The sequence below is a fragment of the Pristiophorus japonicus genome, chromosome 9, assembly GCF_044704955.1.
Source record: "Pristiophorus japonicus isolate sPriJap1 chromosome 9, sPriJap1.hap1, whole genome shotgun sequence".
NCBI classification, from domain to species: domain Eukaryota; kingdom Metazoa; phylum Chordata; class Chondrichthyes; family Pristiophoridae; genus Pristiophorus; species Pristiophorus japonicus.
The window spans coordinates 196,370,020-196,505,708 of NC_091985.1; positions in this window are offsets into that span (position 1 = coordinate 196,370,020).

A 135,689-nucleotide genomic window follows, 5' to 3' on the forward strand; every position below is an offset into this window, starting at 1 on the left:
CCCTGGGTCTTTTATCCTGCGTCTTATCCCCCTGAATCTTTTCGCCTGAGTCTTTGCCCTGAGTCTTTTACCCTTGGTCTTTTCCCCAGGTCTTTTCTTCCCGTTGTTTTTTCCTGGTTCTTCTTCACTTGGGTCTGTTCCCCAGGATCTTTTCTCTTTTCTTGAGTCTTTTCCCCTGGGTCTTTTCCCCTGGGAATACTTCAACTGGGTCTTTTCCCTGGGTCTTTTTCCCTCTGTCTTTTCCGCTGGTTCTTTGCCTGCGACTTTTCCCTTGAGCCTTTTCCCCTGTGTCTTTTCCCCTGCGTCTTTTCCCCTGGGTCTTTTTAGCTGCGTCTTTTCCGCTGGGTCTTTTCCCCTGGGTCTTTTCCTCTGGGTCGTTTCCTCTGGGTCTTTTCCCAGCGCCTTTACCCCTGGGTCTTTTCCCCTGGGTCTTTTTCTCTGGGTCTTTTCCCCTGGGTCTTTTCCTCTGGGTCTTTTCCCAGCGCCTTTACCCCTGGGTCTTTTTCACGGGTATTTTTCCCTGGGTGTTTTCCCCTGGGTCTTTTCCCAGCGCCTTTACCCCTGGGTCTTTACCCCTGGGTCTTTTTCCCGGGGATTTTTCCCTTGGTGTTTCCTCCTGGGTCTTTTCCCAGCGCCTTTCTCCCTGAGTCTTTACCCCAGGGTCTTTTTCCTCTGAGTCTTTTTCCTTGAGTCTTTTCCCTGCATCTTTTCCCCTGGGCTTTTAAGCTGGGTTTTTTCCCCTGGTTCTTTTCTCCTCTGTCTTTTCCCTTGAGTCTTTTTCCCTGGGTCTTTTTCCCGGGTCTTTTTCCCTGTGTGTTTTCCCCTGGGTCTATTCCCCTGGGTATTTTCCGATGGGTGTTTTCCCCTGGGTCTTTTCCCTTGGTCTTTTTCGCAGTATCTTTTCCCCTTAGTATTTTTCGCTGTGTCGATTCTCCTGGGACTTTTTCCCCTGGGTCTATTCCACTGATTTAATTTTCCTGGGTCTTTTCCCCTAGGACGTTTCCCCTGTGTCTTTCAACCTCGATTAATTCCCTGAGTCTTTTATCCTGCCTCTTTTCCCCCCCTGAGTCTTTTTAACTGAGTATTTGCCTTGAGTCTTTTCCCCTGGGTCTTTTCTTCCAGGTGTTTTTTCCTGGGTCTTTTTCCCTTAGGTCTTTTCCCCAGGGTCTTGTCCACTGAGTCTTTTTCCTTGAGTCTTTTCCCTTGTGTCTTTTCCCCTGTATCTCTTCCCTCGGATCTTTTCCCCTGGGTCTTTTCCCTGGGTATTTCTTCCTGCTCTTTTCCCGTGGTCTTTTTCCCTTGAATCTTTTCCCCTTGGTCATTTCCCCTGGGTCTTTTTCCCTTGAGTCTGTTCCTCTGTGTTTTTTCCCCTGGTCTTTTCCCCTCGGTCTTTAGCCCTGGGTCTATTCCCATGTGTTTATTCCCCTGCGTCTTTACCCCTGGGTCTATTACCATGGGTCTATTCCCTTGAGTCTTTTCTACTGGGTCTTTTTCCCTGAGACTTTTCCCTTGGTCTTTTTCCCAGTATCTTTTGCCCTGGGTCTTTCCCCCTGGGTCTTTTCCCCTGGGCCTTTTCCCCTGGGTCTTTTCCCCTGGGTCTTTTCCCCTGGGTCGTTTCCCCTAGGCCTTTTCCGCTGAGTCTTTTCCCTTTGTCTTTTTCCCAGTATCTTTTGCCCTGGGTCTTTTCCCCTGGGTCTTTTCCCCTGGGCCTTTTCCCTTGGGTTTTTTCCCCTAGGTCTTTTCCCCTGAGTCTTTTCCCTTGGTCTTTTTCCGAGTATCTTTTGCACTGGGTTTTTTTCGCTGCTTCTTTTCCCCTGGGTATTTTTCCGCTTGGGCTATTTCCCTGTTAAAATTTTCCTGGGTCTTTTTCCCTGTGTCTTTTCACCTGGGTCCACTCCCCTTCGTCTTTTCCCTTGAATCTTAGCCCCTCGGCTTTTCCCCTATGTCTTTTTCCCACTGTCTTTACCCCTAGGTCGATTCGCCTGTGTCTTTTCACCTGGTTCTTTTCCTCTGGGTCTTTTCCCCTGTGTCTTCCTCCCTGAAGATTTTTCGCCAGATATTTTTCCCAGCGTCTTATCCCTGGGACTTTTACACGGTAAATTCTCTTGGATGTTTTCCCTTGGGACGTTTCCCGTGGGTCTTTTTCCAAGGTCTTTTACCCTGAGTCTTTCCCCTTGGTCTTTTTCACAGTATCTTTTCCCCTGGGTCTTTTATCCTTATGCTTGTACCCCAGGTATTTTTCCTAGTGTCTTATTCCTGGGACTTTTACACTCGGTCTTTTCCCCTGTGTCTACTCCCCTCGGTCTTTTCCTCTGGGTCTTTTCCCCTGAGTCTTTCCACTTGGACTTTTTCCCAGTATCTTTTCCCTTGGGTCTTTTTCCCTGATGCTTGTTCCCCAGGTATTTTTCCCAGTGTCTTATCCCTGAGACTTTTACACTCGGTCATTTCCAATGTGTCTGTTCCCCTGAGTCTTTTCCCTTGATGTTTTTCCCAGTATCTTTTACCGTTGGTTTTTTTCCCTGCGTCTTTTCCCCTGGGTCTTTTTCCCTTGGTCTTTTCCCCTGGTCTTTTGCCTGGATCTTTTCCCTTGATTCTTTTCCCCTGGGTTATTTTCCCTGTTCATTTCCCCTGTGTCTTTACCCCTGGGTCTTTTCCCTCGATCTTGTTTCCAGTATCTTTTCCCTTGCCTTTTTTTGCTTGCGTCTTTTCTCCTCGGTCTTTTCCCAGCGTCTTTAGATCTGGGTCTATTCCTCTGGGTCTTTTCCCCTGGGTCTTTTCCCCTGTGTCTTTCTACCTGGGTTTATTACCTGGGTCTTTTATCCTGCGTCTTTTCCCCCTGAGTCTTTCCCCTGAGTCTTTTCCCTTGCGTCTTTTCCCCTGGGTCTTTTCCCTTGGTCTTTTTCCCACTATCTTTTCCCCTGGGTTTTTTCCCCTGTGTCTTTTACCCTGGGTCTTTTTCCCTTGGGTCTATTCCCCTGGTTCAATTTTAATGGGTCTTTTCCCTTGGGTCTTTTCCACTGGTCTTTTCCACTGCGTCTTTTTTCCTCAATCTTTTCCCCAAGGTCTTTTCTTTGAGTCGTTTCCCCTGGATCTTTTCCACTAGGTTTTTCCCCTGAGTCTTTCCCTTGGTCTTTTTCCCAGTATCTTTTCCACTGGGTTTTTTAGCCTACGACTTTTCCCCTGGGCCATTTCCCAGCGTCTTTAGCCCTGGGTCTATTCCTCTGGGTCTTTTCCCCTGGGTCTTTTCCCCTGTGTCTCTTCCCCTGGGTCTTTTCCCCTGGGTCTTTTCCCCTGGGTCACTTCCCCTGGGTCTTTTCCCCTGGGTTTTTTTCCCCAGATGCTTTTTCCCCAGGTATTTTTTCCCAGCAGTTATCCCTGGGACTCTTACACTCGGTCATTTCCCCTGGGTGTTTTCCCTGGGACATTTTCCCTGGTCGTTCCACCTGGGTTTATTGCCTGGGTTTTTTATCCTGCATCTTTTCCCGTTAGTCATTCCCACTAAGTCTTTGCCCCTGGGTCTTTTCCCCTGGGTCTTTTCCTCTGAGTCTTTCCCCGGGTCTTTTTCTCCTGCATCTTTTCTCCAGAGGTCTTTTCCTCTGAGTCTTTTTCCTTGAGACTTTTCCCTGGCTCTTTTCCCCTGGGCCTTTTCCCCTGGGCTTTTCGCTGGGTCTTTCCCCTCAGTTTTTTCCGCTGCATCTTTTCCCCTGAGTCTTTTTTTCTCGATCTTTTCCCCTGGGTCTTTTCTTTGAGTCTTTTCCCCTGGATCTTTTCCCCTGGTTCTTTTCCCTCGGTCTTGTTTCTGGTATCTTTTCCCTTGCGTTTTTTTGCTTGCGTCTTTTCTCCTCGGTCTTTTCCCAGCGTCTTTAGCTCTGGATCTATTCCTCTGGATCTATTCCTCTGGGTCTTTTCCCCTGGGTCTTTTCCCCTGTGTCTTTCCACCTGGGTTTATTGCCTGGGTTTTTTATTCTGCATCTTTTCCCCTTAGTCTTTCCCACTAAGTCTTTGCCCCGGGTCTTTTCCCCTGGGTCTTTTCCCCTGGGTCTTTTCCTCTGAGTCTTTCCCCGGGTCTTTTTCCCCTGCATCTTTTCTCCAGGGGTCTTTTCCTCTGAGTCTTTTTCCTTGAGACTTTTCCCCTGGCTCTTTTCCTCAGGGTCTTTTCCACTGGTCTTTTCCCTGAGACTTTCCCTTCAGTTTTTTCCCCTGTGTTTTTTCCCCTGTGTCTTTTGCCAGCATCTTTAGCTCTGGGTCTATTCCTCTGGGTCTTTTCCCCTGGGTCTTTTCCCAGCGTCTTTAGCTCTGGGTCTATTCCTCTGGGTCTTTTCCCCTGGGTCTTTTCCCCTGTGTCTTTCCACCTGGGTTTATTACCTGGCTCTTTTATTCTGTGTCTTTTCCCCTGAGTCTTTCCCCTGAGTCTTTGCCACTGGGACTTTCCCCTGGGTCTTTTCCTCTGAGTCTTTACCCCTGGGTCTTTCCCCCTGGGTCTTTTCCCAGTGTATTTTACTCTGAGTCTTTTCCTCTGAGTCTTTTGATTGGGTATTTTCCCATGGATCTTTTCCCCTGTGTCTTCTCCCCTGGGTCTTTCTCCCCTTGGTTTTTTATCCATGGTCTTTTCCCCTGAGTCTTTCTCCTTGAGACATTTCACCTGGGTCTTTTCCATTGGTCATTTTCCCAGTATCTTTTCCCCTGGGTCTTTTCCCTTGAGTCTTTTCCCCTGCGTCTTTTCCCCTGAGTCTTTTAGCTGGTTCTTTTACCAGCATCGTTACCCCTGGGTTTATTGCACTGTGTCTTTTTCCCTGGGTCTTAGCCCCTGAGTCTTTTCCACTGGGTGTTTTCCCCTGGATTTTCTCCCCTGATGATTTTTTCCCAGCTATTTTTCCCAGCGTCTTACCCCTGGGATTTTTACACTCGGTCATTTGCCCTGGGTATTTTCATCTGAGTCTTTTCCCTTGAGTCTTTTCCCATGGGTCTTTTTCCTGTGTCTTTTCACTGCGTCTTTTCCGCTTGGTCTTTTCCCCTGGGTCTTTTCATTTAGGAGTTTTTTCCTGGGTCTTTTCTCCCTGGGACTTTTCCCCTGGTACTTTTCCCCTGATGCTTTGTGCCCAGTTGTTTTGCCTTGCGCCTTATCCCTGGGACTTTTACACTCGGTCATTTCCCCTGGGTGTTTTCTCTGCATCTAATATCCTGTGTCTTTTCCCCCTGTGCCTTTTCCCCCTGAGTCTTTTCCCCTGGGTCTTTTTCCCCAGGGTCTTTTCCACTGCGTCTTTTCCTCTGAATCTTTCGCCCTGAGTCTTTACCCCAGAGTCTCTCCCCCTGCGTCTTTTCCCCTGAATCTTTTCCCCTGTTTTTTTTCCCCTGCGTCTTTCCCCCTTGGTCTTTTCCTCCGAGTCTTTTCCTCAGAATCTTTTCCCCTGGATATTTTCCCCCTGGGTTTTTTCCCCAAGGTACTTTCCTCTGAGTCTTTTCCCCTGGGTCTTTTCCCTGGGTCTTTTCTCCTAGGTATTTCCCCTGGTATTTCCCTGGGTCTTTTCCCCTGCGTCTTTTTTCATAGATCTTTTCCCCTAGGTCTTTTCTTTGAATCTTTTCCCTTGCTCTTTTTCCCAGTGTCTTTTCCCTGGGTCTTTTTTCCCTGGGTCTATTCCCTTTGTTCATTGTTCATGGGTCTTTTCCCCTGCATCTTTTCCCCTTGGTTTTTTTCCCCTGGGTCTTTTCCACTGGGTCTTTTCCCCTGCGTCATTTTTCCTCGATCTTTTCCCCTCGGTCTTTTCTTTGAGTCTTTTCCCCTGGACCTTTTCCCCTATCTTTTCCATTGGTCTTTTTCGCAGTATCTTTTCCCCTGGGTTTTTTAGCCTGCGTCTTTTCCCCTGGGTCTTTTCCCCCTGGTTTATTCACCTGGTTCAATTTTCCTGGGTCTTTTCTGCTGAGTCTTTTCCACTGGATCTTTTACTCTGGGTCTTTTCCCAGCGACTTTACCCTTGGGTCTATTCCTCTGGGACTTTTTCCCTGGGCATTTTTCCCAGCATCTTATCCTTGGGATTTTTACACTAGGTCATTTCCCCTGGGTATTCTCCCCTGAGTCTTTTTCCTTGAGTCTTTTCCCATGGGTCTTTTTCCCTTGCGTCTTTTACCCTGGGACATTTTCCCTGGGTTTTTTCCCCTGATGCATTTTCCCCAGGTATTTGTCCAAGCACCTTTTCCCTGGGACTTTTATACTCGGTCATTTCCTCTGCATTTCTTTCCTGGGACATGTCCCCTGGGTCTTTTCCCCTGATGCTTTTTCCCCAGGAATTTTTCCCATTGGCTTATCCCTGGGACTTTTACACTTGGTCATTTCTCCTTGGTATTTTCCCCTGGGTTTTTCCCTTGAGTCATTTTCCCTGGGTCTTTTTCCCCTGCATCGTTTCCCCTGCGTCTTTTTCCCAGGTATTTTTCCCAGTGCCTTATCCCTGGGACTTTTACACTCGGTCATTTCCCCTGGGTATTTTCCCTGGGACGTTTCCCCTATATCTTTCCACCTGAGTTTATTCCCTGGGTCTTTTATCCTGCATCTTTTCTCCCTGAATCTTTTCCCCGAGTCTTTGCCACTGGGTCTTTTCCCCGATTCTTTTTCCCCTTGGTCTTTCTCCTTGGGTTTTTCCCCTGGGTTTTTTCTCCTGGGTCTATTCCCCTGGGTCTTTTCTCCTGTGTCTTTCTTCCTTGATCTTTACCCTTCGGTCTTTTCTTTGAGTCTTTTCCCCTGGATCTTTTCCCAGTATATTTTCCCCTGGGGTTTTTAGCCTGTGTCTTTTACCCTCGGTCTTTTCCCATCGCCTTTACCCCTGGGTCTATTCCTCTGGGTCTTTTCCCCTGGATCTCATCCACTGGATCTTTTTCCGTGCGTCTTTTCCCCTGATTTTTTTCCGCTGATGCTTTTTCCCCAGGTATGTAGCCTAGCATTTTATCCCTGGGACTTTTACAATCGGTCATTTTCCGTGGCTGTTTTCACTGGGACTTTTCCCCTGTGTATTTCCACCTGGGTTTATTCCCTGGGTCTTTTACCTGTAGCTTTTTCCCCTGAGTCTTTTACCCTGAGTCTTTCCCCCTGCGTCTTTTTCCCTGGGTCTTTTCCCCTGAGGCTTTTCCTCTGAGTCTTTTCCCCTGGGTCTTTTCCTCTGAGTCTTTTCCCCTGGGTCTTTTCCCCTGGGTCTTTTGTCTTGAGTCTTTTCCCCTGGGTCTTTTCCTCTGAGTCTTTTTCCCTGGGTCTTTTCCTCTGAGTCTTTTTCCCTGAGGCTTTACCCCTGAACCTTTTACCCTGGGTCTTTTCCGTGGCATCTTTCTCCATGAGTCTTTTCTGCTGAGTCTTTTCCCCAGAGTCTTTGCCCTTGGGTCTTTTCCCTTGGGTCTTTTCCTCTGAGTCTTTTCACCTGAGTCTTTTCCTCTGAGTCTTCTCCCCCATGTCTTTGCCCCTGGTTATTTTCCCCTGGGTCCCAGCACCGATCCCTGTGGCACACCACTAACCACCGATTTCCAACCCGAAAAGGACCCATTTATCCCGACTCTCTGCTTTCTGTTAGCCAGCCAATTCTCTAGCCATGCTAATACATTTCCTCTGACTCCGCGTACCTTTATCTTCTGCAGTAACCTTTTGTGTGGCACCTTATCGAATGCCTTTTGGAACTCTAAATACACCACATCCATCGGTACACCTCTATCCACCATGCTCGTTATATCCTCAAAGAATTCCAGTAAATTAGTTAAACATGATTTCCCCTTCATGAATCCATGTTGCGTCTGCTTGATTGCACTATTCCCATCTCGATGTCCCGCTATTTCTTCCTTAATGATAGCTTCAAGCATTTTCCCCACTACAGATGTTAAACTAACCGGCCTATAGTTACCTGCCTTTTGTCTGCCCCATTTTTTAAACAGAGGCATTACATTAGCTGCTTTCCAATCTGATGGTACCTCCCCAGAGTCCAGAGAATTTTGGCAGATTATAACGAATGCATCTGCTATAACTTCAACCATCTCTTTTAATACGCTGGGATGCATTTCATCAGGACCAGGGGACTTGTCTACCTTGAGATCCATTAGTCTGTCCAGCACTATCCCCCTACCCCCCTGGTGATAGTGATTGTCTCAAGGTCCTTCCTTCCCACATTCCCATGACCAGCAATTTTTGGCACGGTTTTTGTGTCTTCCACTGTGAAGACCGAAGCAAAATAATTGTTTAAGGTCTCAGCCATTTCCACATTTCCCATTAGTAAATCCCCCTTCTCATCTTCGAAGGGACCAACATTTACTTTAGTCACTCTTTTCCGTTTTATATATCGGTAAAAGCTTTTACTATCTATTTTTATGTTTTGCGCAAGTTTACTTTCGTAATCTATCTTTCCTTTCTTTATTGCTTTCTTAGTCATTATTTGCTGTCATTTAAAATTTTCCCAATCTTCTAGTTTCCCACTCACCTTGGCTAGCTTATTCGCATTGGTTTTTCATTTGATACTCTCCTTTATTTCCTTGGTTAGCCACGGCTAGTTATCCCTTCTCTTACCGCCCTTCTTTTTCACTGGAATATATTTTTGTTGAGCACTATGAGAGAGCTCCTTAAAAGTCCTCCACTGTTCCTCAATTGTGCCACCGTTTAGTCTCTGTTCCCAGTCTACTTTAGCCAACTCTGCCCTCATCCCAATGTAGTCCCCTTTGTTTAAGCATAGTACGCTCGTTTGAGACACTACTTCCTCACCCTCAATCTGTATTACAAATTCAACCATACTGTGATCACTCATAGAAAAACATAGAAACATAGAAAATAGGTGCAGGAGTAGGCCATTCGGCCCTTCTAGCCTGCACCGCCATTCAATGAGTTCATGGCTGAACATTCAACTTCAGTACCCCATTCCTGCTTTCTCGCCATACCCCTTGATCCCCCTAGCAGTAAGGACCTCATCTAACTCCCATTCCGAGAGGATCGTTGACGAGGAGATCGTTTATTATTCCTGTCTCATTACACAGGACCAGATCTAAGATAGCTTGCTCCCTTGTAACATACTGTTCTAAGAAACAATCCCGTATGCATTCTATGAATTCCTCCTCAAGGCTACCCTGTGCGATTTGATTTGACCAATCGATATGGAGGTTAAAATCCCCCATGATTACTGCCATTCCTTTTTCACATGCCTCCATTATTCCCTTGATTATTGTCCGCCCCACCGTGAAGTTATTATTTGGGGGCCTATAAACTATGCCCACCAGTGACTTTTTCCCCTTACTATCTCTAATCTCCATCCACAATGATTCAACATTTTGTTCATTAGAGCCAATATCGTCTCTCACGACTGCCCTGATATCATCCTTTATTAACAGAGCAACCCCACCTCCTTTCCCTTCTTGTCTACCTTTCCGAATTGTCAGATACCCCTGTATGTTTAATTCCCAGTCTTGGCCACCCTGCAACCACGTTTCTGTAATGGCCACCAAATCATACCCATTTGTAATGATTTGTGCCGTCAACTCATTTACTTTGTTTCGAATGCTGCGTGCGTTTAGATAAAGTGTTTTAATACTAGTTTATAAACCATGATTTTTAGTTTTGACCCCTCCTGCAGCCGCTTTATATTCATACATATTGTCCCTTCCTATCACCTTGTGGTTTACACTTACCTCTGCTCAGTTGCCTCCTGCCTTTTGCATCCTTTCTTGGGGTTCGATTCATCTGAGCTCTCACCCACTCTAACTAGCTCAGAGCCCTCTCCTGGGTTCCCATCCCCTTGCCAAGCTAGTTTAAAGCCCTCCCAAACGTACTATCAAAACCACACACAAGAAAATTGGTCCCGTGTCTGTTGAGGTGTAACCTGTCTGACTTGTACAGGTCCCACCTACCCCAGAAGTGGTCCCAATTGTTCAGGAAACTAAAGCCCTTCCTCCTACACCTTTCCCCTATGTCTTTCCACCTGGGTTTATTCCCTCGGGTCTTTTATCCTGCGTCTTTTCCCTCTGAGTCCTTTCCCCTGGGGCTTTTCCCCTGAGTCTTTTTCGGTTGGGTCTTTTCCCCATGGTCTTTTCCCCTCTGTCTTTTCCTCTGAGTCTTTTTCCTTGAGACTTTTCCCCTGGCTTTTTTCCCCGGGGTCTTTTCCCTGGGTTTTTATCCCTGGGTCTTTTCCTCTGAGTCTTTTTCCTTGAGACTTTTCCCCTGGCGATTTTGCCCTGGGTCTTTTCCTCTGAGACTTTTCCCTTGGATCTTTTCCGCTGGGTCTCTTCCCATGGGTCTTTTCCCCTGGGTCTTTTCCCCTGGGTCATTTCCCTGACATCTTTCTCCATGAGTCTTTTCCCCTGAGTCTTTTCCACTGAGGCTTTGCCCTTGGGTCTTTGCCCCTAGTTCTTTTCCCCTGGGTCTTTTCCTCTGAGTCTTTTCCCCTGTGTCTTTGCCCCTGGGTCTTTCCCCCTGGGTCTTTTCCCCTGGGTCTTTTCCCCTGGGTCTTTTCCTCTGAGTCTTTTCCCCTGAGTCTTTTCCTCTGAGTCTTTTCCCCTGTGTCTTTGCCCCTGGTTATTTTCCCCTGGGTCTTTTCCCCTGGGTCTTTTCCCCTGGGTCTTTTCCCCCAGTTCTTTTCCTCTGAGTCTTTTCCCCTGAGTCTTTTCCTCTGAGCCTTTTCCCCTGGGTCTTTCCCCCAGTTCTTTTCCTCTGAGTCTTTTCCCCTGGGTCTTTTCGTCTGAGTCTTTTCCCCCGTGTCTTTGCCCCCAGTTCTTTTTCCCAGGTTCTTTTCCCCTGGGCCTTTTCCACTCAGTATTTTTCCCCTGGGTCTTTTCCCCCGGGTTTTTTCCTCTGATCCTTTTTCCACAGGTATTTGTCACTGCGTCTTAGCCCTGGAACTTTTACACTCGGTCATTTCCCCTGGGTGTTTTCCCCTGGGACGTTTCCCCTGTGTCTTTCCATCTGGGTTTCTTCTTTCGGGTCTTTTATCCTGTGTCTTTTCCCCTGAGTCTTTTCCTCTGAGCCTTTTCACCCAGGGGTTTTCCCCTGGGTCTTTTTCGACTGGGTCTTTTTCCCTGGTATTTTTCCCTAGGGATTTGCCCTGGGTCTTTTTCGACTGGGTCTTTTTTCCCTGGGTCTTTTCCTCTGAGTCTTTTTCCTTGAGACTTTTCCCCTGGCTTTTTACCCCGGGGTCTTTTCCCCTGGATCTTTATCCCTGGGCCTTTACCTCTGTGTCTTTTTCCTTGAAATTGTTCCCCTGGCGATTTTGCCCTGGGTCTTTTCCTCTGAGACTTTTCCCTTGGATCTTTTCCGCTGGGTCTTTTCCCATGGGTCTTTTTCCCTGGGTCTTTTCCCCTGGGTCATTTCCCTGGCATTTTTCTCCATGAGTCTTTTCCCTTGAGTCTTTTCCACTGAGTCTTTGCCCTTGGGTCTTTGCCCCTGGTTCTTTTCCCCTGGGTCTTTTCCCCTGGGTCTTTTCCTCTGAGTCTTTTCCCCTGTGTCTTTGCTCCTGGTTATTTTCCCCTGGGTCTTTTCCCCTGGGTCTTTTCCCCTGAGTCTTTTCCCCTGAGTCTTTTCCTCTGAGTCTTTTCCCCTGTGTCATTGCCCCTGGTTATTTTCCCCTGGGTCTTTTCCCCCCGTGTCTTTGCCCGCAGTTCTTTTCACCAGGTTCTTTTCCCCTGGGCCTTTTCCACTCAGTATTTTTCCCCTGGGTCTTTTCCCCCGGGTTTTTTCCTCTGATCCTTTTTCCACAGGTATTTGTCCCTGCGTCTTATCCCTGGGACTTTTACACTCGGTCATTTCCCCTGGGTGTTTTCCCCTGGGACGTTTCCCCTGGGTCATTTCCCTGGCATTTTTCTCCATGAGTCTTTTCCCTTGAGTCTTTTCCACTGAGTCTTTGCCCTTGGGTCTTTGCCCCTGGTTCTTTTCCCCTGGGTCTTTTCCCCTGGGTCTTTTCCTCTGAGTCTTTTCCCCTGTGTCTTTGCTCCTGGTTATTTTCCCCTGGGTCTTTTCCCCTGGGTCTTTTCCCCTGAGTCTTTTCCCCTGAGTCTTTTCCTCTGAGTCTTTTCCCCTGTGTCATTGCCCCTGGTTATTTTCCCCTGGGTCTTTTCCCCCCGTGTCTTTGCCCGCAGTTCTTTTCACCAGGTTCTTTTCCCCTGGGCCTTTTCCACTCAGTATTTTTCCCCTGGGTCTTTTCCCCCGGGTTTTTTCCTCTGATCCTTTTTCCACAGGTATTTGTCCCTGCGTCTTATCCCTGGGACTTTTACACTCGGTCATTTCCCCTGGGTGTTTTCCCCTGGGACGTTTCCCCTGTGTCTTTCCATCTGGGTTTATTCTTTCGGGTCTTTTATCCTAAGTCTTTTCCCCTGAGTCTTTTCCTCTCAGTCTTTTCCCCCGTGTCTTTGTCCCTTGGTCTTTTCCCCTGGGTCTTTTTTTTGAGTCTTTTCGGCAGGTTCTTTTCGCCTGGGCCTTTTCCACTGGGTATATTTCCCCTGGGTCTTTACCCCTGGGTCCATTCCCCTGGATCTTTTCCCCTGGGTCTTTTCCCGTAGGTTTTTTCCTCTGATGCTTTTTCCACAGGTATTTGTCCCTGCGTCTTATCCCTGGGACTTTTACACTCGGTCATTTCCCCTGGGTGTTTTCCCCTGTGACGTTTCCCCGATGTCTTTCCACCTGGGTTATTCCCACGGGTCTTTTATATTGCAGCTTTTCCCCCTGAGTCTATTCCCCTGAGTCGTTTCCTCTGAGCCTTTTCTCCCGGGGCTTTTCCCCTGGGTCTTTTCCCCTTGGTCTTTTCCCCTGGGTCTTTTCCTCTGAGTCTTTTTCCTTGAGACTTTTCCCCTGGCGATTTTGCCCTGGGTCTTTTCCTCTGAGGCTTTTCCCTTGGATCTTTTCCTCTGGGTCTTTTCCCCTGGGTCTTTTCCCCTGGGTCTTTTCCCCTGGGTCTTTTCCTCTGAATCTTTTCCCCTGAGTCTTTTCCTCTGAGTCTTTTTCCCTGTGTCTTTTCTCCTGGTTATTTTCTCCTGGGTCTTTTCCCCTGGGTCTTTTCCCCTGGGTCTTTCCTCCTGGGTCTTTTCCCCCGTGTGTTGCCCCCAGTTCTTTTCCCCAGGTTCTTTTCCCCTGGGCCTTTTCCACTCAGTATTTTTCCCCTGAATCTTTTACCCTGGGTCTTTTCCTCTGAGCCTTTTCCCCTGAGGCTTTTCTTCTGAGTCTTTTTCGACTGGGTCTTTTTCCCCTGGGTTTTTTCCTCTGAGTCTTTTTCCTTGAAACTTTTCCCCTGGCAATTTTGCCCTGGGTCTTTTCCTCTGAGACTTTTCCCTTGGATCTTTTCCGCTGGGTCTTTTCCCCTGGGTCTTTTCCCCTGGGTCTTTTCCCCTGGGTCTTTTCCTCTGAGTCTTTTCCCCTGAGTCTTTTCCCCTGTGTCTTTGCCCCTGGATATTTTCCCCTGGGTCTTTTCCCACCGTGTCTTTGCCCCCAGTTCTTTTCCCCAGGTTCTTTTCCCCTGGGCCTTTTCCACTCAGTATTTTTTCCCTGGGTCTTTTCCCCCGGGTTTTTTCCTCTGATCCTTTTTCCACAGGTATTTGTCCCTGCGTCTTATCCCTGGGACTTTTACACTCGGTCATTTCCCCTGGGTGTTTTCCCCTGGGACGTTTCCCCTGTGTCTTTCCATCTGGTTTTCATCTTTCGGGTCTTTTATCATGTGTCTTTTTCCCTGAGTCTTTTTCTCTGAGCCTTTTCACCCAGGGGCTTTCCCCTGGGTCTGTTTCGACTGGGTCTTTTCCCCTGGTAATTTTAGTCTGAGTCTTTTCCTCTGAGTCTTTTCCCCCGTGTCTTTGTCCCTTGGTCTTTTCCCCTGGGTCTTTTCTTTGAGTCTTTTCGGCAGGTTCTTTTCCCCTGGGCCTTTTCCACTGGGTATATTTCCCCTGGGTCTTTACCCCTGGGTCCATTCCCCTGGATCTTTTCCCCTGGGTCTTTTCCCGTGGGTTTTTTCCTCTGATGCTTTTTCCACAGGTATTTGTCCCGGCGTCTTATCCCTGGGACTTTTACACTCGGTTATTTCCACTGGGTGTTTTCCCCTGTGACGTTTCCCCGATGTCTTTCCACCTGGGTTATTCCCACGGGTCTTTTATCCTGAAGCTTTTCCCCCTGAGTCTTTTCCCCTGAGTCGTTTCCTCTGAGCTTTTTCCCCCGGGGCTTTTCCCCTGGGTCTTTTTCGACTGGGTCTTTTTCCCTTGGTCTTTTCCCCTGGGTCTTTTCCTCTGAGTCTTTTTCCTTGAGACTTTTCCCCAAGCTTTTTCCTCCGGGGTCTTTTCCCCTGGGTCTTTATCCCTGGGTCTTTTCCTCTGAGTCTTTTTCCTTGAGACTTTTCCCCTGGCGATTTTGCCCTGGGTCTTTTCCTCTGAGACTTTTCCCTTGGATCTTTTCCCCTGGGTCTTTTCCTCTGAATCTTTTCCCCTGAGTCTTTTCCTCTGAGTCTTTTCCGCTGTGTCTTTGCTCCTGGTTATTTTCTCCTGGGTCTTTTCCCCTGGGTCTTTTCCCCTGGGTCTTTCCCCCTGGGTCTTTTCCCCTGAGTCTTTTCCCCTGAGTCTTTTCCTCTGAGTCTTTTCCCCTGTGTCTTTGCCCCTGGTTATTTTCCCCTGGGTCTTTTCCCCCGTGTCTTTGCCCCCAGTTCTTTTCCCCAGGTTCTTTTCCCCTGGGCCTTTTCCACTCAGTATTTTTCCCCTGAGTCTTTTCCCCTGGGTCTTTTTTTCCCTTTGGTCTTTTCCCCTGGGTCTTTTCCTCTGAGTTTTTTCCCCTGGATCTTTTCCCCTGGGTCTTTTCCCTTGATTCTTTTCTTCTGCATCTTTTCCCATGAGTCTTTTACCCTGGGTCTTTTCCTCTGAGCCTTTTCCCCTGAGGCTTTTCCCCTGAGTCGTTTTCGACTGGGTCTTTTTCCCCTGGGTTTTTTCCTCTGAGTCTTTTTCTTTGAAACTTTTCTGCTGACGATTTTGCCCTGGTCTTTTCCTCTGAGACTTTTCCCTTGGATCTTTTCCGCTGGGTCTTTTCCCCTGAGTCTTTTCCCTTGAGTCTTTTCCCCTGGATCTTTACCCCTGAGTCTTTTCCCCTGGGTCTTTTCCATTGAGTCTTTTCCCCTGCGTCTTTTCCCCTGAGTCTTTTATCCTGGGTCTTTTCCCAGCGTCTTTACCCCTGGGTCTATTCCTCTGAGTCTTTTCCTCTGGTCCTTATCCACTGGGTCTTTTTCCGTGCGTCTTTTCCCCTGATTTTTTTCCGCTGATGCTTTTTCCCCAGGTATTTTGCCTCGCATTTTATCCCTGGGACTTTTACACTCGGTCATTTTCCATGGCTATTTTCCATGTGACTTTTCCCCTGTGTCTTTCCACCTGGGCTTATTCCCTGAGTCTTTTATCCTGTAGCTTTTTCCCCTGGGTATTTTCCTCTGAGTCTTTTTTCTTGAGTCTTTTCCCCTGGGTCTTTTCCCGTGGGTCTTTTCCCCTGCATATTTTTTCCTCACTCTTCTTCCTTAGGTCTTTTCTTTGACTCTTTTCTCCTGGATCTTTTCCCCTCGGTCTTTTCACCTGAGTCTTTTCCCCTGGGTCTTTTTCCCTTGGTTTATTCCGCTGGTTCAATTTTCCTGGGTCTTTTCCCTTGAGTCTTTTCCCCTGGGTCTTTTCTCCTGCGTCTTTTCCCCTGAGTCTTTTCCCCTGAGACTTTGCCTTTGGGTCTTTGTCCCTGGTTCTTTTCCCCTGGGTCTTTTCCTCTGAGTCTTTTCCCCTGGGTCTTTTCCCCTTGGTCTTTTCCCCTTCATCTTTTTTCCTTCATCGTTTCTGCGAGGTCTTTTCCCTTGGGTCTTTTCCTCTGAGTCTTTTCCCCTGGCACTTTTCCTCTGAGTATGTTCCCCTAAGTCTTGTCCTCTGGGCCTTCTCCCCTGGGTATTTTTCGCTGGGTCTTTTCCTCTGCATTTTTTCCCGAGGTATTTTTCCCCTCGATCTTTTCCCCTGGGTCTTTTCCCCTGAGTCTTTTCCCCTGGTGCTTTTCCCCTGGGTCTTTTCTTCTGAGTCTTTTCCCTTGAATCTTTTCCTCTGAGTCTTTTCCCTGAGGCTTTTCCTCTAAGTCTTTTCCCCTGGGTCTTTTCCCCTGAGCCTTTGTCCTTGGGTCTTTGCCCCTGGTTCTTTTCCCCTGGGTCTTTTTCTCCTGGGGCGTTTCCACTAAATCTTTTCAACTGTGTATTTTTCGCCTGGGTCTTTTTCCCCTGGGTCTTTTCCTCTGAATCTTTTTCCTTGAGACTTTTCCCCTGGCGCTTTTCCCTTGGCTCTTTTCTTCTGAGTCTGTTCCCTTGGATCTTTTCCTCTGAATCTTTTCCCCTGAATCTTTTCCCTTGGTCGTTTTCCCACTATCTTTCTCCATGGGTCTTTTCCCCTTGATCTTTTCCTCTGGGTCTTTTCCCCTGCATCTTTTGCCCTGCATCTTTTTTCCTCGATCTTTTCCCCTAGGTCTTTTCTTTGAGGCTTTTCCCTTGGATCTTTTCCCCTGGGTCTTTTCCTCGAAGTCTTTTCCACTGCGTATTTCTCCCCTGGGTCTTTACCCCTGGGTCCATTCCCCTGGGTCTTTTCCCCTGGGTTTTTTCCGCTGGGACGCTTCCCATATGTCTTCCACCAGGGTTTATTCCCTTAGGTCTTTTATTCTGCATCTTTTTCCCCTGAGACTTTTCCCCTGAGTCTTTTCCTCTGAGTCTTTTCCCATGTTGCTTTTCCCCTGGGTCTTTTTCGACTGGGTCTTTTCCCCTTGGTGTTTTCCCCGGGGGCTTTTCCCCTGGGTCTTTTTCGACCGGGTCTTTTCCCCTCGATCTTTTCCCCTGGGTCTTTTCCCCTGAGTCTTTTCCCCTGGGCCTTTTCCTCTGAGTCTTTTCCCTTGAGACTTATCTCCTAGGTCGTTGCCCCTGAGTCTTTTTCTCTGAGGTTTTCCCCTGGATCTTTTCCGCTGATCTTTTCTCCTGAGTCTAATCCCTTGGTCTATTTCCCAGTATTTATTCCCCTGGGTTTTTGCCCCTGTGTCTTTTCCCCTGCGTCTTTTCCCCTGTGTCTTTTCCCCTGCGTCTTTTCCCCTGGGTCTTTTCCCCTGGTCTTCTGCCTGGGTCTTTTCCCTTGAGTCTTTCCCCTTGCATTTTTACCCATGGTTTTTTTCCCCGGGTCTGTTTCCCTGGGTTTTTTTCCCAGGTCTTTTTCCCTTGAGTCTTTTCCCCTGTGATTTTTCCCAGGATCTTTTCCCCTGGGTCTTTTCCCCTGCATCGTTTTTCTTCGCTCTTCTTCCTTAGGTCTTTTCTTTGACTCTTTTCTCCTGGATCTTTTCCTCTCGGTCTTTTCCCCTGAGTCTTTTCCCCTGAGTCTTTTTCCCTTGGTTTATTCCGCTGGTTCAATTTTCCTCTGTCTTTTCCCTTGAGTCTTTTCCCCTGGGTCAATTCCCCCGGGTCTTTTCCATTGAGTCTTGTCCCCTGCGTCTTTTCCCCTAGGTCTTTTCTTTGAGGCTTTTCCCTTGGATCTTTTCCCCTGGGTCTTTTCCTCGAAGTCTTTTCCACTGCGTATTTCTCCCCTGATTTTTTTCCGCTGATGCTTTTTCCCCAGCTATTTTGCCTAGCATTTTATCCCTGGGACTTTTACACTCGGTCATTTTCCGTGGCTGTTTTCCATGTGACTTTTCCCCTGTGTCTTTCCACCAGGGCTTTTTCCCTGAGTCTTTTTCCCTGAGTCTTTTTCCCTGAGTCTTTTCCCCTGAGTCTTTTCCCCTGAGTCGTTTCCCCTCGGTCTTTTTCCCCTGGGTCTTTTCCCTTGAGTCTTTTCCCCTGAATCTTTTCCCTTGGTCATTTTACCAGTATCTTTTTCCATGAGTATTTTCCCCTTGGTCTTTTCCCCTGAGTCTTTGCCCTTGGGTCTTTGACCGTGATTCTTTTCCCCGGGTCTTTTCCCCAGAGTCTTTACCTCTGAGTCTTTTCCCCCGTGTCTTTGCCCCTGGTTCTTTTCCCCTGGTTCTTTTCCTCTGAGTCTTTTCCCCTGGGACTTTTTCCCCTGGGTCTTTTCCCCTGAGTCTTTTTCCTTGCGACTTTTCCCCTGGCACTTTTACCCTGGGTCTTTTCCTCTGAGTCTTTTCCCTTGAGTCTTTTCTCCTGCGTCTTTTCCCCTGACTCTTTTACTCTGGGACTTTTCCCAGCGTCTTTACCCCTGGGTCTATTCCTCTGGGTCTTTTCCCTTCAGTCTTATACACTGGTGCTTGTTCCGTGCATCTATTCCCCTGATTTTTTTCCGCTGACGCTTTTTCCCCAGCTATTTTGCCTAGCATTTTATCGCTGGGACTTTTACACTCGGTCATTTTCCGTGGCTGTTTTCCATGTGACTTTTCCCCTGTGTCTTTCCACCAGGGCTTATTCCCTGAGTCTTTTATCCTGTAGCTTTTTCCCCTGGGTATTTTCCCTTGAGTCTTTTTCCCTGAGTCTTTTTCCCTGAGTCCTTTCCCCTGAGTCTTTTCCCCTGAGTCTTTTCCCCTCGGTCTTTTTCCCCTGGGACTTTTCCCTTGAGTCTTTTCCCCTGAATCTTTTCCCTTGGTCATTTTACCAGTATCTTTTTCCATGAGTATTTTCCCCTTGGTCTTTTGCCCTGAGTCTTTGCCCTTGGGTCTTTGACCGTGATTCTTTTCCCCGGGTCTTTTCCCCAGAGTCTTTACCTCTGAGTCTTTTCCCCCGTGTCTTTGCCCCTGGTTCTTTTCCCCTGGTTCTTTTCCTCTGAGTCTTTTCCCCTGGGACTTTTTCCCCTGGGTCTTTTCCCCTGAGCCTTTTTCCTTGCGACTTTTCCCCTGGCACGTTTACCCTGGGTCTTTTCCTCTGAGTCTTTTCCCTTGAGTCTTTTCTCCTGCGTCTTTTCCCCTGACTCTTTTACTCTGGGACTTTTCCCAGCGTCTTTACCCCTGGGTCTATTCCTCTGGGTCTTTTCCCTTCAGTCTTATACACTGGTGCTTGTTCCGTGCATCTATTCCCCTGATTTTTTTCCGCTGATGCTTTTTCCGCAGGTATTTTGCATAGCATTTTATCGCTGGGACTTTTACACTCGGTCATTTCCCGTGGCTGTTTTCCCTGGGACTATTCCCCTGTGTCCTTCCACCTGGGTTTATTTCCTGGTCTTTTACCTGTAGCTTTTTCACCTGGGTCTTTACCCCTTGCGTCTTTTTTCCTCGATCTTTTCCTCGAAGTCTTTTCCACTGTGTATTTTTCCCCTGGGTCTTTACCCCTGGGTCCATTCCTCTGGGTCTTTTCCCCTGGGTCTTTTCCCGTGGGTTTTTTCCACTGATGCTTTTTCCCCAGGTATTTGTCCCTGCGTCTTATCCCTGGCACTTTTACAATCGGTCATTTCCCCTGGGTGTTTTCCCCTGGGACGTTTCCCCAATGTCTTTCCACCCGGGGTTTATTCCCTCTGGTCTTTTATCCTACGTCTTTTCCCCCTGAATCTTTTCCCCTGAGTCTTTTGCTCTGAGCATTTTCTGCTGGGGCATTTCCCCTGGGCATTTTTCCCCTGGGTCTTTTTCCCCTGGTTTTTTCCTCTGAGTCTTTTTCCTTGAGACTTTTCCCCTGGCTTTTTTCCCCGGGCTCTTTTCCCCTGGGTCTTTTTTCCCTGGGTCTTTTTTCCCTGGGTCTTTTCCTCTGAGACTTTTCCCCTGAGTCCTTTCCCCTGAGTCTTTGCCCTTGGGTCTTTGCCCCTGGTTCTTTTCCCCTCGGTCTTTTTCCCCTGGGTCTTTTCCTCTAAGTCTTTTCCACTGGATATTTTTCCCCTGGGTCTTTACCCCTGGGTCCATTCCCCTGAGTCTTTTTCCCCTGGCTCTTTTCTTCTGAGTCTTTTCCCTTGGATCTTTTCGCCTGAGTCTTTTCCCCTGCATCTCTTCCCTTGGTTGTTTTCCATGTATCTTTTCCCTTGGATCTTTTCCCCTTGGTCTTTTCTCCTGGATCTTTTCCCCTGCATCTTTTACCCTGCGTCTTTTATCCTCGATCATTTCCCCTCGGTCTTTTCCCTTGGGCCTATTCCTCTGGGTCTTTTCCTCTGGGTATTTTTCACCAGGGTCTTTTCCCCTGAGTCTTTTCTCTGGGTCTTTTCCCCTGGGTCTTTTATTCTGCATTTTTTCCCCATGTATTTTTCCCCTGTGTATTTTTCCCCTGGGTCTATTCCCCTGGGTCTTTTCCCCTGGGCCTTTTCCTCTGAGTCTTTTCCTATGAGTCTTTTTCTCTGAGTCTTTTCATCTGAGTCTTTTCCCCTGGGTCTTATTCCCCTCAGCCTTTTCCCCTGAGTCTTTTTCCTTGAGACTTTTCCCCTGGCTTTTTTCCCCGGGCTCTTTTCCCCGGGTCTTTTTTCCCTGGGTCTTTTCCTCTGAGACTTTTTCCCTGAGTGCTTTCTCCTGCATCTTTTTTCCTCACTCTTCTTACTGAGGTCTTTTCTTTGACTCTTTTCTCCTGGATCTTTTCCCCTCGGTCTTTTCACCTGAGTCTTTTCCCCTGGGTCTTTTTCCCTTGGTTTATTCCGCTGGTTCAACTTTCCTGGGTCTTTTCCCTTGAGTCTTTTCCCCTGGGTCTTTTCTCCTGCGTCTTTTCCCCTGAGTCCTTTCCCCTGAGTCTTTGCCCTTGGGTCTTTGCCCCTGGTTCTTTTCCCCTCGGTCTTTTTTCCCTGGGTCTTTTCCTCTCAGTCTTTTCCACTGGATATTTTTCCCCTGGGTCTTTACCCCTGGGTCTATTCCCCTGAGTCTTTTTCCCCTGGCTCATTTCTTCTGAGTCTTTTCCCTTGGATCTTTTCGCCTGAGTCTTTTCCCCTGCATCTCTTCCCTTGGTTGTTTTCCATGTATCTTTTCCCTTGGATCTTTTCCACTTGGTCTTTTCTCCTGGATCTTTTCCCCTGCATCTTTTACCCTGCGTCTTTTATCCTCGATCATTTCCCCTCGGTCTTTTCCCTTGGGCCTATTCCTCTGGGTCTTTTCTTCTGGGTATTTTTCACCAGGGTCTTTTCCCCTGAGTCTTTTCTCTGGGTCTTTTCCCCTGGGTCTTTTATTCTGCATTTTTTCCCCATGTATTTTTCCCCTGTGTATTTTTCCCCTGGGTCTATTCCCCTGGGTCTTTTCCCTTGGGCCTTTTCCTCTGAGTCTTTTCCTATGAGTCTTTTTCTCTGAGTCTTTTCCCCTGGGTCTATTCCCCTCGGCCTTTTCCCCTGAGTCTTTTCCATTGAGACTTATCCCCTAGGTCTTTGCCCCTGGGTTTTTTTCTCTGAGGTTTTCCTCTGGATCCTTTCCTCTGAGTCTTTTCTCCTGCGTCTAATCCCTTGGTCATTTTCCCCTGTGTTTTTGCCCCTGGGTCTTTTCCCCTGGGTCTGTTTCACTGGGGTTTCTTCACCAGGGCTTTTTTCCCTTGAGTCTTTTCCCTTGTGTTTTTTCCCCTGGGTCTTTCCCCCTGGGTCTTTTCTCCTGCATCATTTTTCCTCGCTCTTCTCCCCTCGGCCTTTTCTTTGAGTCTTTTCCCTTGGATCCTTTCCACTCGGTCTTTTCTCATGAGTCTGTTCCCCTGGGTCTTTTTCTCTTTGTGTATTCTGCTGCTTCAATTTTCCTGGGTCTTTTCCCTTGAGTCTTTTCCCCTGAGTCTTTTGCCAGGGTCTTTTCCCCTATGACTTATCCCCTGGGTCGTTTTCCCTGGGACTTTTCCCTTGAGTCTTTTTCCCTGGGTCTTTTCCCTTGAGTCTGTTCCCCTGTATAAAGTCCTGTCCCTGCAGTACAGGCTCACATGAGGCACATGCTGAAGTCAAGGTCACTCAGGACCTGCACCTTTATTACACAACTCTCGAATGCCACACAGCCTGTGACCTGTCCTTATATACCTGTCTGGGACAGGTATCCAGTGTCTCCTGCAAGTGCACCCCTGGTGGTAAGGTAAGCTTGTGGTTTGAAGTCATCTCTAGTTTCAGTCATGTATAGCATGGTAAGATACAGTTATGTACAGTAGTGTGAGATACATGACAGCCTGCGTCTTTTCCCATGAGTCTTTTCCCCTGAGACTTTGCCCTTGGTCTTTGTCCCTGGTTCTTTACCCCTGGGTCTTTTCTTCTGAGTCTTTTCTCCTGGTACTTTTCCTCTGAGTCTGTTCCCCCAAGTCTTTTCCTCTGGGTCTTCTCCCCTGAGTATTTTTCACCTGGGTATTTTCAGCTGTGTCTTTTCCCTGGGTCTTTTCACCTGGGTCTTTTCCCCTGAGTCTTTTTCCCTGAGTCCTTTCCCCTGAGTCTTTTCCCCTGAGTCTTTTCCCCTCGGTCTTTTTCCCCTGGGACTTTTCCCTTGAGTCTTTTCCCCTGAATCTTTTCCCTTGGTCATTTTACCAGTATCTTTTTCCATGAGTATTTTCCCCTTGGTCTTTTGCCCTGAGTCTTTGCCCTTGGGTCTTTGACCGTGATTCTTTTCCCCGGGTCTTTTCCCCAGAGTCTTTACCTCTGAGTCTTTTCCCCCGTGTCTTTGCCCCTGGTTCTTTTCCCCTGGTTCTTTTCCTCTGAGTCTTTTCCCCTGGGACTTTTTCCCCTGGGTCTTTTCCCCTGAGCCTTTTTCCTTGCGACTTTTCCCCTGGCACGTTTACCCTGGGTCTTTTCCTCTGAGTCTTTTCCCTTGAGTCTTTTCTCCTGCGTCTTTTCCCCTGACTCTTTTACTCTGGGACTTTTCCCAGCGTCTTTACCCCTGGGTCTATTCCTCTGGGTCTTTTCCCTTCAGTCTTATACACTGGTGCTTGTTCCGTGCATCTATTCCCCTGATTTTTTTCCGCTGATGCTTTTTCCGCAGGTATTTTGCATAGCATTTTATCGCTGGGACTTTTACACTCGGTCATTTCCCGTGGCTGTTTTCCCTGGGACTATTCCCCTGTGTCCTTCCACCTGGGTTTATTTCCTGGTCTTTTACCTGTAGCTTTTTCACCTGGGTCTTTACCCCTTGCGACTTTTTTCCTCGATCTTTTCCTCGAAGTCTTTTCCACTGTGTATTTTTCCCCTGGGTCTTTACCCCTGGGTCCATTCCTCTGGGTCTTTTCCCCTGGGTCTTTTCCCGTGGGTTTTTTCCACTGATGCTTTTTCCCCAGGTATTTGTCCCTGCGTCTTATCCCTGGCACTTTTACAATCGGTCATTTCCCCTGGGTGTTTTCCCCTGGGACGTTTCCCCAATGTCTTTCCACCCGGGGTTTATTCCCTCTGGTCTTTTATCCTACGTCTTTTCCCCCTGAATCTTTTCCCCTGAGTCTTTTGCTCTGAGCATTTTCTGCTGGGGCATTTCCCCTGGGCATTTTTCCCCTGGGTCTTTTTCCCCTGGTTTTTTCCTCTGAGTCTTTTTCCTTGAGACTTTTCCCCTGGCTTTTTTCCCCGGGCTCTTTTCCCCTGGGTCTTTTTTCCCTGGGTCTTTTTTCCCTGGGTCTTTTCCTCTGAGACTTTTCCCCTGAGTCCTTTCCCCTGAGTCTTTGCCCTTGGGTCTTTGCCCCTGGTTCTTTTCCCCTCGGTCTTTTTCCCCTGGGTCTTTTCCTCTAAGTCTTTTCCACTGGATATTTTTCCCCTGGGTCTTTACCCCTGGGTCCATTCCCCTGAGTCTTTTTCCCCTGGCTCTTTTCTTCTGAGTCTTTTCCCTTGGATCTTTTCGCCTGAGTCTTTTCCCCTGCATCTCTTCCCTTGGTTGTTTTCCATGTATCTTTTCCCTTGGATCTTTTCCCCTTGGTCTTTTCTCCTGGATCTTTTCCCCTGCATCTTTTACCCTGCGTCTTTTATCCTCGATCATTTCCCCTCGGTCTTTTCCCTTGGGCCTATTCCTCTGGGTCTTTTCCTCTGGGTATTTTTCACCAGGGTCTTTTCCCCTGAGTCTTTTCTCTGGGTCTTTTCCCCTGGGTCTTTTATTCTGCATTTTTTCCCCATGTATTTTTCCCCTGTGTATTTTTCCCCTGGGTCTATTCCCCTGGGTCTTTTCCCCTGGGCCTTTTCCTCTGAGTCTTTTCCTATGAGTCTTTTTCTCTGAGTCTTTTCATCTGAGTCTTTTCCCCTGGGTCTTATTCCCCTCAGCCTTTTCCCCTGAGTCTTTTTCCTTGAGACTTTTCCCCTGGCTTTTTTCCCCGGGCTCTTTTCCCCGGGTCTTTTTTCCCTGGGTCTTTTCCTCTGAGACTTTTTCCCTGAGTGCTTTCTCCTGCATCTTTTTTCCTCACTCTTCTTACTGAGGTCTTTTCTTTGACTCTTTTCTCCTGGATCTTTTCCCCTCGGTCTTTTCACCTGAGTCTTTTCCCCTGGGTCTTTTTCCCTTGGTTTATTCCGCTGGTTCAACTTTCCTGGGTCTTTTCCCTTGAGTCTTTTCCCCTGGGTCTTTTCTCCTGCGTCTTTTCCCCTGAGTCCTTTCCCCTGAGTCTTTGCCCTTGGGTCTTTGCCCCTGGTTCTTTTCCCCTCGGTCTTTTTTCCCTGGGTCTTTTCCTCTAAGTCTTTTCCACTGGATATTTTTCCCCTGGGTCTTTACCCCTGGGTCTATTCCCCTGAGTCTTTTTCCCCTGGCTCATTTCTTCTGAGTCTTTTCCCTTGGATCTTTTCGCCTGAGTCTTTTCCCCTGCATCTCTTCCCTTGGTTGTTTTCCATGTATCTTTTCCCTTGGATCTTTTCCACTTGGTCTTTTCTCCTGGATCTTTTCCCCTGCATCTTTTACCCTGCGTCTTTTATCCTCGATCATTTCCCCTCGGTCTTTTCCCTTGGGCCTATTCCTCTGGGTCTTTTCTTCTGGGTATTTTTCACCAGGGTCTTTTCCCCTGAGTCTTTTCTCTGGGTCTTTTCCCCTGGGTCTTTTATTCTGCATTTTTTCCCCATGTATTTTTCCCCTGTGTATTTTTCCCCTGGGTCTATTCCCCTGGGTCTTTTCCCTTGGGCCTTTTCCTCTGAGTCTTTTCCTATGAGTCTTTTTCTCTGAGTCTTTTCCCCTGGGTCTATTCCCCTCGGCCTTTTCCCCTGAGTCTTTTCCATTGAGACTTATCCCCTAGGTCTTTGCCCCTGGGTTTTTTTCTCTGAGGTTTTCCTCTGGATCCTTTCCTCTGAGTCTTTTCTCCTGCGTCTAATCCCTTGGTCATTTTCCCCTGTGTTTTTGCCCCTGGGTCTTTTCCCCTGGGTCTGTTTCACTGGGGTTTCTTCACCAGGGCTTTTTTCCCTTGAGTCTTTTCCCTTGTGTTTTTTCCCCTGGGTCTTTCCCCCTGGGTCTTTTCTCCTGCATCATTTTTCCTCGCTCTTCTCCCCTCGGCCTTTTCTTTGAGTCTTTTCCCTTGGATCCTTTCCACTCGGTCTTTTCTCATGAGTCTGTTCCCCTGGGTCTTTTTCTCTTTGTGTATTCTGCTGCTTCAATTTTCCTGGGTCTTTTCCCTTGAGTCTTTTCCCCTGAGTCTTTTGCCAGGGTCTTTTCCCCTATGACTTATCCCCTGGGTCGTTTTCCCTGGGACTTTTCCCTTGAGTCTTTTTCCCTGGGTCTTTTCCCTTGAGTCTGTTCCCCTGTATAAAGTCCTGTCCCTGCAGTACAGGCTCACATGAGGCACATGCTGAAGTCAAGGTCACTCAGGACCTGCACCTTTATTACACAACTCTCGAATGCCACACAGCCTGTGACCTGTCCTTATATACCTGTCTGGGACAGGTATCCAGTGTCTCCTGCAAGTGCACCCCTGGTGGTAAGGTAAGCTTGTGGTTTGAAGTCATCTCTAGTTTCAGTCATGTATAGCATGGTAAGATACAGTTATGTACAGTAGTGTGAGATACATGACAGCCTGCGTCTTTTCCCATGAGTCTTTTCCCCTGAGACTTTGCCCTTGGTCTTTGTCCCTGGTTCTTTACCCCTGGGTCTTTTCTTCTGAGTCTTTTCTCCTGGTACTTTTCCTCTGAGTCTGTTCCCCCAAGTCTTTTCCTCTGGGTCTTCTCCCCTGAGTATTTTTCACCTGGGTCTTTTCAGCTGTGTCTTTTCCCTGGGTCTTTTCACCTGGGTCTTTTCCCCTGAGTCTTTTCCCCTGAGTCTTTTCCCCTGAGTCCTTTCCCCTGGCATCTTTCCCCCTGAGTCTTTTCCCCTGCATCTTTTCCCTTGGTCGTTTTCCATGTATCTTTTCCCTTGGATCTTTTCCCCTTGGTCTTTTCTCCTGCATCTTTTACCCTGCGTCTTTTATCCTCGATCATTTCCCCTAGGTCTTTTCCCTTGGGCCTATTCCTCTGGGTCTTTTCCTCTGGGTATTTTTCACCAGGGTGTTTTCCCCTGAGTCTTTTCTCTGGGTCTTTTCCCCTGGGTCTTTTATTCTGCATTTTTTCCCCATGTATTTTTCCCCTGTGTATTTTTCCCCTGGGTCTATTCCCCTGGGTCTTTTCCCCTGGGCCTTTTCCTCTGAGTCTTTTCCTATGAGTCTTTTTCTCTGAGTCTTTTCCCCTGGGTCTATTCCCCTCGGCCTTTTCCCCTGAGTCTTTTCCATTGAGACTTATCCCCTAGGTCTTTGCCCCTGGGTTTTTTTCTCTGAGGTTTTCCTCTGGATCCTTTCCTCTGAGTCTTTTCTCCTGCGTCTAATCCCTTGGTCATTTTCCCCTGTATTTTTGCCCCTGGGTCTTTTCCCCTGGGTCTGTTTCACTGGGGTTTCTTCACCAGGGCTTTTTTCCCTTGAGTCTTTTCCCTTGTGTTTTTTCCCCTGGGTCTTTCCCCCTGGGTCTTTTCTCCTGCATCATTTTTCCTCGCTCTTCTCCCCTCGGCCTTTTCTTTGAGTCTTTTCCCTTGGATCCTTTCCACTCGGTCTTTTCTCATGAGTCTGTTCCCCTGGGTCTTTTTCTCTTTGTGTATTCTGCTGCTTCAATTTTCCTGGGTCTTTTCCCTTGAGTCTTTTCCCCTGAGTCTTTTTCCAGGGTCTTTTCCCCTATGACTTATCCCCTGGGTCGTTTTCCCTGGGACTTTTCCCTTGAGTCTTTTTCCCTGGGTCTTTTCCCTTGAGTCTGTTCCCCTGTATAAAGTCCTGTCCCTGCAGTACAGGCTCACATGAGGCACATGATGAAGTCAAGGTCACTCAGGACCTGCACCTTTATTACACAACTCTCGAATGCCACACAGCCTGTGACCTGTCCTTATATACCTGTCTGGGACAGGTATCCAGTGTCTCCTGCAAGTGCACCCCTGGTGGTAAGGTAAGCTTGTGGTTTGAAGTCATCTCTAGTTTCAGTCATGTATAGCATGGTAAGATACAGTTATGTACAGTAGTGTGAGATACATGACAGCCTGCGTCTTTTCCCATGAGTCTTTTCCCCTGAGACTTTGCCCTTGGTCTTTGTCCCTGGTTCTTTACCCCTGGGTCTTTTCTTCTGAGTCTTTTCTCCTGGTACTTTTCCTCTGAGTCTGTTCCCCCAAGTCTTTTCCTCTGGGTCTTCTCCCCTGAGTATTTTTCACCTGGGTCTTTTCAGCTGTGTCTTTTCCCTGGGTCTTTTCACCTGGGTCTTTTCCCCTGAGTCTTTTCCCCTGAGTCTTTTCCCCTGAGTCCTTTCCCCTGGCATCTTTCCCCCTGAGTCTTTTCCCCTGCATCTTTTCCCTTGGTCGTTTTCCATGTATCTTTTCCCTTGGATCTTTTCCCCTTGGTCTTTTCTCCTGCATCTTTTACCCTGCGTCTTTTATCCTCGATCATTTCCCCTAGGTCTTTTCCCTTGGGCCTATTCCTCTGGGTCTTTTCCTCTGGGTATTTTTCACCAGGGTGTTTTCCCCTGAGTCTTTTCTCTGGGTCTTTTCCCCTGGGTCTTTTATTCTGCATTTTTTCCCCATGTATTTTTCCCCTGTGTATTTTTCCCCTGGGTCTATTCCCCTGGGTCTTTTCCCCTGGGCCTTTTCCTCTGAGTCTTTTCCTATGAGTCTTTTTCTCTGAGTCTTTTCCCCTGGGTCTTATTCCCCTCATCCTTTTCTCCTGAGTCTTTTCCATTGAGACTTATCCCCTAGGTCTTTGTCCCTGGGTTTTTTTCTCTGAGGTTTTCCTCTGGATCTTTTCCTCTGAGTCTTTTCTCCTGCGTCTAATCCCTTGGTCATTTTTCCCAGTATGTTTTCCCCTGTGTTTTTGCCCCTGGGTCTTTTCCCCTGGGTCTGTTTCACTGGGGTTTCTTCACCAGGGTTTTTTTCCCTTGAGTCTTTTCCCTTGTGTTTTTTCCCCTGGGTCTTTCCCCCTGGATCTTTTCTCCTGCATCATTTTTACTCGCTCTTCTCCCCTCGGCCTTTTCTTTGAGTCTTTTCCCTTGGATCCTTTCCACTCGGTCTTTTCTCATGAGTCTGTTCCCCTGGGTCTTTTTCTCTTTGTTTATTCTGCTGCTTCAATTTTCCTGGGTCTTTTCCCTTGAGTCTTTTCCCCTGAGTCTTTTTCCAGGGTCTTTTCCCCTATGACTTATCCCCTGGGTCTTTTTCCCTGGGTCTTTTCCCTTGAGTCTGTTCCCCTGTATAAAGTCCTGTCCCTGCAGTACAGGCTCACATGAGGGCACATGCTGAAGTCAAGGTCACTCAGGACCTGCACCTTTATTACACAACTCTCGAATGCCACACAGCCTGCGACCTGTCCTTATATACCTGTCTGGGACAGGTATCCAGTGTCTCCTGCAAGTGCACCCCTGGTGGTAAGGTAAACTTGTGGTTTGAGGTCATCTCTAGTTTCAGTCATGTATAGCATGGTAAGATACAGTTATGTACAGTAGTGTGAGATACATGACAGCCTGCGTCTTTTCCCATGAGTCTTTTCCCCTGAGACTTTGCCCTTGGTCTTTGTCCCTGGTTCTTTACCCCTGGGTCTTTTCTTCTGAGTCTTTTCTCCTGGTACTTTTCCTCTGAGTCTGTTCCCGCAAGCCTTTTCCTCTGGGTCTTCTCCCCTGAGTATTTTTCACCTGGGTCTTTTCAGCTGTGTCTTTCCCCTGGGTCTTTTCCCCTGGGTCATTTCCCCTGGCATTTTTCCCCCTGAGTCTTTTTCACCTGAGTCTTTTCCCCTGGGTCTTTGCCCCTGGTTTTTTTCCCCTGGGTCTTTTCCTCTGGGTCTTTTTCCCTGACTCCTTTCCCCTGGCATCTTTCCCCCTGAGTCTTTTCTCTGGGTCTTTTCCCCTGAGTCTTTTACCCTGAGTCTTTTCCCCTGCATCTTTTCCCTTGGATCTTTTCCCCTTGGTCTTTTCTCCTGCATCTTTTACCCTGCGTCTTTTATCCTCGATCATTTCCCCTAGGTCTTTTCCCTTGGGCCTATTCCTCTGGGTCTTTTCCTCTGGGTATTTTTCACCAGGGTCTTTTCCCCTGAGTCTTTTCTCTGGGTCTTTTCCCCTGGGTCTTTTATTCTGCATTTTTCCCCCATGTATTTTTCGCCTGTGTATTTTTCCCCTGGGTCTATTCCCCTGGGTCTTTTCCCCTGGGCCTTTTCCTCTGAGTCTTTTCCTATGAGTCTTTTTCTCTGAGTCTTTTCCCCTGGGTCTTATTCCCCTCGGCCTTTTCCCCTGAGTCTTTTCCATTGAGACTTATCCACTAGGTCTTTGTCCCTGGGTTTTGTTCTCTGAGGTTTTCCTCTGGATCTTTTCCTCTGAGTCTTTTCTCCTGCGTCTAATCCCTTGGTCATTTTCCCAGTATGTTTTCCCCTGTGTTTTTGCCCCTGGGTCTTTTCCCCTGGGTCTGTTTCACTGGGGTTTCTTCACCAGGGTTTTTTTCCCTTGAGTCTTTTCCCTTGTGTTTTTGCCCCTGGGTCTTTCCCCCTGGGTCTTTTCTCCTGCATCATTTTTACTCGCTCTTCTCCCCTCGGCCTTTTCTTTGAGTCTTTTCCCTTGGATCCTTTCCACTCGGTCTTTTCTCATGAGTCTGTTCTTCTGGGTCTTTTTCTCTTTGTTTATTCTGCTGCTTCAATTTTCCTGGGTCTTTTCCATTGAGTCTTTTCCCCTGAGTCTTTTTCCAGGGTCTTTTCCCTTATGACTTATCCCCTGGGTCTTTTTCCCTGGGTCTTTTCCCTTGAGTCTGTTCCCCTGTATAAAGTCCTGTCCCTGCAGTACAGGCTCACATGAGGCACATGCTGAAGTCAAGGTCACTCAGGACCTGCACCTTTATTACACATCTCTCGAATGCCACACAGCCTGCGACCTGTCCTTATATACCTGTCTGGGACAGGTATCCAGTGTCTCCTGCAAGTGCACCCCTGGTGGTAAGGTAAGCTTGTGGTTTGAGGTCATCTCTAGTTTCAGTCATGTATAGCATGGTAAGATACAGTTATGTACAGTAGTGTGAGATACATGACAGCTTGCGTCTTTTCCCATGAGTCTTTTCCCCTGAGACTTTGCCCTTGGTCTTTGTCCCTTATTCTTTACCCCTGGGTCTTTTCTTCTGAGTCTTTTCTCCTGGTACTTTTCCTCTGAGTCTGTTCCCGCAAGTCTTTTCCTCTGGGTCTTCTCCCCTGAGTATTTTTCACCTGGGTCTTTTCAGCTGTGTCTTTTCCCTGGGTCTTTTCACCTGGGTCTTTTCCTCTGTGTTTTTTTCCCCTGGGTCTTTTCCCCTTGGTCAATTCCCCTGGAATATTTCCCCCTGAGTCTTTTTCACCTGAGTCTTTTCCCCTGGGTCTTTGCCCCTGGTTCTTTTCCCCTGGGTCTTTTCCTCTGGGTCTTTTTCCCTGAGTCCTTTCCCCTGGCATCTTTCCCCCTGAGTCTTTTCCCCTGAGTCTTTTACCCTGGGTCTTTTACCCTGGTTCTTTTACCCTGGGTCTTTTCCTCTGGGTCTTTTTTCCTGAGTCCTTTCCCCTGGCATCTTTCCCCCTGAATCTTTTCGCCTGAGTCTTTTCCCCTGGGTCTTTGCCCGTGGTTCTTTTCCCCTGGGTCTTTTCCTCTGGGTCTTTTTCCCTGACTCCTTTCTCCTGGCATCTTTCCCCCTGAGTCTTTTCCCCTGAGTCTTTTCCCCTGGGTCTTTGCCGCTGTGTCTTTTCCCCTGGGTCTTTTCCATTGAGTCTTTTCCCCTGTGTCTTTTCCCCTGAGTCTTTTATCCTGGGTCTTTTCCCAGCGTCTTTACCCCTGGGTCTATTCCTCTGAGTCTTTTCCTCTGGCCCTTATCCACTGGGTCTTTTTCGTGCGTCTTTTCCCCTGATTTTTTTCCGCTGATGCTTTTTCCTCAGGTATTTTGCCTCGCATTTTATCCCTGGGACTTTTACACTCGGTCATTTTCCATGGCTGTTGTCCATGTGACTTTTCCACTGTGTCTTTCCACCTGCGCTTATTCCCTGAGTCTTTTATCCTGTAGCTTTTTCCCCTGGGTATTTTCCTCTGAGTCTTTTTTCTTGAGTCTTTTCCCCTGGGTCTTTTCCCCTGGGTCTTTTCCCCTGGACCTTTTTTCCTCACTCTTCTTCCTTAGGTCTTTTCTTTGACTCTTTTCTCCTGGATCTTTTCCCCTCGGTCTTTTCACCTGAGTCTTTTCCCCTGGGTCTTTTTCCCTTGGTTTATTCCGCTGGTTCGATTTTCCTGGGTCTTTTCCCTTGAGTCTTTTCCCCTGGGTCTTTTCTCCTGCGTCTTTTCCCCTGAGTCTTTTCCCCTGAGACTTTGCCCTTGGGTCTTTGTCCCTGGTTCTTTTCCCCTGGGTCTTTTCCTCTGAGTCTTTTCCCCTGAGTCTTTTCCCCTTGGTCTTTTCCCCTTCATTTTTTTCCTTCATCGTTTCCGCGAGGTCTTTTCCCTTGGGTCTTTTCCTCTAAGTCTTTTCCCCTGGCACTTTTCCTCTGAGTATGTTCCCCTAAGTCTTTTCCTCTGGGCCTTCTCCCCTGGGTATTTTTCGCTGAGTCTTTTCCTCTGCATTTTTTCCCGAGGTATTTTTCCCCTCGATCTTTTCCCCTGGGTCATTTCCCCTGAGTGTTTTCCCCTGGTGCTTTGCCCCTGGGTCTATTCTTCTGAGTCTTTTCCCTTGGATCTTTTCCTCTGAGTCTTTTCCCTGAGGCTTTTCCTCAAAGTCTTTTCCCCTGGGTCTTTTCCCCTGAGCCTTTGTCCTTGGGTCTTTGCCCCTGGTTCTTTTCCCCTGGGTCTTTTTCTCCTGGGGCGTTTCCACTAAATCTTTTCAACTGTGTATTTTTCGCCTGGGTCTTTTTCCCCTGGGTCTTTTTCCCCTGGGTCTTTTCCTCTGAATCTTTTTGTTTGAGACTTTTCCCCTGGAGCTTTTCCATTGGCTCTTTTCTTCTGAGTCTGTTCCCTTGGATCTTTTCCTCTGAATCTTTTCCCCTGAATCTTTTGCCCTGCGTCTTTTTTCCTCGATCTTTTCCCTTCGGTCTTTTCTTTGAGGCTTTTCCCTTGGATCTTTTCCCCTGGGTCTTTTCCTCGAAGTCTTTTCCACTGCATATTTTTCCCCTGGGTCTTTACCCCTGGGTCCATTCCCCTGGGTCTTTTCCCCTGGGTTTTTTCCTCTGATGCTTTTTCCCCAGGTATTTGTCCCTGCGTCTTATTCCTGGGACTTTTACACTCGGTCATTTCCCCTGGGTGTTTTCCCCTGGGACGCTTCCCATATGTCTTCCACCTGGGTTTATTCCCTTAGGTCTTTTATTCTGCATCTTTTTCCCCTGAGACTTTTCCCCTGAGTCTTTTCCTCTGAGCCTTTTCCCCTGGTGCTTTTCTCCTGGGTCTTTTTCGACTGGTTCTTTTCCCCTTGGTGTTTTCCCCGGGGGCTTTTCCCCTGGGTCTTTTTCGACCGGGTCTTTTCCCCTTGGTGTTTTCCCCTGAGTCTTTTCCCCTGGGTCTTATTCCCCTGGGCCTTTTCCTCTGAGTCTTTTCCCTTGAGACTTATCTCCTAGGTCGTTGCCCCTGAGTCTTTTTCTCTGAGATTTTCCCCTGGATCTTTTCCTCTGATCTTTTCTCCTGAGTCTAATCCCTTGGACTATTTCCCAGTATTTATTCCCCTGGGTTTTTGCCCCTGTGTCTTTTCCCCTGCGTCTTTTCCCCTGTGTCTTTTCCCCTGCGTCTTTTCCCCTGGGTCTTTTCCCCTGGTCTTTTGCCTGGGTCTTTTCCCTTGAGTCTTTCCCCTTGCATTTTTACCCATAGTCTTTTTCCCCGGGTCTGTTTCCCTGGGTTTTTTTCCCAGGGTCTTTTTCCCTTGAGTCTTTTCCCCTGTGTTTTTTCCCAGGGTCTTTTCCCCTGGGTCTTTTCCCCTGCATCGTTTTTCCTCGCTCTTCTTCCTTAGGTCTTTTCTTTGACTCTTTTCTCCTGGATCTTTTCCTCTCGGTCTTTTCCCCTGAGTCTTTTCCCCTGAGTCTTTTTCCCTTGGTTTATTCCGCTGGTTCAATTTTCCTCTGTCTTTTCCCTTGAGTCTTTTCCCCTGGGTCAATTCCCCTGGGTCTTTTCCATTGAGTCTTGTCCACTGCGTCTTTTCCCCTGAGTCTTTTATCCTGGGTCTTTTCCCAGCGTCTTTACCCCTGAGTCTATTCCTCTGAGTCTTTTCCTCTGGCTCTTATCCACTGGGTCTTTTTCCGTGCGTCTTTTCCCTTGATTTTTTTCCGCTGATGCTTTTTCCCCAGGTATTTTGCCTAGCATTTTATCCCTGGGACTTTTACACTCGGTCATTTTCCGTGGCTGTTTTCCATGTGACTTTTCCCCTGTGTCTTTCCACCTCGGCTTATTCCCTGAGTCTTTTATCCTGTAGCTTTTTCCCCTGGGTATTTTCCTCTGAGTCTTTTTCCCTGAGTCTTTTCCCCTGAGTCTTTTCCCCTCGGTATTTTTCCCCTGTGTCTTTCCACCAGGGCTTATTCCCTGAGTCTTTTATCCTGTAGCTTTTTCCCCTGGGTATTTTCCTCTGAGTCTTTTTCCCTGAGTCTTTTTCCCTGAGTCTTTTCCCCTGAGTCTTTTCCCCTCGGTCTTTTTCCCCTGGGTCTTTTCCCTTGAGTCTTTTTCCTTGAGACTTTTCCCCTGGCGCTTTTCCCCTGGGTCTTTTCCCCTGAGTCTTTTCCCCTGAATCTTTTCATTGGTCGTTTTACCAGTATCTTTTTCCATGAGTATTTTCCCCTTGGTCTTTTCCCCTGAGTCTTTGCCCTTGGGTCTTTGACCCTGGTTCTTTTCCCCGGGTCTTGTCCCCAGAGTCTTTTCCTCTGAGTCTTTTCCCCCATGTCTTTGCCCCTGGTTTTTTTCCCCTGGATCTTTTCCTCTGGGTCTTTTTCCCTGAGTCCTTTCCCCTGGCATCTTTCCCCCTGAGTCTTTTCCCCTGAGTCTTTTCCACTGGGTCTTTGCCCCTGGTTCTTTTCCCCTGGGTCTTTTCCTCTGGGTCTTTTTCCCTGAGTCCTTTCCCCTGGCATCTATCCCCCTGAGTCTTTTCGCCTGAGTCTTTCCCCCCGAGTCTTTTCCCCTGAGTCTTTTCCCCTGAGTCTTTTCTCCTGCATCTTTTCCCTTGGATCTTTTCCCCTTGGTCTTTTCTCCTGCATCTTTTACCCTGCGTCTTTTATCCTCGATCATTTCCCCTAGGTCTTTTCCCTTGGGCCTATTCCTCCGGGTCTTTTCCTCTGGGTATTTTTCACCAGGGTGTTTTCCCCTGAGTCTTTTCTCTGGGTCTTTTCCCCTGGGTCTTTTCTCCTGCATCATTTTTACTCGCTCTTCTCCCCTAGGCCTTTTCTTTGAGTCTTTTCCCTTGGATCCTTTCCACTCGGTCTTTTCTCATGAGTCTGTTCCCCTGGGTCTTTTTCTCTTTGTTTATTCTGCTGCTTCAATTTTCCTGGGTCTTTTCCCTTGAGTCTTTTCCCCTGAGTCTTTTTCCAGGGCCTTTTCCCCTATGACTTATCCCCTGGGTCTTTTTCCCTGGGTCTTTTCCCTTGAGTCTGTTCCCCTGTATAAAGTCCTGTCCCTGCAGTACAGGCTCACATGAGGCACATGCTGAAGTCAAGGTCACTCAGGACCTGCACCTTTATTACACAACTCTCGAATGCCACACAGCCTGCGACCTGTCCTTATATAACCTGTCTGGGACAGGTATCCAGTGTCTCCTGCAAGTGCACCCCTGGTGGTAAGGTAAGCTTGTGGTTTGAGGTCATCTCTAGTTTCAGTCATGTATAGCATGGTAAGATACAGTTATGTACAGTAGTGTGAGATACATGACAGCCTGCGTCTTTTCCCCTGAGTCTTTTCCCCTCGGTCTTTTTCCCCTGGGTCTTTTCCCTTGAGTCTTTTTCCTTGAGACTTTTCCCCTGGCGCTTTTTCCCTGGCGCTTTTCCCCTGGCTCTTTTCCCCTGAGTCTTTTTCCCTTGGTTTATTCCGCTGGTTCAATTTTCCTCTGTCTTTTCCCTTGAGTCTTTTCCCCTGGGTCAATTCCCCTGGGTCTTTTCCATTGAGTCTTGTCCACTGCGTCTTTTCCCCTGAGTCTTTTATCCTGGGTCTTTTCCCAGCGTCTTTACCCCTGAGTCTATTCCTCTGAGTCTTTTCCTCTGGCTCTTATCCACTGGGTCTTTTTCCGTGCGTCTTTTCCCTTGATTTTTTTCCGCTGATGCTTTTTCCCCAGGTATTTTGCCTAGCATTTTATCCCTGGGACTTTTACACTCGGTCATTTTCCGTGGCTGTTTTCCATGTGACTTTTCCCCTGTGTCTTTCCACCTCGGCTTATTCCCTGAGTCTTTTATCCTGTAGCTTTTTCCCCTGGGTATTTTCCTCTGAGTCTTTTTCCCTGAGTCTTTTCCCCTGAGTCTTTTCCCCTCGGTCTTTTTCCCCTGTGTCTTTCCACCAGGGCTTATTCCCTGAGTCTTTTATCCTGTAGCTTTTTCCCCTGGGTATTTTCCTCTGAGTCTTTTTCCCTGAGTCTTTTTCCCTGAGTCTTTTCCCCTGAGTCTTTTCCCCTCGGTCTTTTTCCCCTGGGTCTTTTCCCTTGAGTCTTTTTCCTTGAGACTTTTCCCCTGGCGCTTTTCCCCTAGCGCTTTTCCCCTGGGTCTTTTCCCCTGAGTGTTTTCCCCTGAATCTTTTCCCTTGGTCGTTTTACAAGTATCTTTTTCCATGTGTATTTTCCCCTTGGTCTTTTCCCCTGAGTCTTTGCCCTTGGGTCTTTGCCCCTGGTTCTTTTCCCCGGGTCTTGTCCCCAGAGTCTTTTCCTCTGAGTCTTTTCCCCCGTGTCTTTGCCCCTGGTTTTTTTCCCCTGGGTCTTTTCCTCTGGGTCTTTTTCCCTGAGTCCTTTCCCCTGGCATCTTTCCCCCTGAGTCTTTTCCCCTGAGTCTTTTCCCCTGGGTCTTTGCCCCTGGTTCTTTTCCCCTGGGTCTTTTCCTCTGGGTCTTTTTCCCTGAGTCCTTTCCCCTGGCATCTATCCCCCTGAGTCTTTTCGCCTGAGTCTTTCCCCCCGAGTCTTTTCCCCTGAGTCTTTTCCCCTGAGTCTTTTCCCCTGCATCTTTTCCCTTGGATCTTTTCCCCTTGGTCTTTTCTCCTGCATCTTTTACACTGCGTCTTTTATCCTCGATCATTTCCCCTAGGTCTTTTCCCTTGGGCCTATTCCCTTGGGTCTTTTTCCCTGGGCCTTTTCCTCTGGGTCTTCTCCCCTGAGTATTTTTCACCTGGGTCTTTTCAGCTGTGTCTTTTCCCTGGGTCTTTTCACCTGGGTCTTTTCCTCTGCGTTTTTTTTCCCCTGGGTCTTTTCCCCTGGGTCATTTCCCCTGGAATATTTCCCCCTGAGTCTTTTTCACCTGAATCTTTTCCCCTGAGTCTTTGCCCCTGGTTCTTTTCCCCTGGGTCTTTTCCTCTGGGTCTTTTTCCCTGAGTCCTTTCCCCTGGCATCTTTCCCCCTGCGTCTTTTCGCCTGAGTCTTTTCCCCTGGGTCTTTGCCCCTGGTTCTTTTCCCCTGGATCTTTTACCCTGAGTCTTTTCCCCTGCTTTTTTTCCCCTGAGTCTTTTATCCTGGGTCTTTTCCCAGCGTCTTTACCCCTGGGTCTATTCCTCTGAGTCTTTTCCTCTGGCCCTTATCCACTGGGTCTTTTTCCGTGCGTCTTTTCCCCTGATTTTTTTCCGCTGATGCTTTTTCCCCAGGTATTTTGCCTCGCATTTTATCCCTGGGACTTTTACACTCAGTCATTTTCCATGGCTGTTTTCCATGTGACTTTTCCCCTGTGTCTTTCCACCTGGGCTTATTCCCTGAGTCTTTTATCCTGTAGCTTTTTCCCCTGGGTATTTTCCTCTGAGTCTTTTTTCTTGAGTCTTTTCCCCTGGGTCTTTTCCCCTGGGTCTTTTCCCCTGCATCTTTTTTCCTCACTCTTCTTCCTCAGGTCTTTTCTTTGACTCTTTTCTCCTGGATCTTTTCCCCTCGGTTTTTTCACCTGAGTCTTTTCCCCTGGGTCTTTTTCCCTTGGTTTATTCCGCTGGTTCAATTTTCCTGGGTCTTTTCCCTTGAGTCTTTTCCCCTGGGTCTTTTCTCCTGCGTCTTTTCCCCTGAGTCTTTTCCCCTGAGACTTTGCCCTTGGGTCTTTGTCCCTGGTTCTTTTCCCCTGGGTCTTTTCCCTTGATTCTTTTCCCCTGGGTCTTTTCCCCTTGGTCTTTTCCGCTTCATCTTTTTTCCGTCATCGTTTCCGCGAGGTCTTTTCCCTTGGGTCTTTTCCTCTGAGTCTTTTCCCCTGGCACTTTTCCTCTGAGTATGTTCCCCTAAATCTTTTCCTCTGGGCCTTCTCCCCTGGGTATTTTTCGCTGGGTCTTTTCCTCTGCATTTTTTCCCGAGGTATTTTTCCCCTCGATCTTTTCCCCTGGGTCTTTTCCCCTGAGTCTTTTCCCCTGGTGCTTTTCTTCTGAGTCTTTTCTTCTGAGTCTTTTCCCTTGGATCTTTTCCTCTGAGTCTTTTCCCTGAGGCTTTTCCTCTAAGTCTTTTCCCCTGGGTCTTTTCCCCTGAGCCTTTGTCCTTGGGTCTTTGCCCCTGGTTCTTTTCCCCTGGGTCTTTTTCTCCTGGGGCGTTTCCACTAAATCTTTTCAACTGTGTATTTTTCGCCTGGGTCTTTTTCCCCTGGGTCTTTTCCTCTGAATCTTTTTCCTTGAGACTTTTCCCCTGGCGCTTTTCCCTTGGCTCTTTTCTTCTGAGTCTGTTCCCTTGGATCTTTTCCTCTGAATCTTTTCCCCTGAATCTTTTCCCTTGGTCGTTTTCCCACTATCTTTCTCCATGGGTCTTTTCCCCTTGATCTTTTCCTCTGGGTCTTTTCCCCTGCATCTTTTGCCCTGCGTCTTTTTTCCTCGATCTTTTCCCCTAGGTCTTTTCTTTGAGGCTTTTCCCTTGGATCTTTTCCCCTGGGTCTTTTCCTCGAAGCCTTTTCCACTGCATATTTTTCCCCTGGGTCTTTACCCCTGGGTCCATTCCCCTGGGTCTTTTCCCCTGGGTTTTTTCCTCTGATGCTTTTTCCCCAGGTATTTGTCCCTGCGTCTTATCCCTGGGACTTTTACACTCGGTCATTTCCCCTGGGTGTTTTCCCCTGGGACGCTTCCCATATGTCTTCCACTGGGTTTATTCCCTTAGGTCTTTTATTCTGCATCTTTTTCCCCTGAGACTTTTCCCCTGAGTCTTTTCCTCTGAGCCTTTTCCCCTGGTGCTTTTCCCCTGGGTCTTTTTCGACTGGTTCTTTTCCCCTTGGTGTTTTCCCCGGGGGCTTTTCCCCTGGGTCTTTTTCGACCGGGTCTTTTCCCCTTGGTGTTTTCCCCTGAGTCTTTTCCCCTGGGTCTTATTCCCCTGGGCCTTTTCCTCTGAGTCTTTTCCCTTGAGACTTATCTCCTAGGTCGTTGCCCCTGAGTCTTTTTCTCTGAGGTTTTCCCCTGGATCTTTTCCTCTGATCTTTTCTCCTGAGTCTAATCCCTTGGTCTATTTCCCAGTATTTATTCCCCTGGGTTTTTGCCCCTGTGTCTTTTCCCGTGCGTCTTTTCCCCTGTGTCTTTTCCCCTGCGTCTTTTCCCCTGGGTCTTTTCCCCTGGTCTTTTGCCTGGGTCTTTTCCCTTGAGTCTTTCCCCTTGCATTTTTACCCATGGTCTTTTTCTCCGGGTCTGTTTCCCTGGGTTTTTTTCCCAGGGTCTTTTTCCCTTGAGTCTTTTCCCCTGTGTTTTTTCCCAGGGTCTTTTCCCCTGGGTCTTTTCCCCTGCATCGTTTTTCCTCGCTCTTCTTCCTTAGGTCTTTTCTTTGACTCTTTTCTCCTGGATCTTTTCCTCTCGGTCTTTTCCCCTGAGTCTTTTCCCCTGAGTCTTTTTCCCTTGGTTTATTCCGCTGGTTCAATTTTCCTCTGTCTTTTCCCTTGAGTCTTTTCCCCTGGGTCAATTCCCCTGGGTCTTTTCCATTGAGTCTTGTCCACTGCGTCTTTTCCCCTGAGTCTTTTATCCTGGGTCTTTTCCCAGCGTCTTTACCCCTGAGTCTATTCCTCTGAGTCTTTTCCTCTGGCTCTTATCCACTGGGTCTTTTTCCGTGCGTCTTTTCCCTTGATTTTTTTCCGCTTTTTGCCTAGCATTTTATCCCTGGGACTTTTACACTCGGTCATTTTCCGTGGCTGTTTTCCATGTGACTTTTCCCCTGTGTCTTTCCACCTGGGCTTATTCCCTGAGTCTTTTATCCTGTAGCTTTTTCCCCTGGGTATTTTCCTCTGAGTCTTTTTCCCTGAGTCTTTTCCCCTGAGTCTTTTCCCCTCGGTCTTTTTCCCCTGTGTCTTTCCACCAGGGCTTATTCCCTGAGTCTTTTATCCTGTAGCTTTTTCCCCTAGGTATTTTCCTCTGAGTCTTTTTCCCTGAGTCTTTTTCCCTGAGTCTTTTCCCCTGAGTCTTTTCCCCTCGGTCTTTTTCCCCTGGGTCTTTTCCCTTGAGTCTTTTTCCTTGAGACTTTTCCCCTGGCGTTTTTCCCCTGGCACTTTTCCCCTGGGTCTTTTCTCCTGAGTCTTTTCCCCTGAATCTTTTCCCTTGGTCGTTTTACCAGTATCTTTTTCCATGTGTATTTTCCCCTTGGTCTTTTCCCCTGAGTCTTTACCCTTGGGTCTTTGCCCCTGGTTCTTTTCCCCGGGTCTTGTCCCCAGCGTCTTTTCCTCTGAGTCTTTTCCCCCGTGTCTTTGCCCCTGGTTTTTTTCCCCTGGGTCTTTTCCTCTGGGTCTTTTTCCCTGAGTCCTTTCCCCTGGCATCTTTCCCCCTGAGTCTTTTCCCCTGAGTATTTTCCCCTGGGTCTTTGCCCCTGGTTCTTTTCCCCTGGGTCTTTTCCTCTGGGTCTTTTTCCCTAAGTCCTTTCCCCTGGCATCTATCCCCCTGAGTCTTTTCGCCTGAGTCTTTCCCCCCGAGTCTTTTCCACTGAGTCTTTTCCCCTGAGTCTTTTCCCCTGCATCTTTTCCCTTGGATCTTTTCCCCTTGGTCTTTTCTCCTGCATCTTTTACCCTGCGTCTTTTCTCCTCGATCATTTCCCCTAGGTCTTTTCCCTTGGGCTATTCCCCTGGGTCTTTTACCCTGGGCCTTTTCCTCTGGGTCTTCTCCCCTGAGTATTTTTCACCTGGGTCTTTTCAGCTGTGTCTTTTCCCTGGGTCTTTTCACCTGGGTCTTTTCCTCTGCGTTTTTTTCCCCTGTGTCTTTTCCCCTGGGTCATTTCCCCTGGAATATTTCCCCCTGAGTCTTTTTCACCTGAGTCTTTTCCCCTGAGTCTTTGCCCCTGGTTCTTTTCCCCTGGGTCTTTTCCTCTGGGTCTTTTTCCCTGAGTCCTTTCCCCTGGCATCTATCCCCCTGAGTCTTTTCGCCTGAGTCTTTTCCCCTGGGTCTTTGCCCCTGGTTCTTTTCCCCTGGGTCTTTCCTCTGGGTCTTTTTCCCTGACTCCTTTCCCCTGGCATCTTTCCCCCTGAGTCTTTTCCCCTGAGTCTTTTCCCCTGGGTCTTTGCCCCTGGTTCTTTTCCCCTGGATCTTTTCCCCTGAGTCTTTTCCCCTGTGTCTTTTCCCCTGAGTCTTTTATCCTGGGTCTTTTCCCAGCGTCTTTACCCCTGGGTCTATTCCTCTGAGTCTTTTCCTCTGGCCCTTATCCACTGGGTCTTTTTCCGTGCGTCTTTTCCCCTGATTTTTTTCCGCTGATGCTTTTTCCTCAGGTATTTTGCCTCGCATTTTATCCCTGGGACTTTTACACTCAGTCATTTTCCATGGCTGTTTTCCATGTGACTTTTCCCCTGTGTCTTTCCACCTGGGCTTATTCCCTGAGTCTTTTATCCTGTAGCTTTTTCCCCTGGGTCTTTTCCCCTGGGTCTTTTCCCCTGCATCTTTTTTCCTCACTCTTCTTCCTTAGGTCTTTTCTTTGACTCTTTTCTCCTGGATCTTTTCCCCTCGGTTTTTTCACCTGAGTCTTTTCCCCTGGGTCTTTTTCCCTTGGTTTATTCCGCTGGTTCAATTTTCCTGGGTCTTTTCCCTTGAGTCTTTTCCCCTGGGTCTTTTCTCCTGCGTCTTTTCCCCTGAGTCTTTTCCCCTGAGACTTTGCCCTTGGGTCTTTGTCCCTGGTTCTTTTCCCCTGGGTCTTTTCCTCTGAGTCTTTTCCCCTGGGTCTTTTCCCCTTGGTCTTTTCCGCTTCATCTTTTTTCCTTCATCGTTTCCGCGAGGTCTTTTCCCTTGGGTCTTTTCCTCTGAGTTTTTTCCCCTGGCACTTTTCCTCTGAGTATGTTCCCCTAATTTTTTTCCTCTGGGCCTTCTCCCCTGGGTATTTTTCGCTGGGTCTTTTCCTCTGCATTTTTTCCCGAGGTATTTTTCCCCTCGATCTTTTCCCCTGGGTCTTTTCCCCTGAGTCTTTTCCCCTGGTGCTTTTCCCCTGGGTCTTTTCTTCTGAGTCTTTTCCCTTGGATCTTTTCCTCTGAGTCTTTTCCCTGAGGCTTTTCCTCTAAGTCTTTTCCCCTGGGTCTTTTCCCCTGAGCCTTTGTCCTTGGGTCTTTGCCCCTGGTTCTTTTCCCCTGGGTCTTTTTCTCCTGGGGCGTTTCCACTAAATCTTTTCAACTGTGTATTTTTCGCCTGGGTCTTTTTCCCCTGGGTCTTTTCCTCTGAATCTTTTTCCTTGAGACTTTTCCCCTGGCGCTTTTCCCTTGGCTCTTTTCTTCTGAGTCTGTTCCCTTGGATCTTTTCCTCTGAATCTTTTCCCCTGAATCTTTTCCCTTGGTCGTTTTCCCACTATCTTTCTCCATGGGTCTTTTCCCCTTGATCTTTTCCTCTGGGTCTTTTCCCCTGCATCTTTTGCCCTGCGTCTTTTTTCCTCGATCTTTTCCCCTAGGTCTTTTCTTTGAGGCTTTTCCCTTGGATCTTTTCCCCTGGGTCTTTTCCTCGAAGTCTTTTCCACTGCATATTTTTCCCCTGGGTCTTTACCCCTGGGTCCATTCCCCTGGGTCTTTTCCCCTGGGTTTTTTCCTCTGATGCTTTTTCCCCAGGTATTTGTCCCTGCGTCTTATCCCTGGGACTTTTACACTCGGTCATTTCCCCTGGGTGTTTTCCCCTGGGACGCTTCCCATATGTCTTCCACTGGGTTTATTCCCTTAGGTCTTTTATTCTGCATCTTTTTCCCCTGAGACTTTTCCCCTGAGTCTTTTCCTCTGAGCCTTTTCCCCTGGTGCTTTTCCCCTGGGTCTTTTTCGACTGGTTCTTTTCCCCTTGGTGTTTTCCCCGGGGGCTTTTCCCCTGGGTCTTTTTCGACCGGGTCTTTTCCCCTTGGTGTTTTCCCCTGAGTCTTTTCCCCTGGGTCTTATTCCCCTGGGCCTTTTCCTCTGAGTCTTTTCCCTTGAGACTTATCTCCTAGGTCGTTGCCCCTGAGTCTTTTTCTCTGAGGTTTTCCCCTGGATCTTTTCCTCTGATCTTTTCTCCTGAGTCTAATCCCTTGGTCTATTTCCCAGTATTTATTCCCCTGGGTTTTTGCCCCTGTGTCTTTTCCCGTGCGTCTTTTCCCCTGTGTCTTTTCCCCTGCGTCTTTTCCCCTGGGTCTTTTCCCCTGGTCTTTTGCCTGGGTCTTTTCCCTTGAGTCTTTCCCCTTGCATTTTTACCCATGGTCTTTTTCCCCGGGTCTGTTTCCCTGGGTTTTTTTCCCAGGGTCTTTTTCCCTTGAGTCTTTTCCCCTGTGTTTTTTCCCAGGGTCTTTTCCCCTGGGTCTTTTCCCCTGCATCGTTTTTCCTCGCTCTTCTTCCTTAGGTCTTTTCTTTGACTCTTTTCTCCTGGATCTTTTCCTCTCGGTCTTTTCCCCTGAGTCTTTTCCCCTGAGTCTTTTTCCCTTGGTTTATTCCACTGGTTCAATTTTCCTCTGTCTTTTCCCTTGAGTCTTTTCCCCTGGGTCAATTCCCCTGGGTCTTTTCCATTGAGTCTTGTCCACTGCGTCTTTTCCCCTGAGTCTTTTATCCTGGGTCTTTTCCCAGCGTCTTTACCCCTGAGTCTATTCCTCTGAGTCTTTTCCTCTGGCTCTTATCCACTGGGTCTTTTTCCGTGCGTCTATTCGCTTGATTTTTTTCCGCTGATGCTTTTTCCCCAGGTATTTTGCCTAGCATTTTATCCCTGGGACTTTTACACTCGGTCATTTTCCGTGGCTGTTTTCCATGTGACTTTTCCCCTGTGTCTTTCCACCTGGGCTTATTCCCTGAGTCTTTTATCCTGTAGCTTTTTCCCCTGGGTATTTTCCTCTGAGTCTTTTTCCCTGAGTCTTTTCCCCTGAGTCTTTTCCCCTCGGTCTTTTTCCCCTGTGTCTTTCCACCAGGGCTTATTCCCTGAGTCTTTTATCCTGTAGCTTTTTCCCCTGGGTATTTTCCTCTGAGTCTTTTTCCCTGAGTCTTTTTCCCTGAGTCTTTTCCCCTGAGTCTTTTCCCCTCGGTCTTTTTCCCCTGGGTCTTTTCCCTTGAGTCTTTTTCCTTGAGACTTTTCCCCTGGCGCTTTTCCCCTGGCGCTTTTCCCCTGGATCTTTTCCCCTGAGTCTTTTCCCCTGAATCTTTTCCCTTGGTCGTTTTACCAGTATCTTTTTCCATGTGTATTTTCCCCTTGGTCTTTTCCCCTGAGTCTTTGCCCTTGGGTCTTTGCCCCTGGTTCTTTTCCCCGGGTCTTGTCCCCAGAGTCTTTTCCTCTGAGTCTTTTCCCCCGTGTCTTTGCCCCTGGTTTTTTTCCCCTGGGTCTTTTCCTCTGGGTCTTTTTCCCTGAGTCCTTTCCCCTGGCATCTTTCCCCCTGAGTCTTTTCCCCTGAGTCTTTTCCCCTGGGTCTTTGCCCCTGGTTCTTTTCCCCTGGGTCTTTTCCTCTGGGTCTTTTTCCCTGAGTCCTTTCCCCTGGCATCTATCCCCCTGAGTCTTTTCGCCTGAGTCTTTCCCCCCGAGTCTTTTCCCCTGAGTCTTTTCCCCTGAGTCTTTTCCCCTGCATCTTTTCCCTTGGATCTTTTCCCCTTGGTCTTTTCTCCTGCATCTTTTACCCTGCGTCTTTTCTCCTCGATCATTTCCCCTAGGTCTTTTCCCTTGGGCTATTCCCCTGGGTCTTTTACCCTGGGCCTTTTCCTCTGGGTCTTCTCCCCTGAGTATTTTTCACCTGGGTCTTTTCAGCTGTGTCTTTTCCCTGGGTCTTTTCACCTGGGTCTTTTCCTCTGCGTTTTTTTCCCCTGTGTCTTTTCCCCTGGGTCATTTCCCCTGGAATATTTCCCCCTGAGTCTTTTTCACCTGAGTCTTTTCCCCTGAGTCTTTGCCCCTGGTTCTTTTCCCCTGGGTCTTTTCCTCTGGGTCTTTTTCCCTGACTCCTTTCCCCTGGCATCTTTCCCCCTGAGTCTTTTCCCCTGAGTCTTTTCCCCTGGGTCTTTGCCCCTGGTTCTTTTCCCCTGGATCTTTTCCCCTGAGTCTTTTCCCCTGCGTCTTTTCCCCTGAGTCTTTTATCCTGGGTCTTTTCCCAGCGTCTTTACCCCTGGGTCTATTCCTCTGAGTCTTTTCCTCTGGCCCTTATCCACTGGGTCTTTTTCCGTGCGTCTTTTCCCCTGATTTTTTTCCGCTGATGCTTTTTCCTCAGGTATTTTGCCTCGCATTTTATCCCAGGGACTTTTACACTCAGTCATTTTCCATGGCTGTTTTCCATGTGACTTTTCCCCTGTGTCTTTCCACCTGGGCTTATTCCCTGAGTCTTTTATCCTGTAGCTTTTTCCCCTGGGTCTTTTCCCCTGGGTCTTTTCCCCTGCATCTTTTTTCCTCACTCTTCTTCCTTAGGTCTTTTCTTTGACTCTTTTCTCCTGGATCTTTTCCCCTCGGTTTTTTCACCTGAGTCTTTTCCCCTGGGTCTTTTTCCCTTGGTTTGTTCCGCTGGTTCAATTTTCCTGGGTCTTTTCCCTTGAGTCATTTCCCCTGGGTCTTTTCTCCTGCGTCTTTTCCCCTGAGTCTTTTCCCCTGAGACTTTGCCCTTGGGTCTTTGTCCCTGGTTCTTTTCCCCTGGGTCTTTTCCTCTGAGTCTTTTCCCCTGGGTCTTTTCCCCTTGGTCTTTTCCGCTTCATCTTTTTTCCTTCATCGTTTCCGCGAGGTCTTTTCCCTTGGGTCTTTTCCTCTGAGTCTTTTCCCCTGGCACTTTTCCTCTGAGTATGTTCCCCTAATTTTTTTCCTCTGGGCCTTCTCCCCTGGGTATTTTTCGCTGGGTCTTTTCCTCTGCATTTTTTCCCGAGGTATTTTTCCCCTCGATCTTTTCCCCTGGGTCTTTTCCCCTGAGTCTTTTCCCCTGGTGCTTTTCCCCTGGGTCTTTTCTTCTGAGTCTTTTCCCTTGGATCTTTTCCCCTGGGTCTTTTCCCCTGAGCCTTTGTCCTTGGGTCTTTGCCCCTGGTTCTTTTCCCCTGGGTCTTTTTCTCCTGGGGCGTTTCCACTAAATCTTTTCAACTGTGTATTTTTCGCCTGGGTCTTTTTCCCCTGGGTCTTTTCCTCTGAATCTTTTTCCTTGAGACTTTTCCCCTGGCGCTTTTCCCTTGGCTCTTTTCTTCTGAGTCTGTTCCCTTGGATCTTTTCCTCTGAATCTTTTCCCCTGAATCTTTTCCCTTGGTCGTTTTCCCACTATCTTTCTCCATGGGTCTTTTCCCCTTGATCTTTTCCTCTGGGTCTTTTCCCCTGCATCTTTTGCCCTGCGTCTTTTTTCCTCGATCTTTTCCCCTAGGTCTTTTCTTTGAGGCTTTTCCCTTGGATCTTTTCCCCTGGGTCTTTTACTCGAAGTCTTTTCCACTGCATATTTTTCCCCTGGGTCTTTACCCCTGGGTCCATTCCCCTGGGTCTTTTCCCCTGGGTTTTTTCCTCTGATGCTTTTTCCCCAGGTATTTGTCTCTGCGTCTTATCCCTGGGACTTTTACACTCGGTCATTTCACCTGGGTGTTTTCCCCTGGGACGCTTCCCATATGTCTTCCACCTGGGTTTATTCCCTTAGGTCTTTTATTCTGCGTCTTTTTCCCCTGAGACTTTTCCCCTGAGTCTTTTCCTCTGAGCCTTTTACCCTGGTGCTTTTCCCCTGGGTCTTTTTCGACTGGTTCTTTTCCCCTTGGTGTTTTCCCCGGGGGCTTTTCCCCTGGGTCTTTTTCGACCGGGTCTTTTCCCCTTGGTGTTTTCCCCTGAGTCTTTTCCCCTGGGTCTTATTCTCCTGGGCCTTTTCCTCTGAGTCTTTTCCCTTGAGATTTATCTCCTAGATCGTTGCCCCTGAGTCTTTTTCTCTGAGGTTTTCCCCTGGATCTTTTCCTCTGATCTTTTCTCCTGAGTCTAATCCATTGGTCTATTTCCCAGTATTTATTCCCCTGGGTTTTTGCCCCTGTGTCTTTTCCCCTGCGTCTTTTCCCCTGTGTATTTTCCCCTGCGTCTTTTCCCCTGGGTCTTTTCCCCTGGTCTTTTGCCTGTGTCTTTTCCCTTGAGTCTTTCCCCTTGCATTTTTACCCATGGTCTTTTTCCCCGGGTCTGTTTCCCTGGGTTTTTTTCCCAGGGTCTTTTTCCCTTGAGTCTTTTCCCCTGTGTTTTTTCCCAGTGTCTTTTCCCCTGGATCTTTTCCCCTGCATCGTTTTTCCTCGCTCTTCTTCCTTAGGTCTTTTCTTTGACTCTTTTCTCCTGGATCTTTTCCTCTCGGTCTTTTCCCCTGAGTCTTTTCCCCTGAGTCTTTTTCCCTTGGTTTATTCCGCTGGTTCAATTCTCCTCTGTCTTTTCCCTTGGGTCTTTTCCCCTGGGTCAATTCCCCTGGGTCTTTTCCATTGAGTCTTGTCCCCTGCGTCTTTTCCCCTGAGTCTTTTATCCTGGGTCTTTTCCCAGCGTCTTTACCCCTGAGTCTATTCCTCTGAGTCTTTTCCTCTGGCTCTTATCCACTGGGTCTTTTTCCGTGCGTCTTTTCGCTTGATTTTTTTCCGCTGATGCTTTTTCCCCAGGTATTTTGCCTAGCATTTTATCCCTGGGACTTTTACACTCGGTCATTTTCCGTGGCTGTTTTCCATGTGACTTTTCCCCTGTGTCTTTCCACCAGGGCTTATTCCCTGAGTCTTTTATCCTGTAGCTTTTTCCCCTGGGTATTTTCCTCTGAGTCTTTTTCCCTGAGTCTTTTTCCCTGAGTCTTTTCCCCTGAGTCTTTTCCCCTCGGTCTTTTTCCCCTGGGTCTTTTCCCTTGAGTCTTTTTCCTAGAGACTTTTCCCCTGGCGCTTTTCCCCTGGGTCTTTTCCCCTGAGTCTTTTCCCCTGAATCTTTTCCCTTGGTCATTTTACCAGTATCTTTTTCCATGAGTATTTTCCCCTTGGTCTTTTCCCCTGAGTCTTTGCTCTTGGGTCTTTGCCCCTGGTTCTTTTCCCCGGGTCTTGTCCCCAGAGTCTTTTCCTCTGAGCCTTTTCCCCCGTGTCTTTGCCCCTGGTTTTTTTCCCCTGGGTCTTTTCCTCTGGGTCTTTTTCCCTGAGTCCTTTCCCCTGGCATCTTTCCCCCTGAGTCTTTTCCCCTGAGTCTTTTCCCCTGGGTCTTTGCCCCTGGTTCTTTTCCTCTGGGTCTTTTCCTCTGGGTCTTTTTCCCTGAGTCCTTTCCCCTGGCATCTATCCCCCTGAGTCTTTTCGCCTGAGTCTTTCCCCTCGAGTCTTTTCCCCTGAGTCTTTTCCCCTGAGTCTTTTCCCCTGCATCTTTTCCCTTGGATCTTTTCCCCTTTGTCTTTTCTCCTGCATCTTTTACCCTGCGACTTTTATCCTCGATCATTTCCCCCAGGTCTTTTCCCTTGGGCCTATTCCTCTGGGTCTTTTCCTCTGGGTATTTTTCACCAGGGTCTTTTCCCCTGAGTCTTTTCTCTGGGTCTTTTCCCCTGGGTCTTTTATTCTGCATTTTTTCCCCATGTATTTTTCCCCTGTGTATTTTTCCCCTGGGTCTATTCCCCTGGGTCTTTTCCCCTGGGCCTTTTCCTCTGAGTCTTTTTCTCTGAGTCTTTTCCCCTGGGTCTTATTCCCCTCGGCCTTTTCCCCTGAGTCTTTTCCATTGAGACTTATCCCCTAGGTCTTTGTCCCTGGGTTTTTTTCTCTGAGGTTTTCCTCTGGATCTTTTCCTCTGAGTCTTTTCTCCTGCGTCTAATCCCTTGGTCATTTTCCCTGACTCCTTTCCCCTGGCATCTTTCCCCCTGAGTCTTTTCCCCTGAGTCTTTTCCCCTGGGTCTTTGCCCCTGGTTCTTTTCCCCTGGATCTTTTCCCCTGAGTCTTTTCCCCTGCGTCTTTTCCCCTGAGTCTTTTATCCTGGGTCTTTTCCCAGCGTCTTTACCCCTGGGTCTATTCCTTTGAGTCTTTTCCTCTGGCCCTTATCCACTGGGTCTTTTTCCGTGCGTCTTTTCCCCTGATTTTTTTCCGCTGATGCTTTTTCCTCAGGTATTTTGCCTCGCATTTTATCCCTGGGACTTTTACACTCAGTCATTTTCCATGGCTGTTTTCCATGTGACTTTTCCCCTGTGTCTTTCCACCTGGGCGTATTCCCTGAGTCTTTTATCCTGTAGCTTTTTCCCCTGGGTATTTTCCTCTGAGTCTTTTTTCTTGAGTCTTTTCCCCTGGGTCTTTTCCCCTGGGTCTTTTCCCCTGCATCTTTTTTCCTCACTCTTCTTCCTTAGGTCTTTTCTTTGACTCTTTTCTCCTGGATCTTTTCCCCTCGGTCTTTTCACCTGAGTCTTTTCCCCTGGGTCTTTTTCCCTTGGTTTATTCCGCTGGTTCAATTTTCCTGGGTCTTTTCCCTTGAGTCTTTTCCCCTGGGTCTTTTCTCCTGCGTCATTTCCCCTGAGTCTTTTCCCCTGAGACTTTGCCATTGGGTCTTTGTCCCTGGTTCTTTTCCCCTGGGTCTTTTCCTCTGAGTCTTTTCCCCTGGGTCTTTTCCCCTTGGTCTTTTCCGCTTCATCTTTTTTCCTTCATCGTTTCCGCGAGGTCTTTTCCCTTGGGTCTTTTCCTCTGAGTCTTTTCCCCTGGCACTTTTCCTCTGAGTATGTTCCCCTAAGTCTTTTCCTCTGGGCCTTCTCCCCTGGGTATTTTTCAATGGGTCTTTCCCTCTGCATTTTTTCCCAAGGTATTTTTCCCCTCGATCTTTTCCCCTGGGTCTTTTCCCCTGAGTCTTTTCCCCTGGTGCTTTTCCCCTGGGTCTTTTCTTCTGAGTCTTTTCCCTTGGATCTTTTCCTCTGAGTCTTTTCCCTGAGGCTTTTCCTCTAAGTCTTTTCCCCTGGGTCTTTTCCCCTGAGCCTTTGTCCTTGGGTCTTTGCCCCTGGTTCTTTTCCCCTGGGTCTTTTTCTCCTGGGGCGTTTCCACTAAATCTTTTCAACTGTGTATTTTTCGCCTGGGTCTTTTTCCCCTGGGTCTTTTCCTCTGAATCTTTTTCCTTGAGACTTTTCCCCTGGCGCTTTTCCCTTGGCTCTTTTCTTCTGAGTCTGTTCCCTTGGATCTTTTCCTCTGAATCTTTTCCCCTGAATCTTTTCCCTTGGTCGTTTTCCCACTATCTTTCTCCGTGGGTCTTTTCCCCTTGATCTTTTCCTCTGGGTCTTTTCCCCTGCATCTTTTGCCCTGCGTCTTTTTTCCTCGATCTTTTCCCCTAGGTCTTTTCTTTGAGGCTTTTCCCTTGGATCTTTTCCCCTGGGTCTTTTCCTCGAAGTCTTTTCCACTGCATATTTTTCCCCTGGGTCTTTACCCCTGGGTCCATTCCCCTGGGTCTTTTCCCCTGGGTTTTTTCCTCTGATGCTTTTTCCCCAGGTATTTGTCCCTGCGTCTTATCCCTGGGACTTTTACACTCGGTCATTTCCCCTGGGTGTTTTCCCCTGGGACGCTTCCCATATGTCTTCCACCTGGGTTTATTCCCTTAGGTCTTTTATTCTGCATCTTTTTCCCCTGAGACTTTTCCCCTGAGTCTTTTCCTCTGAGCCTTTTCCCCTGGTGCTTTTCCCCTGGGTCTTTTTCGACTGGTTCTTTTCCCCTTGGTGTTTTCCCCTGAGACTTTTTCGACTGGGTCTTTTCCCCTTGGTGTTTTCCCCGGGGGCTTTTCCCCTGCGTCTTTTTCGACCGGGTCTTTTCCCCTTGGTGTTTTCCCCTGAGTCTTTTCCCCTGGGTCTTATTCCCCTGGGCCTTTTCCTCTGAGTCTTTTCCCTTGAGACTTATCTCCTAGGTCGTTGCCCCTGAGTCTTTTTCTCTGAGGTTTTCCCCTGGATCTTTTCCTCTCATCTTTTCTCCTGAGTCTAATCCCTTGGTCTATTTCCCAGTATTTATTCATCTGGGTTTTTGCCTCTGTGTCTTTTCCCCTGCGTCTTTTCCCCTGTGTCTTTTCCCCTGCGTCTTTTCCCCTGGGTCTTTTCCCCTGGTCTTTTGCCTGGGTCTTTTCTCTTGAGTCTTTCCCCTTGCATTTTTACCCATGGTCTTTTTCTCCGGGTCTGTTTCCCTGGGTTTTTTTCCCAGGGTCTTTTTCCCTTGAGTCTTTTCCCCTGTGTTTTTTCCCAGGGTCTTTTCCCCTGGGTCTTTTCCCCTGCATCGTTTTTCCTCGCTCTTCTTCCTTAGGTCTTTTCTTTGACTCTTTTCTCCTGGATCTTTTCCTCTCGGTCTTTTCCCCTGAGTCTTTTACCCTGGGTCTTTTTCCCTTGGTTTATTCCGCTGGTTCAATTTTCCTCTGTCTTTTCCTTTGAGTCTTTTCCCCTGGGTCAATTCCCCTGGGTCTTTTCCATTGAGTCTTGTCCCCTGCGTCTTTTCCCCTGAGTCTTTTATCCTGGGTCTTTTCCCAGCATCTTTACCCCTGAGTTTATTCCTCTGAGTCTTTTCCTCTGGCTCTTATCCACTGGGTCTTTTTCCGTGCGTCTTTTCCCTTGATTTTTTTCCGCTGATGCTTTTTCCCCAGGTATTTTGCCTAGCATTTTATTTCTGGGACTTTTACACTCGGTCATTTTCCGTGGCTGTTTTCCATGTGACTTTTCCCCTGTGTCTTTCCACCAGGGCTTATTCCCTGAGTCTTTTATCCTGTAGCTTTTTCCCCTGGGTATTTTCCTCTGAGTCTATTTCCCTGAGTCTTTTTCCCTGAGTCTTTTCCCCTGAGTCTTTTCCCCTCGGTCTTTTTCCTCTGGGACTTTTCCCTTGAGTCTTTTTCCTTGAGACTTTTCCCCTGGTGCTTTTCCCCTGGGTCTTTTCCCCTGAGTCTTTGCCCTTGGGTCTTTGCCCCTGGTTCTTTTCCCCGGGTCTTGTCCCCAGAGTCTTTTCCTCTGAGTCTTTTCCCCCGTGTCTTTGCCCCTGGTTTTTTTCCCCTGGGTCTTTTCCTCTGGGTCTTTTTCCCTGAGTCCTTTCCCCTGGCATTTTTCCCCCTGAGTCTTTTCCCCTGAGTCTTTTCCACTGGGTCTTTGCCCCTGGTTCTTTTCCCCTGGGTCTTTTCCTCTGAGTCTTTTCCCCCGTGTCTTTGCCCCTGGTTTTTTTCCCCTGGGTCTTTTCCTCTGGGTCTTTTTCCCTGAGTCCTTTCCCCTGGCATCTTTCCCCCTGAGTCTTTTCCCCTGAGTCTTTTCCACTGGGTCTTACACAACTCTCGAATGCCACACAGCCTGCGACCTGTCCTTATATACCTGTCTGGGACAGGTATCCAGTGTCTCCTGCAAGTGCACCCCTGGTGGTAAGGTAAGCTTGTGGTTTGAGGTCATCTCTAGTTTCAGTCATGTATAGCATGGTAAGATACAGTTATGTACAGTAGTGTGAGATACATGACAGCCTGCGTCTTTTCCCATGAGTCTTTTCCCCTGAGACTTTGCCCTTGGTCTTTGTCCCTGGTTCTTTACCCCTGGGTCTTTTCTTCTGAGTCTTTTCTCCTGGTACTTTTCCTCTGAGTCTGTTCCCGCAAGTCTTTTCCTCTGGGTCTTCTCCCCTGAGTATTTTTCACCTGGGTCTTTTCAGCTGTGTCTTTTACCTGGGTCTTTTCACCTGGGTCTTTTCCTCTGCGTTTTTTTCCCCTGGGTCTTTTCCTCTGGGTCTTCTCCCCTGAGACTTTTCCCCTGAGTCTTTTCCCCTGGGTCTTTGCCCCTGGTTCTTTTCCCCTGGATCTTTTCCCCTGAGTCTTTTATCCTGGGTCTTTTCCCAGCGTCTTTACCCCTGGGTCTATTCCTCTGAGTCTTTTCCTCTGGCCCTTATCCACTGGGTCTTTTTCCGTGCGTCTTTTCCCCTGATTTTTTTCCGCTGATGCTTTTTCCTCAGGTATTTTGCCTCGCATTTTATCCCTGGGACTTTTACACTCAGTCATTTTCCGTTGCTGTTTTCCATGTGACTTTTCCCCTGTGTCTTTCCACCAGGGCTTATTCCCTGAGTCTTTTATCCTGTAGCTTTTTCCCCTGGGTATTTTCCTCTGAGTCTTTTTTCTGGAGTCTTTTCCCCTGGGTCTTTTCCCGTGGGTCTTTTCCCCTGCATCTTTTTTCCTCACTCTTCTTCCTTAGGTCTTTTCTTTGACTCTTTTCTCCTGGATCTTTTTCCCTCGGTCTTTTCACCTGAGTCTTTTCCCCTGGGTCTTTTTCCCTTGGTTTATTCCGCTGGTTCAATTTTCCTGGGTCTTTTCCCTTGAGTCTTCCCCATGGTCTTTTCTCCTGCGTCTTTTCCCCTGAGTCTTTTCCCCTGAGACTTTGCCCTTGGGTCTTTGTCCCTGGTTCTTTTCCCCTGGGTCTTTTCCTCTGAGTCTTTTCCCCTGGGTCTTTTCCCCTTGGTCTTTTCCCTTCATCTTTTTTCGTTCATCGTTTCCGCGAGGTCTTTTCCCTTGGGTCTTTTCCTCTGAGTCTTTTCCCCTGGCACTTTTCCTCTGAGTATGTTCCCCTAAGTCTTTTCCTCTGGGCCTTCTCCCCTGGGTATTTTTCGCTGGGTCTTTTCCTCTGCATTTTTTCCTGAGGTATTTTTCCCCTCGATCTTTTCCCCTGGGTCTTTTCCCCTGAATCTTTTCCCCTGGTGCTTTTCCCCTGGGTCTTTTCTTCTGAATCTTTTCCCTTGGATCTTTTCCTCTGAGTCTTTTCCCTGAGGCTTTTCCTCTAAATCTTTTCCCCTGGGTCTTTTCCCCTGAGCCTTTGTCCTTGGGTCTTTGCCCCTGGTTCTTTTCCCCTGGGTCTTTTTCTCCTGGGGCGTTTCCACTAAATCTTTTCAACTGTGTATTTTTCGCCTGGGTCTTTTTCCCCTGGGTCTTTTCCTCTGAATCTTTTTCCTTGAGACTTTTCCCCTGGCGCTTTTCCCTTGGCTCTTTTCTTCTGAGTCTGTTCCCTTGGATCTTTTCCTCTGAATCTTTTCCCCTGAATCTTTTCCCTTGATCGTTTTCCCACTGTCTTTTCCCCTTGATCTTTTCCTCTGGGTCTTTTCCCCTGCATCTTTTGCCCTGCGTCTTTTTTCCTCGATCTTTTCCCCTAGGTCTTTTCTTTGAGGCTTTTCCCTTGGATCTTTTCCCCTGGGTCTTTTACTCGAAGTCTTTTCCACTGCATATTTTTCCCCTGGGTCTTTACCCCTGGGTCCATTCCCCTGGGTCTTTTCCCCTGGGTTTTTTCCTCTGATGCTTTTTCCCCAGGTATTTGTCCCTGCGTCTTATCCCTGGGACTTTTACACTCGGTCATTTCCCCTGGGTGTTTTCCCCTGGGACGCTTCCCATATGTCTTCCACTGGGTTTATTCCCTTAGGTCTTTTATTCTGCATCTTTTTCCCCTGAGACTTTTCCCCTGAGTCTTTTCCTCTGAGTCTTTTCCCCTGGGTCTTATTCCCCTGGGCCTTTTCCTCTGAGTCTTTTCCCTTGAGACTTATCTCCTAGGTCGTTGCCCCTGAGTCTTTTTCTCTGAGGTTTTCACCTGGATCTTTTCCTCTGATCTTTTCTCCTGAGTCTAATCCCTTGGTCTATTTCCCAGTATTTATTCCCCTGGGTTTTTGCCCCTGTGTCTTTTCCCCTGCGTCTTTTCCCCTGTGTCTTTTCCCCTGCGTCTTTTCCCCTGGGTCTTTTCCCCTGGTCTTTTGCCTGGGTCTTTTCCCTTGAGTCTTTCCCCTTGCATTTTTACCCATGGTCTTTTTCCCCAGGTCTGTTTCCCTGGGTTTTTTTCCCAGGGTCTTTTTCCCTTGAGTCTTTTCCCCTGTGTTTTTTCCCAGGGTCTTTTCCCCTGGGTCTTTTCCCCTGCATCGTTTTTCCTCGCTCTTCTTCCTTAGGTCTTTTCTTTGACTCTTTTCTCCTGGATCTTTTCCTCTCGGTCTTTTCCCCTGAGTCTTTTCCCCTGGGTCTTTTTCCCTTGGTTTATTCCGCTGGTTCAATTTTCCTCTGTCTTTTCCCTTGAGTCCTTTCCCCTGGGTCAATTCCCCTGGGTCTTTTCCATTGAGTCTTGTCCCCTGCGTCTTTTCCCCTGAGTCTTTTATCCTGGGTCTTTTCCCAGCATCTTTACCCCTGAGTTTATTCCTCTGAGTCTTTTCCTCTGGCTCTTATCCACTGGGTCTTTTTCCGTGCGTCTTTTCCCTTGATTTTTTTCCGCTGATGCTTTTTCCCCAGGTATTTTGCCTAGCATTTTATTTCTGGGACTTTTACACTCGGTCATTTTCCGTGGCTGTTTTCCATGTGACTTTTCCCCTATGTCTTTCCACCAGGGCTTATTCCCTGAGTCTTTTATCCTGTAGCTTTTTCCCCTGGGTATTTTCCTCTGAGTCTATTTCCCTGAGCCATTTTCCCTGAGTCTTTTCCCCTGAGTCTTTTCCCCTCGGTCTTTTTCCCCTGGGTCTTTTCCCTTGAGTCTTTTTCCTTGAGACTTTTCCCCTGGCGCTTTTCCCCTGGGTCTTTTCCCCTGAGTCTTTTCCCCTGAATCTTTTCCCTTGGTCGTTTTACCAGTATCTTTTTCCATGAGTATTTTCCCCTTGGTCTTTTCCCCTGAGTCTTTGCCCCTGGGTCTTTGCCCCGGTTCTTTTCCCCGGGTCTTGTCCCCAGAGTCTTTTCCTCTGAGTCTTTTCCCCCGTGTCTTTGCCCCTGGTTTTTTTCCCCTGGGTCTTTTCCTCTGGGTGTTTTTCCCTGAGTCCTTTCCCCTGGCATCTTTCCCCCTGAGTCTTTTCCCCTGAGTCTTTTCCACTGGGTCTTTGCCCCTGGTTCTTTTCCCCTGGGTCTTTTCCTCTGAGTCTTTTCCCCCGTGTCTTTGCCCCTGGTTTTTTTCCCCTGGGTCTTTTCCTCTGGGTCTTTTTCCCTGAGTCCTTTCCCCTGGCATCTTTCCCCCTGAGTCTTTTCCCCTGAGTCTTTTCCACTGGGTCTTTGCCCCTGGTTCTTTTCCCCTGGGTCTTTTCCTCTGGGTCTTTTTCCCTGAGTCCTTTCCCCTGGCATCTATCCCCCTGAGTCTTTTCGCCTGAGTCTTTCCCCCCGAGTCTTTTCCCCTGAGTCTTTTCCCCTGAGTCTTTTCCCCTGCATCTTTTCCCTTGGATCTTTTCCCCTTTGTCTTTTCTCCTGCATCTTTTACCCTGCGTCATTTATCCTCGATCATTTCCCCTAGGTCTTTTCCCTTGGGCCTATTCCTCTGGGTCTTTTCCCCTGGGTCTTTTCTCCTGCATCATTTTTACTCGCTCTTCTCCCCTAGGCCTTTTCTTTGAGTCTTTTCCCTTGGATCCTTTCCACTCGGTCTTTTCTCATGAGTCTGTTCCCCTGGGTCTTTTTCTCTTTGTTTATTCTGCTGCTTCAATTTTCCTGGGTCTTTTCCCTTGAGTCTTTTCCCCTGAGTCTTTTTCCCTGGGTCTTTTCCCTTGAGTCTGTTCCCCTGTATAAAGTCCTGTCCCTGCAGTACAGGCTCACATGAGGCACATGCTGAAGTCAAGGTCACTCAGGACCTGCACCTTTATTGCACAACTCTCGAATGCCACACAGCCTGCGACCTGTCCTTATATACCTGTCTGGGACAGGTATCCAGTGTCTCCTGCAAGTGCACCCCTGGTGGTAAGGTGAGCTTGTGGTTTGAGGTCATCTCTAGTTTCAGTCATGTATAGCATGGTAAGATACAGTTATGCACAGTAGTGTGAGATACATGACAGCCTGCGTCTTTTCCCATGAGTCTTTTCCCCTGAGACTTTGCCCTTGGTCTTTGTCCCTGGTTCTTTACCCCTGGGTCTTTTCTTCTGAGTCTTTTCTCCTGGTACTTTTCCTCTGAGTCTGTTCCCGCAAGTCTTTTCCTCTGGGTCTTCTCCCCTGAGTATTTTTCACCTGGGTCTTTTCAGCTGTGTCTTTTCCCTGGGTCTTTTCACCTGGGTCTTTTCCTCTGCGTTTTTTTCCCCTGGGTCTTTACCTCTGGGTCTTTTTCCCTGACTCCTTTCCCCTGGCATCTTTCCCCCTGAGACTTTTCCCCTGAGTCTTTTCCCCTAGGTCTTTGCCCCTGGTTCTTTTCCCCTGGTTCTTTTCCCCTGAGTCTTTTATCCTGGGTCTTTTCCCAGCGTTTTTACCCCTGGGTCTATTCCTCTGAGTCTTTTCCTCTGGCCCTTATCCACTGGGTCTTTTTCCGTGCGTCTTTTCCCCTGATTTTTTTCCGCTGAAGCTTTTTCCTCAGGTATTTTGCCTCGCATTTTATCCCTGGGACTTTTACACTCAGTCATTTTCCGTTGCTGTTTTCCATGTGACTTTTCCCCTGTGTCTTTCCACCAGGGCTTATTCCCTGAGTCTTTTATCCTGTAGCTTTTTCCCCTGGGTATTTTCCTCTGAGTCTTTTTTCTTGAGTCTTTTCCCCTGGGTCTTTTCCCGTGGGTCTTTTCCACTGCATCTTTTTTCCTCACTCTTCTTCCTTAGGTCTTTTCTTTGACTCTTTTCTCCTGGATCTTTTCCCCTCGGTCTTTTCACCTGAGTCTTTTCCCCTGGGTCTTTTTCCCTTGGTTTATTCCGCTGGTTCAATTTTCCTGGGTCTTTTCCCTTGAGTCTTCCCCATGGTCTTTTCTCCTGCGTCTTTTCCCCTGAGTCTTTTCCCCTGAGACTTTGCCCTTGGGTCTTTGTCCCTGGTTCTTTTCCCCTGGGTCTTTTCCTCTGAGTCTTTTCCCCTGGGTCTTTTCCCCTTGGTCTTTTCCCTTCATCTTTTTTCCTTCATCGTTTCCGCGAGGTCTTTTCCCTTGGGTCTTTTCCTCTGAGTCTTTTCCCCTGGCACTTTTCCTCTGAGTATGTTCCCCTAAGTCTTTTCCTCTGGGCCTTCTCCCCTGGGTATTTTTCGCTGGGTCTTTTCCTCTGCATTTTTTCCTGAGGTATTTTTCCCCTCGATCTTTTCCCCTGGGTCTTTTCCCCTGAGTCTTTTCCCCTGGTGCTTTTCCCCTGGGTCTTTTCTTCTGAGTCTTTTCCCTTGGATCTTTTCCTCTGAGTCTTTTCCCTGAGGCTTTTCCTCTAAATCTTTTCCCCTGGGTCTTTTCCCCTGAGCCTTTGTCCTTGGGTCTTTGCCCCTGGTTCTTTTCCCCTGGGTCTTTTTCTCCTGGGGCGTTTCCACTAAATCTTTTCAACTGTGTATTTTTCGCCTGGGTCTTTTTCCCCTGGGTCTTTTCCTCTGAATCTTTTTCCTTGAGACTTTTCCCCTGGCGCTTTTCCCTTGGCTCTTTTCTTCTGAGTCTGTTCCCTTGGATCTTTTCCTCTGAATCTTTTCCCCTGAATCTTTTCCCTTGGTCGTTTTCCCACTGTCTTTTCCCCTTGATCTTTTCCTCTGGGTCTTTTCCCCTGCATCTTTTGCCCTGCGACTTTTTTCCTCGATCTTTTCCCCTAGGTCTTTTCTTTGAGGCTTTTCCCTTGGATCTTTTCCCCTGGGTCTTTTCCTCGAAGTCTTTTCCACTGCATATTTTTCCCCTGGGTCTTTACCCCTGGGTCCATTCCCCTGGGTCTTTTCCCCTGGGTTTTTTCCTCTGATGCTTTTTCCCCAGGTATTTGTCCCTGCGTCTTATCCCTGGGACTTTTACACTCGGTCATTTCCCCTGGGTGTTTTCCCCTGGGACGCTTCCCATATGTCTTCCATTTGGGTTTATTCCCTTAGGTCTTTTATTCTGCATCTTTTTCCCCTGAGACTTTTCCCCTGAGTCTTTTCCTCTGAGTCTTTTCCCCTGGGTCTTATTCCCCTGGGCCTTTTCCTCTGAGTCTTTTCCCTTGAGACTTATCTCCTAGGTCGTTGCACCTGAGTCTTTTTCTCTGAGGTTTTCCCCTGGATCTTTTCCTCTGATCTTTTCTCCTGAGTCTAATCCCTTGGTCTATTTCCCAGTATTTATTCCCCTGGGTTTTTGCCCCTGTGTCTTTTCCCCTGGGTCTTTTCCCCTGGTCTTTTGCCTGGGTCTTTTCCCTTGAGTCTTTCCCCTTGCATTTTTACCCATGGTCTTTTTCCCCGGGTCTGTTTCCCTGGGTTTTTTTCCCAGGGTCTTTTTCCCTTGAGTCTTTTCCCCTGTGTTTTTTCCCAGGGTCTTTTCCTCTCGGTCTTTTCCCCTGAGTCTTTTCCCCTGAGTCTTTTTCCCTTGGTTTATTCCGCTGATTCAATTTTCCTCTGTCTTTTCCCTTGAGTCTTTTCCCCTGGGTCAATTCCCCTGGGTCTTTTCCATTGAGTCTTGTCTTAGCGTCTTTTCCCCTGAGTCTTTTATCCTGGGTCTTTTCCCAGCGTCTTTACCCCTGAGTCTATTCCTCTGAGTCTTTTCCTCTGGCTCTTATCCACTGGGTCTTTTTCCGTGCGTCTTTTCCCTTGATTTTTTTCCGCTGATGCTTTTTCCCCAGGTATTTTGCCTAGCATTTTATCCCTGGGACTTTTAAACTCGGTCATTTTCCGTGGCTGTTTTCCATGTGAATTTTCCCCTGTGTCTTTCCACCAGGGCTTATTCCCTGAGTCTTTTATCCTGTAGCTTTTTCCCCTGGGTATTTTCCTCTGAGTCTTTTTCCCTGAGTCTTTTTCCCTGAGTCTTTTCCCCTGAGTCTTTGCCCTTGGGTCTTTGCCCCTGGTTCTTTTCCCCGGGTCTTGTCCCCAGAGTCTGTTCCTCTGAGTCTTTTCCCCCGTATCTTTGCCCCTGTTTTTTTTCCCCTGGGTCTTTTCCCCTGAGTCTTTTTCCTTACGACTTTTCCCCTGGCACTTTTCCCCTGGGTCTTTTCCCCTGGGTCTTTTCCCTTGAGTCTTTTCTCCTGCGTCTTTTCCCCTGACTCTTCTACTCTGGGACTTTTCCCAGCGTCTTTATCCCTGGGTCTATTCCTCTGGGTCTTTTCCCTTCAGTCTTATCCACTGGTGCTTGTTCCGTGCATCTATTCCCCTGATTTTTTCCGCTGATGCTTTTTCCCCAGGTATTTTGCATAGCATTTTATCGCTGGGACTTTTACACTCGGTCATTTCCCGTGGCTGTTTTCCCTGGGACTATTCCCCTGTGTCTTTCCACCTGGGTTTATTTCCTGGTCTTTTACCTGTAGCTTTTTCCCCTGAGTCTTATTCCCTGAGTCTTTTCCTCTGAGTCTTTTCCTCTGGGTCTTTCCCTGGGAATTTATCCTCTGGGTATTTTTCCCCGGGTCTATTCCGCTGGGTCTTTTCCCCTGGGTTTTTACCCCTTGCGTCTTTTTTCCTCGATCTTTTCCTCTAAGTCTTTTCCACTGTGTATTTTTCCCCTGGGTCTTTACCCCTGGGTCCATTCCTCTGGGTCTTTTCCCCTGGGTCATTTCCCGTGGGTTTTTTCCACTGATGCTTTTTCCCCAGGTATTTGTCCCTGCGTCTTATCCCTGGCACTTTTACAATCGGCCATTTCCCCTGGGTGTTTTCCCCTGGGACATTTCCCCAATGTCTTTCCACCTGGGTTTATTCCCTCTGGTCTTTTACCCGACGTCTTTTCCCCCTGAATCTTTTCCCCTGAGTCTTTTGCTCTGAGCCTTTTCTGCTGGGGCATTTCCCCTGGGCATTTTTCCCCTGGGTCTTTTCCTCTTGGTCTTTTCCCCTGAGTCTTTTTCCCCTGGTTTTTTCCTCTGAGTCTTTTTCCTTGAGACTTTTCCCCTGGCTTTTTTCCCCGGGCTCTTTTCCCCTGGGTCTTTTTTCCCTGGGTCTTTTCCTCTGAAACTTTTCCCCTGAGTCCTTTCCCCTGAGTCTTTGCCCTTGGGTCTTTGCCCCTGGTTCTTTTCCCCTCGGTCTTTTTCCCCTGGGTCTTTTCCTCTAAGTCTTTTCCACTGGATATTTTTCCCCTGGGTCTTTCCCCTGGGTCCATTCCCCTGAGTCTTTTTCCCCTGGCTCTTTTCTTCTGAGTCTTTTCCCTTGGATCTTTTCGCCTGAGTCTTTTCCCCTGCATCTTTTCCCTTGGTCGTTTTCCATGTATCTTTTCCCTTGGATCTTTTCCCCTTGGTCTTTTCTCCTGGATCTTTTCCCCTGCATCTTTTACCCTGCGTCTTTTATCCTCGATCATTTCCCCTAGGTCTTTTCCCTTGGGCCTATTCCTCTGGGTCTTTTCCTCTGGATATTTTTCACCAGGGTCTTTTCCCCTGAGTCTTTTCTCTGGGTCTTTTCCCCTGGGTCTTTTATTCTGCATTTTTTCCCCATGTATTTTTCCCCTGTGTATTTTTCCCCTGGGTCTATTCCCCTGGGTCTTTTCCCCTGGGCCTTTTCCTCTGAGTCTTTTCCTATGAGTCTTTTTCTCTGAGTCTTTTCCCCTGGGTCTTATTCCCCTCGGCCTTTTCCCCTGAGTCTTTTCCATTGAGACTTATCCCCTAGGTCTTCGCCCCTGGGTTTTTTTCTCCGAGGTTTTCCTCTGGATCTTTTCCTCTGAGTCTTTTCTCCTGCGTCTAATCCCTTGGTCATTTTCCCAGTATGTTTTCCCCTGTGTTTTTGCCCCTGGGTCTTTTCCCCTGGGTCTGTTTCACTGGGGTTTCTTCACCAGGGTTTTTTTCCCTTGAGTCTTTTCCCTTGTGTTTTTTCCCCTGGGTCTTTCCCCCTGGGTCTTTTCTCCTGCATCATTTTTCCTCGCTCTTCTCCCCCAGGCCTTTTCTTTGAGTCTTTTCCCTTGGATCCTTTCCACTCGGTCTTTTCTCATGAGTCTGTTCCCCTGGGTCTTTTTCTCTTTGTTTATTCTGCTGCTTCAATTATCCTGGGTCTTTTCCCTTGAGTCTTTTCCCCTGAGTCTTTTTCCAGGGTCTTTTCCCCTGTGACTTATCCCCTGGGTCTTTTTCCCTGGGTCTTTTCCCTTGAGTCTGTTCCACTGTACAAAGTCCTGTCCCTGCAGTACAGGCTCACATGAGGCACATGCTGAAGTCAAGGTCACTCAGGAACTGCACCTTTATTACACAACTCTCGAAGGCCACACAGCCTGCGACCTGTCCTTATATACCTGTCTGGGACAGGTATCCAGTGTCTCCTGCAAGTGCACCCCTGGTGGTAAGGTAAGCTTGTGGTTTGAGGTCATCTCTAGTTTCAGTCATGTATAGCATGGTAAGATACAGTTATGTACAGTAGTGTGAGATACATGACAGCCTGCGTCTTTTCCCATGAGTCTTTTCCCCTGAGACTTTGCCCTTGGTCTTTGTCCCTGGCTCTTTACCCCCGGGTCTTTTCTTCTGAGTCTTTTCTCCTGGTACTTTTCCTCTGAGTCTGTTCCCGCAAGTCTTTTCCTCTTGGTCTTCTCCCCTAGGTATTTTTCACCTGGGTCTTTTCAGCTGTGTCTTTTCCCTGAGTCTTTTCCCCTGGGTCTTTGCCCCTGGTTCTTTTCCCCTGGGTCTTTTCCTCTGGTTCTTTTTCCCTGAGTCCTTTCCCCTGGCATCTTTCCCCCTGAGTCTTTTCCCCTGAGTCTTTTCCCCTGGGTCTTTGCCCCTGGTTCTTTTCCCCTGGGTCTTTTCCTCTGGGTCTTTTTCCCTGAGTCCTTTCCCCTGGCATCTTTCCCCCTGAGTCTTTTCCCCTGAGTCTTTTCCCCTGGGTCTTTGCCCCTGTGTCTTTTCCTCGTGTCTTTACCCCTGGGTATATTCCTCTGGGTCTTTTCCCCTGGGTCTTATCCACTGGGTCTTTTTCCGTGCGTCTTTTCCCCTGATTTTTTTCCGCTGATGCTCTTCCCCGGGTATTTTGCCTTGCATTTTATCCCTGGAACTTTTCCACTCGGTTATTTCCCATGGCTGTTTTCCCTGGGACTTTTCCCCTGTGTCTTTCCACCTGGGTTTATTCCTTGGGTCTTTTACCTGTAGCTTTTTCCCCTGGGTGTTTTCCGCTCAGTCGTTTTGCTTGAGGCTTTTCCCCTGGCGCTTTCCCCCGAGGTCTTTTCCCTTGGATCTTTTCCTCTGAGTCTTTTCTCCTGAATCTTTTCCCTTGGTCGTTTTCCCAGCATCTTTTTCCATGTGTCTTTTCCCCTGGGTCTTTTCCCCTGGGTCTTTTCCCCTGGGTCTTATCTTTGAGTCTTTTCCCCTGGGTCCATTCCCCTGTGCCAGTCCCCTGGGTCTTTTCCCCTGGGTCTTTACCCCTGGGATGTTTCCCATATGTCTTTCCACCTGGGTTTATTCCCTCGGCTCTTTTATCCTGCATCTTTTCCCCCTGAGTATTTTCCCCTGAGTCTTTTCACCTGGGTCTTTTCCCCTGGGTCTTTTCCCCTGGGTCTTTTCCTCTGGGTCTTTTTCCCTGAGTCCTTTCCCCTGGCATCTTTCCCCCTGAGTCTTTTCCCCTGAGTCTTTTCCCCTGGGTCTTTGCCCCTGGTTCTTTTCCCCTGGGTCTTTTCCTCTTGGTCTTTTTTCCTGAGTCCTTTCCCCTGGCATCTTTCCCCCTGAGTCTTTTCGCCTGAGACTTTTCCCCTGACGCTTTGCCCTAAGTCTTTTCTTCTGAGTCTTTTCCTTTGGATTTTTTCCTCTGAGTCTTTCCCCAAATCTTTTCCCTTGGTCGTTTTCCCAGCATGTTTTTCCATGGGTCTTTTCCCCTTGGTCTTTTCCTCTGAGTCTTTTCCCCTGGCATCTTTTCCTCTGAATCTTTTCCCCTGATTCTTTTCCCCTGGCATCTTTCCCCCTGAGTCATTTCCCCTGAGTCTTTTCCCCTGGGTCTTTTCCCTTGAGTCTTTTCCCCTGGGTCTTTTCGCCTGGGTCATTTCGCCTGGTTCTTTTCCTCTGCGTTTTATCCCTAGGTATTATTCCCCTGGGTATTTTTCACCTAGTTCTTTTCCCCTTGGTCTTTTCCCTTGTGTCTTTACCCCTGGGTCTTTTCCCCTGGATCTTTTCCGCTGGGTCTTTCCCTGGGACTTTTCCCCTGGTTCTTTTCCGCTGGGTATTTTCCTCTGATGCTTTCTCCCCAGCTATTTGTCCCTGCGTCTTATACCTCGGACTTTTACACTCGGTCATTTTCCCCTGGGTCTTTTCCCCTGAGTCTTTTCCCCTGAGTCTTTTCCCCTCGGTCTTTTTCCCCTGGGTCTTTTCCCTTGAGTCTTTTTCCTTGAGACTTTTCCCCTGGCGCTTTTCCCCTGGGTCTTTTCCCCTGAGTCTTTTCCCCTGAATCTTTTCCCTTGGTCGTTTTACCAGTATCTTTTCCATAAGTATATTCCCCTTGGTCTTTTCCCCTGAGTCTTTTCCCCCGTGTCTTTGCCCCTGGTTCTTTTCCCCTGGTTCTTTTCCTCTGAGTCTTTTCCCCTGGGACTTTTTCCCCTGGCACTTTTCCCCTGGGTCTTTTCCTCTGAGTCTTTTCCTCTGAATCTTTTCCCCTGGGTCTTTTCCCTTGAGTCTTTTCTCCTGCGTCTTTTCCCCTGACTCTTTTACTCTGGGACTTTTCCCAGCGTCTTTACCCCTGGGTCTATTCCTCTGGGTCTTTTCCCTTCAGTCTTATCCACTGGTGATTGTTCCGTGCATCTATTCCCCTGATTTTTTTCCGCTGATGCTTTATCCCCAGGTATTTTGCATAGCATTTTATCGCTGGGACTTTTACACTCGGTCATTTCCCGTGGCTGTTTTCCCTGGGACTATTCCCCTGTGTCTTTCCACCTGGGTTTATTTCCTGGTCTTTTATCTGTAGCTTTTTCCCCTGAGTCTTATTCCCTGAATCTTTTCCTCTGAGTCTTTTCCTCTGGGTCTTTCCCTGGGTATTTATCCTCTGGGTATTTTTCCCCGGGTCTATTCCGCTGGGTCTTTTCCCCTGGGTTTTTACCCCTTGCGTCTTTTTTCCTCGATCTTTTCCTCTAAGTCTTTTCCACTGGGTATTTTTCCCCTGGGTCTTTACCCCTGGGTCCATTCCTCTGGGTCTTTTCCCCTGGGTCTTTTCCCGTGGGTTTTTTCCACTGATGCTTTTTCCCCAGGTATTTGTCCCTGCGTCTTATCCCTGGCACTTTTACAATCGGTCATTTCCCCTGGGTGTTTTCCCCTGGGACGTTTCCCCAATGTCTTTCCACCTGGGTTTATTCCCTCTGGTCTTTTATCCTACGTCTTTTCCCCCTGAATCTTTTCCCCTGAGTCTTTTGCTCTGAGCCTTTTCTGCTGGGGCATTTCCCCTGGGCATTTTTCCCCTGGTTTTTTCCTCTGAGTCTTTTTCCTTGAGACTTTTCCCCTGGCTTTTTTCCCCGGGCTCTTTTCCCCTGGGTCTTTTTTCCCTGGGTCTTTTCCTCTGAGACTTTTCCCCTGAGTCCTTTCCCCTGAGTCTTTGCCCTTGGGTCTTTGCCCCTGGTTCTTTTCCCCTCGGTCTTTTTCCCCTGGGTCTTTTCCTCTAAGTCTTTTCCACTGGATATTTTTCCCCTGGGTCTTTACCCCTGGGTCCATTCCCCTGAGTCTTTTTCCCCTGGCTCTTTTCTTCTGAGTCTTTTCCCTTGGATCTTTTCGCCTGAGTCTTTTCCCCTGCATCTTTTCCCTTGGTCGTTTTCCATGTATCTTTTCCCTTGGATCTTTTCCCCTTGGTCTTTTCTCCTGGATCTTTTCCCCTGCATCTTTTACCCTGCGTCTTTTATCCTCGATCATTTCCCCTAGGTCTTTTCCCTTGGGCCTATTCCTCTGGGTCTTTTCCCCTCGGTCTTTTTCCCCTGGGTCTTTTCCCTTGAGTCTTTTTCCTTGAGACTTTTCCCCTGGCGCTTTTCCCCTGGATCTTTTCCCCTGAGTCTTTTCCTCTGAATCTTTTCCCTTGGTCGTTTTACAAAATCTTTTTCCATAAGTATTTTCCCCTTGGTCTTTTCCCCTGAGTCTTTGCCCTTGGGTCTTTGCCCCTGGTTCTTTTCCCCGGGTCTTTTCCCCAGAGTCTTTTCCTCTGAGTCTTTTCCCCCGTGTCTTTGCCCTGGTTCTTTTCCCCTGGTTCTTTTCCTCTGTGTCTTTTCCCCTGAGTCTTTTTCCTTGCGACTTTTCCCCTGGCACTTTTCCCCTGGATCTTTTCCTCTGAGTCTTTTCCCCTGAGTCTTTTCCCCTCGGTCTTTTTCCCCTGGGTCTTTTCCCTTGAGTCTTTTTCCTTGAGACTTTTCCCCTGGCGCTTTTCCCCTGGGTCTTTTCCCCTGAGTCTTTTCCCCTGAATCTTTTCCCTTGCTCGTTTTACCAGTATTTGTTTCCATAAGTATATTCCCCTTGGTCTTTTCCCCTGAGTCTTTTCCCCCGTGTCTTTGCCCCTGGTTCTTTTCCCCTGGTTCTTTTCCTCTGAGTCTTTTCCCCTGGGACTTTTTCCCCTGGGTCTTTTCCCCTGAGTCTTTTTCCTTGCGACTTTTCCCCTGGCACTTTTCCCCTGGGTCTTTTCCTCTGAGTCTTTTCCTCTGAATCTTTTCCCCTGGGTCTTTTCCCTTGAGTCTTTTCTCCTGCGTCTTTTCCCCTGACTCTTTTACTCTGGGACTTTTCCCAGCGTCTTTACCCCTGGGTCTATTCCTCTGGGTCTTTTCCCTTCAGTCTTATCCACTGGTGATTGTTCCGTGCATCTATTCCCCTGATTTTTTTCCGCTGATGCTTTATCCCCAGGTATTTTGCATAGCATTTTATCGCTGGGACTTTTACACTCGGTCATTTCCCGTGGCTGTTTTCCCTGGGACTATTCCCCTGTGTCTTTCCACCTGGGTTTATTTCCTGGTCTTTTATCTGTAGCTTTTTCCCCTGAGTCTTATTCCCTGAATCTTTTCCTCTGAGTCTTTTCCTCTGGGTCTTTCCCTGGGTATTTATCCTCTGGGTATTTTTCCCCGGGTCTATTCCGCTGGGTCTTTTCCCCTGGGTTTTTACCCCTTGCGTCTTTTTTCCTCGATCTTTTCCTCTAAGTCTTTTCCACTGGGTATTTTTCCCCTGGGTCTTTACCCCTGGGTCCATTCCTCTGGGTCTTTTCCCCTGGGTCTTTTCCCGTGGGTTTTTTCCACTGATGCTTTTTCCCCAGGTATTTGTCCCTGCGTCTTATCCCTGGCACTTTTACAATCGGTCATTTCCCCTGGGTGTTTTCCCCTGGGACGTTTCCCCAATGTCTTTCCACCTGGGTTTATTCCCTCTGGTCTTTTATCCTACGTCTTTTCCCCCTGAATCTTTTCCCCTGAGTCTTTTGCTCTGAGCCTTTTCTGCTGGGGCATTTCCCCTGGGCATTTTTCCCCTGGTTTTTTCCTCTGAGTCTTTTTCCTTGAGACTTTTCCCCTGGCTTTTTTCCCCGGGCTCTTTTCCCCTGGGTCTTTTTTCCCTGGGTCTTTTCCTCTGAGACTTTTCCCCTGAGTCCTTTCCCCTGAGTCTTTGCCCTTGGGTCTTTGCCCCTGGTTCTTTTCCCCTCGGTCTTTTTCCCCTGGGTCTTTTCCTCTAAGTCTTTTCCACTGGATATTTTTCCCCTGGGTCTTTACCCCTGGGTCCATTCCCCTGAGTCTTTTTCCCCTGGCTCTTTTCTTCTGAGTCTTTTCCCTTGGATCTTTTCGCCTGAGTCTTTTCCCCTGCATCTTTTCCCTTGGTCGTTTTCCATGTATCTTTTCCCTTGGATCTTTTCCCCTTGGTCTTTTCTCCTGGATCTTTTCCCCTGCATCTTTTACCCTGCGTCTTTTATCCTCGATCATTTCCCCTAGGTCTTTTCCCTTGGGCCTATTCCTCTGGGTCTTTTCCCCTCGGTCTTTTTCCCCTGGGTCTTTTCCCTTGAGTCTTTTTCCTTGAGACTTTTCCCCTGGCGCTTTTCCCCTGGATCTTTTCCCCTGAGTCTTTTCCTCTGAATCTTTTCCCTTGGTCGTTTTACAAAATCTTTTTCCATAAGTATTTTCCCCTTGGTCTTTTCCCCTGAGTCTTTGCCCTTGGGTCTTTGCCCCTGGTTCTTTTCCCCGGGTCTTTTCCCCAGAGTCTTTTCCTCTGAGTCTTTTCCCCCGTGTCTTTGCCCTGGTTCTTTTCCCCTGGTTCTTTTCCTCTGTGTCTTTTCCCCTGAGTCTTTTTCCTTGCGACTTTTCCCCTGGCACTTTTCCCCTGGATCTTTTCCTCTGAGTCTTTTCCCCTGAGTCTTTTCCCCTCGGTCTTTTTCCCCTGGGTCTTTTCCCTTGAGTCTTTTTCCTTGAGACTTTTCCCCTGGCGCTTTTCCCCTGGGTCTTTTCCCCTGAGTCTTTTCCCCTGAATCTTTTCCCTTGCTCGTTTTACCAGTATTTGTTTCCATAAGTATATTCCCCTTGGTCTTTTCCCCTGAGTCTTTTCCCCCGTGTCTTTGCCCCTGGTTCTTTTCCCCTGGTTCTTTTCCTCTGAGTCTTTTCCCCTGGGACTTTTTCCCCTGGGTCTTTTCCCCTGAGTCTTTTTCCTTGCGACTTTTCCCCTGGCACTTTTCCCCTGGGTCTTTTCCTCTGAGTCTTTTCCTCTGAATCTTTTCCCCTGGGTCTTTTCCCTTGAGTCTTTTCTCCTGCGTCTTTTCCCCTGACTCTTTTACTCTGGGACTTTTCCCAACGTCTTTACCCCTGGGTCTATTCCTCTGGGTGTTTTCCCTTCAGTCTTATCCACTGGTGCTTGTTCCGTGCATCTATTACCCTGATTTTTTTCCGCTGATGCTTTATCCCCAGGTATTTTGCATAGCATTTTATCGCTGGGACTTTTACACTCGGTCATTTCCCGTGGTTGTTTTCCCTGGGACTATTCCCCTGTGTCTTTCCACCTGGGTTTATTTCCTGGTCTTTTACCTGTAGCTTTTCCCCTGAGTCTTATTCCCTGAGTCTTTTCCTCTGAGTCTTTTCCTCTGGGTCTTTCTATGGGTATTTATCCTCTGGGTATTTTTCCCCGGGTCTATTCCCCTGGGTCTTTTCCCCTGGGTCTTTTCCCCTGGCATCTTTCCCCTGAGTCTTTTCCCCTGAGTCTTTTCCCCTGGGTCTTTGCCCCTGGTTCTTTCCCCCTGGGTCTTTTCCTCTGGGTCTTTTTCCCTGAGTCCTTTCCCCTGGCATCTTTCCCCCTGAGTCTTTTCCCCTGAGTCTTTTCCCCTGAGTCTTTTCCCCTGGGTCTTTGCCCCTGGTTCTTTTCCCCTGGGTCTTTTCCTCTGGGTCTTTGTCCCTGAGTCCTTTCCCCTGGCATCTTTCCCCCTGAGTCTTTTCGCCTGAGTCTTTTCCCCTGGGTCTTTGCCCCTGGTTCTTTTCCCCTGGGTCTTTTCCTCTGGGTCTTTTTCCCTGAGTCCTTTCCCCTGGCATCTTTCCCCCCGAGTGTTTTCCCCTGAGTCTTTTCCCCTGGGTCTTTGCCCCTGGTTCTTTTCCCCTGGGTCTTTTCCTCTGGGTCTTTTTCCCTGAGTCCTTTCCCCTGGCATCTTTCCCCCTGAATCTTTTCCCCTGGTACTTTTCCTCTGAGTCTTTTCCTCTGAATCTTTGCCCCTGGGTCTTTTCCCCTGGGTCTTTTCCCTTCAGTCTTTTCCCCTGAGTCTTTTCCCCTGTGTCTTATCCTCGTGTCTTTACCCCTGGGTCTATTCCTCTGGGTCTTTTCCCCTGGGTCTTATCCACTGGGTCTTTTTCCATGCGTCTTTTCCTCTGATTTTTTTCCGCTGATGCTCTTCCCCAGGTATTTTGCCGAGCATTTTATCCCTGGAACTTTTCCACTCGGTTATTTCCCATGGCTGTTTTCCCTGGGACTTTTCCCCTGTGTCTTTCCACCTGGGTTTATTCCTTGGGTCTTTTACCTGGCGCTTTTCCCCTGGGTCTTTTCCCCTGAGTCTTTGCCCCTGAATCTTTTCCCTTGGTCGTTTTACCAGTATCTTTTTCCATAAGTATTTTCCCCTTGGTCTTTTCCCCTGAGTCTTTGCCGTTGGGTCTTTGCCCCTGGTTCTTTTCCCCGGGTCTTTTCCCCAGAGTCTTTTCCTCTGAGTCTTTTCCCCCGTGTCTTTGCCCCTGGTTCTTTTCCCCTGGTTCTTTTCCTCTGAGTCTTTTCCCCTGGGACTTTTTCCCCTGGGTCTTTTCCCCTGAGTCTTTTTCCTTGCGACTTTTCCCCTGGCACTTTTCCCCTGGGTCTTTTCCTCTGAGTCTTGTCCTCTGAATCTTTTCCCCTGGGTCTTTTCCCTTGAGTCTTTTCTCCTGCATCTTTTCCCCTGACTCTTTTACTCTGGGACTTTTCCCAGCGTCTTTACCCCTGGGTCTATTCCTCTGGGTCTTTTCCCTTCAGTCTTATCCACTGGTGCTTGTTCCGTGCATCTATTCCCCTGATTTTTTTCCGCTGATGCTTTATCCCCAGGTATTTTGCATAGCATTTTATCGCTGGGACTTTTATACTCGATCATTTCAACTGGCTGTTTTCCCTGGGACTATTCCCCTGTGTCTTTCCACCTGGGTTTATTTCCTGGTCTTTTACCTGTAGCTTTTTTCCCTGAGTCTTATTCCCTGAGTCTTTTCCTCTGAGTCTTTTCCTCTGGGTCTTTCCCTGGGTATTTATCCTCTGGGTATTTTTCCCCGGGTCTATTCCGCTGGGTCTTTTCCCCTGGGTCTTTACCCCTTGCGTCTTTTTTCCTCGGTCTTTTCCTCTAAGTCTTTTCCACTGGGTATTTTTCCCCTGGGTCTTTACCCCTGGGTCCATTCCTCTGGGTCTTTTCCCCTGGGTCTTTTCCCGTGGGTTTTTTGCACTGATGCTTTTTCCCCAGGTATTTGTCCCTGCGTCTTATCCCTGGCACTTTTACAATCGGTCATTTCCCCTGGGTGTTTTCCCCTGGGACGTTTCCCCAATGTCTTTCCACCTGGGTTTATTCCCTCTGGTCTTTTATCCGACGTCTTTTCCCCCTGAATCTTTTCCCCTGAGTCTTTTGCTCTGAGCCTTTTCTGCTGGGGCATTTCCCCTGGGCATTTTTCCCCTGGGTCTATTCCTCTTGGTCTTTTCCCCTCTGTCTTTTGCCCCTGGTTTTTTCCTCTGAGTCTTTGCCCTTGGGTCTTTGCCCCTGGATCTTTTCCCCTCGGTCTTTTTCCCCTGGGTCTTTTCCTCTAAGTCTTTTTCACTGGATATTTTTCCCCTGGGTCTTTACCCCTGGGTCCATTCCCCTGAGTCTTTTTCCCCTGGCTCTTTTCTTCTGAGTCTTTTCCCTTGGATCTTTTCGCCTGAGTCGTTTCCCCTGCATCTTTTCCCTTGGTCGTTTTCCATGTATCTTTTCCCTTGGATCTTTTCCCCTTGGTCTTTTCTCCTGGATCTTTTCCCCTGCATCTTTTACCCTGCGTCTTTTATCCTCGATCATTTCCCCTAGGTCTTTTCCCTTGGGCCTATTCCTCTGGGTCTTTTCCTCTGGGTATTTTTCACCAGGGTCTTTTCCCCTGAGTCTTTTCTCTGGGTCTTTTCCCCTGGGTCTTTTATTCTGCATATTTTCCCCATGTATATTTCCCCTGTGTATTTTTCCCCTGGGTCTATTCCCCTGGGTCTTTTCCCCTGGGCCTTTTCCTCCAAGGCTTTTCCTATGAGTCTTTTTCTCTGAGTCTTTTCCCCTGGATCTTATTCCCCTCAGCCTTTTCCCCTGAGTCTTTTCCATTGAGACTTATCCCCTAGGTCATTGCCCCTGGGTTTTTTTCTCTGAGGTTTTCCTCTGGATCTTTTCCTCTGAGTCTTTTCTCCTGCGTCTAATCCCTTGGTCATTTTCCCAGTATGTTTTCCCCTGTGTTTTTGCCCCTGGGTCTTTTCCCCTGGGTCTGTTTCACTGGGGATTCTTCACCAGGGCTTTTTTCCCTTGAGTCTTTTCCCTTGTGCTTTTTCCCCTGGGTCTTTCCCCCTGGGTCTTTTCTCCTGCATCATTTTTCCTCGCTCTTCTCCCCTAGGCCTTTTCTTTGAGTCTTTTCCCTTGGATCCTTTCCACTCGGTCTTTTCTCATGAGTCTGTTCCCCTGGGTCTTTTACTCTTTGTTTATTCTGCTCCATCAATTTTCCTGGGTCTTTTCCCTTGAGTCTTTTCCCCTGAGTCTTTTTCCAGGGTCTTTTCCCCTATGACTTATCCCCTGGATCTTTTTCCCTGGGTCTTTTCCCTTGAGTCTGTTCCCCTGTATAAAGTCCTGTCCCTGCAGTACAGGCTCACATGAGGCACATGCTGAAGTCAAGGTCACTCAGGACCTGCACCTTTATTACACAACTCTCGAATGCCACACAGCCTGTGACCTGTCTTTATATACCTGTCTGGGACAGGTATCCAGTGTCTCCTGCAAGTGCACCCCTGGTGGTAAGGTAAGCTTGTGGTTTGAAGTCATCTCTAGTTTCAGTCATGTATAGCATGGTAAGATACAGTTATGTACAGTAGTGTGAGATACATGACAGCCTGCGTCTTTTCCCATGAGTCTTTTCCCCTGAGACTTTGCCCTTGGTCTTTGTCCCTGGTTCTTTACCCCTGGGTCTTTTCTTCTGAGTCTTTTCTCCTGGTACTTTTCCTCTGAGTCTGTTCCCGCAAGTCTTTTCCTCTGGGTCTTCTCCCCTGAGTATTTTTCACCTGGGTCTTTTCAGCTGTGTCTTTTCCCTGGGTCTTTTCACCTGGGTCTTTTCCTCTGCGTTTTTTTCCCCTGGGTCTTTTCCCCTGGGTCTTTTCCCCTGGCATCTTTCCCCCTGAGTCTTTTCCCCTGATTCTTTTCCCCTGGGTCTTTGCCCATGGTTCTTTTCCCCTGGGTCTTTTCCTCTGGGTCTTTTTCCCTGAGTCCTTTCCCCTGGCATCTTTCCCCCTGAGTCTTTTCGCCTGAGTCTTTTACCCTGGGTCTTTGCCCCTGGTTCTTTTCCCCTGGGTCTTTTCCTCTGGGTCTTTTTCCCTGAGTCCTTTCCCCTGGCATCTTTACCCCTGAGTCTTTTCCCCTGGGTCTTTGCCCCTGTTTCTTTTCCCCTGGATCTTTTATCCTGAGTCTTTTCCCCTGGGTCTTTTCCATTGAGTCTTTTCCCCTGCGTCTTTTCCCCTGAGTCTTTTATCCTGGGTCTTTTCCCAGCGTCTTTACCCCTGGGTCTATTCCTCTGAGTCTTTTCCTCTGGCTCTTATCCACTGGGTCTTTTTCCGTGCGTCTTTTCCCCTGATTTTTTTCCGCTGATGCTTTTTCCTCAGGTATTTTGCCTCGCATTTTATCCCTGGGACTTTTACACTCGGTCATTTTCCATGGCTGTTTTCCATGTGACTTTTCCCCTGTGTCTTTCCACCAGGGCTTATTCCCTGAGTCTTTTATCCTGTAGCTTTTTCCCCCTGGGTATTTTCCTCTGAGTCTTTTTTCTTGAGTCTTTTCCCCTGGGTCTTTTCCCCTGGGTCTTTTCCCCTGCATCTTTTTTCCTCACTCTTCTTCCTTAGGTCTTTTCTTTGACTCTTTTCTCCTGGATTTTTTCCCCTCGGTCTTTTCACCTGAATCTTTTCCCCTGGGTCTTTTTCCCTTGGTTTATTCTGCTGGTTCAATTTTCCTGGGTCTTTTCCCTTGAGTCTTTTCCCCTGGGTCTTTTCTCCTTGGTCTTTTCCCCTGAGTCTTTTCCCCTGAGACTTTGCCTTTGGGTCTTTGTCCCTGGTTCTTTTCCCCTGGGTCTTTTCCTCTGAGTCTTTTCCCCTGGGTCTTTTCCCCTTGGTCTTTTCCCCTTCATCTTTTTTCCTTCATCGTTTCCGCGAGGTCTTTTCCCTTGGGTCTTTTCCTCTGATTCTTTTCCCCTGGCACTTTTCCTCTGAGTATGTTCCCCTAAGTCTTTTCCTCTGGGCCTTCTCCCCTGGGTATTTTCCGCTGGGTCTTTTCCTCTGCATTCTTTCCCGAGGTATTTTTCCCCTCGATCTTTTCCCCTGGGTCTTTTCCCCTGAGTCTTTTCCCCTGGTGCTTTTCCCCTGGGTCTTTTCTTCTGAGTCTTTTCCCTTGGATCTTTTCCTCTGAGTCTTTTCCCTGAGGCTTTTCCTCTAAATCTTTTCCCCTGGGTCTTTTCACCTGAGCCTTTGTCCTTGGGTCTTTGCCCCTGGTTCTTTTCCCCTGGGTCTTTTTCTCCTGGGGCGTTTCCACTAAATCTTTTCAACTGTGTATTTTTCGCCTGGGTCTTTTTCCCCTGGGTCTTTTCCTCTGAATCTTTTTCCTTGAGACTTTTCCCCTGGCGCTTTTCCCTTGGCTCTTTTCTTCTGAGTCTGTTCCCTTGGACCTTTTCCTCTGAGTCTTTTCCCTGAGGCTTTTCCTCTAAATCTTTTCCTCTGAATCTTTTCCCCTGAGTCTTTGCCCTTGGGTCTTTGCATCTGGTTCTTTTCCCCGGATCTTTTCCCCAGAGTCTTTTCCTCTGAGTCTTTTCCCCCGTGTCTTTGCCCCTGGTTCTTTTCCCCTGCTTCTTTTCCTCTGAGTCTTTTTCCCTGGCACTTTTTCCCCTGGGTCTTTTCCCGAGAGTCTTTTTCCTTGCGACTTTTCCCCTGGCACTTTTCCCCTGGGTCTTTTCCTCTGAGTCTTTTCCTCTGAATCTTTTCCCCTGGGTCTTTTCCTTTGAGTCTTTTCTCCTGCGTCTTTTCCCCTGACTCTTTTACTCTGGGACTTTTCCCAGCGTCTTTACCCCTGGGTCTATTCTTCTGGGTCTTTTCCCTTCAGTCTTATCCACTGGTGCTTGTTCCGTGCATCTATTCCCCTGATTTTTTTCCGCTGATGCTTTTTCCCCAGGTATTTGTCCCTGCGTCTTATCCCTGGCACTGTTACAATCGGTCATTTCCCCTGGGTGTTTTCCCCTGGGACGTTTCCCCAATGTCTTTCCACCTGGGTTTATTCCCTCTGGTCTTTTATCCTACGTCTTTTCCCCCTGAATCTTTTCCCCTGAGTCTTTTGCTCTGAGCCTTTTCTGCTGGGGCATTTCCCCTGGGCATTTTTCCCCTGGGTCTTTTCCTCTTGGTCTTTTCCCCTGGGTCTTTTTCCCCTGGTTTTTTCCTCTGAGTCTTTTTCCTTGAGACTTTTCCACTGGCTTTTTTCCCCGGGCTCTTTTCCCCTGGGTTTCTTTTTTCCCTGTGTCTTTTCCTCTGAGACTTTTCCCCTGAGTCCTTTCCCCTGAGTCTTTGCCCTTGGGTCTTTGCCCCTGGTTCTTTTCCCCTCGGTCTTTTTCCCCTGGGGCTTTTCCTCTAAGTCTTTTCCACTTGATATTTTTCCCCTGGGTCTTTACCCCTGGGTCCATTCCCCTGAGTCTTTTTCCCCTGGCTCTTTTCTTCTGAGTCTTTTCCCTTGGATCTTTTCGCCTGAGTCTTTTCCCCTGCATCTTTTCCCTTGGTCGTTTTCCATGTATCTTTTCCCTTGGATCTTTTCCCCTTGGTCTTTTCTCCTGGATCTTTTCCTCTGCATCTTTTACCCTGCGTCTTTTATCCTCGATCATTTCCCCTAGGTCTTTTCCCTTGGGACTATTCCTCTGGGCCTTTTCCTCTGAGTCTTTTCCTATGAGTCTTTTTCTCTGAGTCTTTTCCCCTGGGTCTTATTCCCCTCGGCCTTTTCCCCTGAGTCTTTTCCATTGAGACTTATCCCCTAGGTCTTTGCCCCTGGGTTTTTTTCTCTGAGGTTTTCCTCTGGATCTTTTCCTCTGAGTCTTTTCTCCTGCGTCTAATCCCTTGGTCATTTTCCCAGTATGTTTTCCCCTGTGTTTTTGCCCCTGGGTCTTTTCCCCTGGCACTGTTTCACTGGGGTTTCTTCACCAGGGTTTTTTTCCCTTGAGTCTTTTCCCTTGTGCTTTTTCCCCTGGATCTTTCCCCCTGGGTCTTTTCTCCTGCATCATTTTTCCTCGCTCTTCTCCCCTAGGCCTTTTCTTTGAGTCTTTTCCCTTGGATCCTTTCCACTCGGTCTTTTCTCATGAGTCTATTCCCCTGGGTCTTTTTCTCTTTGTTTATTCTGCTGCTTCAATTTTCCTGGGTCTTTTCCCTTGAGTCTTTTCCCCTGAGTCTTTTTCCAGGGTCTTTTCCCCTATGACTTATCCCCTGGGTCTTTTTCCCTGGGTCTTTTCCCTTGAGTCTGTTCCCCTGTATAAAGTCCTGTCCCTGCAGTACAGGCTCACATGAGGCACATGCTGAAGTCAAGGTCACTCAGGACCTGCACCTTTATTACACAACTCTCAAATGCCACACTTGCCTGCGACCTGTCCTTATATACCTGTCTGGGACAGGTATCCAGTGTCTCCTGCAAGTGCACCCCTGGTGGTAAGGTAAGCTTGTGGTTTGAGGTCATCTCTAGTTTCAGTCATGTATAGCATGGTAAGATACAGTTATGTACAGTAGTGTGAGATACATGACAGCCTGCGTCTTTTCCCATGAGTCTTTTCCCCTGAGACTTTGCCCTTGGTCTTTGTCCCTGGTTCTTTACCCCTGGGTCTTTTCTTCTGAGTCTTTTCTCCTGGTACTTTTCCTCTGAGTCTGTTCCCGCAAGTCTTTTCCTCTGGGTCTTCTCCCCTGAGTATTTTTCACCTGGGTCTTTTCAGCTGTGTCTTTTCCCTGGGTCTTTTCACCTGGGTCTTTTCCTCTGCGTTTTTTCCCCCTGGGTCTTTTCCCCTGGGTCTTTTCTCCTGGCATCTTTCCCCCTGAGTCTTTTCCCCTGGGTCTTTGCCCCTGGTTCTTTTCCCCTGGGTCTTTTCCTCTGGGTCTTTTTCCCTGAGTCCTTTCCCCTGGCATCTTTCCCCCTGAGTCTTTTCCCCTGAGTCTTTTTCCCTGGGTCTTTGCCCCTGGTTCTTTTCCCCTGGGTCTTTTCCTCTGGGTCTTTTTCCCTGAGTCCTTTCCCCTGGCATCTTTCCCCCTGAGTCTTTTCGCCTGATTCTTTTCCCCTGGGTCTTTGCCCCTGGTTCTTTTCCCCTGGGTCTTTTCCTCTGGGTCTTTTTCCCTGAGTCCTTTCCCCTGGCATCTTTCCCCCTGAGTCTTTTCCCCTGAGTCTTTTCCCCTGGGTTTTTGCCCCTGGTTCTTTTCCCCTGGATCTTTTCCCCTGAGTCTTTTCCCCTGGGTCTTTTCCATTGAGTCTTTTCCCCTGCGTCTTTTCCCCTGAGTCTTTTATCCTGGGTCTTTTCCCAGCGTCTTTACCCCTGGGTCTATTCCTCTGAGTCTTTTTCCTCTGGCTCTTATCCACTGGGTCTTTTTCTGTGCCTCTTTTCCCCTGATTTTTTTCCGCTGATGCTTTTTCCTCAGGTATTTTGCCTCGCATTTTATCCCTGGGACTTTTACACTCGGTCATTTTCCATGGCTGTTTTCCATGTGACTTTTCCCCTGTGTCTTTCCACCTGGGCTTATTCCCTGAGTCTTTTATCCTGTAGCTTTTCCCCCTGGGTATTTTCCTCTGAGTCTTTTTTCTTGAGTCTTTTCCCCTGGGTCTTTTCCCCTGGGTCTTTTCCCCTGCATCTTTTTTCCTCACTCTTCTTCCTTTGGTCTTTTCTTTGACTCTTTTCTCCTGGATCTTTTCCCCTCGGTCTTTTCACCTGAGTCTTTTCCCCTGGGTCTTTTTCCCTTGGTTTATTCTGCTGGTTCAATTTTCCTGGGTCTTTTCCCTTGAGTCTTTTCCCCTGGGTCTTTTCTCCTGGGTCTTTTCCCTTGAGTCTTTTCCCCTGGGTCTTTTCCCCTGGGTCTTTTTCCCTTGGTTTATTCCGCTGGTTCAATTTTCCTGGGTCTTTTCCCTTGAGTCTTTTCCCCTGGGTCTTTTCCCCTGGGTTTTTTCTTCTGATGCTTTTTCCCCAGGTATTTGTCCCTGCGTCTTTTCCCTGGGACTTTTACACTCGGTCATTTCCCCTGGGTGTTTTCCCCTGGGACGCTTCCCATATGTCTTCCACCTGGGTTTATTCCCTTAGGTCTTTTATTCTGCATCTTTTTCCCCTGCGTCTTTTCCCCTGAGCCTTTCATCCTGGGTCTTTTCCCAGCGTCTTTACTCCTGAGTCTATTCCTCTGAGTCTTTTCCTCTGGCTCTTATCCACTGGGTCTTTTCCCCTGCGTCTTTTCCCCTGAGTCTTTTCCCCTGAATCTTTTCCCTTGGTCGTTTTACCAGTATCTTTTTCCATAAGTATTTTCCTCTTGGTCTTTTCCGCAGAGTCTTTGCCCTTGGGTCTTTGCCGCTGGTTCTTTTCCCCGGGTCTTTTCCCCAGAGTCTTTTCCTCTGAGTCTTTTCCCCCGTGTCTTTGTCCCTGGTTCTTTTACCCTGGTTCTTTTCCTCTGAGTCTTTTCCCCTGGGTCTTTTCCCCTGAGTCTTTTTCCTTGCGACTTTTCCCCTGGCACTTTTCTCCTGCATCATTTTTCCTCGCTCCTCACCCTTGGCCTTTTCTTTGAGTCTTTTCCCTTGGATCCTTTCCACTCGGTCTTTTCTCATGAGTCTGTTCCCCTGGGTCTTTTTCTCTTTGTTTATTCTGCTGCTTCAATTTTCCTGGGTCTTTTCCCTTGAGTCTTTTCCCCTGAGTCTTTTTCCAGGGTCTTTTCCCCTATGACTTATCCCCTGGGTCATTTTCCCTGGGTCTTTTCCCTTGAGTCTGTTCCACTGTATAAAGTCCTGTCCCTGCAGTACAGGCTCACATGAGGCACATGCTGAAGTCAAGGTCACTCAGGACCTGCACCTTTATGACACAACTCTCGAATGCCACACAGCCTGCGACCTGTCGTTATATACCTGTCTGGGACAGGTATCCAGTGTCTCCTGCAAGTGCACCCCTGGTGGTAAGGTAAGTTTGTGGTTTGAGGTCATCTCTAGTTTCAGTCATGTATAGCATGGTAAGATACAGTTATGTACAGTAGTGTGAGATACATGACAGCCTGCGTCTTTTCCCATGAGTCTTTTCCCCTGAGACTTTGCCCTTGGTCTTTGTCCCTGGTTCTTTACCCCTGGGTCTTTTCTTCTGAGTCTTTTCTCCTGGTACTTTTCCTCTGAGTCTGTTCCCGCAAGTCTTTTCCTCTGGGTCTTCTCCCCTGAGTATTTTTCACCTGGGTCTTTTCAGCTATGTCTTTTCCCTGGGTCTTTTCACCTGGGTCTTTTCCTCTGCGTTTTTTCCCCCTGGGTCTTTTCCCCTGGGTCTTTTCTCCTGGCATCTTTCCCCCTGAGTCTTTTCCCCTGGGTCTTTGCCCCTGGTTCTTTTCCCCTGGGTCTTTTCCTCTGGGTCTTTTTCCCTGAGTCCTTTCCCCTGGCATCTTTCCCCCTGAGTCTTTTCCCCTGAGTCTTTTTCCCTGGGTCTTTGCCCCTGGTTCTTTTCCCCTGGGTCTTTTCCTCTGGGTCTTTTTCCCTGAGTCCTTTCCCCTGGCATCTTTCCCCCTGAGTCTTTTCGCCTGATTCTTTTCCCCTGGGTCTTTGCCCCTGGTTCTTTTCCCCTGGGTCTTTTCCTCTGGGTCTTTTTCCCTGAGTCCTTTCCCCTGGCATCTTTCCCCCTGAGTCTTTTCCCCTGAGTCTTTTCCCCTGGGTTTTTGCCCCTGGTTCTTTTCCCCTGGATCTTTTCCCCTGAGTCTTTTCCCCTGGGTCTTTTCCATTGAGTCTTTTCCCCTGCGTCTTTTCCCCTGAGTCTTTTATCCTGGGTCTTTTCCCAGCGTCTTTACCCCTGGGTCTATTCCTCTGAATCTTTTTCCTCTGGCTCTTATCCACTGGGTCTTTTTCTGTGCCTCTTTTCCCCTGATTTTTTTCCGCTGATGCTTTTTCCTCAGGTATTTTGCCTCGCATTTTATCCCTGGGACTTTTACACTCGGTCATTTTCCATGGCTGTTTTCCATGTGACTTTTCCCCTGTGTCTTTCCACCTGGGCTTATTCCCTGAGTCTTTTATCCTGTAGCTTTTCCCCCTGGGTATTTTCCTCTGAGTCTTTTTTCTTGAGTCTTTTCCCCTGGGTCTTTTCCCCTGGGTCTTTTCCCCTGCATCTTTTTTCCTCACTCTTCTTCCTTTGGTCTTTTCTTTGACTCTTTTCTCCTGGATCTTTTCCCCTCGGTCTTTTCACCTGAGTCTTTTCCCCTGGGTCTTTTTCCCTTGGTTTATTCTGCTGGTTCAATTTTCCTGGGTCTTTTCCCTTGAGTCTTTTCCCCTGGGTCTTTTCTCCTGGGTCTTTTCCCTTGAGTCTTTTCCCCTGGGTCTTTTCCCCTGGGTCTTTTTCCCTTGGTTTATTCCGCTGGTTCAATTTTCCTGGGTCTTTTCCCTTGAGTCTTTTCCCCTGGGTCTTTTCCCCTGGGTTTTTTCTTCTGATGCTTTTTCCCCAGGTATTTGTCCCTGCGTCTTTTCCCTGGGACTTTTACACTCGGTCATTTCCCCTGGGTGTTTTCCCCTGGGACGCTTCCCATATGTCTTCCACCTGGGTTTATTCCCTTAGGTCTTTTATTCTGCATCTTTTTCCCCTGCGTCTTTTCCCCTGAGCCTTTCATCCTGGGTCTTTTCCCAGCGTCTTTACTCCTGAGTCTATTCCTCTGAGTCTTTTCCTCTGGCTCTTATCCACTGGGTCTTTTCCCCTGCGTCTTTTCCCCTGAGTCTTTTCCCCTGAATCTTTTCCCTTGGTCGTTTTACCAGTATCTTTTTCCATAAGTATTTTCCTCTTGGTCTTTTCCCCAGAGTCTTTGCCCTTGGGTCTTTGCCGCTGGTTCTTTTCCCCGGGTCTTTTCCCCAGAGTCTTTTCCTCTGAGTCTTTTCCCCCGTGTCTTTGTCCCTGGTTCTTTTACCCTGGTTCTTTTCCTCTGAGTCTTTTCCCCTGGGTCTTTTCCCCTGAGTCTTTTTCCTTGCGACTTTTCCCCTGGCACTTTTCTCCTGCATCATTTTTCCTCGCTCCTCACCCTTGGCCTTTTCTTTGAGTCTTTTCCCTTGGATCCTTTCCACTCGGTCTTTTCTCATGAGTCTGTTCCCCTGGGTCTTTTTCTCTTTGTTTATTCTGCTGCTTCAATTTTCCTGGGTCTTTTCCCTTGAGTCTTTTCCCCTGAGTCTTTTTCCAGGGTCTTTTCCCCTATGACTTATCCCCTGGGTCATTTTCCCTGGGTCTTTTCCCTTGAGTCTGTTCCACTGTATAAAGTCCTGTCCCTGCAGTACAGGCTCACATGAGGCACATGCTGAAGTCAAGGTCACTCAGGACCTGCACCTTTATGACACAACTCTCGAATGCCACACAGCCTGCGACCTGTCGTTATATACCTGTCTGGGACAGGTATCCAGTGTCTCCTGCAAGTGCACCCCTGGTGGTAAGGTAAGTTTGTGGTTTGAGGTCATCTCTAGTTTCAGTCATGTATAGCATGGTAAGATACAGTTATGTACAGTAGTGTGAGATACATGACAGCCTGCGTCTTTTCCCATGAGTCTTTTCCCCTGAGACTTTGCCCTTGGTCTTTGTCCCTGGTTCTTTACCCCTGGGTCTTTTCTTCTGAGTCTTTTCTCCTGGTACTTTTCCTCTGAGTCTGTTCCCGCAAGTCTTTTCCTCTGGGTCTTCTCCCCTGAGTATTTTTCACCTGGGTCTTTTCAGCTATGTCTTTTCCCTGGGTCTTTTCACCTGGGTCTTTTCCTCTGCGTTTTTTCCCCCTGGGTCTTTTCCCCTGGGTCTTTTCTCCTGGCATCTTTCCCCCTGAGTCTTTTCCCCTGGGTCTTTGCCCCTGGTTCTTTTCCCCTGGGTCTTTTCCTCTGGGTCTTTTTCCCTGAGTCCTTTCCCCTGGCATCTTTCCCCCTGAGTCTTTTCCCCTGAGTCTTTTTCCCTGGGTCTTTGCCCCTGGTTCTTTTCCCCTGGGTCTTTTCCTCTGGGTCTTTTTCCCTGAGTCCTTTCCCCTGGCATCTTTCCCCCTGAGTCTTTTCGCCTGATTCTTTTCCCCTGGGTCTTTGCCCCTGGTTCTTTTCCCCTGGGTCTTTTCCTCTGGGTCTTTTTCCCTGAGTCCTTTCCCCTGGCATCTTTCCCCCTGAGTCTTTTCCCCTGAGTCTTTTCCCCTGGGTTTTTGCCCCTGGTTCTTTTCCCCTGGATCTTTTCCCCTGAGTCTTTTCCCCTGGGTCTTTTCCATTGAGTCTTTTCCCCTGCGTCTTTTCCCCTGAGTCTTTTATCCTGGGTCTTTTCCCAGCGTCTTTACCCCTGGGTCTATTCCTCTGAGTCTTTTTCCTCTGGCTCTTATCCACTGGGTCTTTTTCCGTGCCTCTTTTCCCCTGATTTTTTTCCGCTGATGCTTTTTCCTCAGGTATTTTGCCTCGCATTTTATCCCTGGGACTTTTACACTCGGTCATTTTCCATGGCTGTTTTCCATGTGACTTTTCCCCTGTGTCTTTCCACCTGGGCTTATTCCCTGAGTCTTTTATCCTGTAGCTTTTCCCCCTGGGTATTTTCCTCTGAGTCTTTTTTCTTGAGTCTTTTCCCCTGGGTCTTTTCCCCTGGGTCTTTTCCCCTGCATCTTTTTTCCTCACTCTTCTTCCTTTGGTCTTTTCTTTGACTCTTTTCTCCTGGATCTTTTCCCCTCGGTCTTTTCACCTGAGTCTTTTCCCCTGGGTCTTTTTCCCTTGGTTTATTCTGCTGGTTCAATTTTCCTGGGTCTTTTCCCTTGAGTCTTTTCCCCTGGGTCTTTTCTCCTGGGTCTTTTCCCTTGAGTCTTTTCCCCTGGGTCTTTTCCCCTGGGTCTTTTTCCCTTGGTTTATTCCGCTGGTTCAATTTTCCTGGGTCTTTTCCCTTGAGTCTTTTCCCCTGGGTCTTTTCCCCTGGGTTTTTTCCTCTGATGCTTTTTCCCCAGGTATTTGTCCCTGCGTCTTTTCCCTGGGACTTTTACACTCGGTCATTTCCCCTGGGTGTTTTCCCCTGGGACGCTTCCCATATGTCTTCCACCTGGGTTTATTCCCTTAGGTCTTTTATTCTGCATCTTTTTCCCCTGCGTCTTTTCCCCTGAGCCTTTCATCCTGGGTCTTTTCCCAGCGTCTTTACTCCTGAGTCTATTCCTCTGAGTCTTTTCCTCTGGCTCTTATCCACTGGGTCTTTTCCCCTGCGTCTTTTCCCCTGAGTCTTTTCCCCTGAATCTTTTCCCTTGGTCGTTTTACCAGTATCTTTTTCCATAAGTATTTTCCTCTTGGTCTTTTCCCCAGAGTCTTTGCCCTTGGGTCTTTGCCGCTGGTTCTTTTCCCCGGGTCTTTTCCCCAGAGTCTTTTCCTCTGAGTCTTTTCCCCCGTGTCTTTGTCCCTGGTTCTTTTACCCTGGTTCTTTTCCTCTGAGTCTACTCCCCTGGGTCTTTTCCCCTGAGTCTTTTTCCTTGCGACTTTTCCCCTGGCACTTTTCTCCTGCGTCTTTTCCCCTGACTCTTTTACTCTGGGACTTTTCCCAACGTCTTTACCCCTGGGTCTATTCCTCTGGGTCTTTTCCCTTCAGTCTTATCCACTGGTGCTTGTTCCGTGCATCTATTCCCCTGATTTTTTTCCGCTGATGCTTTATCCCCAGGTATTTTGCATAGCATTTTATCGCTGGGACTTTTATACTCGGTCATTTCCCGTGGCTGTTTTCCCTGGGACTATTCCCCTGTGTCTTTCCACCTGGGTATATTTCCTGGTCTTTTACCTGTAGCTTTTTCCCCTGAGTCTTATTCCCTGAGTCTTTTCCTCTGAGTCTTTTCCTCTGGGTCTTTCCCTGGGAATTTATCCTCTGGGTATTTTTCCCCGGGTCTATTCCGCTGGGTCTTTTCCCCTGGGTCTTTACCCCTTGCATCTTTTTTCCTCGGTCTTTTCCTCTAAGTCTTTTCCACTGGGTATTTTTCCCCTGGGTCTTTACCCCTGGGTCCATTCCTCTGGGTCTTTTCCCCTGGGTCTTTTCCCGTGGGTTTTTTCCACTGATGCTTTTTCCCCAGGTATTTGTCCCTGCGTCTTATCCCTGGCACTTTTACAATCGGTCATTTCCCCTGGGTGTTTTCCCCTGGGACGTTTCCCCAATGTCTTTCCACCTGGGTTTATTCCCTCTGGTGTTTTATCCTACGTCTTTTCCCCCTGAATCTTTTCCCCTGAGTCTTTTGCTCTGAGCCTTTTCTGCTGGGGCATTTCCCCTGGGCATTTTTCCCCTGGGTCTTTTCCTCTTGGTCTTTTCCCCTGGGTCTTGTTCCCCTGGTTTTTTCCTCTGAGTCTTTTTCCTTGAGACTTTTTCCCTGGCTTTTTTCCCCGGGCTCTTTTCCCCTGGGTCTTTTTTCCCTGGTCTTTTCCTCTGAGACTTTTCCCCTGAGTCCTTTCCCCTGAGTCTTTGCCCTTGGCTCTTTGCCCCTGGTTCTTTTCCCCTCGGTCTTTTTCCCCTGGGGCTTTTCCTCTAAGTCTTTTCCACTGGATATTTTTCCCCTGGGTCTTTACCCCTGGGTCCATTCCCCTGAGTCTTTTTCCCCTGGCTCTTTTCTTCTGAGTCTTTTCCCTTGGATCTTTTCGCCTGAGTCTTTTCCCCTGCATCTTTTCCCTTGGTCGTTTTCCATGTATCTTTTCCCTTGGATCTTTTCCCCTTGGTCTTTTCTCCTGGATCTTTTTCCCTGGATCTTTTACCCTGCGTCTTTTATCCTCGATCATTTCCCCTAGGTCTTTTCCCTTGGGCCTATTCCTCTGGGTCTTTTCCTCTGGGTATTTTTCACCAGGGTCTTTTCCCCTGAGTCTTTTCTCTGGGTCTTTTCCCCTGGGTCTTTTATTCTGCATTTTTTCCCCATGTATTTTTCCCCTGTGTATTTTTCCCCTGGGTCTATTCCCCTGGGTCTTTTCCCCTGGGCCTTTTCCTCTGAGTCTTTTCCTATGAGTCTTTTTCTCTGAGTCTTTTCCCCTGGGTCTTATTCCCCTCGGCCTTTTCCCCTGAGTCTTTTCCATTGAGACTTATCCCCTCGGTCTTTGCCCCTGGGTTTTTTTCTCTGAGGTTTTCCTCTGGATCTTTTCCTCTGAGTCTTTTCTCCTGCGTCTAATCCCTTGGTCATTTTCCCAGTATGTTTTCCCCTGTGTTTTTGCCCCTGGGTCTTTTCCCCTGGCACTGTTTCACTGGGGTTTCTTCACCAGGGTTTTTTTCCCTTGAGTCTTTTCCCTTGTGCTTTTACCCCTGGGTCTTTCCCCCTGGGTCTTTTCTCCTGCATCATTTTTCCTCGCTCTTCTCCCCTAGGCCTTTTCTTTGAGCCTTTTCCCTTGGATCCTTTCCACTCGGTCTTTTCTCATGAGTCTGTTCCCCTGGGTCTTTTTCTCTTTGTTTATTCTGCTGCTTCAATTTTCCTGGGTCTTTTCCCTTGAGTCTTTTCCCCTGAGTCTTTTTCCAGGGTCTTTTCCCCTATGACTTATCCCCTGGGTCTTTTTCCCTGGGTCTTTTCCCTTGAGTCTGTTCCCCTGTATAAAGTCCTGTCCCTGCAGAAGAGGCTCACATGAGGCACATGCTGAAGTCAAGGTCACTCAGGACCTGCACCTTTATTACACAACTCTCGAATGCCACACTTGCCTGCGACCTGTCCTTATATACCTGTCTGGGACAGGTATCCAGTGTCTCCTGCAAGTGCACCCCTGGTGGTAAGGTAAGCTTGTGGTTTGAGGTCATCTCTAGTTTCAGTCATGTATAGCATGGTAAGATACAGTTATGTACAGTAGTGTGAGATACATGACAGCCTGCGTCTTTTCCCATGAGTCTTTTCCCCTGAGACTTTGCCCTTGGTCTTTGTCCCTGGTTCTTTACCCCTGGGTCTTTTCTTCTGAGTCTTTTCTCCTGGTACTTTTCCTCTGAGTCTGTTCCCGCAAGTCTTTTCCTCTGGGTCTTCTCCCCTGAGTATTTTTCACCTGGGTCTTTTCAGCTGTGTCTTTTCCCTGGGTCTTTTCACCTGGGTCTTTTCCTCTGCGTTTTTTCCCCCTGGGTCTTTTCCCCTGGGTCTTTTCTCCTGGCATCTTTCCCCCTGAGTCTTTTCCCCTGGGTCTTTGCCCCTGTTTCTTTTCCCCTGGGTCTTTTCCTCTGGGTCTTTTTCCCTGAGTCCTTTCCCCTGGCATCTTTCCCCCTGAGTCTTTTCCCCTGAGTCTTTTTCCCTGGGTCTTTGCCCCTGGTTCTTTTCCCCTGGGTCTTTTCCTCTGGGTCTTTTTCCCTGAGTCCTTTCCCCTGGCATCTTTCCCCCTGAGTCTTTTCGCCTGATTCTTTTCCCCTGGGTCTTTGCCCCTGGTTCTTTTCCCCTGGGTCTTTTCCTCTGGGTCTTTTTCCCTGAGTCCTTTCCCCTGGCATCTTTCCCCCTGAGTCTTTTCCCCTGAGTCTTTTCCCCTGGGTTTTTGCCCCTGGTTCTTTTCCCCTGGATCTTTTCCCCTGAGTCTTTTCCCCTGGGTCTTTTCCATTGAGTCTTTTCCCCTGCGTCTTTTCCCCTGAGTCTTTTATCCTGGGTCTTTTCCCAGCGTCTTTACCCCTGGGTCTATTCCTCTGAGTCTTTTTCCTCTGGCTCTTATCCACTGGGTCTTTTTCCGTGCCTCTTTTCCCCTGATTTTTTTCCGCTGATGCTTTTTCCTCAGGTATTTTGCCTCGCATTTTATCCCTGGGACTTTTACACTCGGTCATTTTCCATGGCTGTTTTCCATGTGACTTTTCCCCTGTGTCTTTCCACCTGGGCTTATTCCCTGAGTCTTTTATCCTGTAGCTTTTCCCCCTGGGTATTTTCCTCTGAGTCTTTTTTCTTGAGTCTTTTCCCCTGGGTCTTTTCCCCTGGGTCTTTTCCCCTGCATCTTTTTTCCTCACTCTTCTTCCTTTGGTCTTTTCTTTGACTCTTTTCTCCTGGATCTTTTCCCCTCGGTCTTTTCACCTGAGTCTTTTCCCCTGGGTCTTTTTCCCTTGGTTTATTCTGCTGGTTCAATTTTCCTGGGTCTTTTCCCTTGAGTCTTTTCCCCTGGGTCTTTTCTCCTGGGTCTTTTCCCTTGAGTCTTTTCCCCTGGGTCTTTTCCCCTGGGTCTTTTTCCCTTGGTTTATTCCGCTGGTTCAATTTTCCTGGGTCTTTTCCCTTGAGTCTTTTCCCCTGGGTCTTTTCCCCTGGGTTTTTTCTTCTGATGCTTTTTCCCCAGGTATTTGTCCCTGCGTCTTTTCCCTGGGACTTTTACACTCGGTCATTTCCCCTGGGTGTTTTCCCCTGGGACGCTTCCCATATGTCTTCCACCTGGGTTTATTCCCTTAGGTCTTTTATTCTGCATCTTTTTCCCCTGCGTCTTTTCCCCTGAGCCTTTCATCCTGGGTCTTTTCCCAGCGTCTTTACTCCTGAGTCTATTCCTCTGAGTCTTTTCCTCTGGCTCTTATCCACTGGGTCTTTTCCCCTGCGTCTTTTCCCCTGAGTCTTTTCCCCTGAATCTTTTCCCTTGGTCGTTTTACCAGTATCTTTTTCCATAAGTATTTTCCTCTTGGTCTTTTCCCCAGAGTCTTTGCCCTTGGGTCTTTGCCGCTGGTTCTTTTCCCCGGGTCTTTTCCCCAGAGTCTTTTCCTCTGAGTCTTTTCCCCCGTGTCTTTGCCCCTGGTTCTTTTCCCCTGGTTCTTTTCCTCTGAGTCTTTTCCCCTGGGTCTTTTCCCCTGAGTCTTTTTCCTTGCGACTTTTCCCCTGGCACTTTTCTCCTGCGTCTTTTCCCCTGACTCTTATACTCTGGGACTTTTCCCAACGTCTTTACCCCTGGGTCTATTCCTCTGGGTCTTTTCCCTTCAGTCTTATCCACTGGTGCTTGTTCCGTGCATCTATTCCCCTGATTTTTTTCCGCTGATGCTTTATCCCCAGGTATTTTGCATAGCATTTTATCGCTGGGACTTTTATACTCGGTCATTTCCCGTGGCTGTTTTTCCTAGGACTATTCCCCTGTGTCTTTCCACCTGGGTATATTTCCTGGTCTTTTACCTGTAGCTTTTTCCCCTGAGTCTTATTCCCTGAGTCTTTTCCTCTGAGTCTTTTCCTCTGGGTCTTTCCCTGGGTATTTATCCTCTGGGTATTTTTCCCCGGGTCTATTCCGCTGGGTCTTTTCCCCTGGGTCTTTACCCCTTGCATCTTTTTTCCTCGGTCTTTTCCTCTAAGTCTTTTCCACTGGGTATTTTTCCCCTGGGTCTTTACCCCTGTGTCCATTCCTCTGGGTCTTTTCCCCTGGGTCTTTTCCCGTGGGTTTTTTCCACTGATGCTTTTTCCCCAGGTATTTGTCCCTGCGTCTTATCCCTGGCACTTTTACAATCGGTCATTTCCCCTGGGTGTTTTCCCCTGGGACATTTCCCCAATGTCTTTCCACCTGGGTTTATTCCCTCTGGTCTTTTATCCTACGTCTTTTCCCCCTGAATCTTTTCCCCTGAGTCTTTTGCTCTGAGCCTTTTCTGCTGGGGCATTTCCCCTGGGCATTTTTCCCCTGGGTCTTTTCCTCTAAGTCTTTTCCACTGGATATTTTTCCTCTGAGACTTTTCCCCTGAGTCCTTTCCCCTGAGTCTTTGCCCTTGGCTCTTTGCCCCTGGTTCTTTTCCCCTTGGTCTTTTTTCCCCTGGGGCTTTTCCTCTAAGTCTTTTCCACTGGATATTTTTCCCCTGGGTCTTTACCCCTGGGTCCATTCCCCTGAGTCTTTTTCCCCTGGCTCTTTTCTTCTGAGTCTTTTCCCTTGGATCTTTTCGCCTGAGTCTTTTCCCCTGCATCTTTTCCCTTGGTCGTTTTCCATGTATCTTTTCCCTTGGATCTTTTCCCCTTGGTCTTTTCTCCTGGATCTTTTCCCCTGCATCTTTTACCCTGCGTCTTTTATCCTCGATCATTTCCCCTAGGTCTTTTCCCTTGGGCCTATTCCTCTGGGTCTTTTCCTCTGGGTATTTTTCACCAGGGTCTTTTCCCCTGAGTCTTTTCTCTGGGTCTTTTCCCCTGGGTCTTTTATTCTGCATTTTTTCCCCATGTATTTTTCCCCTGTGTATTTTTCCCCTGGGTCTATTCCCCTGGGTCTTTTCCCCTGGGCCTTTTCCTCTGAGTCTTTTCCTATGAGTCTTTTTCTCTGAGTCTTTTCCCCTGGGTCTTATTCCCCTCGGCCTTTTCCCCTGAGTCTTTTCCATTGAGACTTATCCACTAGGTCTTTGTCCCTGGGTTTTTTTCTCTGAGGTTTTCCTCTGGATCTTTTCCTCTGAGTCTTTTCTCCTGCGTCTAATCCCTTGGTCATTTTCCCAGTATGTTTTCCCCTGTGTTTTTGCCCCTGGGTCTTTTCCCCTGGCACTGTTTCACTGGGGTTTCTTCACCAGGGTTTTTTTCCCTTGAGTCTTTTCCCTTGTGCTTTTTCCCCTGGGTCTTTCCCCCTGGGTCTTTTCTCCTGCATCATTTTTCCTCGCTCTTCTCCCCTAGGCCTTTTCTTTGAGTCTTTTCCCTTGGATCCTTTCCACTCGGTCTTTTCTCATGAGTCTGTTCCCCTGGGTCTTTTTCTCTTTGTTTATTCTGCTGCTTCAATTTTCCTGGGTCTTTTCCCTTGAGTCTTTTCCCCTGAGTCTTTTTCCAGGGTCTTTTCCCCTATGACTTATCCCCTGGGTCTTTTTCCCTGGGTCTTTTCCCTTGAGTCTGTTCCCCTGTATAAAGTCCTGTCCCTGCAGTACAGGCTCACATGAGGCACATGCTGAAGTCAAGGTCACTCAGGACCTGCACCTTTATTACACAACTCTCAAATGCCACACTTGCCTGCGACCTGTCCTTATATACCTGTCTGGGACAGGTATCCAGTGTCTCCTGCAAGTGCACCCCTGGTGGTAAGGTAAGCTTGTGGTTTGAGGTCATCTCTAGTTTCAGTCATGTATAGCATGGTAAGATACAGTTATGTACAGTAGTGTGAGATACATGACAGCCTGCGTCTTTTCCCATGAGTCTTTTCCCCTGAGACTTTGCCCTTGGTCTTTGTCCCTGGTTCTTTACCCCTGGGTCTTTTCTTCTGAGTCTTTTCTCCTGGTACTTTTCCTCTGAGTCTGTTCCCGCAAGTCTTTTCCTTTGGGTCTTCTCCCCTGAGTATTTTTCACCTGGGTCTTTTCAACTGTGTCTTTTCCCTGGGTCTTTTCACCTGGGTCTTTTATTCTGCATTTTTTCCCCATGTATTTTTCCCCTGTGTATTTTTCCCCTGGGTCTATTCCCCTGGGTCTTTTCCCCTGGGCCTCTTCCTCTGAGTCTTTTCCTATGAGTCTTTTTCTCTGAGTCTTTTATTCTGCATTTTTTCCCCATGTATTTTTCCCCTGTGTATTTTTCCCCTGGATCTATTCCCCTGGGTCTTATTCCCCTCGGCCTTTTCCCCTGAGTCTTTTCCATTGAGACTTATCCCCTAGGTCTTTGCCCCTGGGTTTTTTTCTCAGATGTTTTCCTCTGGATCTTTTCCTCTGAGTCTTTTCTCCTGCGTCTAATCCCTTGGTCATTTTGCCAGTATGTTTTCCCCTGTGTTTTTGCCGCTGGGTCTTTTCCCCTGGGTCTGTTTCACTGGGGTTTCTTCACCAGGGTTTTTTTCCCTTGAGTCTTTTCCCTTGTGTTTTTTCCCCTGGGTCTTTCCCCCTGGGTCTTTTCCCCTGGGTCTTTTCCCCTGCATATTTTTTCCTCACTCTTCTTCCTTTGGTCTTTTCTTTGACTCTTTTCTCCTGGATCTTTTCCCCTCGGTCTTTTCACCTGAGTCTTTTCCCCTGGGTCTTTTTCCCTTGGTTTATTCTGCTGGTTCAATTTTCCTGGGTCTTTTCCCTTGAGTCTTTTCCCCTGGGTCTTTTCTCCTGGGTCTTTTCCCTTGAGTCTTTTCCACTGGGTCTTTTCCCCTGGGTTTTTTCCTCTGATGCTTTTTCCCCAGGTATTTGTCCCTGCGTCTTATCCCTGGGACTTTTACACTCGGTCATTTCCCCTGGGTGTTTTCCCCTGGGACGCTTCCCATATGTCTTCCACCTGGGTTTATTCCCTTAGGTCTTTTATTCTGCATCTTTTTCCCCTGCGTCTTTTCCCCTGAGCCTTTTATCCTGGGTCTTTTCCCAGCGACTTTACTCCTGAGTCTATTCCTCTGAGTCTTTTCCTCTGGCTCTTATCCACTGGGTCTTTTCCCCTGCGTCTTTTCCCCTGAGTCTTTTCCCCTGAATCTTTTCCCTTGGTCGTTTTACCAGTATCTTTTTCCATAAGTATTTTCCTCTTGGTCTTTTCCCCTGAGTCTTTGCCCTTGGGTCTTTGCCGCTGGTTCTTTTCCCCGGGTCTTTTCCCCTGGTTCTTTTCCTCTGAGTCTTTTCCCCTGGGTCTTTTCCCCTGGGTCTTTTCCCCTGACTCTTTAACTCTGGGACTTTTCCCAACGTCTTTACCCCTGGGTCTATTCCTCTGGGTCTTTTCCCTTCAGTCTTATCCACTGGTGCTTGTTCCGTGCATCTATTCCCCTGATTTTTTTCCGCTGATGCTTTATCCCCAGGTATTTTGCATAGCATTTTATCGCTGGGACTTTTATACTCGGTCATTTCCCGTGGCTGTTTTCCCTGGGACTATTCCCCTGTGTCTTTCCACCTGGGTATATTTCCTGGTCTTTTACCTGTAGCTTTTTCCCCTGAGTCTTATTCCCTGAGTCTTTTCCTCTGAGTCTTTTCCTCTGGGTCTTTCCCTGGGTATTTATCCTCTGGGTATTTTTCCCCGGGTCTATTCCGCTGGGTCTTTTCCCCTGGGTCTTTACCCCTTGCGTCTTTTTTCCTCGGTCTTTTCCTCTAAGTCTTTTCCACTGGGTATTTTTCCCCTGGGTCTTTACCCCTGTGTCCATTCCTCTGGGTCTTTTCCCCTGGGTCATTTCCCGTGGGTTTTTTCCACTGATGCTTTTTCCCCAGGTATTTGTCCCTGCGTCTTATCCCTGGCACTTTTACAATCGGTCATTTCCCCTGGGTGTTTTCCCCTGGGACGTTTCCCCAATGTCTTTCCACCTGGGTTTATTCCCTCTGGTCTTTTATCCTACTTCTTTTCCCCTGAATCTTTTCCCCTGAGTCTTTTGCTCTGAGCCTTTTCTGCTGGGGCATTTCCCCTGGGCATTTTTCCCCTGGGTCTTTTCCTCTTGGTCTTTTCCCCTGGGTCTTTTTCCCCTGGTTTTTTCCTCTGAGTCTTTTTCCTTGAGACTTTTCCCCTGGCTTTTTTCCCCGGGCTCTTTTCCCCTGGGTCTTTTTTCCCTGGGTCTTTTCCTCTGAGACTTTTCCCCTGAGTCCTTTCCCCTGAGTCTTTGCCCTTGGGTCTTTGCCCCTGGTTCTTTTCCCCTCGGTCTTTTTCCCCTGGGGCTTTTCCTCTAAGTCTTTTCCACTGGATATTTTTCCCCTGGGTCTTTACCCCTGGGTCCATTCCCCTGAGTCTTTTTCCCCTGGCTCTTTTCTTCTGAGTCTTTTCCCTTGGATCTTTTCGCCTGAGTCTTTTCCCCTGCATCTTTTCCCTTGGTCGTTTTCCATGTATCTTTTCCCTTGGATCTTTTCCCCTTGGTCTTTTCTCCTGGATCTTTTCCCCTGCATCTTTTACCCTGCGTCTTTTATCCTCGATCATTTCCCCTAGGTCTTTTCCCTTGGGCCTATTCCTCTGGGTCTTTTCCTCTGGGTATTTTTCACCAGGGTCTTTTCCCCTGAGTCTTTTCTCTGGGTCTTTTCACCTGGGTCTTTTATTCTGCATTTTTTCCCCATGTATTTTTCCCCTGTGTATTTTTCCCCTGGGTCTATTCCCCTGGGTCTTTTCCCCTGGGCCTTTTCCTCTGAGTCTTTTCCTATGAGTCTTTTTCTCTGAGTCTTTTCCCCTGGGTCTTATTCCCCTCGGCCTTTTCCCCTGAGTCTTTTCCATTGAGACTTATCCCCTAGGTCTTTGCCCCTGGGTTTTTTTCTCTGAGGTTTTCCTCTGGATCTTTTCCTCTGAGTCTTTTCTCCTGCGTCTAATCCCTTGGTCATTTTCCCAGTATGTTTTCCCCTGTGTCTTTGCCCCTGGGTCTTTTCCCCTGGGTCTGTTTCACTGGGGTTTCTTCACCAGGGTTTTTTTCCCTTGAGTCTTTTCCCTTGTGTTTTTTCCCCTGGGTCTTTCCCCCTGGGTCTTTTCTCCTGCATCATTTTTCCTCGCTCTTCTCCCCCAGGCCTTTTCTTTGAGTCTTTTCCCTTGGATCCTTTCCACTCGGTCTTTTCTCATGAGTCTGTTCCCCTGGGTCTTTTTCTCTTTGTTTATTCTGCTGCTTCAATTTTCCTGGGTCTTTTCCCTTGAGTCTTTTCTCCTGAGTCTTTTTCCAGGGTCTTTTCCCCTATGACTTATCCCCTGGGTCTTTTTCCCTGAGTCTTTTCCCTTGAGTCTGTTCCCCTGTATAAAGTCCTGTCCCTGCAGTACAGGCTCACGTGAGGCACATGCTGAAGTCAAGGTCACTCAGGACCTGCACCTTTATTACACAACTCTCGAATGCCACACAGCCTGCGACCTGTCCTTATATACCTGTCTGGGACAGGTATCCAGTGTCTCCTGCAAGTGCACCCCTGGTGGTAAGGTAAGCTTGTGGTTCGAGGTCATCTCTAGTTTCAGTCATGTATAGCATGGTAAGATACAGTTATGTACAGTAGTGTGAGATACATGACAGCCTGCGTCTTTTCCCATGAGTCTTTTCCCCTGAGACTTTGCCCTTGGTCTTTTCCCTGGTTCTTTACCCCTGGGTCTTTTCTTCTGAGTCTTTTCTCCTGGTACTTTTCCTCTGAGTCTGTTCCCGCAAGTCTTTTCCTCTGAGTCTTCTCCCCTGAGTATTTTTCACCTGGGTCTTTTCAGCTGTGTCTTTTCCCTGGGTCTTTTCACCTGGGTCTTTTCCTCTGCGTTTTTTTCCCCTGGGTCTTTTCCCCTGGGTCTTTTTCCCTGGCATCTTTCCCCCTGAGTCTTTTCCCCTGAGTCTTTTCCCCTGGGTCTTTGCCCCTGGTTCTTTTCCCCTGGGTCTTTTCCTCTGGGTCTTTTTCCCTGAGTCCTTTCCCCTGGCATCTTTCCCCCTGAGTCTTTTCCCCTGAGTCTTTTCCCCTGGGTCTTTGCCCATGGTTCTTTTCCCCTGGGTCTTTTCCTCTGGGTCTTTTTCCCTGAGTCCTTTCCCCTGGCATCTTTCCCCCTGAGTCTTTTCCCCTGGTACTTTTCCTCTGAGTCTTTTCCTCTGAATCTTTTCCACTGGGTCTTTTCCCCTGGGTCTTTTCCCTTCAGTCTTTTCCCCTGAGTCTTGTCCCCTGTGTCTTTTCCTCGTGTCTTTACCCCTGGGTCTATTCCTCTGGGTCTTTTCCCCTGGGTCTTATCCACTGGGTCTTTTTCCGTGCGTCTTTTCCCCTGATTTTTTTCCGCTGATGCTCTTCCTCAGGTATTTTGCCTAGCATTTTATCCCTGGAACTTTTCCACTCGGTTATTTCCCATGGCTGTTTTCCCTGGGACTTTTCCCCTGTGTCTTTCCACCTGGGTTTATTCCTTGGGTCTTTTACCTGTAGCTTTTTCCCCTGGGTGTTTTCCTCTCAGTCGTTTTGCTTGAGGCTTTTCCCCTGGCGCTTTCCCCCTAGGTCTTTTCCCTTGGATCTTTTCCTCTGAGTCTTTTCTCCTGAATCTTTTCCCTTGGTCGTTTTCCCAGCATCTTTTTCCATGGGTCTATTCCCCTGGGTCTTTTCCCTGGCTCTTTTCCCCTGGGTCTTTTCCCCTGGGTCTTATCTTTGAGTCTTTTCCCCTGGGTCCATTCCCCTGGGTCCATTCCCCTGGGTCTTTTCCCCTGGGTCTTTACCCCTGGGATGTTTCCCATATGTCTTTCCACCTGGGTTTATTCCCTCGGCTCTTTTATCCTGCATCTTTTCCCCCTGAGTCTTTTCCCCTGAGTCTTTTCGCCTGGGTCTTTTCCCCTGGGTCTTTTCCCCTGGGTCTTTTCCTCTGATGCTTTTTCCCCAGGTATTTGTCCCTGCGTCTTATCCCTGGGACTTTTACACTCGGTCGTTTCCCCTGGGTGTTTTCCCCTGCAAAGTTTCCCCTCTGTCTTTCCACTTGGGTTTATTCCCTCGGGTCTTTTGCCCCTGGTCTTTTCTCCTGAGTCTTTTTCCTTGAGACTTTTCCCCTGGCTTTTTTCGCCGGGGTCTTTTGCTCTGAGACTTTTCCCTTGGAACTTTTCCGCTGGGTCATTTCGCATGGGTCTTTTTCCTCTGGGTCTTTTCCTCTGAGTCTTTTCCCCTGGTACATTTCCTCTGAGTCTTTTCCTCTGAATCTTTTACGCTAGGTCTTTTCCCCTGGGTCTTTTACCCTGGGTATTTTCCCAGCATCTTTACCCCTGGGTTTTTTCCTCTGGGTCTTATCCACTGGGAACTTTTCCGTGCGTCTTTTTCCTTGATTTTTTTCGCTGATGCTTTTTCCCCAGATATTTTGCCTAGCATTTTATCACTGGGACTTTTACACTCGGTCATTTCCCGTGGCTGTTTTCGCTGCGACTTTTCCCCTGTGTCTTTCCACCTGGGCTTATTCCCTGAGTTTTTTATCCTGTAGCTTTTTCCCCTGGGTATTTTCCTCTGAGTCTTTTTCCCTGAGTCTTTTTCCCTGAGTCTTTTCCCCTGAGTCTTTTCCCCTGCGTCTTTTCCCCTGCGTCTTTTCCCCTGAATCTTTTCCCTTGGTCGTTTTACCAGTATCTTTTTCCATAAGTATTTTCCTCTTGGTCTTTTCCCATGAGTCTTTGCCCTTGGGTCTTTGCTGCTGATTCTTTTCCCCGGGTCTTTTCCCCAGAGTCTTTTCCTCTGAGTCTTTTCCCCCGTGTCTTTGCCCCTGGTTCTTTTCCCCTGGCACTTTCCCCTGGGTCTTTTCCTCTGAGTCTTTTCCTCTGAATCTTTTCCCCTGGGTCTTTTCTCTTGAGTCTTTTCTCCTGCGTCTTTTCCCCTGACGCTTTTACTCTGGGACTTTTCCCAACGTCTTTACCCCTGGGTCTATTCCTCTGGGTCTTTTCCCTTCAGTCTTATCCACTGGTGCTTGTTCCGTGCATCTATTCCCCTGATTTTTTCCCGCTGATGCTTTTTCCCCAGGTATTTGTCCCTGCGTCTTATCCCTGGCACTTTTACAATCGGTCATTTCCCCTGGGTGTTTTCCCCTGGGACATTTCCCCAATGTCTTTCCACCTGGGTTTATTCCCTCTGGTCTTTTATCCTACGTCTTTTCCCCTGAATCTTTTCCCCTGAGTCTTTTGCTCTGAGCCTTTTCTGCTGGGGCATTTCCCCTGGGCATTTTTCCCCTGGGTCTTTTCCTCTTGGTCTTTTCCCCTGGGTCTTTTTCCCCTGGTTTTTTCCTGAGTCTTTTTCCTTGAGACTTTTCCCCTGGCTTTTTTCCCCGGGCTCTTTTCCCCTGGGTCTTTTTTCCCTGGGTCTTTTTTCCCTGGGTCTTTTCCTCTGAGACTTTTCCCCTGAGTCCTTTCCCCTGAGTCTTTGCCCTTGGGTCTTTGCCCCTGGTTCTTTTCCCCTCGGTCTTTTTCCCCTGGGGCTTTTCCTCTAAGTCTTTTCCACTGGATATTTTTCCCCTGGGTCTTTACCCCTGGGTCCATTCCCCTGAGTCTTTTTCCCCTGGCTCTTTTCTTCTAAGTCTTTTCCCTTGGATCTTTTCGCCTGAGTCTTTTCCCCTGCATCTTTTCCCTTGGTCGTTTTCCCAGTATGTTTTCCCCTGTGTCTTTGCCCCTGGGTCTTTTCCCCTGGGTCTGTTTCACTGGGGTTTCTTCACCAGGGTTTTTTCCCTTGAGTCTTTTCCCTTGTGTTTTTTCCCCTGGGTCTTTCCCCCTGGGTCTTTTCTCCTGCATCATTTTTCCTCGCTCTTCTCCCCCAGGCCTTTTCTTTGAGTCTTTTCCCTTGGATCCTTTCCACTCGGTCTTTTCTCATGAGTCTGTTCCCCTGGGTCTTTTTCTCTTTGTTTATTCTGCTGCTTCAATTTTCCTGGGTCTTTTCCCTTGAGTCTTTTCCCCTGAGTCTTTTTCCAGGGTCTTTTCCCCTATGACTTATCCCCTGGGTCTTTTTCCCTGAGTCTTTTCCCTTGAGTCTGTTCCCCTGTATAAAGTCCTGTCCCTGCAGTACAGGCTCACATGAGGCACATGCTGAAGTCAAGGTCACTCAGGACCTGCACCTTTATTACACAACTCTCGAATGCCACACAGCCTGCGACCTGTCCTTATATACCTGTCTGGGACAGGTATCCAGTGTCTCCTGCAAGTGCACCCCTGGTGGTAAGGTAAGCTTGTGGTTCAAGGTCATCTCTAGTTTCAGTCATGTATAGCATGGTAAGATACAGTTATGTACAGTAGTGTGAGATACATGACAGCCTGCGTCTTTTCCCATGAGTCTTTTCCCCTGAGACTTTGCCCTTGGTCTTTTCCCTGGTTCTTTACCCCTGGGTCTTTTCTTCTGAGTCTTTTCTCCTGGTACTTTTCCTCTGAGTCTGTTCCCGCAAGTCTTTTCCTCTGGGTCTTCTCCCCTGAGTATTTTTCACCTGGGTCTTTTCAGCTGTGTCTTTTCCCTGGGTCTTTTCACCTGGGTCTTTTCCTCTGCGTTTTTTTCCCCTGGGTCTTTTCCCCTGGGTCTTTTTCCCTGGCATCTTTCCCCCTGAGTCTTTTCCCCTGAGTCTTTTCCCCTGGGTCTTTGCCCCTGGTTCTTTGCCCCTGGGTCTTTTCCTCTGGGTCTTTTTCCCTGAGTCCTTTCCCCTGGCGTCTTTCCCCCTGAGTCTTTTCCCCTGAGTCTTTTCCCCTGGGTCTTTGCCCCTGGTTCTTTTCCCCTGGGTCTTTTCCTTTGGGTCTTTTTCCCTGAGTCCTTTCCCCTGGCATCTTTCCCCCTGAGTCTTTTCCCCTGGTACTTTTCCTCTGAGTCTATTCCTCTGAATCTTTTCCCCTGGGTCTTTTCCCCTGGGTCTTTTCCCTTCAGTCTTTTCCCCTGAGTCTTTTCCCCTGTGTCTTTTCCTCGTGTCTTTACCCCTGGGTCTATTCCTCTGGGTCTTTTCCTCTGGGTCTTATCCACTGGGTCTTTTTCCGTGCGTCTTTTCCCCTGATTTTTTTCCGCTGATGCTCTTCCTCAGGTATTTTGCCTAGCATTTTATCCCTGGAACTTTTCCACTCGGTTATTTCCCATGGCTGTTTTCCCTGGGACTTTTCCCCTGTGTCTTTCCACCTGGGTTTATTCCTTGGGTCTTTCACCTGTAGCTTTTTCCCCTGGGTGTTTTCCTCTCAGTCGTTTTGCTTGAGGCTTTTCCCCTGGCGCTTTCCCCCTAGGTCTTTTCCCTTGGATCTTTTCCTCTGAGTCTTTTCTCCTGAATCTTTTCCCTTGGTCGTTTTCCCAGCATCTTTTTCCATGGGTCTATTCCCCTGGGTCTTTTCCCTGGCTCTTTTCCCCTGGGTCTTTTCCCCTAGGTCTTATCTTTGAGTCTTTTCCCCTGGGTCCATTCCCCTGGGTCCATTCCCCTGGGTCTTTTCCCCTGGGTCTTTACCCCTGGGATGTTTCCCATATGTCTTTCCACCTGGGTTTATTCCCTCGGCTCTTTTATCCTGCATCTTTTCCCCCTGAGTCTTTTCCCCTGAGTCTTTTCGCCTGGGTCTTTTCCCCTGGGTCTTTTCCCCTGGGTCTTTTCCTCTGATGGTTTTTCCCCAGGTATTTGTCCCTGCGTCTTATCCCTGGAACTTTTACACTCGGTCGTTTCCCCTGGGTGTTTTCCCCTGCAAAGTTTCCCCTCTGTCTTTCCACTTGGGTTTATTCCCTCGGGTCTTTTGCCCCTGGTCTTTTCTCCTGAGTCTTTTTCCTTGAGACTTTTCCCCTGGCTTTTTTCGCCGGGGTCTTTTGCTCTGAGACTTTTCCCTTGGAACTTTTCCGCTGGGTCATTTCGCATGGGTCTTTTTCCTCTGGGTCTTTTCCTCTGAGTCTTTTCCCCTGGTACATTTCCTCTGAGTCTTTTCCTCTGAATCTTTTACGCTAGGTCTTTTCCCCTGGGTCTTTTACCCTGGGTATTTTCCCAGCATCTTTACCCCTGGGTTTTTTCCTCTGGGTCTTATCCACTGGGAACTTTTCCGTGCGTCTTTTTCCTTGTTTTTTCCGCTGATGCTTTTTCCCCAGATATTTTGCCTAGCATTTTATCACTGGGACTTTTACACTCGGTCATTTCCCGTGGCTGTTTTCGCTGCGACTTTTCCCCTGTGTCTTTCCACCTGGGCTTATTCCCTGAGTTTTTTATCCTGTAGCTTTTTCCCCTGGTTCTTTTCCTCTGAGTCTTTTCCCCTGGGACTTTTTCCCCTGGGTCTTTTCCCCTGAGTCTTTTTCCTTGCGACTTTTCCCCTGGCACTTTCCCCTGGGTCTTTTCCTCTGAGTCTTTTCCTCTGAATCTTTTCCCCTGGGTCTTTTCTCTTGAGTCTATTCTCCTGCGTCTTTTCCCCTGACGCTTTTACTCTGGGACTTTTCCCAACGTCTTTACCCCTGGGTCTATTCCTCTGGGTCTTTTCCCTTCAGTCTTATCCACTGGTGCTTGTTCCGTGCATCTATTCCCCTGATTTTTTCCCGCTGATGCTTTTTCCCCAGGTATTTGTCCCTGCGTCTTATCCCTGGTACTTTTACAATCGGTCATTTCCCCTGGGTGTTTTCCCCTGGGACGTTTCCCCAATGTCTTTCCACCTGGGTTTATTCCCTCTGGTCTTTTATCCTACGTCTTTTCCCCTGAATCTTTTCCCCTGAGTCTTTTGCTCTGAGCCTTTTCTGCTGGGGCATTTCCCCTGGGCATTTTTCCCCTGGGTCTTTTCCTCTTGGTCTTTTCCCCTGGGTCTTTTTCCCCTGGTTTTTTCCTGAGTCTTTTTCCTTGAGACTTTTCCCCTGGCTTTTTTCCCCGGGCTCTTTTCCCCTGGGTCTTTTTTCCCTGGGTCTTTTCCTCTGAGACTTTTCCCCTGAGTCCTTTCCCCTGAGTCTTTGCCCTTGGGTCTTTGCCCCTGGTTCTTTTCCCCTCGGTCTTTTTCCCCTGGGGCTTTTCCTCTAAGTCTTTTCCACTGGATATTTTTCCCCTGGGTCTTTACCCCTGGGTCCATTCCCCTGAGTCTTTTTCCCCTGGCTCTTTTCTTCTAAGTCTTTTCCCTTGGATCTTTTCCCCTGAGTCTTTTCCATTGAGACTTATCCCCTAGGTCTTTGCCCCTGGGTTTTTTTCTCTGAGGTTTTCCTCTGGATCTTTTCCTCTGAGTCTTTTCTCCTGCGTCTAATCCCTTGGTCATTTTCCCAGTATGTTTTCCCCTGTGTCTTTGCCCCTGGGTCTTTTCCCCTGGGTCTGTTTCACTGGGGTTTCTTCACCAGGGTTTTTTTCCCTTGAGTCTTTTCCCTTGTGTTTTTTCCCCTGGGTCTTTCCCCCTGGGTCTTTTCTCCTGCATCATTTTTCCTCGCTCTTCTCCCCCAGGCCTTTTCTTTGAGTCTTTTCCCTTGGATCCTTTCCACTCGGTCTTTTCTCATGAGTCTGTTCCCCTGGGTCTTTTTCTCTTTGTTTATTCTGCTGCTTCAATTTTCCTGGGTCTTTTCCCTTGAGTCTTTTCTCCTGAGTCTTTTTCCAGGGTCTTTTCCCCTATGACTTATCCCCTGGGTCTTTTTCCCTGAGTCTTTTCCCTTGAGTCTGTTCCCCTGTATAAAGTCCTGTCCCTGCAGTACAGGCTCACGTGAGGCACATGCTGAAGTCAAGGTCACTCAGGACCTGCACCTTTATTACACAACTCTCGAATGCCACACAGCCTGCGACCTGTCCTTATATACCTGTCTGGGACAGGTATCCAGTGTCTCCTGCAAGTGCACCCCTGGTGGTAAGGTAAGCTTGTGGTTCAAGGTCATCTCTAGTTTCAGTCATGTATAGCATGGTAAGATACAGTTATGTACAGTAGTGTGAGATACATGACAGCCTGCGTCTTTTCCCATGAGTCTTTTCCCCTGAGACTTTGCCCTTGGTCTTTTCCCTGGTTCTTTACCCCTGGGTCTTTTCTTCTGAGTCTTTTCTCCTGGTACTTTTCCTCTGAGTCTGTTCCCGCAAGTCTTTTCCTCTGGGTCTTCTCCCCTGAGTATTTTTCACCTGGGTCTTTTCAGCTGTGTCTTTTCCCTGGGTCTTTTCACGTGGGTCTTTTCCTCTGCGTTTTTTTCCCCTGGGTCTTTTCCCCTGGGTCTTTTTCCCTGGCATCTTTCCCCCTGAGTCTTTTCCCCTGAGTCTTTTCCCCTGGGTCTTTGCCCCTGGTTCTTTTCCCCTGGGTCTTTTCCTCTGGGTCTTTTTCCCTGAGTCCTTTCCCCTGGCATCTTTCCCCCTGAGTCTTTTCCCCTGAGTCTTTTCCCCTGGGTCTTTGCCCCTGGTTCTTTTCCCCTGGGTCTTTTCCTTTGGGTCTTTTTCCCTGAGTCCTTTCCCCTGGCATCTTTCCCCCTGAGTCTTTTCCCCTGGTACTTTTCCTCTGAGTCTATTCCTCTGAATCTTTTCCCCTGGGTCTTTTCCCCTGGGTCTTTTCCCTTCAGTCTTTTCCCCTGGGTCTTTTCCCCTGGGTCTTTTTCCCTGGCATCTTTCCCCCTGAGTCTTTTCCCCTGAGTCTTTTCCCCTGGGTCTTTGCCCCTGGTTCTTTTCCCCTGGGTCTTTTCCTCTGGGTCTTTTTCCCTGAGTCCTTTCCCCTGGCATCTTTCCCCCTGAGTCTTTTCCCCTGAGTCTTTGCCCCTGGGTCTTTGCCCCTGGTTCTTTTCCCCTGGGTCTTTTCCTTTGGGTCTTTTTCCCTGAGTCCTTTCCCCTGGCATCTTTCCCCCTGAGTCTTTTCCCCTGGTACTTTTCCTCTGAGTCTATTCCTCTGAATCTTTTCCCCTGGGTCTTTTCCCCTGGGTCTTTTCCCTTCAGTCTTTTCCCCTGAGTCTTTTCCCCTGTATCTTTTCCTCGTGTCTTTACCCCTGGGTCTATTCCTCTGGGTCTTTTCCCCTGGGTCTTATCCACTGGGTCTTTTTCCGTGCGTCTTTTCCCCTGATTTTTTTCCGCTGATGCTCTTCCTCAGGTATTTTGCCTAGCATTTTATCCCTGGAACTTTTCCACTCGGTTATTTCCCATGGCTGTTTTCCCTGGGACTTTTCCCCTGTGTCTTTCCACCTGGGTTTATTCCTTGGGTCTTTTACCTGTAGCTTTTTCCCCTGGGTGTTTTCCTCTCAGTCGTTTTGCTTGAGGCTTTTCCCCTGGCGCTTTCCCCCTAGGTCTTTTCCCTTGGATCTTTTCCTCTGAGTCTTTTCTCCTGAATCTTTTCCCTTGGTCGTTTTCCCAGCATCTTTTTCCATGGGTCTATTCCCCTGGGTCTTTTCCCTGGGTCTTTTCCCCTGGGTCTTTACCCCTGGGATGTTTCCCATATGTCTTTCCTCCTGGGTTTATTCCCTCGGCTCTTTTATCCTGCATCTTTTCCCCCTGAGTCTTTTCCCCTGAGTCTTTTCGCCTGGGTCTTTTCCCCTGGGTCTTTTCCCCTGGGTCTTTTCCTCTGATGCTTTTTCCCCAGGTATTTGTCCCTGCGTCTTATCCCTGGAACTTTTACACTCGGTCGTTTCCCCTGGGTGTTTTCCCCTGCAAAGTTTCCCCTCTGTCTTTCCACTTGGGTTTATTCCCTCAGGTCTTTTGCCCCTGGTCTTTTCTCCTGAGTCTTTTTCCTTGAGACTTTTCCCCTGGCTTTTTTCGCCGGGGTCTTTTGCTCTGAGACTTTTCCCTTGGAACTTTTCCGCTGGGTCATTTCGCATGGGTCTTTTTCCTCTGGGTCTTTTCCTCTGAGTCTTTTCCCCTGGTACATTTCCTCTGAGTCTTTTCCTCTGAATCTTTTACGCTAGGTCTTTTCCCCTGGGTCTTTTACCCTGGGTATTTTCCCAGCATCTTTACCCCTGGGTTTTTTCCTCTGGGTCTTATCCACTGGGAACTTTTCCGTGCGTCTTTTTCCTTGATTTTTTCCGCTGATGCTTTTTCCCCAGATATTTTGCCTAGCATTTTATCACTGGGACTTTTACACTCGGTCATTTCCCGTGGCTGTTTTCGCTGCGACTTTTCCCCTGTGTCTTTCCACCTGGGTTTATTCCTTGGGTCTTTTACCTGTAGCTTTTTCCCCTGAGTCTTTTCCCCTGAATCTTTGCCACTGTGTCTTTTCCCATGGGTCGTTTCCTCTGAGTCTTTTCCCCTGGGTCTTTTACGCTCAGCCTTTTCCCCTGGGTCTTTTCCTCTGTGTCTTTTCCCCAGGGTCTTTTCCCTTGGGTGTTTTCCTCTGAGTTGTTTTCCTTGAGACTTTTCCCCTGACGCTTTGCCCCTAAGTCTTTTCTTCTGAGTCTTTTCCTTTGGATTTTTTCCTCTGAGTCTTTCCCCAAATCTTTTCCCTTGGTCGTTTTCCCAGCATGTTTTTCCATGGGTCTTTTCCCCTTAGTCTTTTCCTCTGAGTCTTTTCCCCTGGCATCTTTTCCTCTGAATCTTTTCCCCTGATTCTTTTCCCCTGGCATCTTTCCCTCTGAGTCATTTCCCCTGAGTCTTTTCCCATGGCCCTTTTGCCTTGAGTCTTTTCCCCTGGGTCTTTTCGCCTGGGTCATTTCGCCTGGGTCTTTTCCTCAGCGTTTTATCCCCAGGTATTTTTCCCCTGGGTATTTTTCACCTGGTTCTTTTCCCCTTGGTCTTTTCCCTTGTGTCTTTACACCTGGGTCTTTTCCCCTGGATCTTTTCCCCTGGATCTTTTCCGCTGGGTCTTTCCCTGGGTCTTTTCCCCTGGTTCTTTTCTGCTGGTTATTTTCCTCTGATGCTTTCTCCCCAGCTATTTGTCCCTGCGTCTTATCCCTCGGACTTTTACACTCGGTCATTACTCCAGGTTGTTTTCTCCTCGGACATTTCCACTGTGTCTTCCCACCTGGGTTTATTCCCTGGGGTCTTTTATCGTGTGTCTTTTTCCTTCAGACTTTTCCCCTGGCGCTTTTCCCCTGGGTCGTTTCCTCTGAATCTTTGCCCTTGGATCTTTTTCTCTGAGTCTTTTCACCTGAATCTTTTCCCTTGGTCGTTTTCCCAGTATCTATTTCCATGGGTCATTTCCCCCTGTTCTTTTCCTCTGAGTCTTCTTCCTTGAGTCTTTTCCACTGGGTCTTTTCCCCTGGGTTTTTTCCCCTGAGACTTTTACCCTGCGTCTTTACCCAGCGTCTTTACCCCTGGGTCTATTCCTCTGTGTCTTTTTCCCTGGGTCTTATCCACTCGGGCTTTTTCCGTGCGTCTTTCCCCTGGGTTTTTTCCGCTGATGCTTTTTCCCCAGGTATTTTTCCAAGCATCTTATCCCTGGGACTTTTACACTTGGTCATTTCCCGTGGCTGTTTTCCCCTGGGACATTTCCCCTGTGTCTTCTCACCTGGGTTTATTCCCTGGGGTCTTTTATCGTGTGTCTTTTTCCTTGAGACTTTTCCGCTGGCGCTTTTCCACTGGGTCATTTCCTCTGAGTCTTTTCCCCTGAATCTTTTCCCTTGGTCGTTTTCCCAGTATCTATTTCCATGGGTCTTTTCCCCTTCGTCTTTTCCCCTGGGTCTTTTCCCCTGCGTCATTTTTCCTCAATCTTTTCCCCAAGATCTATTCCCTTGGGTCTTTTCCTCTGAGTCTTTTCCCCTGGGTCTTTTCTTCTGAGTCATTTCCCCTGGGTCTTTTCCCCTTCATCTTTTCCTCTGAATCTTTTCCCTTGACACTTATCCCCTAGGTCTTTACCCGTGGATCTTTTCCTCTGAGTCTTTTCACCTGAATCTTTTCCCTTGGTCGTTTTCCCAGAATCTATTTCCATGGGTAATTTCCCCCTGGTCTTATCCATTGAGTCTTTTTCCTTGAGACTTCTCCTCTGGCTTTTTTCACGGAGGTCTTTTCCCTTGGGTCTTTTCCTCTGAGTCTTATCGCCTGAGTCTTTTCCCCTGTGTCTTTTCCGCTGAGTCTTTTTTCCTCGATCTTTTCCCCAAGGTCCATTCCCTTGGGTCTATTCGTCTGAGTCTTATCCCCTGCTACTTTTCCTTTGAGTCCTCTCCTCTAAATCTTTTCCCTTGAGACTTATCCCCTCGGTCTTTTCCACTGGATCTTTTCATCTGAGTCTTTTCCCCTGAATCTAATCGCTTGGTCTTTTTTCCAGTCTGTTTTCCCTTGGGTTTTTGCCCCTGCGTCTTTTCCCCTGGGTCTTTTCCCCTGGGTCTTTTCTGCTGGGTGTTTTTCATGGGTCTTTTTCCCCTGGGTCAATTCCCCAGGGTCTTTTCCTCTGAGTCTTTTTCCTTGAGACTTTTCCCCTGGGTCTTTTCACCTGGGTCTTTTTCCCTTGGTTTATTCCACTGGCTCAATTTTCCTGGATCTTTTCCCTTGAGTCTTTTACCCTGGGTCTTTTTCCTGGGTTTTTTCTCCTATGTCTTATCCCCTGGGTCTTTTCCCCTGTGTCTTTTCCATTGAGTCTATTCCACAGCGTCTTTTCCCCTGAGTCTTTTATCCTGGGTCTTTTCCCAGCGTCTTTACCCCTGGGTCTATTTTTCTGGGTCTTTTCGCCTGGATCTTATCCACTGGCTCTTTTTCCGTGGGTCTTTTCCCCAGGGTTTTTTCCGCTGATGCTTTTTCCCCAGAAATTTTGGCAAGCATTTTATCCCTGGGACTTTTACACTCGGTCATTTCCCGTGGCTGGTTTTCCCTGGGAATTTTCCCCTGTGTCTTTCCACCTGATTTATTCCCTGGCTCTTTTACCTGTAGCTTTTTCCCCAAAGTCTTATCCGCTGAGTCTTTTCCCCTGGGTCTTTTCCTCTGAGTCTTTTCCCCTGGGTCTTTTCTTCTGAGTCATTTCCCCTGGGTCTTTTCCCCTTCATCTTTTCCTCTGAATCTTTTCCCTTGACACTTATCCCCTTGGTCTTTACCCCTGGATCTTTTCCTCTCAGATTTTTCACCTGAATCGTTTCCCTTGGTCATTTTCCCAGTATCTATTTCCATGGGTCATTTCCCCCTGGTCTTTTCCTTTGAGTCTTTTTCCTTGAGACTTTTCCTCTGGCTTTTTTCACGGAGGTCTTTTCCCTTGGGTCTTTTCCTCTGCGTCTTTTCCCCTGAGTCTTTTCTCCTGTGTCTTTTCCCCTGAGTCTTTTTTCCTCGATCTTTTCCCCAAGGTCTATTCCCTTGGGTCTTTTCCTCTGAGTCTTATCCCCTAGTACTTTTCCTTTGAGTCCTTTCCTCTAAATCTTTTCCCTTGAGACTTATCCCCTAGGTCTTTTCCCCTGGATCTTTTCCTCTGAGTCTTTTCCCCTGAGTCTAATCGCTTGGTCTTTTTTCCAGTATGTTTTCCCCTGGGTTTTTGCCCCTGCGTCTTTTCCCCTGGGTCTTTTCCCCTGGGTCTTTTCTACTGGGTGTTTTTCATGGGTCTTTTTCCCCTGGGTCAATTCCCCAGGGTCTTTTCCTCTGAGTCTTTTTAGTGGAGTCTTATCACCTGGTACTTTTCCTTTGAGTCCTTTCCTCTAAATCTTTTCCCTTGAGACTTATCCCCTAGGTCTTTTCTGCTGGATCTTTTCCTCTGAGTCTTTTCCCCTGAGTCTAATCCCTTGGTCTTTTTCCCAGTATGTTTTCCCCTGGGTTTTTGCCCCTGCGTCTTTTTCCCTGGGTCTACCCCTGGGTCTTTTCTACTGGGTGTTTTTCATGGGTCTTTTTCCCCTGCGTCTATTCCTCAGGGTCTATTCTTCTGGGTCTTTTCCCCTGGGTCTTATCCACTGGGTCTTTTTCCGTGGGTCTTTCCCCTGGGTTTTTTCCGCTGATGCTTTTTCCCCAGATATTTTGCCGAGCATTTTATCCCTGGGACGTTTGCACTCGGTCATTTCCCATGGCTGTTATATCCCGGGGACATTTCCCCTGTGTCTTTCCACCTGGGTTTATTCCCTGGCTCTTTTACCTGTAGCTTTTTCCCCAAAGTCTTATCCGCTGAGTCTTTTCCCCTGCGTCTATTCCTCAGGGTCTTTTCCTCTGCGTCTTTTTTGTTGAGACTTTTCCCCAGGGTCTTTTCCCCTGGGTCTTTTTCCCTTGGTTTATTCCGCTGGTTCAATTTTCCTGGGTCATTTCCCTTGACTCTTTTACCCTGGGTCTTTTTCCTGGGTTTTTTCCCCTATGTCTTATCCCCTGTGTCTTTTCCCCTGTGTCTTTTCCATTGAGTCTATTCCCCAGCATCTTTTCCCCTGAGTCTTTTACCCTGGGTCTTTTCCCAGCGACTTTACCCCTGGGTCGATTCTTCTGGGTCTTTTCCCCTGGGTCTTATCCACTGGGTCTTTTTCCGTGGGTCTTTCCCCTGGGTTTTTTCCGCTGATGCTTTTTCCCCAGATATTTTGCCGAGCATTTTATCCCTGGGACGTTTACACTCGGTCATTTCCCGTGGCTGTTTTTCCCGGGGACATTTCCCCTGTGTCTTTCCACCTGGGTTTATTCCCTGGCTCTTTTACCTGTAGCTTTTTCCCCAAAGTCTTATCCGCTGAGTCTTTTCCCCTGCGTCTATTCCTCAGGGTCTTTTCCTCTGCGTCTTTTTTGTTGAGACTTTTCCCCAGGGTCTTTTCCCCTGGGTCTTTTTCCCTTGGTTTATTCCGCTGGTTCAATTTTCCTGGGTCATTTCCCTTGACTCTTTTACCCTGGGTCTTTTTCCTGGGTTTTTTCCCCTATGTCTTATCCCCTGTGTCTTTTCCCCTGTGTCTTTTCCATTGAGTCTATTCCCCAGCATCTTTTCCCCTGAGTCTTTTACCCTGGGTCTTTTCCCAGCGTCTTTACCCCTGGGTCGATTCTTCTGGGTCTTTTCCCCTGGGTCTTATCCACTGGATCTTTTTCCGTGGGTCTTTCCCCTGGGTTTTTTCCGCTGATGCTTTTTCCCCAGATATTTTGCCGAGCATTTTATCCCTGGGACGTTTACACTCGGTCATTTCCCGTGGCTGTTTTTCCCTGGGACATTTCCCCTGTGTCTTTCCACCTGGGTTTATTCCCTGGCTCTTTTACCTGTAGCTTTTTCCCCAAAGTCTTATCATCTGAGTCTTTTCCTCTGTGTCTTTTCCCCTGGGTCTTTTCTTCTGAGTCATTTCCCCTGGGTCTTTTCCCCTGGATCTTTTCCTCTGAGTCTTTTCCCCTGAGTCTGATCCCTTGGTCTTTTTCCCAGTATGTTTTCCCCTGGGTTTTTGCCCCTACGTCTTTTCCTTTGAGTCTTTTCCACTGGGTCTTTTCCCCTGGGTTTTTCCCTCCGTGTCTTTTCCCCTGGATCTTTTCCCCTGGCTCTTTTCCCCTGAGTCTTTTACCCTGGGTCTTTTCCCAGCATCTTTTCCCCTGGGTCTATTCCTCTGGGTCTTTTCCCCTGGGTCTTATCCACTAGGGCTTTTTCCGTGCGTCTTTTCCCCTGGGTTTTTCCCGCTGATGCTTTTTCCCCAAGTATTTTTCCTAGCATTTTATCCCTGGGACTTTTACACTTGGTCATTTCCCGTGGCTGTTTTCCCTGAGACTTTTGCCCTGTGTCTTTCCAGCTGGGTTTATTGCCTGGGTCTTTTATCCTGTATCTTTTTCATCTGAGTCTTTTCCCCTGTGTCTTTTCCTCTGAATCTTTTTCCCTAGGTCTTTTCCTCTGAGTCTTTTCCCCTGAATCTTTTCCCTGCGTCATTTTTCCTCGATCTTTTCCCCTATGTCTTTTCCCTTGGGTCTTTTCCCCTGGGTGTTTTCCTCTCAGTCGTTTTCCTTGAGGCTTTTCACCTGGCGCTTTCCCCCTAGGTCTTTTCCCTTGGATCTTTTCCTCTGAGTCTTTTCCCCTGAATCTTTTCCCTTGGTCATTTTCCCAGCATCTTTTCCCCTGGATCTTTTCCCCTGGGTCTTTTTCCCTGTGTCTTTATCCCTGCGTCTTTTTTCCTTGATCTTTTCCCCTCGGTCTGTTCTTTCAGTCTTTTCCCCTGGATCTTTTCCCCTGGGTCTTTACTCTGTGATGTTTCCCCTATGCCTTTCCACCTGGGTTTATTCCCTCGGGTCTTTTATCCTGGGACTTTTCTCCTGGGTCTTTTCCCTTGAGTCTTTTCTCCTGGGTCTTTTCCCTTGAGTCTTTTCTCCTGAGTCTTTTCCCAGCGTCTTTACCCCGGGTCTATTCCTCTGGGTCTTTTCCTGTGGGTCTTATCCACTGGGTCTTTCTCCGCTGATGCTTTTTCCCAAGATATTTTGCCAAGCATTTTATCCCTGGGATTTTTGCACTCGGTCATTACCCGTGGCTGTTTTCCCTGTGACTTTTCCCCTGTGACTTTCCACCTGGGTTTATTCCCTGGGTCTTTTACCTGTAGCTTTGTCCCCTGAGTCTTTTCCCTGAGTCATTGTCACTGCCTCTTTTACCCTGGCTCTTTTCCCCTGAGTCTTTTTTCTTGAGTCTTTTCCACATGGTCTTTTCCTCTGACTCTTTTCCCCTGAGGCTTTTCCCCTGGATCTTTTACCCTGAGTATTTTCCCCTGGATCTTTTCCCCTGCGTCTTTTCCCCTGGATCTTTTCCCCTGGCATCTTATCCCCTGAGTCTTTTCCCCTGAGTCTTTTCCCCTGAGTCTTTGCCCTTGAGTCTTTGCCTCTGGTTCTTTTCCTCTGAGTCTTTGCCCATGAATCTTTTCCCCTGCGTTATTTTTCCTCGATCTTTTCCCCAAGGTCTTTTCCCCTGAGTCTTTTCCTCTGCATCTTTCCCCTGGGCACTTTACACCTGGGTCTTTTGCCCTGGGTCTTTTACTGTGAGTCTTTTCCCCTGGGTCTTTTACTGTGAGTCTTTTCCCCTGGGTCTTTTAATGTGAGTCTTTTACCCTGGGTCTTTTACTGTGAGTCTTTTCCCCTGGGTCTTTTAATGTGAGTCTTTTCCCCTGGGTCTTTTCCTCTCGGTCTTTTCCCCTGAGTCTTTTGCCCTGAGTCTTAGCCCTTGGGTCTTTTCCCATGGGTCTTTTCCTCTGAGTCTTTTCCTCTGGGTTTTTCCGCTGGGTCTTTAGCCCTGGGTCCATGCCCCTATGTCTTTCCACCTGTGTTTATTCCCTCGGCTCTTTTACCATGCATCTTTTCCCCCTGAGTCTTTTCCCCTGAATCTGATCCCTAGGTCATTTTCCCAGTATGTTTCCCCCTGGGTTTTTGCCCCTCCGTCTTTTTCCCTGGGTCTTTGCTCCTGGGTCTTTCCCTCCGAATGTTTTCCCCTGGCGCTTTTCCCCTGGGTCTTTTCCTCTGGGTGTTTATTCCCAGGTCTTTTCACTAGAAACTTATCCCCTCGGTCTTTTCCTTTGAGTCGTTTTCCTTGAGTCTTTTCCACTGGGTCTTTTCCCCTGGGTTTTTTCCTCCGTGTCTTTTCCTCTGGATCTTTTCCCCTGGCTCCTTTCCCCTGAGTCTTTTGCCCTGGGTCTTTTCCCAGCATCTTTACCCCTGGGTCTAGTCCCCTGGGTCTTTTCCCCTGGGTCTTATCCACTAGGGCTTTTTCCGTGCGTCTTTTCCCCTGGGTTTTTCCCGCTGATGCTTTTTCCCCAAGTATTTTTCCTAGCATCTTATCCCTGGGACTTTTACACTTGGTCATTTCCCGTGGCTGTTTTCCCTGGGACTTTCTCCCTGTGTCTTTCCAGCTGGGTTTATTCCCTGGGTCTTTTCCCCTGTGTCTTTTCCTCTGAGTCGTTTTCCCTAGGTCTTTTCCTCTGAGTCTTTTTCCTTGAGACCTTTCCCCTGGCGCTTTTCCCACAGGTCTTCAATTTTCTGAGTCTTTTCCGTTGGATCTGTTCCACTGAGTCTTTTCCACTGAATCTTTTCCCTGCGTCATTTTTCCTCGATCTTTTCCCCTAAGTCTTTTCCCTTGGGTCATTTCCCCTAGGTTTTTTCCTCCGAGTCTTTTCCCCTGGGTCTTTTTCCCCTGGGTGTTTCCTTCTCATTCGTTTTCCTTGAGGCTTTTCCCCTGGCGCTTTCCCCCTAGGTCTTTTCCCTTGGATCTTTTCCCTTGGTCATTTTCCCAGCGTCTTTTCCCATGGGTCTTTTCCCCAGGGTCTTATCCACTGTGTCTTTACCCCTGCGTCTTTTTTCCTCGATCTTTTCCCCTCGGTCTGTTCTTTCAGTCTTTTCCCCTGGGTCCATTCCCCTGGGTTTTTTCCCTTGGGTCTTTACACCTGGGATGTTTCCCATATGTCTTTCCACCTGGGTTTATTCCCTCGGCTCTTTTATCCTGCGTCTTTTCCCCCTGAGTCTTTTCCCCTGAGTCTTTTCGCCTGGGTCTTTTCCCCTGGGTCTTTTCCTCTAATGCTTTTTCCCAAGGTATTTGTCCCTGGGTCTTATCCCTGGGACTTTTACACTCGGTCGTTTCCCCTGGGTGTTTTCCCCTGCAAAGTTTCCCCTATGTCTTTCCACCTGGGTTTATTCCCTCGGGTCTTTTATCCTGGGTCTTTTCTCCTGAGTCTTTTCCCTTCAGTCTTTTCTCCTGCGTCTTTTCCCGAGTCTTTTACCCTGAGTCTTTTCCCAGCGTCTTTACCCCGGGTCTATTCCTCTGGGTCTTTTCACCTGGGTCTTATCCACTGACTCTTTCTCCGTGTGTCTTTTCCCCGATTTTTTTCCACTGATGCTTTTTCCCAAGATATTTTGCCAAGCATTTTATCCCTGGGACTTTTACACTCGGTCATTACCCGTGGCTGTTTTCCCTGTGACGTTTCCACTGTGTCATTCCACCTGGGTTTATTCCCTGGGTCTTTTATCTGCAGCTTTTTCCACTGAGTCTTTTCCCCTGAGTCTTTTCCTCTGAATATTTTCCCTTGGTCGTTTTCCCAGTATCTTTTTCCATCGGTCTTTTCCCCTGTTTCTTTTCCACTGCGTCTTTTTTCCTCGGTCTTTTCCCTGAGGTGATTTCCCTTGGGTCTTTTTCTCTGAGTCTTTTCCCCTGGTACTTTTCCTCTGAGTCCTTTCCCCATGTCTTTTCCTCTGGGCCTTCTCCCCTGGGAATTTTTCACCTGATTCTTTTCCCCTGGCATCTTTCCCCCTGAGTCATTTCCCCTGAGTCTTTTCCCATGGGTCTTTTGCCTTGAGTCTTTTCCCCTGGGTCTTTTCGCCTGGGTCATTTCGCCTGGGTCTTTTCCTCTGCGTTTTATCCCCAGGTATTTTTCCCCTGGGTATTTTTCACCTGGTTCTTTTCCCCTTGGTCTTTTCCCTTGTGTCTTTACCCCTGGGTCTTTTCCCCTGGATCTTTTCCACTGGGTCTTTCCCTGGGTCTTTTCCCCTGGTTCTTTTCCGCTGGGTATTTTCCTCTGATGCTTTCTCCCCAGCTATTTGTCCCTGCGTCTTATACCTCGGACTTTTACACTCGATCATTACCCCAGGTTGTTTTCTCCTCGGACATTTCCCCTGTGTCTTCCCACCTAGGTTTATTCCCTGGGGTCTTTTATCTTGTGTCTTTTTCCTTCAGATTTTTCCCCTGGCGCTTTTCCCCTGGGTCGTTTCCTCTGAATCTTTGCCCTTGGATCTTATCCTCTGAGTCTTTTCACCTGAATCTTTTCCCTTGGTCGTTTTCCCAGTATCAATTTCCATGGGTCATTTCCCCCTGGTCTTTTCCTCTGAGTCTTTTTCCTTGAGACTTTTCCTCTGGCTTTTTTCATGGAGGTCTTTTCCCTTGGATCTTTTCCTCTGCGTCTTTTTCCCTGAGTCTTTTCCCCTGTGTCTTTACCGCTGAGTCTTTTTTCCTCGATCTTTTCCCCAAGGTCTATTCCCTTGGGTCTTTTCCTCTGAGTCTTATCCCCTGGTACTTTTCCTTTGAGTCCTTTCCTCTCAATCTTTTCCCTTGAGACTTATCCCCTCGGTCTTTTCCCCTGGGCCTTTTCTACTGGGTGTTTTTCATGGGTCTTTTTCCCCTGGGTCAATTCCCCAGGGTCTTTTCCTCTGAGTCTTTTTCCCTGAGACTTTTCCCCTGGGTCTTTTCACCTGGATCTTTTTCCCTTGGTTTATTCCACTGGTTCAATTTTCCTGGGTCTTTTCCCTTGAGTCTTTTATCCTGGGTCTTTTTCCTGGGTTTTTTCTCCTATGTCTCATCCCCTGGGTCTTTTCCCCTGTGTCTTTTCCATTGAGTCTATTCCCCAGCGTCTTTTCCCCTGAGTCTTTTACTCTGGGTCATTTCCCAGCGTCTTTAACCCTGGGTCTATTCTTCTGGGTCTTTTTGCCTGGATCTTATCCACTGGGTCTTTTTCCGTGGGTCTTTAGCCCTGGGTTTTTTCCGCTGATGTTTTTTCCCCAGATATTTTGCCGAGCATTTTATCTCTGGGACTTTTACACTCGGTCATTTCCCGTGGCTGTTTTTCCCTGGGATTTTTCTCCTGTGTCTTTCCACCTGGGTTTATTCCCTGGGTCTTTTACCTGTAGCTTTTTCCCCAAAGTCTTATCCGCTGAGTCTTTGCCACTGGGTCTTTTCCCCTGGGTCTTTTCCCCTGAGTCTTTTCCCCTGGGTCTTTTCACCTGAGTCTTTTCCCCTGGGTCTTTTCCCCTGGGTCTTTTCCCCTGGGTCTTTTCCCCTGGGTCTTTTCTTCTGTGTCTTTTCCCCTGGTTCTTTTCCCCTGGGTCTTTTCCTCTGTGTCTTTTCCCCTGAGTCTGATCCCTTGGTCATTTTCCCAGTATGTTTCCCCCTGGGTTTTTGCCCCTCCGTCTTTTTCCCTGGGTCTTTGCTCCTGGGTCTTTCCCTCCGAATGATTTCCCCTGGCGCTTTTCCCCTGGGTCTTTTCCTCTGGGTGTTTATTCCCAGGTCTTTTCACTAGAAACTTATCCCCTCGGTCTTTTCCTTTGAGTCGTTTTCCTTGAGTCTTTTACACTGGGTCTTTTCCCCAGGGTTTTTTCCTCCGTGTCTTTTCCTCTGAATCTTTTCCCCTGGCTCCTTTCCCCTGAGTCTTTTACCCTGGGTCTTTTCCCAGCATCTTTACCCCTGGGTCTATTCCCCTGGGTCTTTTCCCCTGGGTCTTATCCACTAGGGCTTTTTCCGTGCGTCTTTTCCCCTGGGTTTTTCCCGCTGATGCTTTTTCCCCAAGTATTTTTCCTAACATCTTATCCCTGGGACTTTTACACTTGGTCATTTCCTGTGGCTTTTTTCCCTGGGACTTTCCCCCTGTGTCTTTCCAGCTGGGTTTATTCCCTGGGTCTTTTCCCCTGTGTCTTTTCCTCTGAGTCGTTTTCCCTAGGTCTTTTCCTCTGAGTCTTTTTCCTTGAGACCTTTCCCCTGGCGCTTTTCCCATGGGTCTTCAATTTTCTGAGTCTTTTCCGTTGGATCTGTTCCACTGAGTCTTTTCCCCTGAATCTTTTCCCTGCGTCATTTTTCCTCAATCTTTTCCCCTAAGTCTTTTCCCTTGGGTCATTTCCCCTAGGTTTTTTCCTCCGAGTCTTTTCCCCTGGGTCTTTTTCCCCTGGGTGTTTTCTTCTCAGTCGTTTTCCTTGAGGCTTTTCCCCTGGCGCTTTCCCCCTCGGTCTTTTCCCTTGGATCTTTTCCCTTGGTCATTTTCCCAGCGTCTTTTTCCATGGGTCTTTTCCCAAGGGTCTTTTCCCCTGTGTCTTTATCCCTGCGTCTTTTTTCCTCGATCTTTTCCCCTCGGTCTGTTCTTTCAGTCTTTTCCCCTGGGTCCATTCCCCTGGGTTTTTTCCCTTGGGTCTTTACACCTGGGATGTTTCCCATATGTCTTTCCACCTGGGTTTATTCCCTCGGCTCTTTTATCCTGCGTCTTTTCCCCCTGAGTCTTTTCCCCTGAGTCTTTTCGCCTGAGTCTTTTCCCAGCGTCTTTACTCCAGGTCTATTCCTCTGGGTCTTTTCACCTGGGTCTTATCCACTGGCTCTTTCTCCGTGTGTCTTTTCCCCGATTTTTTTCCACTGATGCTTTTCCCCAAGATATTTTGCCAAGCATTTTATCCCTGGGACTTTTACACTCGGTCATTACCCGTGGCTGTTTTCCCTGTGACGTTTCCACTGTGTCATTCCACCTGGGTTTATTCCCTGGGTCTTTTATCTGTAGCTTTTTCCACTGAGTCTTTTCCCCTGAGTCTTTTAATCTGAATATTTTCCCTTGGTCGTTTTCCCAGTATCTTTTTCCATCGGTCTTTTCCCCTGTTTCTTTTCCACTGCGTCTTTTTTCCTCGGTCTTTTCCCTGAGGTCATTTCCCTTGGGTCTTTTCCTCTGAGTCTTTTCCCCTGGTACTTTTCCTCTGAGTCCTTTCCCCATGTCTTTTCCTCTGGGCCTTCTCCCCTGGGAATTTTTCACCTGGGTCTTTTCCCCTGGGTCTTTTCGCCTGGGTCATTTCGCCTGGGTCTTTTCCTCTGCGTTTTATCCCCAGGTATTTTTCCCCTGGGTATTTTTCACCTGGTTCTTTTCCCCTTGGCCTTTTCCCTTGTGTCTTTACACCTGGGTCTTTTCCCCTGGATCTTTTCCGCTGGGTCTTTTCCCTGGGTCTTTTCCCCTGCTTCTTTTCTGCTGGTTATTTTCCTCTGATGCTTTCTCCCCAGCTATTTGTCCCTGCGTCTTATCCCTCGGACTTTTACACTCGCTCATTACCCCAGATTGTTTTCTCCTCGGACATTTCCACTGTGTCTTCCCACCTGGGTTTATTCCCTGGGGTCTTTTATCGTGTGTCTTTTTCCTTCAGACTTTTCCCCTGGCGCTTTTCCCCTGGGTCGTTTCCTCTGAATCTTTGCCCTTGGATCTTTTTCTCTGAGTCTTTTCACCTGAATCTTTTCCCTTGGTCGTTTTCCCAGTATCTATTTCCATGGGTCATTTCCCCCTGTTCTTTTCCTCTGAGTCTTTTTCCTTGAGTCTTTTCCACTGGGTCTTTTCCCCTGGGTTTTTTCCCCTGAGACTTTTACCCTGCGTCTTTACCCAGCGTCTTTACCCCTGGGTCTATTCCTCTGTGTCTTTTTCCCTGGGTCTTATCCACTCGGGCTTTTTCCGTGCGTCTTTCCCCTGGGTTTTTTCCGCTGATGCTTTTTCCCCAGGTATTTTTCCAAGCATCTTATCCCTGGGACTTTTACACTTGGTCATTTCCCGTGGCTGTTTTCCCCTGGGACATTTCCCCTGTGTCTTCTCACCTGGGTTTATTCCCTGGGGTCTTTTATCGTGTGTCTTTTTCCTTGAGACTTTTCCGTTGGCGCTTTTCCACTGGGTCATTTCCTCTGAATCTTTGCCCTTGGATCTTTTCCTCTGAGTCTTTTCACCTGAATCTTTTCCCTTGGTCGTTTTCCCAGTATCTATTTCCATGGGTCTTTTCCCCTTCGTCTTTTCCCCTTGGTCTTTTCCCCTTGGTCTTTTCCCCTGGGTCTTTTCCCCTGCGTCATTTTTCCTCAATCTTTTCCCCAAGATCTATTCCCTTGGGTCTTTTCCTCTGAGTCTTTTCCCCTGGGTCTTTTCTTCTGAGTCATTTCCCCTGGGTCTTTTCCCCTTCATCTTTTCCTCTGAATCTTTTCCCTTGACACTTATCCCCTAGGTCTTTACCCCTGGATCTTTTCCTCTGAGTCTTTTCACCTGAATCTTTTCCCTTGGTCGTTTTCCCAGAATCTATTTCCATGGGTAATTTCCCCCTGGTCTTTTCCTTTGAGTCTTTTTCCTTGAGACTTCTCCTCTGGCTTTTTTCACGGAGGTCTTTTCCCTTGGGTCTTTTCCTCTGAGTCTTATCGCCTGAGTCTTTTCCCCTGTGTCTTTTCCGCTGAGTCTTTTTTCCTCGATCTTTTCCCCAAGGTCCATTCCCTTGGGTCTATTCGTCTGAGTCTTATCCCCTGCTACTTTTCCTTTGAGTCCTCTCCTCTAAATCTTTTCCCTTGAGACTTATCCCCTCGGTCTTTTCCACTGGATCTTTTCATCTGAGTTTTTCCCCTGAATCTAATCGCTTGGTCTTTTTTCCAGTTTGTTTTCCCTTGGGTTTTTGCCCCTGCGTCTTTTCCCCTGGGTCTTTTCCCCTGGGTCTTTTCTACTGGGTGTTTTTCATGGGTCTTTTTCCCCTGGGTCAATTCCCCTGGGTCTTTTCTACTGGGTGTTTTTCATGGGTCTTTTTCCCCTGGGTAAATTCCCCAGGGTCTTTTCCTCTGAGTCTTTTTCCTTGAGACTTTTCCCCTGGGTCTTTTCACCTGGGTCTTTTTCCCTTGGTTTATTCCACTGGCTCAATTTTCCTGGGTCTTTTCCCTTGAGTCTTTTACCCTGGGTCTTTTTCCTGGGTTTTTTCTCCTATGTCTTATCCCCTGGGTCTTTTCCCCTGTGTCTTTTCCATTGAGTCTATTCCACAGCGTCTTTTCCCCTGAGTCTTTTATCCTGGGTCTTTTCCCAGCGTCTTTACCCCTGGGTCTATTCTTCTGGGTCTTTTCCCCTGGGTCTTTTCCATTGAGTCTATTCCACAGCGTCTTTTCCCCTGAGTCTTTTATCCTGGGTCTTTTCCCAGCGTCTTTACCCCTGGGTCTATTCTTCTGGGTCTTTTCGCCTGGATCTTATCCACTGGCTCTTTTTCCGTGGGTCTTTTCCCCAGGTTTTTTTCCGCTGATGCTTTTTCCCCAGAAATTTTGCCAAGCATTTTATCCCTGGGACTTTTACACTCGGTCATTTCCCGTGGCTGGTTTTCCCTGGGACTTTTCCCCTGTGTCTTTCCACCTGATTTATTCCCTGGCTCTTTTACATGTAGCTTTTTCCCCAAAGTCTTATCCGCTGAGTCTTTTCCCCTGGGTCTTTTCCTCTGAGTCTTTTCCCCTGGGTCTTTTCTTCTGAGTCATTTCCCCTGGGTCTTTTCCCCTTCATCTTTTCCTCTGAATCTTTTCCCTTGACACTTATCCCCTAGGTCTTTACCCCTGGATCTTTTCCTCTGAGTCTTTTCACCTGAATCTTTTCCCTTGGTCGTTTTCCCAGTATCTATTTCCATGGGTCATTTCCCCCTGGTCTTTTCCTTTGAGTCTTTTTCCTTGAGACTTTTCCTCTGGCTTTTTTCACGGAGGTCTTTTCCCTTGGGTCTTTTCCTCTGCATCTTTTCCCCTGAGTCTTTTCTCCTGTGTCTTTTCCCCTGAGTCTTTTTTCCTCGATCTTTTCCCCAAGGTCTATTCCCTTGGGTCTTTTCCTCTGAGTCTTATCCCCTAGTACTTTTCCTTTGAGTCCTTTCCTCTAAATCTTTTCCCTTGAGACTTATCCCCTAGGTCTTTTCTGCTGGATCTTTTCCTCTGAGTCTTTTCCCCTGAGTCTAATCGCTTGGTCTTTTTCCCAATATGTTTTCCCCTGGGTTTTTGCCCCTGCGTCTTTTTCCCTGGGTCTACCCCTGGGTCTTTTCTACTGGGTGTTTTTCATGGGTCTTTTTCCCCTGCGTCTATTCCTCAGGGTCTTTTCCTCTGCGTCTTTTTTGTTGAGACTTTTCCCCAGGGTCTTTTCCCCTGGGTCTTTTTCCCTTGGTTTATTCTGCTGGTTCAATTTTCCTGGGTCATTTCCCTTGACTCTTTTACCCTGGGTCTTTTTCCTGGGTTTTTTCCCCTATGTCTTATCCCCTGTGTCTTTTCCCCTGTGTCTTTTCCATTGAGTCTATTCCCCAGCATCTTCTCCCCTGAGTCTTTTACCCTGGGTCTTTTCCCAGCGTCTTTACCCCTGGGTCTATTCTTCTGGGTCTTTTCCCCTGGGTCTTATCCACTGGGTCTTTTTCCGTGGGTCTTTCCCCTGGGTTTTTTCCGCTGATGCTTTTTCCCCAGATATTTTGCCGAGCATTTTATCCCTGGGACGTTTACACTCGGTCATTACCCGTGGCTGTTTTCCCTGTGACGTTTCCACTGTGTCATTCCACCTGGGTTTATTCCCTGGGTCTTTTATCTGTAGCTTTTTCCACTGAGTCTTTTCCCCTGAGTCTTTTAATCTGAATATTTTCCCTTGGTCGTTTTCCCAGTATCTTTTTCCATCGGTCTTTTCCCCTGTTTCTTTTCCACTGCGTCTTTTTTCCTCGGTCTTTTCCCTGAGGTCATTTCCCTTGGGTCTTTTCCTCTGAGTCTTTTCCCCTGGTACTTTTCCTCTGAGTCCTTTCCCCATGTCTTTTCCTCTGGGCCTTCTCCCCTGGGAATTTTTCACCTGGGTCTTTTCCCCTGGGTCTTTTCGCCTGGGTCATTTCGCCTGGGTCTTTTCCTCTGCGTTTTATCCCCAGGTATTTTTCCCCTGGGTATTTTTCACCTGGTTCTTTTCCCCTTGGCCTTTTCCCTTGTGTCTTTACACCTGGGTCTTTTCCCCTGGATCTTTTCCGCTGGGTCTTTTCCCTGGGTCTTTTCCCCTGCTTCTTTTCTGCTGGTTATTTTCCTCTGATGCTTTCTCCCCAGCTATTTGTCCCTGCGTCTTATCCCTCGGACTTTTACACTCGCTCATTACCCCAGATTGTTTTCTCCTCGGACATTTCCACTGTGTCTTCCCACCTGGGTTTATTCCCTGGGGTCTTTTATCGTGTGTCTTTTTCCTTCAGACTTTTCCCCTGGCGCTTTTCCCCTGGGTCGTTTCCTCTGAATCTTTGCCCTTGGATCTTTTTCTCTGAGTCTTTTCACCTGAATCTTTTCCCTTGGTCGTTTTCCCAGTATCTATTTCCATGGGTCATTTCCCCCTGTTCTTTTCCTCTGAGTCTTTTTCCTTGAGTCTTTTCCACTGGGTCTTTTCCCCTGGGTTTTTTCCCCTGAGACTTTTACCCTGCGTCTTTACCCAGCGTCTTTACCCCTGGGTCTATTCCTCTGTGTCTTTTTCCCTGGGTCTTATCCACTCGGGCTTTTTCCGTGCGTCTTTCCCCTGGGTTTTTTCCGCTGATGCTTTTTCCCCAGGTATTTTTCCAAGCATCTTATCCCTGGGACTTTTACACTTGGTCATTTCCCGTGGCTGTTTTCCCCTGGGACATTTCCCCTGTGTCTTCTCACCTGGGTTTATTCCCTGGGGTCTTTTATCGTGTGTCTTTTTCCTTGAGACTTTTCCGTTGGCGCTTTTCCACTGGGTCATTTCCTCTGAATCTTTGCCCTTGGATCTTTTCCTCTGAGTCTTTTCACCTGAATCTTTTCCCTTGGTCGTTTTCCCAGTATCTATTTCCATGGGTCTTTTCCCCTTCGTCTTTTCCCCTTCGTCTTTTCCCCTTGGTCTTTTCCCCTGGGTCTTTTCCCCTGCGTCATTTTTCCTCAATCTTTTCCCCAAGATCTATTCCCTTGGGTCTTTTCCTCTGAGTCTTTTCCCCTGGGTCTTTTCTTCTGAGTCATTTCCCCTGGGTCTTTTCCCCTTCATCTTTTCCTCTGAATCTTTTCCCTTGACACTTATCCCCTAGGTCTTTACCCCTGGATCTTTTCCTCTGAGTCTTTTCACCTGAATCTTTTCCCTTGGTCGTTTTCCCAGAATCTATTTCCATGGGTAATTTCCCCCTGGTCTTTTCCTTTGAGTCTTTTTCCTTGAGACTTCTCCTCTGGCTTTTTTCACGGAGGTCTTTTCCCTTGGGTCTTTTCCTCTGAGTCTTATCGCCTGAGTCTTTTCCCCTGTGTCTTTTCCGCTGAGTCTTTTTTCCTCGATCTTTTCCCCAAGGTCCATTCCCTTGGGTCTATTCGTCTGAGTCTTATCCCCTGCTACTTTTCCTTTGAGTCCTCTCCTCTAAATCTTTTCCCTTGAGACTTATCCCCTCGGTCTTTTCCACTGGATCTTTTCATCTGAGTTTTTCCCCTGAATCTAATCGCTTGGTCTTTTTTCCAGTTTGTTTTCCCTTGGGTTTTTGCCCCTGCGTCTTTTCCCCTGGGTCTTTTCCCCTGGGTCTTTTCTACTGGGTGTTTTTCATGGGTCTTTTTCCCCTGGGTCAATTCCCCTGGGTCTTTTCTACTGGGTGTTTTTCATGGGTCTTTTTCCCCTGGGTAAATTCCCCAGGGTCTTTTCCTCTGAGTCTTTTTCCTTGAGACTTTTCCCCTGGGTCTTTTCACCTGGGTCTTTTTCCCTTGGTTTATTCCACTGGCTCAATTTTCCTGGGTCTTTTCCCTTGAGTCTTTTACCCTGGGTCTTTTTCCTGGGTTTTTTCTCCTATGTCTTATCCCCTGGGTCTTTTCCCCTGTGTCTTTTCCATTGAGTCTATTCCACAGCGTCTTTTCCCCTGAGTCTTTTATCCTGGGTCTTTTCCCAACGTCTTTACCCCTGGGTCTATTCTTCTGGGTCTTTTCCCCTGGGTCTTTTCCATTGAGTCTATTCCACAGCGTCTTTTCCCCTGAGTCTTTTATCCTGGGTCTTTTCCCAGCGTCTTTACCCCTGGGTCTATTCTTCTGGGTCTTTTCGCCTGGATCTTATCCACTGGCTCTTTTTCCGTGGGTCTTTTCCCCAGGTTTTTTTCCGCTGATGCTTTTTCCCCAGAAATTTTGCCAAGCATTTTATCCCTGGGACTTTTACACTCGGTCATTTCCCGTGGCTGGTTTTCCCTGGGACTTTTCCCCTGTGTCTTTCCACCTGATTTATTCCCTGGCTCTTTTACATGTAGCTTTTTCCCCAAAGTCTTATCCGCTGAGTCTTTTCCCCTGGGTCTTTTCCTCTGAGTCTTTTCCCCTGGGTCTTTTCTTCTGAGTCATTTCCCCTGGGTCTTTTCCCCTTCATCTTTTCCTCTGAATCTTTTCCCTTGACACTTATCCCCTAGGTCTTTACCCCTGGATCTTTTCCTCTGAGTCTTTTCACCTGAATCTTTTCCCTTGGTCGTTTTCCCAGTATCTATTTCCATGGGTCATTTCCCCCTGGTCTTTTCCTTTGAGTCTTTTTCCTTGAGACTTTTCCTCTGGCTTTTTTCACGGAGGTCTTTTCCCTTGGGTCTTTTCCTCTGCATCTTTTCCCCTGAGTCTTTTCTCCTGTGTCTTTTCCCCTGAGTCTTTTTTCCTCGATCTTTTCCCCAAGGTCTATTCCCTTGGGTCTTTTCCTCTGAGTCTTATCCCCTAGTACTTTTCCTTTGAGTCCTTTCCTCTAAATCTTTTCCCTTGAGACTTATCCCCTAGGTCTTTTCTGCTGGATCTTTTCCTCTGAGTCTTTTCCCCTGAGTCTAATCGCTTGGTCTTTTTCCCAATATGTTTTCCCCTGGGTTTTTGCCCCTGCGTCTTTTTCCCTGGGTCTACCCCTGGGTCTTTTCTACTGGGTGTTTTTCATGGGTCTTTTTCCCCTGCGTCTATTCCTCAGGGTCTTTTCCTCTGCGTCTTTTTTGTTGAGACTTTTCCCCAGGGTCTTTTCCCCTGGGTCTTTTTCCCTTGGTTTATTCTGCTGGTTCAATTTTCCTGGGTCATTTCCCTTGACTCTTTTACCCTGGGTCTTTTTCCTGGGTTTTTTCCCCTATGTCTTATCCCCTGTGTCTTTTCCCCTGTGTCTTTTCCATTGAGTCTATTCCCCAGCATCTTCTCCCCTGAGTCTTTTACCCTGGGTCTTTTCCCAGCGTCTTTACCCCTGGGTCTATTCTTCTGGGTCTTTTCCCCTGGGTCTTATCCACTGGGTCTTTTTCCGTGGGTCTTTCCCCTGGGTTTTTTCCGCTGATGCTTTTTCCCCAGATATTTTGCCGAGCATTTTATCCCTGGGACGTTTACACTCGGTCATTTCCCGTGGCTGTTTTTCCCTGGGACATTTCCCCTGTGTCTTTCCACCTGGGTTTATTCCCTGGCTCTTTTACCTGTAGCTTTTTCCCCAAAGTCTTATCCGCTGAGTCTTTTCCCCTGCGTCTATTCCTCAGGGTCTTTTCCTCTGCGTCTTTTTTGTTGAGACTTTTCCCCAGGGTCTTTTCCCCTGGGTCTTTTTCCCTTGGTTTATTCCGCTGGTTCAATTTTCCTGGGTCATTTCCCTTGACTCTTTTACCCTGGGTCTTTTTCCTGGGTTTTTTCCCCTATGTCTTATCCCCTGTGTCTTTTCCCCTGTGTCTTTTCCATTGAGTCTATTCCCCAGCATCTTTTCCCCTGAGTCTTTTACCCTGGGTCTTTTCCCAGCGTCTTTACCCCTGGGTCTATTCTTCTGGGTCTTTTCCCCTGGGTCTTATCCACTGGGTCTTTTTCCGTGGGTCTTTCCCCTGGGTTTTTTCCGCTGATGCTTTTTCCCCAGATATTTTGCCGAGCATTTTATCCCTGGGACGTTTACACTCAGTCATTTCCCGTGGCTGTTTTTCCCTGGGACATTTCCCCTGTGTCTTTCCACCTGGGTTTATTCCCTGGCTCTTTTACCTGTAGCTTTTTCCCCAAAGTCTTATCATCTGAGTCTTTTCCTCTGTGTCTTTTCCCCTGGGTCTTTTCTTCTGAGTCATTTCCCCTGGGTCTTTTCCCCTGGATCTTTTCCTCTGAGTCTTTTCCCCTGAGTCTGATCCCTTGGTCTTTTTCCCAGTATGTTTTCCCCTGGGTTTTTGCCCCTACGTCTTTTCCTTTGAGTCTTTTCCACTGGGTCTTTTCCCCTGGGTTTTTCCCTCCGTGTCTTTTCCCCTGGATCTTTTCCCCTGGCTCTTTTCCCCTGAGTCTTTTACCCTGGGTCTTTTCCCAGCATCTTTTCCCCTGGGTCTATTCCTCTGGGTCTTTTCCCCTGGGTCTTATCCACTAGGGCTTTTTCCGTGCGTCTTTTCCCCTGGGTTTTTCCCGCTGATGCTTTTTCCCCAAGTATTTTTCCTAGCATTTTATCCCTGGGACTTTTACACTTGGTCATTTCCCGTGGCTGTTTTCCCTGAGACTTTTGCCCTGTGTCTTTCCAGCTGGGTTTATTGCCTGGGTCTTTTATCCTGTATCTTTTTCATCTGAGTCTTTTCCCCTGTGTCTTTTCCTCTGAATCTTTTTCCCTAGGTCTTTTCCTCTGAGTCTTTTCCCCTGAATCTTTTCCCTGCGTCATTTTTCCTCGATCTTTTCCCCTATGTCTTTTCCCTTGGGTCTTTTCCCCTGGGTGTTTTCCTCTCAGTCGTTTTCCTTGAGGCTTTTCACCTGGCGCTTTCCCCCTAGGTCTTTTCCCTTGGATCTTTTCCTCTGAGTCTTTTCCCCTGAATCTTTTCCCTTGGTCATTTTCCCAGCATCTTTTCCCCTGGATCTTTTCCCCTGGGTCTTTTCCCCTGTGTCTTTATCCCTGCGTCTTTTTTCCTTGATCTTTTCCCATAGGTCTGTTCTTTCAGTCTTTTCCCCTGGATCTTTTCCCCTGGGTCTTTACTCTGTGATGTTTCCCCTATGCCTTTCCACCTGGGTTTATTCCCTCGGGTCTTTTATCCTGGGTCTTTTCTCCTGGGTCTTTTCCCTTGAGTCTTTTCTCCTGGGTCTTTTCCCTTGAGTCTTTTCTCCTGAGTCTTTTCCCAGCGTCTTTACCCTGGGTCTATTCTTCTGGGGCTTTTCCTGTGGGTCTTATCCACTGGGTCTTTCTCCGCTGATGCTTTTTCCCAAGATATTTTGCAAAGCATTTTATCCCTGGGATTTTTGCACTCGGTCATTACCCGTGGCTGTTTTCCCTGTGACTTTTCCCCTGTGACTTTCCACCTGGGTTTATTCCCTGGGTCTTTTACCTGTAGCTTTGTCCCCTGAGTCTTTTCCCTGAGTCATTGTCACTGCCTTTTTTACCCTGGGTCATTTCCCCTGAGTCTTTTTTCTTAATTCTTTTCCACATGGTCTTTTCCTCTGACTCTTTTCCCCTGAGGCTTTTCCCCTGGATCTTTTACCCTGAGTATTTTCCCCTGGATCTTTTCCCCTGCGTCTTTTCCCCTGGATCTTTTCTCCTGGCATCTTTTCCCCTCAGTCTTTTCCCCTGAGTCTTTTCCCCTGTGTCTTTGCCCATGAATCTTTTCCCCTGCGTTATTTTTCCTCGATCTTTTCCCCAAGGTCTTTTCCCCTGAGTCTTTTCCTCTGCATCTTTCCCCTGGGCATTTTACACCTGGGTCTTTTGCCCTGGGTCTTTTCCCTGGGTCTTTTCCCCTGGGTCTTTTCCTATGCATTTTTTCCCCAGTAATTTTTCACCTGTTTATTTGTCCCCTGGGCCGATTCCCCAGGTCTTTTCTCCGGTGTCTTTACCACTATGTCTTTTTTCCTCGATCTATTCCCCTCGGTCTTTTCTTTGAGTCTTTTCCCCTGGATCTTTTCCCCTGGTTCTTTTCCTCGAAGTCTTTTCCACTGGGTATTTTTCCCCTGGGTCTTTACCCCTGGGTCCATTCCCCTGGGTCTTTTCCCCTGGATCTTTTCCCCTGGGTCTTTCCCTGGGTCTTTGCCCCTGGTTCTTTTCCGCTGGGATTTTTTCTCTGATGCTTTTTCCCAAGTAATTGTCCCTGCGTCTTATCCCTGGGACTTTTGCACTCGGTTATTTCCCCTGTATGTTTTTCCCTGCGAAGTTTCCCCTATGTCTTTCCACCTGGGTTTATTCCCTCGGGTCGTTGATCCAGCGTCTTTTCCCCTGAGTCTTTTCCTCTGAGCCTTTTCTCCTGGGGCTTTTGCCCTGGGTCTTTTTCCCCTGGGTCTTTTCCCCTGGGTCTTTTCCCCTGGGTCTTTTCCTCTGAGCCTTTTTCTTTGAGACTTTTCCCTTGGCGATTTTCCCCTGGGACTTTTTCCCCTGGGTCTTTTCCCCTGGGTCTTTTCCCCTTGGCCTTTTCCCCTGGGTCTTTTTCCCCTGGGTCTTTTCCTCTGAGCCTTTTTCCTTGAGACTTTTCCCTTGGCGATTTTCCCCTGGGACTTTTTCCCCTGGGTTTTTTCCCCTGGGTCTTTTCCCCATGGTCTTTTTCCCTGGCAATTTTCCCCTGGGTCTTTTCCCCTGGTACTTTTCCTCTGAGTCTTTTCCTCTGAATCTTTTCCGCTGGTTCTTTTTCCCTGGGTCTTTTCCCTTAAGTCTTTTCCCCTGAGTCTTTGCCCCTGAGTCTTTTACCCTGGGTCTTTTCCTAGTGTCTTTACCCTTGGGTTTATTCCTCTGGGTCTTTTCCCCTGGGTCTTATCCACTGGGTCTTTTTTCCGTGCGTCTTTTCCCCTGATTTTTTTCCGCTGATGCTCTTTCCCCAGGTATTTTGCCTCGCATTTTATCCCTGGGACTTTTACACTCGGTTATTTCCCGTGGCTGTTTTCCCTGAGACTTTTCCCCTGTGTCTTTCCACCTGGGTTTATTCCTTGTATCTTTTACCTGTAACTTCTTGCCCTGGGTTTTTTCCTCTGAGTCTTTTCCCCTGGGTCTTTTACTATGAGTCTTTTCCCCTGGGTCTTTTACTGTGAGTCTTTTCCCCTGGGTCTTTTACTGTGAGTCTTTTCCCCTGGGTCTTTTAATGTGAGTCTTTTACCCTGGGTCTTTTACTGTGAGTCTTTTCCCCTGGGTCTTTTAATGTGAGTCTTTTCCCCTGGGTCTTTTCCTCTAGGTCTTTTCCCCTGAGTCTTTTGCCCTGAGTCTTAGCCCTTGGGTCTTTTCCCATGGGTCTTTTCCTCTGAGTCTTTTCCTCTGGGTTTTTCCGCTGGGTCTTTAGCCCTGGGTCCATGCCCCTATGTCTTTCCACCTGTGTTTATTCCCTCGGCTCTTTTACCATGCATCTTTTCCCCCTGAGTCTTTTCCCCTGAGTCTGATCCCTTGGTCATTTTCCCAGTATGTTTCCCCCTGGGTTTTTGATCTTCCGTCTTTTTCCCTGGGTCTTTGCTCCTGGGTCTTTCCCTCCGAATGTTTTCCCCTGGCGCTTTTCCCCTGGGTCTTTTCCTCTGGGTGTTTATTCCCAGGTCTTTTCACCAGAAACTTATCCCCTCGGTCTTTTCCTTTGAGTCGTTTTCCTTGAGTCTTTTCCACTGGGTCTTTTCCCCTGGGTTTTTTCCTCCGTGTCTTTTCCTCTGGATCTTTTCCCCTGGCTCCTTTCCCCTGAGTCTTTTACCCTGGGTCTTTTCCCAGCATCTTTACCCCTGGGTCTAGTCCCCTGGGTCTTTTCCCCTGGGTCTTATCCACTAGGGCTTTTTCCGTGCGTCTTTTCCCCTGGGTTTTTCCCGCTGATGCTTTTTCCCCAAGTATTTTTCCTAGCCTCTTATCCCTGGGACTTTTACACTTGGTCATTTCCCGTGGCTGTTTTCCCTGGGACTTTCTCCCTGTGTCTTTCCAGCTGGGTTTATTCCCTGGGTCTTTTCCCCTGTGTCTTTTCCTCTGAGTCGTTTTCCCTAGGTCTTTTCCTCTGAGTCTTTTTCCTTGAGACCTTTCCCCTGGCGCTTTTCCCACAGGTCTTCAATTTTCTGAGTCTTTTCCGTTGGATCTGTTCCACTGAGTCTTTTCCACTGAATCTTTTCCCTGCGTCATTTTTCCTCGATCTTTTCCCCTAAGTCTTTTCCCTTGGGTCATTTCCCCTAGGTTTTTTCCTCCGAGTCTTTTCCCCTGGGTCTTTTTCCCCTGGGTGTTTCCTTCTCATTCGTTTTCCTTGAGGCTTTTCCCCTGGCGCTTTCCCCCTAGGTCTTTTCCCTTGGATCTTTTCCCTTGGTCATTTTCCCAGCGTCTTTTCCCATGGATCTTTTCCCCAGGGTCTTATCCACTGTGTCTTTACCCCTGCGTCTTTTTTCTTCGATCTTTTCCCCTCGGTCTGTTCTTTCAGTCTTTTCCCCTGGGTCCATTCCCCTGGGTTTTTTCCCTTGGGTCTTTATACCTGGGATGTTTCCCATATGTCTTTCCACCTGGGTTTATTCCCTCGGCTCTTTTATCCTGCGTCTTTTCCCCCTGAGTCTTTTCCCCTGAGTCTTTTCGCCTGGGTCTTTTCCCCTGGGTCTTTTCCTCTAATGCTTTTTCCCAAGGTATTTGTCCCTGGGTCTTATCCCTGGGACTTTTACACTCGGTCGTTTCCCCTGGGTGTTTTCCCCTGCAAAGTTTCCCCTATGTCTTTCCACCTGGGTTTATTCCCTCGGGTCTTTTATCCTGGGTCTTTTCTCCTGAGTCTTTTCCCTTCAGTCTTTTCTCCTGCGTCTTTTCCCGAGTCTTTTACCCTGAGTCTTTTCCCAGCGTCTTTACCCCGGGTCTATTCCTCTGGGTCTTTTCACCTGGGTCTTATCCACTGGCTCTTTCTCCGTGTGTCTTTTCCCCGATTTTTTTCCACTGATGCTTTTTTCCAAGATATTTTGCCAAGCATTTTATCCCTGGGACTTTTACACTCGGTCATTACCCGTGGCTGTTTTCCCTGTGACGTTTCCACTGTGTCATTCCACCTGGGTTTATTCCCTGGGTCTTTTATCTGTAGCTTTTTCCACTGAGTTTTTTCCCCTGAGTCTTTTCCTCTGAATATTTTCCCTTGGTCGTTTTCCCAGTATCTTTTTCCATCGGTCTTTTCCCCTGTTTCTTTTCCACTGCGTCTTTTTTCCTCGGTCTTTTGCCTGAGGTGATTTCCCTTGGGTCTTTTCCTCTGAGTCTTTTCCCCTGGTACTTTTCCTCTGAGTCCTTTCCCCATGTCTTTTCCTCTGGGCCTTCTCCCCTGGGAATTTATCACCTGATTCTTTTCCCCTGGCATCTTTCCCCCTGAGTCATTTCCCCTGAGTCTTTTCCCATGGGTCTTTTCCCTTGAGTGTTTTCCCCTGAGTCTTTTCGCCTGGGTCATTTCGCCTGGGTCTTTTCCTCTGCGTTTTATCCCCAGGTATTTTTCCCCTGGGTATTTTTCACCTGGTTCTTTTCCCCTTGGTCTTTTCCCTTGTGTCTTTACCCCTGGGTCTTTTCCCCTGGATCTTTTCCACTGGGTCTTTCCCTGGGTCTTTTCCCCTCGTTCTTTTCCGCTGGGTATTTTCCTCTGATGCTTTCTCCCCAGCTATTTGTCCCTGCGTCTTATACCTCGGACTTTTACACTCGGTCATTACCCCAGGTTGTTTTCTCCTCGGACATTTCCACTGTGTCTTCCCACCTGGGTTTATTCCCTGGGGTCTTTTATCGTGTGTCTTTTTCCTTCAGACTTTTCCCCTGGCGCTTTTCCCCTGGGTCGTTTCCTCAGAATCTTTGCCCTTGGATCTTTTTCTCTGAGTCTTTTCACTTGAATCTTTTCCCTTGGTCGTTTTCCCAGTATCTATTTCCATGGGTCATTTCCCCCTGTTCTTTTCCTCTGAGACTTTTTCCTTGAGTCTTTTCCACTGGGTCTTTTCCACTGGGTCTTTTCCCCTGAGTCTTTTACCCTGGGTCTTTTCCCAGCGTCTTTACCCCTGGGTCTATTCCTCTGTGTCTTTTCCCCTGGGTCTTATCCACTCGGGCTTTTTCCGTGCGTCTTTCCCCTGGGTTTTTTCCGCTGATGCTTTTTCCCCAGGTATTTTTCCAAGCATCTTATCCCTGGGACTTTTACACTTGGTCATTTCCCGTGGCTGTTTTCCCCTGGGACATTTCCCCTGTATCTTCTCACCTGGGTTTATTCCCTGGGGTCTTTTATCGTGTGTCTTTTTCCTTGAGACTTTTCCGTTGGCGCTTTTCCACTGGGTCATTTCCTCTGAATCTTTGCCCTTGGATCTTTTCCTCTGAATCTTTTCACCTGAATCTTTTCCCTTGGTCGTTTTCCCAGTATCTATTTCCATGGGTCTTTTCCCCTTCGTCTTTTCCCCTGGGTCTTTTCCCTTGCGTCATTTTTCCTCAATCTTTTCCCCAAGATCTATTCCCTTGGGTCTTTTCCTCTGAGTCTTTTCCCCTGGGTCTTTTCTTCTGAGTCATTTCCCCTGGGTCTTTTCCCCTTCATCTTTTCCTCTGAATCTTTTCCCTTGACAGTTATCCCCTAGGTCTTTACCCGTGGATCTTTTCCTCTGAGTCTTTTCACCTGAATCTTTTCCCTTGGTCGTTTTCCAAAAATCTATTTCCATGGGTAATTTCCCCCTGGTCTTTTCCTTTGAGTCTTTTTCCTTGAGACTTCTCCTCTGGCTTTTTTCATGGAGGTCTTTTCCCTTGGGTCTTTTCCTCTGAGTCTTATCGCTTGAGTCTTTTCCCCTGTGTCTTTTCCGCTGAGTCTTTTTTCCTCGATCTTTTCCCCAAGGTCCATTCCCTTGGGTCTATTCGTCTGAGTCTTATCCCCTGCTACTTTTCCTTTGAGTCCTCTCCTCTAAATCTTTTCCCTTGAGACTTATCCCCTCGGTCTTTTCCACTGGATCTTTTCATCTGAGTCTTTTCCCCTGAATCGAATCGCTTGGTCTTTTTTCCAGTATGTTTTCCCTTGGGTTTTTGCCCCTGCGTCTTTTCCCCTGGGTCTTTTCCCCTGAGTCTTTTCTACTGGGTGTTTTTCATGGGTCTTTTTCCCCTGGGTCAATTCCCCAGGGTCTTTTCCTCTGAGTCTTTTTCCTTGAGACTTTTCCCCTGGGTCTTTTCACCTGGGTCTTTTTCGTTGGTTTATTCCACTGGCTCAATTTTCCTGGGTCTTTTCCCTTGAGTCTTTTACCCTGGGTCTTTTTCCTGGGTTTTTTCTCCTATGTCTTATCCCCTGGGTCTTTTCCCCTGGGTCTTTTCCATTGAGTCTATTCCACAGCGTCTTTTCCCCTGAGTCTTTTATCCTGGGTCTTTTCCCAGCGTCTTTACCCCTGGGTCTATTCTTCTGGGTCTTTTCGCCTGGATCTTATCCACTGGCTCTTTTTCCGTGGGTCTTTTCCCCAGGGTTTTTTCCGCTGATGCTTTTTCCCCAGAAATTTTGCCAAGCATTTTATCCCTGGGACTTTTACACTCGGTCATTTCCCGTGGCTGGTTTTCCCTGGGACTTTTCCCCTGTGTCTTTCCACCTGATTTATTCCCTGGCTCTTTTACCTGTAGCTTTTTCCCCAAAGTCTTATCCGCTGAGTCTTTTCCCCTGGGTCTTTTCCTCTGAGTCTTTTCCCCTGGGCCTTTTCTTCTGAGTCATTTCCCCTGGGTCTTTTCCCCTTCATCTTTTCCTCTGAATCTTTTCCCTTGACACTTATCCCCTAGGTCTTTACCCCTGGATCTTTTCCTCTGAGTCTTTTCACCTGAATCTTTTCCCTTGGTCGTTTTCCCAGTATCTATTTCCATGGGTCATTTCCCCCTGGTCTTTTCCTTTGAGTCTTTTTCCTTGAGACTTTTCCTCTGGCTTTTTTCACGGAGGTCTTTTCCCTTGGGTCTTTTCCTCTGCGTCTTTTCCCCTGAGTCTTTTCTCCTGTGTCTTTTCCCCTGAGTCTTTTTTCCTCGATCTTTTCCCCAAGGTCTATTCCCTTGGGTCTTTTCCTCTGAGTCTTATCCCCTAGTACTTTTCCTTTGAGTCCTTTCCTCTAAATCTTTTCCCTTGAGACTTATCCCCTAGGTCTTTTCCCCTGGATCTTTTCCTCTGAGTCTTTTCCCCTGAGTCTAATCGCTTGGTCTTTTTTCCAGTATGTTTTCCCCTGGGTTTTTGCCCCTGCGTCTTTTCCCCTGGGTCTTTTCCCCTGGGTCTTTTCTACTGGGTGTTTTTCATGGGTCTTTTTCCCCTGGGTCAATTCCCCAGGGTCTTTTCCTCTGAGTCTTTTTAGTGGAGTCTTATCCCCTGGTACTTTTCCTTTGAGTCCTTTCCTCTAAATCTTTTCCCTTGAGACTTATCCCCTAGGTCTTTTCTGCTGGATCTTTTCCTCTGAGTCTTTTCCCCTGAGTCTAATCCCTTGGTCTTTTTCCCAGTATGTTTTCCCCTGGGTTTTTGCCCCTGCGTCTTTTTCCCTGGGTCTACCCCTGGGTCTTTTCTACTGGGTGTTTTTCATGGGTCTTTTTCCCCTGCGTCTATTCCTCAGGGTCTTTTCCTCTGCGTCTTTTTTGTTGAGACTTTTCCCCAGGGTCTTTTCCCCTGGGTCTTTTTCCCTTGGTTTATTCTGCTGGTTCAATTTTCCTGCGTCATTTCCCTTGACTCTTTTACCCTGGGTCTTTTTCCTGGGTTTTTTCCCCTATGTCTTATCCCCTGTGTCTTTTCCCCTGTGTCTTTTCCATTGAGTCTATTCCCCAGCATCTTTTCCCCTGAGTCTTTTACCCTGGGTCTTTTCCCAGCGTCTTTACCCCTGGGTCTATTCTTCTGGGTCTTTTCCCCTGGGTCTTATCCACTGGGTCTTTTTCCGTGGGTCTTTCCCCTGGGTTTTTTCCGCTGATGCTTTTTCCCCAGATATTTTGCCGAGCATTTTATCCCTGGGACGTTTACACTCGGTCATTTCCCGTGGCTGTTTTTCCCTGGGACATTTCCCCTGTGTCTTTCCACCTGGGTTTATTCCCTGGCTCTTTTACCTGTAGCTTTTTCCCCAAAGTCTTATCCGCTGAGTCTTTTCCCCTGCGTCTTTTCCTCTGTGTCTTTTCCCCTGGGTCTTTTCCCCTGGGTCTTTTCTTCTGAATCATTTCCCCTGGGTCTTTTCCCCTGGATCTTTTCCTCTGAGTCTTTTCCCCTGAGTCTGTTCCCTTGGTCTTTTTCCCAGTATGTTTTCCCCTGGGTTTTTGCCCCTACGTCTTTTCCTTTGAGTCTTTTCCACTGGGTCTTTTCCCCTGGGTTTTTCCCTTCGTGTCTTTTCCCCTGGATCTTTTCCCCTGGCTCTTTTCCCCTGAGTCTTTTACCCTGGGTCTTTTCCCAGCATCTTTTCCCTTGGGTCTATTCCTCTGGGTCTTTTCCCCTGGGTCTTATCCACTAGGGCTTTTTCCGTGCATCTTTTCCCCTGGGTTTTTCCCGCTGATGCTTTTTCCCCAAGTATTTTTCCTAGCATTTTATCCCTGGGACTTTTACACTTGGTCATTTCCCGTGGCTGTTTTCCCTGAGACTTTTCCCCTGTGTCTTTCCAGCTGGGTTTATTGCCTGGGTATTTTATCCTGTATCTTTTTCATCTCAGTCTTTTCCCCTGTGTCTTTTCTTCTGAATCTTTTTCCCTAGGTCTTTTCCTCTGAGTCTTTTCCCCTGAATCTTTTCCCTGCGTCATTTTTCCTCGATCTTTTCCCCTATGTCTTTTCCCTTGGGTCTTTTCCCCTGGGTGTTTTCCTCTCAGTCGTTTTCCTTGAGGCTTTTCACCTGGCGCTTTCCCCCTAGGTCTTTTCCCTTGGATCTTTTCCTCTGAGTCTTTTCCCCTGAATCTTTTCCCTTGGTCATTTTCCCAGCATCTTTTCACCTGGGTCTTTTCCCCTGTGTCTTTATCCCTGCGTCTTTTTTCCTTGATCTTTTCCCCTCGGTCTGTTCTTTCAGTCTTTTCCCCTGGATCTTTTCCCCTGGGTCTTTACTCTGTGATGTTTCCCCTATGCCTTTCCACCTGGGTTTATTCCCTCGGGTCTTTTATCCTGGGTCTTTTCTCCTGGGTCTTTTCCCTTGAGTCTTTTCTCCTGGGTCTTTTCCCTTGAGTCTTTTCTCCTGAGTCTTTTCCCAGCGTCTTTACCCCGGGTCTATTCCTCTGGGTCTTTTCCTGTGGGTCTTATCCACTGGGTCTTTCTCCGCTGATGCTTTTTCCCAAGATATTTTGCCAAGCATTTTATCCCTGGGATTTTTGCACTCGGTCATTACCCGTGGCTGTTTTCCCTGTGACTTTTCCCCTGTGACTTTCCACCTGGGTTTATTCCCTGGGTCTTTTACCTGTAGCTTTGTCCCCTGAGTCTTTTCCCTGAGTCATTGTCACTGCTTCTTTTCCCCTGGGTCTTTTCCCCTGAGTCTTTTTTCTTCAGTCTTTTTCCCCTGGCATCTTTTCCCCTGAGTCTTTTCCCCTGAGTCTTTGCCCTTGGGTCTTTTCCTCTGACTCTTTTCACCTGAGGCTTTTCCCCTGGGTCTTTTACCCTGAGTATTTTCCCCTGGATCTTTTCCCCTGCGTCTTTTCCCCTGGATCTTTTCCCCTGGCATCTTTTCCCCTGAGTCTTTTCCCCTGAGTCTTTGCCCTTGGGTCTTTGCCTCTGGTTCTTTTCCTCTGAGTCTTTGCCCATGAATCTTTTCCCCTGCGTTATTTTTCCTCGATCTTTTCCCCAAGGTCTTTTCCCTTGGGTCTTTTCCCCTGGGTGTTTTCCTCTCAGTCGTTTTCCTTGAGGCTTTTCACCTGGCGCTTTCCCCCTAGGTCTTTTCCCTTGGATCTTTTCCTCTGAGTCTTTTCCCCTGAATCTTTTCCCTTGGTCATTTTCCCAGCATCTTTTCACCTGGGTCTTTTCCCCTGTGTCTTTATCCCTGCGTCTTTTTTCCTTGATCTTTTCCCCTCGCTCTGTTCTTTCAGTCTTTTCCCCTGGATCTTTTCCCCTGGGTCTTTACTCTGTGATGTTTCCCCTATGCCTTTCCACCTGGGTTTATTCCCTCGGGTCTTTTATCCTGGGTCTTTTCTCCTGGGTCTTTTCCCTTGAGTCTTTTCTCCTGGGTCTTTTCCCTTGAGTCTTTTCTCCTGAGTCTTTTCCCAGCGTCTTTACCCCGGGTCTATTCCTCTGGGTCTTTTCCTGTGGGTCTTATCCACTGGGTCTTTCTCCGCTGATGCTTTTTCCCAAGATATTTTGCCAAGCATTTTATCCCTGGGATTTTTGCACTCGGTCATTACCCATGGCTGTTTTCCCTGTGACTTTTCCCCTGTGACTTTCCACCTGGGTTTATTCCCTGGGTCTTTTACCTGTAGCTTTGTCCCCTGAGTCTTTTCCCTGAGTCATTGTCACTGCTTCTTTTCCCCTGGGTCTTTTCCCCTGAGTCTTTTTTCTTCAGTCTTTTTCCCCTGGCATCTTTTCCCCTGAGTCTTTTCCACTGAGTCTTTGCCCTTGCGTCTTTTCCTCTGACTCTTTTCCCATGAGGCTTTTCCCCTGGGTCTTTTACCCTGAGTATTTTCCCCTGGATCTTTTCCCCTGCGTCTTTTCCCCTGGATCTTTTCCCCTGGCATCTTTTCCCCTGAGTCTTTTCCCCTGAGTCTTTGCCCTTGGGTCTTTGCCTCTGGTTCTTTTCCTCTGAGTCTTTGCCCATGAATCTTTTCCCCTGCGTTATTTTTCCTCGATCTTTTCCCCAAGGTCTTTTCCCCTGAGTCTTTTCCTCTGCATCTTTCCCCTGGGCATTTTACACCTGGGTCTTTTCCCCTGGGTCTTTTCCCTGGGTCTTTTCCCCTGGGTCTTTTCCTATGCATTTTTTCCCCAGTAATTTTTGACCTGGTTATTTGTCCCCTGGGCCGATTCCCCATGTCTTTTCTCGGGGGTCTTTACCACTTTGTCTTTTTTCCTCGATCTATTCCCCTCGGTCTTTTCTTTGAGTCTTTTCCACTGGATCTTTTCCCCTGGTTCTTTTCCTCGAAGTCTTTTCCACTGGGTATTTTTCCCCTGGGTCTTTACCCCTGGGTCCATTCCCCTGGGTCTTTTCCCCTGGATCTTTTCCCCTCGGTCTTTCCCTGGGTCTTTGCCCCTGGTTCTTTTCCGCTGGGATTTTTTCTCTGATGCTTTTTCCCAAGTAATTGTCCCTGCGTCTTATCCCTGGGACTTTTGCACTCGGTTATTTCCCCTGTATGTTTTCCCCTGCGAAGTTTCCCCTATGTCTTTCCACCTGGGTTTATTCCCTCGGGACGTTGATCCAGCGTCTTTTCCCCTGAGTCTTTTCCTCTGAGCCTTTTCTCCTGGGGCTTTTGCCCTGGGTCTTTTTCCCCTGGGTCTTTTCCCCTGGGTCTTTTCCCCTGGGTCTTTTCCTCTGAGCCTTTTCTCCTGGGGCTTTTGCCCTGGGTCTTTTCCCCTGGGTCTTTTCCCCTTGGCCTTTTCCCCTGGGTCTTTTTTCCCCTGGGTCTTTTCCTCTGAGCCTTTTTCCTTGAGACTTTTCCCTTGGCGATTTTCCCCTGGGACTTTTTCCCCTGGGTTTTTTCCCGTGGGTCTTTTCCCCTTGGTCTTTTTCCCTGGCGATTTTCCCCTGGGTCTTTTCCCCTAGTAATTTTCCTCTGAGTCTTTTCCTCTGAATCTTTTCCGCTGGTTATTTTTCCCTGGGTCTTTTCCCTTAAGTCTTTGCCCCTGAGTCTTTTACCCTGGGTCTTTTCCTAGTGTTTTTACCCTTGGGTCTATTCCTCTGGGTCTTTTCCCCTGGGTCTTATCCACTGGGTCTTTTTTCCGTGCGTCTTTTCCCCTGATTATTTTCCGCTGATGCTCTTTCCCCAGGTATTTTGCCGAGCATTTTATCCCTGGGACTTTTACACTCGGTTATTTCCCGTGGCTGTTTTCCCTGGGACTTTTCCCCTGTGTCTTTCCACCTGGGTTTATTGCTTGTATTTTTTACCTGTAACTTCTTGCCCTGGGTTTTTTCCTCTGAGTCTTTTCCCCTGGGTCTTTTACTGTGAGTCTTTTCCCCTGGGTCTTTTACTGTGAGTCTTTTCCCCTGGGTTTTTCCGCTGGGTCTTTAGCCCTGGGTCCATTCCCCTGAGACTTTTCCCCTGGATCTTTTTCCCCTGGGTGTTTTCCTCTCAGTCGTTTTCCTTGAGGCTTTTCCCCTGGCGCTTTACCCCTAGTTCTTTTCCCTTGGATCTTTTCCTCTGAGTCTTTTCTCCTGAATCTTTTCCCTTGGTGGTTTTCCCAGCATCTTTTTCCATGGGTCTTTTCCCCTGGGTCTTTTTCCCTGGGTCTTTTCCCCAGGGTCTTTTCCCCTGGGTCTTTTCCCCTGGGATGTTTGCCCTATGTCTTTCCACCTGTGTTTATTCCCTCGGCTCTTTTATCCTGCATCTTTTCCCCCTG